The following is a 144,179-nucleotide window of genomic DNA, read 5'->3' on the forward strand; positions in this document are numbered from 1 at the left end:
GGAAGCTCCAATTTGTATGCCATAGTACCAATCTTTTGCAACACCTTGTACGGACCATAATACTTTGGTGATAATTTATTATCCTTCTTAGCTTGCTTTAGGGACATTTGCTTATATGGTTGTAGCCGTAGGAATACCCAATCACCTACTTCAAAACTTCTTTCACTACGATGTTGATCTGCCTGTTGTTTCATTCTATTTTGTGCCAACACGAGGTTATCCTTTAAGAGTTGGAGGACTTGTTGTTGATGTTCGATGTGATGTTCCACTGCCTGAACCTTAGAATTTTCTCTTAAATATGATGTGATGGATGGTGGTTGATACTCATAAAGTTCCATAAATGGGGTCATTTTTGTTGCTGTATGGAAGGAAGTGTTATACCACCATTCAGCCAGAGGCAACCATTTGACCCATTGTGTCTGTTTATCAGATACAAAGCAACAAAGATATCCTTCCAAACATTTGTTTACTATCTCAGTTTGCCCATCAGATTAAGGATGATAAGATGAGCTATGAGCTAACTGAGTACCAAGACAAGAAAATAATTTTGTCCAAAAATTTCCAGTGAAAATGGGATCTCTGTCACTTACAATAATCTTTGGGTTTCCATGTAGCTTTTGAACTGTTTCCATAAATGCAGTAGAAACTGTACTGGCTTTAGATGGATGTGATAATGCACAAAAGTGTGCATACTTGGTAAGTCTGTCAACTACCACCATGATGACACTCTTTCCCTCAGACTTGGGTAAACTTGTGATAAAATCCATTGAAACCTCCTCCCAACATTGGCTTGGAATGGATAAAGGTTGTAATAGACCCAATGTCTTAATTGTTTCAACTTTATTTTGTTGGCAAACCAAACATTCCGCCACAAAATTTTGAATATTTGATTTAAGGCCATCCCTAAAAAATTCCTTCTTAACCCTTTGGTAAGTTTTTAAAAATCCTGAGTGCCCTCCTAAGGGAGAAGTGTGCAATTCCATAAGAATCTTTTGTTTTAGCTGGGAATTCTTACAGAGGTATAAGTGATCTTTGTACCATAACGAATCATTTTTCCAGCTAAATGTATCAGAAGTACTGGAATCCTGTTGTAGCTTTCGAATAAGTGCCCACACTTCTTCGTCATTCTTCCATTCCTCTTTTGCTTCATTTATACAATCTGGTTGGATAATAGAAATGGCACACAACAATGCTTCCACATCCTCATCCTTTCTTGAGAGTGCATCTGCCACCACATTTTGCTTCCCTTTTTTGTAGATGATTTCAAAGTCATAACCCAACATCTTTGTGACCCACTTTTGTTGCTCTTCAGAGGATAATATTTGTTCTAAAAATTATTTAAGGCTATCATGATCCGTTTTTACCTTGAAGTGTCTTCCAATTAGGTAGGGTTGCCATTTCTTAAGTGCATGGAGTATTGCCAACATTTCCTTCTCATAAATAGCTTTGCTTAAAAACTTTCCCTTGATTGGACGACTTTCAAAAGCAATGGGTCTTTCATCTTGCATTAGAACAACACCAATTCCATTTCCTGAAGCATCACATTCCACAATAAAGTTTTTTGTGAAGTCCGATGAAGCTAAGACTGGTGCTTGGCACATTGCCTCTTTAAGATGTTCAAAGGCCTTTGTTGCTTCTGGAGTCCATGAAAATGAATCTTTCTTCAATATTGTTGTTAGAGGTGCTGCTATTCTCCCATAATTCTTAACAAACTTGCGATAATACCCTGTCAACCCAAGAAATCCTCGCAGATGCTTTATGGATGTGGGGATTTTCCATTCCTTAATGGCTTTAATTTTGCTAGGGTCTACCTTAACTCCTTCATGAGATACAATATGACCCAAATATTCCACCTCCTGGACTCCAAAGAAACATTTGGATCTTTTTGCATATAATTGTTTCTCCTCCAATAGTTGTAGAACCCTGTCAACATGTTCAACATGATCCTTCCAAGACTTGTTGTAGATTAGTATATCATCAAAAAATACTAACACAAAATTTTTAAGGAATGGTTTGAAAATTGAATTCATCAAACCTTGAAATGTTGAAGGTGCATTGGTAAGGCCAAAAGGCATGACCAAAAATTCATAATGACCCTCATGAGTTCTAAATGTCGTTTTCGGGATGTCTTCAATCTTCATTCTGATTTGATGATATCCCGAACGAAGATCCAACTTGGTGAAGTAAATTGATCCATGTAATTCATCCAGTAATTCATCAATGACAGGAATGGGGAACTTATCTTTAATAGTGAGCTTGTTGAGCTCCCTATAATCCGGACACATGCGCCATGATCCATCCTTCTTGTGCACCAATACTACTGGAGCTGAGAAAGAACTTTGACTCGATTGAATTATACCATCCTCTAGCATTTATGCAACCATACATTCAATTTCACTTTTTTGGACATAGGGATATCTGTACGGCCTGATGTTTGGAGGAACACTTCCTGGAATCAGATGAATAGCATGATCATGATAACGCATAGGTGGGAGACCTTTGGGAGTCTCAAATACCTTGGAATGATTGTCCAGGACTTTTTGGAGATCTGGAGAAATAGATGATTCCAATGTGGAAACATCTAGCAAACATAATTGTGCAATTACACCTCTTTGCTCCTTTTTTAAAAGCTTTGTCATGCCATTAGAGCTGATTATCTTTCTTGGTTTCCCTACAATACCCCTTAATTCAACTTCCTTTCCTTCCATAGAAAATTTGATGAAAAGTTCTTGAAAATTAAAAGCTATTGTACCCAAGGATTGTAGCCATTGGACTCCTAGTACAACATCAGCACCTCCCATTGGAATGGAAAGCATTGGGCTAGTCAATACATATTCTCCCATGGATAGCTTGATATTATGGCACTTTCCAGAGCAATTTGTTGTTCCTCCATTTGCAATCATCACTTGACACTCTGGTGCTGGATATAGGAAGCAATTAAATTCTTTTGCTACCCTACAATGAATAAAATTTTGGGTGCTTCCTGAATCAATCAACACTATTACCTTTTTCTTCTTGATTTGTCCTTCTATCTTGATGGTTTTAGGAGTGGTAATTCCCGCCAATTCATTACAAGATATGGTCGGATTTATTTTCTCTTCATCTAGGCTTTGTTCCTAGAGTATATCCTCTTCTTTTGACCTTTCTTGCTCCTTTTCTTCTTCCTCTTCACAATCTATGTAGAATAATTTATTCTCATCACACTTATGACCTTTTATGTATTTGCTATCACAATTGTAACAAAGCCCTTTTGCTCTTTTTTCTTCCAATTTTTGTGGTGTCAACCTTGTAGGTTGTGGAAGACTAGGGGAAACAACACTTCCGTCTTTATAGTTGTGAATGGTATGCTTCCTAGTTGCCATAATTTTGCTTTCCATTTTTCTTGCTAACCTGAATGCCTTCTCTAATGAATCAGGTTCCCAAAGGTGAACATCATGTTGGATATTATCCTTTAAAGACCCTATGAACACATCAATCCTATGCTCCTCTGGAATATCTTTTACCCTTATGTTCAATTTTTGGAACTCCTCAATGTGCTCCATTATTGAACCCTTTTGTTTGAGACTTATCAATTGGCTAAAAAAAGTGTTGCTTTTTGTATCCTCATAATGTGCTATCAATTCTTCCGTAAAAATTGCCCAAGTGATAAATTGTTTACGAGAACAAAGCCATTGATACCATACAAACTGATTTGGTTCCAAATATATAGTTGCCATACGTACCTTTTGTGTGTTTTTCACATTATTGAGATCGAAGAATTGCCCCATCTGTAATATCCATGTGGCGGGATCCTTGCCATCAAACTTCCTCATATCGATTTTTGAAATATGGTGATTCTTCGATCCAACATTAGCGTCTATGATATCATGATTAACATTTCTTTTGTTCGCATCATGAGTTTCCTTTACTACCTTTTCACCATTAGTAAGTATTTCTTATAGAAAATTTGTCAAATCTGTCTTCATATCTGTCATGCCTGTCTTCAAGTTTGTGTTCAAATCTATCTTCAATTCTTCCATGTCTATCTTCAAATCTGTCTTCCAATCATCCATCTTAGCTTCCACGCCCTTTATCTTATATTCCATGCCATTTATCTTAGCTTCTGTTAGCTTTTGTGAGCGTGACATTTGTTGCACTTGTTCTTGTAATTTTGATATATCATGTATCATTTCTTCCTCTTCTTCATGAGTCATGCTAGAGCTTTCAGGTTCCTTACTAGGTGTTTGCATTTTCTTTCCTCGGGGCATCAGTTACCGATAATAATTCTTTACTATGCCCTTTGAACTCCTTCAAACCTAGCTTACACAAAAATTTAAAAAAGAACTACACACCTATTTTCACTTGTAGAAGCCTGATATTGAATCTGATGTATCTCTATAATTCCATATCCTCCAATTCTAAAATTGCAACTTGTAGTAGCCTTCTGCGTCCTCTTTCCAATGCAACAATTTTGACCCAAATTGGATTCTCCAAGGAAGAGTTATGCGAAATCTCCCATAGTGACTTGATTATAGACTAGTTCAGTAGAGCAAACTTGTACGACGTGCCACGAGTCATTGTTTCGACCTATGGATCTGAAAAATGCATACAAGAAACTACAGTCCGTCCTATTTTTGTACCTTCTTATGAAATTTCAATCCGATCCCCAGAGAGAAAGTTATGACAATTTTCCCCAGGTCACCTGTTTTGAATGTAATTCAGGAGTCTACAAAAGACCAACTTCCTCAGATCATATCTCCGCAAATATCGTGCGAAAAGCTCTGAAATTCGGACCCAAGGTTTAGCGCGATTTCTTCTCAAATGGGTTTTTTTTCGACTTCTGAAACGTCATAGAAAAAAATTTATAGCTAAAATTCCACGATGACCTGTTTGGAGCAGCGAAACCCTAGAATCAAAGCTCTGATACCAAATGTTATGAAACCAGCTCAAGAAAAGATAGATCAATGCCTTAGAATTTAGCCTCTTCGAGGGGGCGACCTCCTTTACATTACATAAATGAACAATTCTTGGATGATACAAATGACAAAACCTCCTTTCTATATATAGGAGTCTAAGGAGTCACAATATAATCCAACCGACCTAACAATAATAATATAAAGCCACAAAAATAACAATAGAGGGATTCTATGGGGCACAAAAATAACAATATGGGGGTAATAGGGGCACAACAATATAAATAAGGGGTATAACTACAATAGTAATGGGGTAATCACTAGTATTATAGGGACCCAACACCTTCAGGTGCACAAGTGTTTTTTATGAAGAAGAAGGATGTTAATATCAGGTTGTGCATCAATTACAAGTAGTTTAACAAGGTGACAATCAAGAATAGGTATCTCCATTACTGAGGATCGATGACTTGTTTCACCAATTGAAGGGAGAAATAGTTTTCTTGAAGATTTACTTGAGATCTGAATATCACTAGCTATGCATCAAAGAAGAAGACATCTACAAGACTAATTTTTGAACTAGGTATGGGAATTGTGAATTTGTTGTGGTTCCTTTCAGTTTGACTAATGCTCCTACTACTTTCACGTGTTTTTTGAATAACGCATTGCACCCTTATTTTGATTTTTTTGATTATATTCATTAATGATATATTGATATATTCTAAGAATGAGGAAGAGCATGCCGAACACATAACAACAATATTGAGATTTCTAAGAGAGCATCAATTGGGGCATGTTGTTTCCAAGAAAGGCAAAGCAGTGGATCCAAAAAAAAAAAGAGCTAACATGGAATGGGAAGCTCCTAGAAATGTGGATGATGTTAGGTCATTCATGGGGTTAGTAGGTTATTATAGGAGGTTCATCAAGAACGTTTCATATATTTTCTATCGTATTACATCATTGGAGAGGAAAGGAAAGAATTTGAAATTTTCAAAGATCTAGATAAAGAGTTCATGGTATATACAGATCCTTGCAAGAGAGGACTTGGTGGAGTCCTAGTGCAGGAGGGATAGGTGGTATGCTACAAGTCAAGGAAATTGAATGATCATGAACAAAAGTATGTGACACATGATCTTGAGTTTGCAGCGATCATTCGTGCATTGAATATGTGGAGACACTACCTTCTTGGAAGGAGTTTCATTATTGATGAGTGAGCACAGTGGAATTAGATACTTATTTGAAAAACCTAATGTCAATTCCAAGCAAGCTGGGTGGTTGGCCATGCTCAGTGAATTTTATTTCGAGGTCAGGTACATTAAGGGAAAATAAAACAAGGTTGCAGATGCTCTTAATAGAAGAGTGCATGTAAATCACAAAGAAACTATGAGTTCATATGGTACAGATTTATAGGATCAGATCTTACAGAGAAGACAATAGGATGACAACTATAGGGAGCTTAGGCACAAATTACAGCAATAGGGTGCAGGTGAAAAAGATGTGGATTATCATCTCCTGGAATAGGGTTTGGTTAGATTTAGGGACAAGGTCTATGTGTCAGAAAATAGTGAGTTGAAGAAGCTTATCTTGGGGTAATTTCATAGTAAGTCATCTTTAGGTCACTGAGGATATCAAAAGACATTGACAACAGTGAAGAAGTTTTGCTATTGGCATAATATGAAGAAAGAGGTAGTTGAGTTTGTCACAAGGTATTTGGATTTTCAATGGGTAAGGGAAGATTGTAAGCATCCAATTGGTTTATTACAACTGATTCTAACTCCAGAATGGAAATGGGAGGCCATTTCTATGGATTTCATTACAGACTTGTCGAGGACATGATCTAAACAACATGATTTTATCATGCAGGTTTTAACCCCGTACAGAAATTACCTGCATACAATTCTAAAACACAGAAAATAAATAATGCGAGAGAATAACACACAAAACACATATACACACAAATTTTCCCCTGGATCCCAAAACCGAAGACTACCAGTTTAATTTTTGATTATGTTCCTTTCAATGTTGCAATACATATTTATACATGCCAAAGAATCCAATACCATGGAACGAAAACCATTGCGTCCAAAACCATGTGCGAAACCCATGCACAAAACCATAGGTAGGTCCACCCAATCTAATATAGGGTCTAAAAAAAATCTCCCTGGGGCGCTATCCCAGACCCTGTAGAGGGGGTCTACCTGCTCCCTGTCAAACCCCCTGTGACCCCCACTATGCGCAAATCGGCGCAACAAAGGGGGGGCTTCGGCCCCCCTCTAACCCCCCGCTTAACTAGGGGAGCTAGTCATGGAAAGAATATAACACAATCCAACATTCTCCCACTTGTTGCTTTCTTTCCATAGGGGGAATAGGAGATCTTAGTCATTTATCCAACCCTACAACACCCATTGTTTCTCTACACCAAGATAACTTCTTAGAGATCACATATTTTTTCAATGCATCTGCAGTATTCTTGAAAGTGTCCACCTTTACCAGCAACACCTTTTTGTCTTCTATCATATCCCTCACAAAGTGATACTAAACATCAATGTGCTTTTTATTTGAATGGTAAGCAGGGTTCTTTGCCAAGAAAATTGCACTTTGGCTGTCATAGTCTATCCTTATAGCTCCCTGTACTAACCCCATACTTGAACATAATCTTTGCAACCAAACTCCTTCCTTGCTTGCATGAGTGGGTGCCATGTATTCTACCTCTGTAGTTGATAGTGCCACTACAGATTGTTTCTTACTCATCCAATTGACTACACCTCCAAATAGGTTAAACACATACCCACTTGTAGATATTCTCTGATCCAAATGTCCAACCTAGTTTGCATCAACAAAGCCATGAATATCCAAAACTTTGTCCAATCCTGGTCTTCCTTGGTAGCACAAGCCATAATCACTAGTGCCACGCAAATACTTGAAAACCCGTTTCATTGTTGTCCAATGCTCCTTCCTTGGTTTTGACATAAACCTACTCAATACTCCCACTGCATGTGCAATGTCTAGTCTAGTACAAACCATCGCATACATCAGGCTACAAACTGCACTTGCATATGGAACACAGGACATGTCCTCTTCCTCTTCTTGTGTCTTGGGACACTGTTCAATAGATAAATTTACACCTACAGGAATAGGAACCTTCACCGGTTTACTATCATGCATATTAAACCTCTGCAATATTGTCTCAACATACTTCCTCTGGTTTAACCATAACTTCCTATTTGCCTAATCTCTTTTTATTTCCATGCCCAAAATATAGTTTGCAACACCAAGATCTTTCATGTAGAATTTGGAGGACAATTGGGTCTTCAAATCCTGGAGCATTTCTTTGTCATTTCCAACCAGCAACATGTCAACCACATACAAGACCAGATAAATAACATGGTCACCAATTAATTTAAAATACACACAGTGATCTGCTTTTCTCTTGGTGGAGCCAAGTCCCCATATAAATGTATCAAATTTCTGATACCAAATACTTGGTGACTATTTTAACCCATATAGAGACTTCTTTAACTTGCATACTAGTTCTTTCTTACTCTTCACCGCAAATCCTTCAGGTTGCTTCATGTAGATCTCCTCTTCTAGATCCCCATGAAGAAATGATGTCTTCACATCCATCCATTCTACCTCAAAATCAAAATAAGCAACAATATATAAAACTAATCTAATAGAGGCTACCTTGGCAACAGGAGAAAAAATATCACCAAAATAAATTCCCGACACCTGGGAATAACCTTTTTCTACCAACCAAGATTTGTATTTGTCCACATTTCCTTTTGAATTTGTCTTCTTCTTGAACACCCATTTGCTGCCAATGGGTTACCTTCAAGCTGGAAACTCCACCAGATCCCAAGCCTCATTTTTGTGCAAAGATTCCATATCATCAACCATGGCCTCTTTCCAAAGTTTTTCGTCCTCTGAATCTAATGCTTCGTTCAAAGTTCTAGGATCATCATCAGTAATATATAAAGAAAAATTTGAACAGAAAGTAGATGGACTATACCTTTCTGGATGCCTTCTTTCTTGAACTGATCTTCTCACAACCAGAGTTTGTGGCTTTTTATCTTCTGATTCCTCTTCTGCTGTAGAGTCTGATTCTTCCTCCTTTAGCTCAAACTCTATCTTCTTAGGTTCCTTTGATGGAACTTCATATTTAATAACATATTTCACCTCTCTGAACACCACATCTCGATTGTACACAACATTCCTTGTTATTGGGTTCCAAAGCTTATAACCCTTTAAACCATCCTTATACCCAATAAAGATGCATTTTTTAGATTTACTATCCAACTTGGTTCTTTTCTCCTTTGGAACATGTACATATGCATCACATCCAAATACCCTTAGATGTGAAAGAGAGGGTTTCTTACCAGTCCATACCTCTTGTGGAATCATATCCTCCAACGCTGATGATGGCGATCTCTTGACCAGGTAACATGCTGTCTCCACTGCCTCTGCCTAGAATTCCTATCCTAACCTGACACTACTGTGCATGGTTCTTTCTCTTTCTATCAACGTCTTGTTCATTCTTTTTGCAAATCCATTTTGCTCAGGTGTGTATGGAGTAGTCTTCTGTCATGCTATACCACACTTCTTACAGAATTCTTCAAATTCCTTGCTGCAAAACTCCACCATTATCTGTCCTCAACACCTTTATCTTCTTCTCTATCTAGTTTTCCACTAGAGCCTTAAATTCTTTAAACTTGTCAAAGATTTTAGATTTATTCTTGAGGAAATATATCCATGTATTCCTTGAGAAGTCATCTATAAATGATACATAGTACACAGAGTTACCCAGTGATGGAACCTTCACAGGTCCAAACACATCACTCTGCACAAGCTCGAATATTTGTTTCACCGTCTTACCACCAGAGGGGAAACTCACCTGATTCTACTTCCCATATACACAATTTTCACAGAAATCAAAATCTAGAGAGATATTAGTCATACCTTCTACCATACCTTTACCATGAAGTATTCAAAGGTCCTTCTCTCGAATATGTCCAAGCCTTTTATGCCATAGCATGGTCTTTTCTCCAAAGACCACTAGATTTTCTGCTCCACTTTCAGGAACCACAAAACTGTTGCACCCATCAATAATAGAGATACCTTGTAGCTTGTATAGAGTTCCAATCTAAACTCCCTACACCAATACCACTCCTCCCTAAACCATCTTGCAAGTATCTTTCTCGAACACTGTTTTTACACCTGCATCATCCATCTTGCTTACAGAAATCAGATTTTTGGCCAATGTAGGAATATGCAGAACACGTGGAAGTGTTCTAGCCCTTCCACCTTGCAAATTCAACTTTACTTTTCCACGACCAATGATTCTAGCCTTCCTATCATCCCCTAAGAAGACATCACCATGATCATATTTCTCATACTCGCAGAACCACTCTCTATGCGGAGTGAAGTGAAAGGATGCACCTAAGTCAATCAACCATGCCTCATGATCTACATGTGTACTTGAAGAAGCCAAGTATACATCCCCACCTTCATCTGAGGTGGTTTTCACCTTTGTAGAAGGAGCATCATCAGATCCAAAGTTGCTTTGTCAAGAGCTTTAGATTTATAGTCCCTTTTGTAGTGTCCTTCCTTTTCTCATTTCCAACACACCTTTACAGGTTTTCTTGTAGATTTAGATCTCCCACTCGATGACTTTTTTTTTTCTATTCTAGGACCGTCCTCGTATAGACAAGGCATCACCATTCTTCTCTCCATATTTTTCCATCTCATCTCCTCCTTAAGCAAGGATGAGACTATTTCATCAAACTGCAAGGTAGTTGCATTGCTACCTATTGCAATAACCAGACTATCCCACAAATCTGGTAGAGAACACAACAAACTAATGCAGTTACCTTCATCTGAAATTTTAATATCAACAAACAATAATTGACTTACCACAGTATTAAATGCATTCAGATGCTCTGTCATTGAGTCTCCATCTTTCATCCTTAGGTTATATAGCTTTTTTCGTAGGAACATTTTATTCACTAGAGACTTAGATTGGTAAAAATTCCCTAACTTGTCCCACAAAGCCTTCACCGTAGCTTCCCCTGATACATTAAAAAATACTGAATCTAATACACATAATCGTATTGTACTCTTTGCCTTCCGATCCAACTTCTTCCATTCTTCATCGGACACTCTCATTGGTTTAGTACCTGGATCTAATGCAATCCATTGATCTTTATCCACCAACAGATCCTCCATCTTGAGTTTCCATAACTCAAAAATTTAATCATTAAATCTCTCGATCTCTATCTTTCCACTGCTCGCCATCTTCTTTCACCACCAGAATTGATCTGGCAGATATCCCACTGAACAGTGTCTACCATAGGCTTGAGTGAAACCCCTAAGCAACAAAGGCATCCCCTTGAAGCCAAAACATATCTGATACAAAATGTAGGTTTTAACCCCATACAAAAATTACCTACATATGAATTGTAAAACACATAAAATAAACAATGCGATAGCATAACACATAAAACACATATACACAGAGATTTTCCCTTAGATCCAAAAACTAGGACTACCAGCTTCATTTTTCATTATGTTCCTTTCAATGTTACAATACATACTTATAAATGCCGAAGCATCCAATACCATGGAATGAAAACCATCGCATCCAAAACCATGTGCGAAAACCATACACAAAACCATAGGTAGGTCCGCCCAACCTAATATAGAGTCTAAAAAAAATTCCCTCGGGGCATTGCCCCGGACCCCATAGAGGGGGGCTACCTAGCCCCCTCAAACCCCCTGTGACACCCATGCTGCACAATTGGCGCAACGAAGGGGGGGCTCCGCCCCCCAGTTAACTAGGGTAACTAGTCATGGAAAGAATATAACACAACCCAACATATCATGGTTGTTCTTGACAGGTTTACTAAGGTAGCTCACTTTCTAGTGGTTACATCTACTTATTTAGCTAGTGAGGTAGCACAGGTATTCATTATAGATATAGTGAGGTTTCATGGTGTTCCGAAGAATATTGTGTCAGACAAGGATGCCAAGTTCACTTCCAGGTTTTTGAAAGAGTTATTTGCATGTTTGGTTATAGGGTTTTCCTTCGGCACAACTTATCATCTGCAGATAGATGGACAGACAGAGAAGGTCAACAAGATTCTGGAGGACATGTTTATAATGTATGTTATGCATCAATAGTAGAAGTGGGAAGAGTACCTTCCACTCGTATCATTTTCTTACAACAATGGGTATCAGGAGTCACTGAGGATGAGTCTGTTTAAGAAACTTTATGAGCAGATTTATAATACCGACGTTAGCTAATTGATCCAGTGAATAGGATGTTGATAGGAGAAGACATGTTTGTAGAGACAAAATATGAAATTCAGGTTACCAAGCAGAATCTGAAGGCAGCATAGGACAAACAAAGGAGTTATGTAGACTAGCACAGGGAATTTAAGGAATTTCAGGTTGGGGAACATGTGTACTTGAGAATCAATCCCAAGAAGATCTCCTTGAGGATTGGGTCATGTGCAAAGTTTGCACCTCGGTAGTGCAAGCCTTTTGAGATCCTTGACATAATTGGACCAATGGCCTACAGACTTGCATTGCGCTTGACAGTGAAAGTCCATGATGTTTTCCATGTTTCATTACCTAAAATATATGTAAAGAATGTTGATCATGGGCTTCATTTGTCTGTATTACAGGTGGAGCCAAAACAAGAATTCGAACTAGAGCCTCAATGCATTTTACAGTGGAAAAAACTCATGCTCCAAACCAAGCAATCGAGCAAGTTAAAGTGTAGTGGATGCACTTTGGGCCCAATGAAGCTACATAGGAGATGACTAATCACATGTGGGATATGTATCCATCATTGTTTTCTAGTGGATGAAATGAGTTTTGTTATATGTACATATTTATGTATTCTTGTTATTGTAAATATCGCAATGAGTTGAGTTATAAATCTCCAATAAGTGGTATGTTTGTCATGTTGGTTTTTCTTTTCAGCACATTGTTCATTGTAAATATTGAATCGAGGTAAGATATAAAGCTCCATGGGTAGTATGTTTTTGTTTTCATTTGTCTTCATGTTTATAGGTGTCATTAAACACCAAGGATGGTGTTCCCCTAAGGGGGAGGGGTCGATAACAACTACATGTTAAAAGTTCATGCAATAAAGTTAATAAAGGGAAAAATACGACCAAGGTCATGGGGCACTTATTTCAAGTTGAATGTTGGGAAAAACATCCTAGTGAGTGTTCATTTGGTTTCTTATGGCTAAGGAAATTGGCAAAGGTAATGGAGAAGGAAAGGAATAAGGATCCTTGACCAGACCATCCTTGTTCCTCTTAATGATGGTCTGGTCAAGGATACATACAATCTAACCTATGATGAGCTTCAAAATAAGATTATACAAGAGAGAAAGAAATACTTTCCAGATGATCTCACATCTCTTGCATTCATTAGAGAAATGGTTAGTGACAAATACCAAGAGGAATCCAAAATCCATTGCTACAACCAACTTGGCCTTCGCAAGTGCTACCAAGTCAAGCACGAAGTATTTCATGGATGAGGACATACAAATGGAATAGGACTTACAGATGGTAAGGAAAGAGGTGTAATGAATCCAATAATATGCCTAGAAATAAACTCCCACATAGATGTATCTAGAAGAACTTACGACAGTCATACTTGGTGACATATCAACATTGGGAGATACCATGAGAAGCCTCTATGAGGAGCTTGCCACTATGCAGAAAACAATTGCCATCTTGCATAATATGTAGCATAAGTGCAAAGCTAATGCTAAATCTCTCAAGGTTGTTCATACAACCATTATTACCATGCGTGAGTGGGTGATGTAGCACACAGGTGCACCTCCCAAGTTGGTGAATAAAAGTATGAAACAGGTTGATTTGGAGAAAGCAAGGGTTTGAATGCATATCAACAGTTAGTGAAATCAAACTTAAAGTTGAAGGAAATGTTTGACATGGGATACATAAGGCAAAGTGAATCTCCTTGGGGTGCACCAGTGTTGTTTGTGAATAAGGAGGATGGTACTCTCAGGTTGTGCATCGATTACAAGCATTTGAAAAAGGTGACGATTAAGAATAGGTATCCGTTGTTGAGGATCGATGACTTGTTTGACCAATTGAAGTGAGCAACAATGTTCTTGAAGATTGGCTTGAGATATGGATATCAACAGATATGCATTAAAGAAGAGGACATCTACAAGGTTGCTTTCCGAACCAGGTATGTGCATTATGAGTTTGTTGTGGTTTCTTTTGGTTTGACTAATGCTCCAACTACTTTCATGTGTTTGATGAACAGTATGTTGCATCCTTATTTGGAAAAGTTCGTTATTATATTCATTGATGATATATTGATATATTATAAGAACGAGAAAGAGCATGTTGAACACATAGAAGAAATATCAATATTTCTAAGAGAGCATCAATTGTATGCCAAGATTAACAAGTGCAGTTTCTTTCAAACAAAAGTTCATTACTTGGGTAATGTTGTTTCCAAGGAATGCATAGAAGTGGATCTGGAAAATATAAGAGCTATCATGGAATGATAAGCTCCTATAAATGTGGATGAGGTTAGATTGTTCATGGAATTAGCAGGTTACTATAGGAGATTCATCAGGAACTTTTCACCAATTTCCTATCCTATTACATCAGTGTAGAGGAAAGGAAATTAATTTGAATGGACAAAGGAATGTGAAATAATTTTTTAGTAGTTAAAGTAGTTGCTTACAAATTATCTAGTTGTAAATATTGTAGTTCTAGATAAAGAGTTCATGGTATGTACAAATGCTTTGAAGAGAGGACTTGGTGGAGTCCTAATGCAAGAGGGACAAGTTGTATGCTACGAGTCAAGGAAATTGAATGAGCACGAGCGTAACTATGTGACACATGATCTTGAGTTGGAAGTGGCCATTCATGCATTGAATATGTGGAGGCACTACCTTCTTGGTAGAAAGATCATTCTACTGAGTGATCACAATGGGATGAGATACTTATTTGGAAAACCTAATATGAATGCTAGGAAATCTAGGTGGATGGCAATGCATAGCGAGTTTGATTTTGATATCAAGTACATTAAGGGAAAAGAGAACAAGGTTATAGATGCTCTTAGTAGAAGTGAGCAGGTAAACCACATAACAGGTATGAGTTCATATGGGATAGATTTACAAGATCAGATCTTATAGGGGGACAACACGATGACATGTATAGGGAGCTTAGGCACAGATTATAGCAGTAGGGTATAAGTGAACATGATCTGGATTTTCATCTCATGGCAGATGGTTTGGTTAGATTTAGGGACAGGATCTATGTGTTGGAAAGTATTGAGCTCAAGAATATTATCTTGTGGGAATTTCATGTTAAGTCATATTCATGTGACCCAAGATAACATAAGACATTGATAGTGGTGAATAATTTCTACTATTGGTTGAATTTGAAGAAAGAGGTATTTGATTTCATCGCAATGTGTTTGGAGTCAATAGGTAAAGGTAGAGTTTAAGAATCCAAGTGGTTTACTATAGTTGATTCTTATTTGAGAATGCAAATGGGAGGTCATTGATATGGATTTCATTACAAGTTTTTCGAGGACATCTAAACAACATGATTCTATCATGGTTGTGGTTGACATGTTGACTAAGGTAGCTCACTTCGTAGTGGTTAAGTCTACTTATTAAACTAGTGAGGTACCCTAGGTATTCATTAGAGATATAGTGATGTTGCATGGTGTTTCGAAGAAGATTGTGTCAGATAGAGATGCCAAGTTCACTTCCAGGTTTTCAAAATAGTTATTTGTAGGTTTAGGTACAGAGTTGGCCCTAAGCACTGCTTATCATCCATATACATATGGACATAGATCGAGGGTCAACATGATTCTGAAGGACATGTTGAGAATGTATGTTATGCATCAATAGTAGAAGTAGGACTCACTGAAGAGGATTTTGTTTAAGGAATTTTATGGGCGGAGTTTTAACACTCCTATCATCTGGAGTGATCCAATGAATAGGGTGTTCATAGGACTAGACATGTCGGCAGAGATGGAAAAGGAAATGTAGGTTATCAAGAAGAATCTAAAGACATCACGAGACAAACAAAAGGGTTATGCAGACCAGCATAGGGAATTTAAGTAGTTTCAAGTTGGGGAATATGTGTACTTGTGCATCAAGCCTAAGAATATATCCTTGAGGATTGGGTCATGTGTGAAGTTGATACCTCAGTATTGCGGGACTTTCACGATCCTTCATATAATTGAACCAATGACCTACAGACTTGGACTGCCTCTGACAGTGAAAGTCCATGATGTTTTCCATGTTTCATTGCTTAAAATATATGTAAAGGATGTTGATCATGTGATATGTTGGTCTCTATTACAGGTGGAGCCAGAAGAATAATTCCAACTAAAACCTCAGTGCATTTGGCAGTGGAAACAACTCATGTTTTGGAACCGAGCAATAGAGCAAGTTAAATTGTAGTGGAAGCACTTTAGTCCCAATGAAGAAACATGGTAGATGGCTAATCAGATGTGGGAATGTATCCTTCATTATTTTCTAGTGGAGTCAAATGAGTTTTTGTATATGTACATATTTATGTATGTTTGTTATTGTAAATACTACAATGAGTTGAGTTATAAATCTCCAATAAGTGGTATGTTTGTCATGTTGGTTTTCCTTTTCAGTATATTTTTCATTGTAAATACTAGATCGATCTAAGATATAAAGCTCCATGAGCATTCTAATTTTATTTTCATTGGTATTGTTGGTTATAGGTGTCATCAAACACCAAGGACGGTGCTCCCTTAAGGGGGATGGGTCTATAACAACCGTGGGTTAAAAGTTCATGTAATAAAGTTAATAAAGGAAAAATAAGACCAAGGTCATGGGGCACTTATTCTAAGCTGAATTTTGTTAAAAACATCCTAGTGGGTGTTCATATGGTTTATTATGGCTAAGGAAATTGGCAAAGGACATGGTGAAGGCATTGAAAAGGAAAAGACGAATTAATTGGCATATTATTTATGAAAATAATGGAAAATAGGAAAAATGGAATGTCAAAGGTAAAAGGTTGCATGTGAGGAGGAAATTGAAGAAAAAATAATGGAAAATGAAGAAAATAGAGGCCTCAATGAGAAAAAGGCTATTGAGGATCAGTTCACAACCTTTTGTCAGTTTAGTTTTGGATCTCTCTCTGTATTCTCTATATTCTCTCATACTATTGCACACTTAGAGAATTCTTGGAGCACTCTAGCATTGGAGAAAGGAAGCCAAAGGAAGAACAAGAACACTATGAAAGGATTCATTTCAGCTAGCTGGGCAGGACTTTTTTTATGCCCGGGGATGAAAGGATAAATAACTGTTACAATTCCTCTAAGCCCCGTCAACTAGTTAGCTTTGTAGGTACATCACATTTTAATCCTCATTCGGAAGAAAATATGGAAGAAGAACCATATGTGAGGTTCAATACATTACACAAAAATGGGAAGTAGAAAGTTGTGCACATTCTATCGAAAGAACAGAGCTGCAAATGGAAAGTAGATCCAACCATCTTTAAAGTGGACATAGAAATAGATATATTTTGCGAAAAATACTAAGAGGGGGAGTGAATCTGTATTTAAAACCCACTAAAATTTTTTATTTTCTTACTCTGTTTTTTATATGCGACTTTATTGAAAGAAACCTGCGTATGTACGCGACTGTTTTGCAGACAACTAGTGTATATCTAGTTTACTTACCTTTTAGTTAATTCATCATATGTTTAACTTAAAACAGTGTATCAGTACTTCAATGGGCATTAATTACATAGTAATCATGTGCAATAAGAACATAATAAACCATCATACATAAGAAACACATGAACACACATGAACACATGTATTTTTAGGTTGGAACCCAATGTGGGAAAACAACCACCATTGTTGTCATCTTTGTCTTCATATTTTATTATAATGAAAAAATTATTAAAATATCGTATTGGTGTAGACTCATACCAGTACACAGGAACCCACCTGTAGAAGGCTAGAACCTTATTTCGTTCTCCAACACCCACTGGAAGGGAGCTCTAACCCCCTGATCTTGTTTACTGACACTCACCGGAAGGGAGATCCAACCCCCTGATTTGATTTACCAGCTACCACTAGAAGGAAGCTTGATTCCCTCACTGAAGGCTCCAACCCTCAACACCACCATGGACCATGTTTCATAAATTTTCATGTTGGATCCACCTGTTACAAAACATCACAACTTGTAGGCCACTTTTTATCAAATTTTTAGACTGGACCCACTACCATCATTTAAGCCCAATACCAAATATTAAAACTAAAACTTATCACTACAAAAAGTCACTCAACCATTGAAACAACTGAATCAACCAATCACTAGATGAATGGAGATCCAAATCAATCAACTTATTCTTAAACAACCAAAGCAGTTAGATCATTGTAACTAGAATACCAATACTAAACCCAAGCACTTCATCAACTTAATGAACCAACTAAAAACCATGATCAACAAAATTTCAGAATATATACACTAATTTTCTTTATTAAACCCACATGTATACACCACTTCCTTGAAGCATACCTATGTATAGATCTCAAAATCACACTTCCTTGAATCTTGAAATAGAATCACTATTATTCTAAAACACACACTGAGTTAAACCCTGAACCACTAAATCATTGTGAAATAATCACAGAACCATCACATATAGATAGAAACATCATCACTCTTCATTCAATCAATTCAACTTCAATCATCATTGTTAAACCCATACCATCAAGTAAGACTTCATTGATGCACAACAGAAACACAACAAGATTGATTAGAGCGATCACACATTTTTCATCAAAAATCCTAGCTTATATATGTGCTTTCCTCAAAACACTTTTGCATGTATATGCACTTTTCAGGAATCAAACCCGCGTATATATCTGAATAGATAAGCGACTTACCAACATTAAACACGTGTGTGTACGCGCCTTTCATGTTATCACGTAGATATCTGCAATTTTTCACATATAGCTTTGTTGCACATCAGATCTTCACAAAAAACCATCTCTCGGCATACATAACAAAACATGCATCATACATAAATATTGCAGATCTAATAAATCCACTATCAATATAGTCATTTCAGATCTATTTGATCTAATCCATCATCAAATTCTTGGGTGCATGCATACTTCATTTTAGATCAAACAAATCATTAATAGCCCATCACATGTGCACTTGCTTTAGATCTAACTATTCATGGAATATTCATTACTTGCACACCAAAATACTTTGATATTCATCTCCTTATATAGCTTAGACTGTGTCCAATACCACAGGTCAAAACCACACTAATATCGATGGTATTATTTGATGGGATCAAATATCCATTGCTAGGCTCAATACAATGGGTCAATGCTATGGTAAAGACTCTCAGTATTTAGAATACCATGGTGTGGAAACTGTATGCACCTTTTCTTCTTCATACCCACGTATGTACGCAGATTTTCTTCACATAACTCGTGTATACTTCTTCAAACTTCATATATGTCATTCCTCATTCTCTGAATTTCTATGCCCTTGACCAAAATCTTTGTCACATTTATACACATCTTGTTGTCATGTTCATTAATTAGGTTTCCATCAAAAGACAACTCATCAAGTAGGTTTCCATCAAGGACAACACATTAGTCATAATGCCAACAATCTCCCCCTTTGGACTTGATGGAAACCACTTTGGTGTTTAGTCACCACAACCTATAAATACATGTAAAACACATCAACTTAAGCACCAAGCTTATTTCAAACACCAAGTTACTCTCCCCTTTAGACATAAAGGGTAAATGGATGACCACTGTTGAATGAAGGCTTCTCTCCTTTGTTGACATGTGTGTTGTAGATCTGATTTGTGGAGTATGAACACTAAATACTGAGCATGCTTCTCCTTAGCACATGTTGAAACTTCTGAAGGATGTGAAATTAAGTACATGACTCCATGACTCAAGTGAATATGACTTTTCCTATCACCAATGACTCAAAATTAAATCAATCACCCAATCACAGTGGGGTTACATATTTGACTTCATTATTACATCAACCACCCAAAATGGGATTACATGACTTGACCACAATAGTCCATACATGACTGAATTTTACAATGATTACATCGTAGGTATTTACATTATCTTTACATCAAATGACATATATGACATTTATAACCAAGAACAAATACATCTATAGTGAGGGAACAAGACCAAGATAGTCTTCAACAACCATAATATACTATGTGATATCTCCATCATAGATAGCAACAACAATAAATCATCATCGACATGAAAGATACAAACATTTAGCTTCAATATCATCAACCTGTGACCAAGTATGCAGCTTTAGTTTTTCCATATATATATTTGGTATCAACTCGTCCTCTTGACCTCATCATGTCCGACTTTCTCTTTCCCTTAGTAGGAATAGTCTCAATCAATGTTCATCAAAGGAACATATCTTTTCATACATCAACCATAATTAGCAACTCATATATCATCATTCAAGAAATTTATCAAAATAAACAACGACATCATTGATAAACATCATTATGTACCAAGGAATTATAAATAAAACATAATGCCAACAATGCATTATTAGAAGCATAGAAAATGTTCCCCCTGAACTTGTGCCAACTGTTCACTGTCAGATATGATAATATCATCTCATATATCAGTAAGGACATCAAAGTATCTTCATCAATTGGTTATCCATTAAGCCATAAAAAACTCATAAAAATCCAAAACCACTTCTAAATAGCATCAACAGACTATAACCATCAATCATCAGTACAAGAAAACCAAATAATAATTTTTTGAACCATATCAGAGCCTTTTCTTGAGTTTGTCCCATTGTTTCTTCATCATATCAAAACATACACGACTGTTCAAATAAGAAATCACATATATACGTGACTTTTTCTCATAGGATCTGCGTACATGAAGTAAAATACTTAAACTTCACAACTTCATCTCCCCCTGGTTATGTATTGTATGAACCTGTTCACATCACTACACCAGATGCACTGTCAGTAATATATGAATATCAAAAAACCATGGGAATCATTATCAAGAGAAAACATGTTTATTACTCCCCCTAAAATTACACATCACTGATCCTGAGGACCTGATAATCATCTTTTGTTCTCATGAGGTCATGTACCTCACATCACTTCTACATTCATTGCTAGAAGTATTCTTTTAAGAATAATGGACTACAATGGGCACCATCTTCTTTTACTTTAAGTTTGAATCCTCCTCATATCTACAAGAATTTGGTTCTTTAAGCACATATAATTTGTCTGGGTTTCTATATCCTCTTGCTATCACTTTTCTAGTTTCTTCATCCATAACCTTACACTTGGTTGATTTAAACACGATTACATTTCCTTTATCTACCATTTAACCTACACTTAGAATATTATTGTTTAGCCCTTGAACTAATAAAGTATCAACTTCTCCTCTATGTTTATTAATTTTGGTTCTACTCTTTCCCAAAACTTTTCCTGGAGCATTATTTCCAAGAATAACCTTACCATATTGGTTTTTCTTGAGATACTCCAAATTACTCTTATCTCCAGTCATGTAATGACAGAATCCGCTATCTATGTACCATTCATATTTTTCTTCAAATGAGTAGAGAGAAAGACCACACCTTATTTTTTATTCATCTTTCTGATTATTATGAGAAATGTTGGTGGATCCATCTTTTTTAGGTCCTTTGACATCAATATTCTTATCTAACTGCTTTCCATGTTGTCTGAGGTGATCCCTATATTTTTTCCTGCATTATTTTGTTACATGCCAAAACTTTTTACAAGCATAACATCTTGTATGAGAATAGGAATCATAATATTTGTGTTTCATATTCCTTCTATTGCAATAAATAGCTTTGTGACCAAATATATTACAAGAAAAACAATATCCTTTAAAGAAGCTTGAGTACCTATAAGCTGATGATATTTCTGTGAAGTGTTATTTTCTTTTGATTGAAACAATCTAATTCTGCAATTAGCTACAACGTGTCCATAATTTTGACATATAAAACATTTTTGTCTAGGTAAATCCTCTCTATGGACATATATTATCCCTCTTTCCCAATGATTGGGTCTAGCAACTGAAATGACAATCTACCAGACACTTTCCTAAGTTACAATTGAAAAGAGAGACGACAAAGATGGCCTACCTTGTTTTGATGCTATCTCAAACTCCTTTGTTGAAAATCATGAATCACTTGCGTCACGAGTTCATTACTACTGCTCACAACGTTTATGCACCTGCACAAGAGATCAAGACACAACAAGGCATGCAAATACAAATAGCATATTCAAAAGTAACATACTTAAGTGATCAAGGAATGTTAAGCTAAATGATACATGAACATACACATTTAGGGAAAATGAATTAGCAGTTGTATATTAATACAAAATAAGGGTAATCATACAACCAAGCCTTGATGTTGATAGGATCTCCTTGAATGAATATCCAAGTCCAAGCTAAGCTCTCCAAGAACTCCTTCTCCAAGCCATATGAGTAGCATATAGGCACAATCTTAGCATAAGGGTGGAAATAGGCATAGACCAACCATCTGGGAATGGGAGAGGATGAATATATAGGCTGGGAAAGGAAGTTAGAATCTCTCCAAAGATTGGAGTATGCCCTTATATTAAGAAGGTAGCTCATAGGGATAAGAAAAAGAGGCCAAGTTGGGAGAATTTGACCTCATCTATGCCAAACAACCTGCATATCATCGCTTTGGAAGCTTCTAGATCACAAAGCTTCTCATCCTCTTTGGGAAAATCACATTTTTGGGATCATCGCAGGTATACAAGTGAACAAAGCGATTCCATCGTGGGTCAAGTTCACTACAACAAGTGTTCATTGTTGTTTTTAGTCTCATAAGCGCGATGATTCTCAAATTAGGGATTTAGAGCTATTTATTTTAGGGAAAACTCAAGAAATTTTCAAATCAATGTCTTAGGAAGGATATGAGTTTCATATATGAATGAGTACACTGCATAATGGTTATTTTTCAGGCACTTCGGGGTATGTCATAGGGAAGTGCAAGAGGTGTGAAAAAATATTGTGTAACAAACATTCAACATTATTAATCAAAGGAGAGAATTTATTAAATGATTTTCTTTAGAGATTCACTTTCCTTGATTTTTTATCAGGTCGACTTCTTATCTCTTTGTTGAGAATTACATTGATACCCTTTAAATTCCTTGCCTCAGCTTGTGAGCTAGATTCTCCTTCAATAGTTTCATGAAAACCAAGACCGTATTTGATGGTAGGAGACCTTTGACTACTAAGAATATTATCCAAAATCTTAGTACTGTATTGAAATCGCAAATGTTTATCTTTTTTTTTCTAATTTACATTTTAGGATGTTTACCTCAACTTGCATTCTTTGACATTTCTTTTCATTTTCTAGATATTTCTTCTTCATACCTTCTTCAACCCTTCCTCCTTCTTCCACTTTATCCTTTACTGTGAGAATTTCATCTTTCAACCCATTTTCTTGTTCTTTAAATTCTTGAAGTAGTTCTTCATTTCTCTTATCTGATTTTTCAATATATGCTCTTAGAGAGACGATCTCAGCTTCAAGACCTTCACAATATTTTTTAGATTCCACAACAACATTTACTGATTTAATATGATCGTTGTTATCCTATTCCTGCAACTTATCTTTAAGATTAACAATATTTTTCAAAGCAAGATCAAGTTTTGTTCTAAGATCAAAAAATTCTTCTAACCTATCCTCTTCTAAATCAACAACTCCATATGACATAACAAAGGTTGTTTTTTTATCATGTTCATTCGTTGACACATTGTTAGAGATAGGATTACCTAGTAGTTCCCTTGATTCCTTTGGGATTTCTTCATGGTTTCCTTGTAGCTTATCCTAGACTTGCTTTGCAGTTGCATAATGCATAACCTTATTTAATGTTTAATCAGGTATGCTACAAAAGATGCCACTCAGAGCCTTACTGTTCTTTTGCACTTCCTCATCAGATGAAGGAATCTTGGTGTAGTCATTGCATAGTAGATACAAAACATAAAGATTCATTAGATTAGACTTCATCTTCTCTTTCCATTATTGATAATTATCTTTGCTTATCATAGGCACATTAGCATTTTCTATTTTTTATGACTTGCCTTGATCTTCTACTTCTAGAGGCATCATTTTTAAATATATTTTCTCTTTAGAGTGCTTACTTTCACTTTTACCCATGAATGCAAGTGTAGTTGCTTCACTTTCATCATTACTATCATTATTGCATAGAAAAGGAAATGGACCGCAGTTAGAATAAAAACCCATACCCGATAACTCTTTGTTACCGTCTTATTCATTATTGATTAATAGAAAGAGGGGTTTTCCCAAACTTGTATATTTTCTAACATCCGTAACTGTCACTGCATATGATATATCATTATCAAAGTTTTCAATAAAAATATCCTTTTCTTCTAGGGCATCAAAGTCATTACTACTTCTATCTTCAAATTCCATAAGTAATTGACATTATTGATCAAACTCACCTTCTTCACCATTTGAAAGACCATCACTATGTTCATGTGTATAAAAACTTCTCTTGTTTTGAAAATTTCTCCTATTTATTTGTGTTGGTTCTTTCCCTTTCTCATGATTTTATCTATAGGGACACTTAGTAGCATAATGAAAAACTCTACCACAAGAAAAACATTTGAAGGGAAGCTTACCTCTGAATCTTCCAGTACCCACTTGGAGTTTCTTTACGAAGTTTTCCTCTTCTTATTTTGATAAATAACCCAATTCTTCCTTTTCTTTTCCTTTTGCAGTAGCTTTGAATGCAACTTCTTTGATATCGAAGGGACCCATTTTTCTCATTTCATAGGTTGTTAGGATCCAACGAAGTTGTACAAGAGTTAGATTCTTCAAGTCCTACATTTCTTCTAAGCCATAAACTTTTGAATTGAATTTAGGAGTTAAAGACCTCAATATTTTTTTAACCAGTGATGATTCTTTTATTTCTTCACCAAGATTTCTCATATAATTCATGATGTCATCTACCCTAAGAAATAAACTTGTGATACTTTCATCATTATGCATTCTAAGAGTTTCATATTGAATTCTAAGAGTTTGAAGTTTAGCACTTTTTACCTTGGTGTCACCTTCATAGCTTTGGATGATCTTGCCCCATATATCCTTTGTCGTGTTCAACTACGTGACTTTGAAAAATTATGATTATGCCAAACTTCCTAACAAAGTATTGACAACCTCTGCATTGGTCTCATATTTCTTCTCTTTTGCTTCATCTATGGGAATGGAGGATGGATATTGATAGCCTCCTTCAATGATCCCCCATACATCCTTTCCAAGTGACTGTAAGTAAGCTATTGTTCTTACCTTCCAGAAAATTATATTGGTTTCGTTGAAAAATGGTGGCCTGATAGATGTTTTCCCTTCTTGATTTCTCATCTTGATGAAACTTGCTTCAAGCAATCAAGATTCTTCCAATGGACATGCTTTCATACCAATTTTTGGGAAAAATACTGGGGGGGTGTGAATCAATATTTAAAACCCACCAAAACTTTTTCTTTTCTTACTCTGAATTATGTATGTGACTTTGCTAAAAGAAACCTGCGTATGTACGTGACTGCTATAAAAATAACTAGCGTGTATCCAATTAACTTACTTTTCATTTAATTCATCATCTCTTTAACTTAAACCAGTGTATCTGTACTTGAATAGGAACCAATTATATAGTAACCATCTGTAGTAAGAATAGAATAAACCATCAGACATAAGAAACACATCAACACACATGACCACCAAGAGTTTTAGGTGGAAACCCAATGTGGGATAAAAACCATTGTTGTTGTTTTCTTTGTCTTCATATTTTATTATAATGAAAAACTTCTTACAATATTGTACTGGCACAGAATCATACCAGCATGTAGGCACCCACATGCAGAAGGCTACAACCTTATCTCATTCTCCAACACCCACTAGAAGGGATTTGCAACCCCCTGATCTAGTTTACCAACACCCACTGGAAGGGAGCTCCAACCCCCTTATTTGATTTACCAACTACCATTGGAAGGAAGCTTCAACTCCCTCACTAAAGGCTCCAACCCTGAGCACCACCATGGGCCACATTTCATAAATTTTCGCACTGGATCCACCTGTTACATATCATCACAACTTATATGCCACTTTTCATCAAATTTTTAGACTGGACCCACTACAATCATTTAAGTCCAATGCCAAGTATCAAAATTGAAACTAGTCTCTAAAACAAATGACTTAATCATTGAACCAGCTGAATCAACCAATCATTCAACCAACAGAGATCTAAATCAATCAAATTATTCTCAAACAACCAAAGTAGTTAGATCAACTTACTGAACCAACTGAAAACTTGATCAATAAAATGTCATAATATATACACTACTTTAATTTAGTAAACCTGCATGTATACATGACACCGAATCCTTAAACATAATCATTGTTATTCTGAAATACACACTCAATTAAACCCTGAACTACTGAACCATTCTAAAATAATCATAGAACCATCACAAATATTCAATCACATATAGCTAGCAACATCATCAATCTTCAATCAATCAATTGAACTTAAATTATCACTGTTAAACCCACATCATCAAGTAAGACTTCATTGACAGACAACAGAAACACAACAAAACTGATTAGACTGACGAAACATCTTTTTCAACATAAAATCTAGCCTATATACGTGCTGTCCTCAAAACATGTCTGTGTGTATACGCGCATTTTAGGAATCAAAGTCGCATACAGATCTAAATATATAAGAAACTTACTAGCATTAAACCTATGTGTGTATGTGTCTTTCAGGTTATCAAACCCACATACAGATCTACAATTTCTGACTTATAGCTTTGCTGCACATCAGATCTTTAGAACAAACCCATCTCTCGTCATACACAACAAAACATGTGTCATACATAAATATTATAGATTGAATCAATCCACTATCAATATAACCATTTCAGATCTATTGGATCTGATCCATCATCAAATTCTCGAGTGCATACTTAGTTTTAGATCAAAAATTCATTAATAACCCATTGCATGCACACTTGCTTTAGACCTAACTATTCATGAAATATTCATTACTTTCACGCTAAAATACTTTGATATTCATCTCCTTCTATAGCTTAGCCCTTGTCCAATACCACAGGTCAAAACCACACTAATGTCGATGGTATTCTTTGATGGGATCAAATATCCATTGTTGGGCTCAATACCATGGGTGAATATTATGGTAAAGACCCTTGGTATTTAGAATACCATGGTTCGTAAACTATACATGCCTTTTCTTATTCATACTTGTGTATGTATGCATATTTGCTTCATAGAACCTACGTATACTTCTTCAAACTTCATCTTTATCTTTCCTCTGTCTCTAAACTGCTATGCCTTTGACCAAACTCTCAGTCACATGTAGACAAATCTATTTTCATCTTCATTAAGTAGGTTTCCATCAAAAGACAACTCATCAAGTAGGTTTCCATCATGGAAAAAACATTAGTCATAATGCCAACAAAACAAAGAGAAAACAGAGGAAGTAGGAGGAAGAATTGAAATAGAAGGAAGAATAAGAACAAAAGGAATGAGAAGAAAGGCAAAGGCAAGAAGAAGAAGAAATATAGAAGAAAGAGGAATAAGAAGAAGCAACACTGAAGCAATTTGAGGAAGAGGAACAGACTCAACTACTGGAAGAAGAGAGCAATAAATTGTAGGATAAGGAACTTGCTCAAGAAATTTAAGATCTAATATTAATCCAAGACATGGAGGTGGAACCAAAGCAACAAAAATAAGATATTGATATCATGTCAAGCATGCAACATATCTCTATTCAGTCTCCCCCTCCTTTGATAGAAAAGAAAGCTCCGAGTGAAGAAGAGGAAATTGTTCCTCATAACGATGGTCTGGTCATGGTTACGTACAATCTAACCTATGATTAGATTCATAAGAATATTTTACAAGAGAGAAAGAAACACTTTCCAGAAAATCTCACACCTCTTGCATTCATTAGAGAAATAGTTATTGTGACATATAATAGGAGGAATCTGGAAGCCATTACTGTATCCAAATTATCCTTTGCAGGTGCTACAAAGTCAAACATGGAGTATCTCATGGCTGAGAATAGACATATGGAAAATAAATTATAAGAAACGAGGCAAAAATTGGGAAAACTCCAAGCAAAGGTCTAGAAAGTAGCTCTCACACAAGTGTGTCTAGACGAACTTAAGGCATCCATACTTGGTAAAGTCTCAAAATTAGGAGAGACCATGAGAAGCCTCTATGAGGAGCTTGTCGCCATGCACAAAGCAAGTGTCAACTTGCATGACATGCAGCATAAGAGAAAATATAATGTTAAATATATCAAGGTTGTTCATACAACCATCACTACCATGCATGAGTGGGAAATATATCACAGAGGCGAACCTCCTGAGTTGGTGAAGAAAATAAGGAAACAAGCTAAGTTAGAAAAAGAAAATGTTTGAATGCTTATTTAGAGTAACAAGTATCTCCGCTCATTCATCGCCAAAATTTGGGCCTCATACGCACGGTTGTACAACAATGTGGATTTCATGGTGAAGTCACAGAAGATCCCTTTAGTTGGCTCACTTACTAGAGGAAAAGGAAGGAATGAATTTAGGTAGGAGGTTGAAGAATACTTGGACCAACTCAGGACTATCACCACCAAGGAAGATATAGAGGTGAACAGGCATAATATGAAGAAGTACATTGGTGGCCCTTTCCAGATCAATACCATGTTTCTCCTGCTGAAGAAGGAAACTCAGACTGTTTCTAAGGAAGTCTACCTGGATGCGATGGAGGCTACAGTCTATTTCTAGCCTGATCTTATTGCACATTTTAGGGAAGTCATCACATAATACAAATCTTGGTAACACTATGTAACCGAGAAACTACAACTTGAAGTGGTTGAGCTAGAGTTTCCCCAAACTCAAGCTTTGCTAGCTTTGTCTTATTACGATGTCTTTTTGACTCTACCTAATTTTTTCTTATATGGGTATGAGCATATTGTAATATTATTTTGTAATTAATTATAAGTGAAATTCCAAGTGTCAATCTTTAAATGTGAAAATTAATTTTGTAATGAAGTTCAAAGATCATGGTTGAAGGAAGTAACAGAGTCATGAGGGAAGTCCAAGGGTCAGAAAGGGGAGGTGATTAGTCATCTCTTTTATTATAAATATACCCTCATAAATCATGTAAAGGGCTTTTGGCTTAGGATCATATACTTGGGAGTTTTTTTGAGAGCCTTGGATTCTCCTTAGCATAGGGGGAGTATATTTCTTTGGAGGAGGAGGTGTTGGCTTCATGTTCCACTATTGGGACTAGTGGTTTGGAAATTGTATATGCATGTTTGTGACTTTCACTTTAATAAAAGATCTGAGCTGACACGTTTTCATGCATATGTTGTGAATGTAGTAGGACTACTCTTGTTATGCTTGAAATATATTTTATTTCATTTATGCTAATGCTTATTGTTGGCTTAGTAGGCCCTAACCCAGGTTCAGTGTTAAGTTTAGCCAAACAAATCCCTACACTACTGGCCCTTTCGGCATCAATCTGCAGAGCGCACACTGAAGTCTCACCCGAAGCAGTATGGGGGGGTGTTGGAACCAAGTTTCCACACCCAGAGATGGTTATGATGTCATTTTTTACCCTTTATCTTCCTTCGCATAGATTGATAAGCCCTCGAGGCTTATCGATATAACTTTCTCTTGCTAGCCTCTAGACCTTTGCGAAGGTCTATGACTATCTTTCGTAGAACCTAAACAGGCGAATCAACCACTTACGTGCCTCTGTAATTACTTCTAAGCTTGTTATTAGCCAGATCAGTTTAAGTGTCTGATATCTTTAGCATGCATTAAGATATTCTTCATGTAAGCAGGTATTCTTAATTGCGTTCATATAACAATGCAAAACATATAGATTTGCGCATCAATATAACATTAAATCATAAACCTAGTATTCATCATAACATAATCGAATTCATTCATAATAGAAGTAAATAGATAAAACACTGGTATTTCCAGGGTAATCTTCTTTATTAATGCTTTAGATATTCTTACAAACTCAAATTACCATGCGCACTCAGTTGCAGGGGTCCACGCACACAGCTGCAGACTCTACCCTAGGCCTCTATGCACACAGTTGTAGAGCCTCTCTTCTACTCTAAGACTCTTCACTCTTTCTGTTAATGACCCATTACATTCATCTTCATCAATGACTGCAATGCCTTAGAATCTTCTAAGACTCTCCTTTTTATACAATCCCATGGTCCGTGGACCATGGGTAGATATTCTAAAGTCGACACAACATACATAAACAAAAGGGTAGAACCCTTTATGACACCTTAGATCTACGCACTCTGTGACCAAAAATTGTAGAGAACTTACACCTTCCATACAAAACTTGGGCTTTCTACCCCAAAACTTGGGCTTTTAGCCCCAAAATTGACCTTAGGGGACCCTGTCCCAACAAGCCCCCAACACAAATATCGTGACTCGCCCTCGAGTCACTCTACTAGCATGGAGATCTTATAGCGAAGACCTCCCAAATCCACTTGCACCACTACAACTTCAGTTGCGCACTACATAGATGCCTACTTGACCTGTTCCACTAGCTGCTCTGTTGCAGGTCCTACGTTATCTACTTGGATCTTATCTTGTGTTGTCTACAGGCTAGCCAACTTCTCCCCCATGGTGGCAGAGATCACATAGGCTTCATCCAACTAAGGCCCAAATCTAGCCTTGAGGACTACCTCTTTCCGCTGTGATGTTTCCACCTATTCTTTGAATTGCTTTGTCTCCTACAACTTTGCCAATCTCTATGTGATAGCGACAGTGTGCCCTGTCGCTCTTGCTTCATCATACTACTGCTGTAATTCCCTTTCCTTGGTATGTAACCTCTGTAGGTTGGGATCTTCCTGCAAACTCGTAAGTACCTTCATCGACTCCTTAAAGAGCATAATGTATTCTACCACTGCAGCATCCACTGCAGCGAATGCATCCTTGACAGTTGCCTCGCGTTGTTCCCTGACCTGTGGTGGAGTTGAAGGCTATGACTTCAACTCAATCTCTGTGATTTTAAGGTTCAGCTCAAAGTGAACCTTTTCCATCTCGATCTTTGCATCGCACACACCTACAACCAACTTCTGAATCTTGGCTTCCACCGGTGCTTCTTCTGGGATATGCAGTTCCGAAATGGTTCTGCATGCTTTGGCTACTACTGTAGTGGTGTGCTCATTTGTCTCCTGCACCTTCTTACAGGCTTCTAGCACAAATTTTTTCTCAATGAATATCTGTTCGTTTTTTATTTTCTACTCACTAATTGTGCATAGCGTGCATTGCTCTCGGGCCTTAAGTTCTTCAATGACACCTGCTTGTAGGGTGTGAAGGAGTTCATTGGGGAGCGCGGCCAAGTTGAGGCCAACGTTCCTCGGGGCACTGACAATAGCCTTGTCAGCTTCTGCCTCCACACTCAGAGCTTCATCCGGCAACACGACTTCTCAGAGATCCAAAGAGCGAACAAATTTCACTTCTTCTATTGTCCTTGGCACTAAACTAGTTGAGGTCACGCTGCTTTACCATGCACCTATCTACAGTCTAGTGGCTTGAATTTGTAACTCGCGTAGGCTCGTCTGAATGGCACTTAATGCCTGCTTCTACTGCTGCTCAAACTGTTGCAGCATTTTTATGGTTGTATCCCTTATCTTATCCCCAATGTCATCCAAATCACCCTTTGTTAAGGTGATCAGGTCTAGGGATGACTTAGTGGCCTTGGTATTTTTGCGTGACCCTTCCTTCTCCTGCTCCTTATTCTGCTTCACCCATAAGGGAGTGCTCTCCTGGTCTCCACCACACTGCTCTGATTTCTCCTATTCCTTGGTCTAGGGTGAAGGAGATCTCTAAATTCTGTTAGAGTCGCGCTCTTCCTCCTGTTCCTTGGCATCACGCTCCACTTCTATGTATGCCTTCTCCTTAATCTCCTTCCGCTTTTCAGCCAACTGTTGAACTTTTAACCAGGTTGCTTCCTTTTTCTAATTTTTCACGGGCATACTAGACTTGATGGACAAGTCTGATTTTGTGTGCCACTTTTCTCACCAATGATCGAGGACTATTATAATGGCATCATTCGTCGTGAGGTACAATAAATCATACCACTTCTGTTATGGGTCCTTTCACACTCGGACGGAGATATAGTGGAAGTCTGCTTTGAACTCCATGTATCTCGACAACACCTCAAAGATAGTTGGTGACAAGCATGGCTTGCGGTTGATGGTCACATGGATTCTCGACTCCATCAGCACCCAAAATATTTTACTCTCCCAGAGTCGGTCAACGTCCTTTGTGGCCCATAGCGAAGCAAACTTCACGGCTTCTAGCAGATATGTTGTAATCAGAGGAAATTGGCTATCCTCTGACAATTCCCATGTGACCAACACTATCGATAGTAACATCCATGAGTAGTGGAACATTTTGCTATGGTCCTGTGCCTCCCTGCAGTTCGCGAGGAACTTGCTGCACAGGTAGTGCACCTAGTTGAATTGTACGTGCTCCACGCACTGGGCTGCTAGTGAAACCACTAGTGCTGACACTTTGTCTGTGTGACACTTCCTCATCATCTTGCCAGCCAAGATCTGGGTGGCCACCTTCACCACAGGGTCCGTAATACTCAAAATTACATATCTACGTGGCTTCTTGACAATCTTAAACTTGTCCTTCATCCTTTCGGCAAAGGTAGAGCTCACCTGTCTTTCTGCTAAATGCCTTGGCCGGATTCAACCCTGAGTGTCATAGTAAGGTGATCCTATGGATCAACATATCAATTATAGGGATCGGCTATCCCAACCATAGGCACCCGTCGTGCACCAGGCACAACAACTGTTTAATAACAATCAAATATATGGGAGCACGGTGGTAATACAGCACCCATAGCATATTCAACAATCCTAGCTTTTACACCCCACAAATCTACTTCATCGGCTCTAGCGCAGTGACACCTGAATCCTTGTAGAACACTCGCTGCATGAAATTATCACAAGCTAGGTGGGGGAACCGCTTAGTGTCCCCCAAGTCCCAATCCTCTAACTTTAGATGTGGGACTCACGCCAAGTGTAGACCTTCAAATGTTATGTTTTCTAGTAGAAGTGGTGTATTAAGGAGAAACTTTCCCTCTTCTGGGTCCTTCGAGACCTTGACCTTGCCCTGGCATGGAGGGATGTATTCTGGCAGCTTGGAGATAGGGCAACCCCCTCAATATCAATGTCCTCGCGCCCATATCAGTGTCTGTTGCACCCTCATCAACCTCTAGGTCTACCAACTTTCCTTTCTCCTGCGTGGTGGGATTTGCTTTCCTCTGATGTTTCCTTGGTGACTCGCACATCAACTGTGTCTTCTTTTTTTTATCCTTTTTTGGCTTCGGAACCATTTGTGCCAGCGTAGGCTTCAGCCTAGGCGACCTTGGCGATTTTGGCACCGCTACGGGCACCTCCATACTTACGACCTTAGGGGCAGCTCCCTCAGAGGTAATAGACCCTCCAACACTTGCAGTTTCTACGGGTTGAGAGATGACACTATTAAGGAGCTCCTAGGTTTCCTTAGGTAATCTGTCAAACATTGAACTAGCCACCAAATCCTAAAAAAATGCAAGGTTCATGCGCAACTGATAGCATGACACATAAACTCTCAAAATGAAATTTGTTTTTCATTGGGTAGCCATATGTCATTTATAGGAAAATTCAAGTTCAAATCCGACTGTTCCCCCAAAAATTCCCTCGTAAATGCTAGATTGGTAGCAGATTTTCAAATATATTTCTTGTAATTTTAGCTTTAAATGCCCCCCCCCCCCACTCCTTTTAGCCATTTTCTCACTATCAAATCATGAATAGTGACAGTAAGAATCACTTTCTAGCTGCCCTGTGCGGTCTCTTCTCCTATAGTGTAGCTCCCTTCACACTTATGTTGATGTTGTGACATTCTTCCATTCTGCATAGTCCCCTAATCACGCAGCTCTACAATCGAGGTAGTGTAGTTTATAGTCCCACGCCTCCTTTCAGCTACCTAGAGCGGTAAGACTATGCTACCATCATATAGTCATCTGGTCATATCACCGGTGTATGGCTTCAATCGACTGCCATTTACCTTCCTCGGAAATGGATCTCCATTCAATTTCACCAACTAAACTACTCCACCATCAGTAATCTCTTCCATGACATATGGCCCCAGCCAATGCATCAAAAATTTTCCTGGAAATTTATCAAACTTTTTGCCATACAATAAAACTAAATCATTTACCTTGAAGGTGCACAGTTTGATGTGTTGATTGTGCCATGCCTTTCGCGCTCCTTCTAAACTTGTTGATGGAATCCAACCAAAAATTTGTCTTCGTCCAGCTCTGTCATCTATGCTAGCCTTTCTTCTAAGGCACCATGGTCTGCCATTCCTGTTAACACCGCTATGTATATACTAGGCACGATGTACTCCATTGGCATCAGAGCTTCTATGCGATAGACTAGCTTGAAGGGTGTCCATCTAGTCAGCTTCTTACAAGTAGTTCTATAAGCCCATAGCACCGCTGGTACATGCATGCCACAATCATTCCTTTGCGCATTGTAAACCTTTGTCAGCACGTTCTCCAATATCTTATTAAACACTTCAAATGTCCCATTAGCCCGAGGGTGATATGGCATGCTCTTTTGATGATAAACTTAGAATTCCTCCGTCAGTGCGCTAATCATTTCATTAAGGAAACGTGTACCGCATTCACTCATCAAAATATTTGGGCAACCAAACCCAGTCACCACATATTCAAATAGGAACTTCACTATTGTTACCCCTGTACAATCCTTTACAGGCTGCGCCTCCACCCATTTGGTCAAATAATCAATAGCGGTGATTGTATACCATGCACCCGTTTTCTTTTCTAGAGGCTGAATTGGTCCTATAAAATCAATCGCCCATTTCTTAAATGTAACGACACTTGTAGATTCAAAGTTAGCTCATCCCTCCACGATGGCTCGCCCATCCTCTAACATGCATCACATGCCCTACAATAAGATTTGGAATCCTTATGTAGTGTCAGCCACCACAACCCAACGCGTAAAATCTTTTGCGATGTTTCTTTTCCTGCATAATGTCCTCTTGCAGCCCCTCCATGAGCTTCGGCTAGGATGCTGCTTCATTCATAATGAGGCACATAATGTCACAAAATCCCATCCACTCCCATCTTATACAAGTGAACTGCACTAAGAGAAAAAATTTCTGTGTGCACCACCAATTCCTTCTTTTGTTGGTTGGTGTACCCTTCTAGATTCATTCTAATAGTGAGAATATGTATGATGTCTGCAAAATGATCGTCTGCTACACGCACCTCAAAGAACTGTGTGTCAAGCATTCCTTCCTCCAAATTGGTAGGTTCCTCCCCTATTTCAATGTGTGACAGATGATCTAGTCCTGCATTCAATCGCCTTGGCTTCACAATGACTTTGAAATCATATTCTTGAAACAACAGTAGCCATCTGCATATTTCCCCCCCAAAAACAAGCTTGTTGACCAGGTAATTTAATGTAGAATGGTCTGTATACATCTTAAATTATCTGCCTAGCAAGTAGTGTCTGAACTTTTGGAGCACATAAACCATAGCCAAACTTTCATGCTTTTTCATCGAATAATTATTCTCATCCTTAGATAACTTCCTTCTTGCAAATGCGATAGGGTGATCCAACTCTCCCTCACTGGCCTATGTCAATACTTCTCCGAGCACAATACATGAGTCATCCACATGCACATGAAATTCCTTCTTTCAATCTGAGAATACTAGGATTAGCGCGGTGATCATCTTTTATTTTAGCACATCCAAGCTCTGCTGACATTCTTCATTCCAACAGAATGTAGCATCCTTCTTCAACAGTTTTTCCATCGGCGTAGTAATCTGGGCATAACTCTTGATGAACTTTCGGTAATAACCAGTATGCCCTTATTACACTTATGAGCTATTTCATTTTCATTTTCAGACTTCCTTGTTGATTTTTAAATAAGTATGAGAGCCCTATGTTCAGATATGAATTTATAACCTGTAGATTACATGTTCACAATGTGTTTGATGAAATTTTTTTCATGGTCAAGCCTTGTTATGTAAATTTCTTTTCTAAGTTTTTATTTAATGGCTTTGTCCATGTGTCATTCATCATTCTGGAAAGTTATATCAAGTTTTGGGTAGAGGAATGGATCCTAGCCCTGAAAAAGTGGCTCAGATCTCGGGGTGGCATTCACATAACTATGTAACTTATACTGCAGTCGTTGAGGAAACGGGTTATCCATGCGACTAGAGGCTCATATTCACTGTATTTCCTTATTATGAAAGTGACTAGGGCTCTAGGTCATTGAAAAAGAAGTTAGCTCATGGTTTGGGCACCTGCAGTGCTTTTTTAGCTCTATGGGTTCCTAGAGCCTTGAGTAAGGACAATAAAGTTTTGGTTGGATGATTCCACTTCCTTAACTATATATAGGAGGTTGATTCATATCATAGTAACTCTTCATCACATATTTACCCCGGTGGACCGGTGAACTTGGGTAAGTGTAGGAGGAGGGTGGTACAAATTGGTATCAGAGCAGACTTTCATTCTCTTTGGGTGATATTTGATACCACAGATTGGTATTATAGCTCTTAGGTTCAACACTTGGAATGGATGGGTGGATTGTGTTTTTCATGAATGCATGCCAATTGTATATGTATTTGTTATGTGCGTTAGTGTCTATATGTTCTATGCATGCATTGTTATGGTTATGGTTTCCGTGCATGAAGTCATGGTATGCAGTTGGTATTGTCATGCATGATTTCGATATATTCTTATGATTATTATTATACATGTATCATGTCAATCTGGTTGATATTGCAGGTGACATATCCTCTCCTGAACTATACTGAGGTATGTTGGTTATGTTGATGTTTGGTTTATCTAACATGATATGTTTGTAGGAAGAAGAGGATCAAATATGACTAGAAAAATGGTAGATTATAGTTCACGATAGATCATATTAGTAGCAGGGTGATGGATACTCTCCTGATATAATAGATACTTTGAGAAGTTTGAAGGTAGAAATAAGAAGTTGCAAAGCAGATAATGACATAATCGTTAAGTCACAAGAGATACTTTCTATGGAACGAGAGAAAAAAGTAGAGGTCAATGCAGTTATCCTTCAGAGTTTGTAAAATTTGTAGAGATAGGGATTTTTTAGGATTATTCATGGATAAGAGGGAAAGAGTAATGGAGAATATGAGAGAAGATCTCATGGTAGGCATAGGTCAGATAGAGATGACATGGTCAAAGATGGCAGATTTTTGGATACACTTGATAGGAGAGACAGTGGACATGGCTTTACTCTATTTCTAGTTCAAACAGGTATCACAGTCATTGTCACTATCATCCTTACAGGAGGAGTGACATGGGATATTTTCTGAATGATTTCAAGAAAGACAAACGACCTACATTTGATGGAGAATTGAAGAATCTAGAAGATGTATAGGCATGGTTACTTGAAATGAAGATGTTCTTATAGTTACATGATTACACCTAGAACATGGAGGATAGGATAACTATTTTCACTCTCAAAGGGAAAGAGAACATATGGTCGGAAGATGTAAAGAAGGTCAGAGACATTAGGACAAAGGAGTTGAGTTGGCATGAGTTCAAAATTATTTTCTGGAAGTACTTGTAATAGAGGTATTATAATAGTAACGCCAAGGATTTCTATGAGTTGAATATGGGATCGATGATAGATGAGAAGTACATGACTAAGTTCATGGATTTATTGAGGTATGTATCGTACCTTGAGGATGAGAAAACCAAAGTTTAAATATTTGTTATTAGATGAACAATCTCATTCAAGGACTGGATTGGGTATGATAAGCCTAGATCACTTGAAGAAGTCATTGGGAATTTGAAACATTGTTATGAGAGATCAAAGCATAAGACAAAGTCTTAGTAGGGTTGGAAAGGGAAAGACAAAGCTAAAGATAAATGTCCATCAAAGAAAACAAGACCTCAGGATGCAGGTGAGAAAGAGAATATTGTTCCTTAAAAGAAGTGTAATGTGATTTAGAAGGGACATGGGTCGTAGCCTGAAGAGTAGCAGAACAGAGGTGCTGGTAGGGGATAGTTGCAGTGTTGGATATGTGGAAATTATCATCTCAAGAAGGATTTTCCATCATATTAGGGTAGTAGGCCTCAAATCTATAGTGCAAAAGAGGCACAAATAGTTGGGGATGTTGGGAAGAGCATTCCTTAGATCTATGCAGCATTGGATAACAGATAGGAAGATAACTAGCCATCTATTATCAAGATGGATGGTAAGCTTTGTGGTCAAGTTGTTTCTATTTTGTTTGACTCTGGATCTAATTATAGTTATGTTATATGTGACCTGGTGGATAAATGTGGTTTGAGAAAAGAAGTGCATGTAGAGTCTTGGTTATTGTAGTTGGCTACATGTACTAAGAAAAGAGTTCATCATTGGGTAAGATATTTTGTATTTGAGTTGAATGGTATGCCTACATCAACGCATATGAATGTACTTCCATTGGGATCATCCAATATGATTATGGGTATGGATTTCTTGTGTCTTCATAGTACTAAGGTGGACTATAATGAAAATTCCATTGAGTTTTTGGATGACAATGTAGAACAAAGAATATTACAGGGTAAGAAGAAGGAAACATCAGCCAGAATGGTTACAACTATGTAGGAAAAGCATAGTTGCAAAAAATGATGTGTGTTATTTGAATTTCATATCTCCAATGATAAAGGTAAGGATGTTGAGGACGCAGAAGTCTTGAAGAGGTACTTAGTCTTGAGTAGTTTTAGGACATGTTTCCAACAGAGATTTCAGAGTTTCATCCTCACTGGGAAGTGGACTTTTCTATTGAGTTTGTACCAGTGGTAGCACCAATATCAAAGGCACCGTGTAGAATGAGCACTCCATATTTTAGTGGAATTGAAGTTGTAGTTGAAGGAAATGCTTGACAAGGGATACATAAGGCCAAGTGTATTACCTTGGGGTGCACCAGTGTTGTTTGTGAAGAAGAAGGATGGTACTCTTAGGTTGTTCATTGATCACATGAAGTTAAATAAGGTGATGATCAAGAATAGGTATCTGTTGTCAAGGATCAATGACTTGTTTGACTAATTGAACGGAGTACCAGCGTTATCAAAGATTGACTTGAGATCCAGATATCATCAGGTATGCATCAAAGAATAGGACATCTACAAGACTAATTTCCAAACCAGGTATGGGAATTATGAGTTTGTTATGGTTCCTTTCAATTTGACTAATGCTCTAGCTACTTTCAATTTGTTGATGAATATTTTGTTGCATCCAAATTTGGACAAGTTTGTTATTGTATTCATTGATGATATATTGATATATTCTAAGAATGAGGAAGATCATGCCAAACACATAGCAGTAGTATTGAGATTGCTAAGAGAGCATCAATTGTATGCCAAGCTTAGCAAGTGCAGTTTATTTCAGACATAATTTCATTACTTGGGGCATGTTGTTTCCAAGGAATCATAATAGTGGATTCGGAAAAGATAAGAGCTATCATGGAATGAAAAGCTCCTAGAAATGTGGATGAGGTTAAATTTTTCATGGGGTTAGCAGGTTATCATAGGAGGTTCAATAGGAAATTTTCACAGATTGCCTATCCTATTACATCATTGCATAGGAAAGGAAAGAAATTGAATGCACAAAGGAATGTGCAACATTTTTTGAGAAGTTGAAGAAATTTCTTACAAATGTTCTAGTTCTTAATATTTCAAATCAGATAAAGAGTTCGTGGTTTGTACATATGCTTGCAAGAGATGACTTGCTAGATTCCTGATGTAGGATGGACAAGTGGTATCCTATGAGTGAAGGAAAACTAAATGAGCATGATAAAAACTATGTGACACATGAACCTGAGTTGGTAGTGATCATTCATGAATTGAAGATGTGGAGGCACTATCGTCTTGGTAGGAGGTTCATTTTGATGAGTGATCACAGTGGGATGAGATACTTATTTGACCAACCTAATCTGAATGCTAGGAAAGCTAGGTGGATGGCCATGCTCAGTGAGTTAGATTTCAAGATCATGCACATTAAGGGAAAATATAAAAAGGTTGCATATGCTCTTAGCAGAAGAGTGCAAGTAAATTAGATAGAAAATATGAGTTCATATGGGACAGATTTACATGATTGGATCTTTCAAGCATGATAGAAAGATGACATGCATAAGGAGATTAGGAACAAATTACAACAATACGTTACAAGCAAATAGGATGTGGATTATCATCACATAATAGATGGTTTGATAAGATTTAGGGACAAGATCTATGTGCCAAAAAATAGTGATCTAAAGAAGCTTATCTTATAGGAATTTCATGTTAAGTCTTATTTAGGTCACCTGAGATATCAGAAGTCACTAACAACAATGAAGAAGTTCTACTATTGGTTGAATATAAAGAAATAGGTATCTTAGTGCGTCGCAATATGTTTGGATTGTCAATAAGTAAAGGCATTGCGTAAGAATCCAGGTGGTTTACTACAGTCGATTCTGATTCTAGAATGGAAATGGGAGGTCATTTCTATGGATTTCATTACAAAATTTTCGAGTAAATCTAAACAACATGATTGTATCATGGTTTTGGTTGACAAGTTGACTAAGGTAGTTCACTTCGTAGTGGTTAAATTTACTTATGCAGCTAGTGAGGTAGCATAGGTATTCATTAGAGATATAGTGAGATTGCATGGTGTTCCGAAGAAGATTGTGTTAGACAGTGATGCCAAGTTCACTTCCAAGTTTTCAAAATAGTTATTTGTAGGATTGGGTACAAAGTTTTCCTTCAGCACAACTTATCATCTACAAATAGATGGACAAAGAGAAAGGGTCAACAAGATTCTAGAGGACATGTTGAGAATGCATGTTATGCATCAATAGTAGAAGTGGGAAGAGTATCCTCCACTGGTAGAGTTTTGTTACAACAATGGGTATAAGGAGTCACTAAGGATGAGTCTATATGAGGCACTTCAAGGATGGAGTTGTAATACTCCTTTCAACTGGAGTGATCCAATGAATAGTTTGTTGATAGGACAATACATGTTGTTAGAAATGGAACATGAAATGAAGGTTATCAGAAGAATCTAAAGGCAACACATGATAGACAAAAGAGTTATGTAGACCAACATAGGGAATTTAAGGAGTTTTAGGTTGGGGAACATGTGTACTTGTGCATCAAGCCCAAGAAGATCTCCTTGAGGATAGGGTCATGTGCGAAGTTGTCACCTCAATATTGCAGGCCCTTCGAGATCCTTGTGATAATTGGACCAGTGGCTTACAGACATGCACTGCATCTAAGAGTGAAAGTACATGATGTTTTCCATGTTTCATTTCTTAAAAGATATGTAAATTATGTTGTTCATGTGATTGATTGGTGTATATTGCAGGCGGATCCATAAGGATAATTACGACTGAAACCTCAGTGCATTTTCCAGTGGAAACAACTCATGCTTTGGAACCGAGCAATCGAGCAAGGTAAAGTGCAGTGGAAGCAGTTTGGGACTGATGAAGATACATAGGAGATGGCTAATCAGATGTGGGTTATGTATCCTTCATTATTTTTTAGTGGAAGGAAATGAGTTTTGGAATATGTACATATTTATGCATGCTTGTTATTGCAAATACAACAATGAGTTGTGTTATAAAGCTCCAATAATTAGTATGTTTTTCATGTTGGTTTTTCTTTTCAACAGGTTGTTCATTGTAAATATTGCATCGACCTAAGATATAAATCTCCATGGTAAGTCTAGTTTTCTTTTCAATGGTCTTCCTAGTTATAGGTGTCATAGAACATCAAGGATGGTGTTAACCTAAGGGGGAGGGGTCTATAACAACTACAAGTTATAAGTTCATGTAATAAAGTTATAAAGGAAAAAATAAGACCAAGGTCATGGGACACTTATTCCAAGCTAAATGTTGGGCAAAACATCATAGTGGGTGATCATTTGGTTTACTATGGATAAGGAAATTGGCAAAGGCAATGGAAAAGGCATTGAAAAGGAAAAGAGGCATTAAGTGGGATATTATTTAGGAAAATAATGGAAAATAGGAGAAATGGAAGGTGAAAGGTCAATGGTTGCATGTGATGTGGAAACTAAAGGAAAAATAATGGAAATTGAATAAAATGGAGGCCTCAATGATAAGAATCTTTCTGAAGATCAGTTCACAACCTTTTTTTAGTTAAATTTATGAGATCTCTCTCTTTTCTCTCTATTCTCTCATACTCTTTCACACTTAGAACATTCTTGGAGCACTCTAGCATTGGAGAAAGGAAGGCAAAGGAAGGGCAATAAGTGAAAGGGAAGCAAAGATTAAGAAAGGAAGAGTTGGATCAAGAAACTATAATAGGATTACTTTGTAGGTATCGAGTTGCATGTATGATTTCATTTCTATTTTTGGAATTCATGGTACATACATGTGTGTATTTGGTTCTCTTTCTCCATTGGCATGAGATTTTACAGGTGTGATAGTGGTTTCAAAATTTCCTTTCCATTTCCTAATAGACATAGTGTGATGGAGTTCTGTCTTTCGTTGAGCTTGGATTGCCAGATGGTTTTGGAACCAGGTGAGGTGGTCTCAGGAAAATTCCCAAGGGCTTAGAAATCCCTTGACCGATAATGGAGGGATATGCGATAAATCCAGAGGGTGGAGACGGGAAAATTCCTCTAGGTATTGGTGAAAAAATCCAGAGGCATCCATTCTTTTTTAGGGCCTAGTGATCCCTGGATCGATTTAGGTGGGATTGTGGTAAATCTTGGTAGTGCATGTTTATTTGTTTGGGCCTAGGAATCCCTTAACCAGTAATGGTGATAAAGTCTCGTTGGAAAGTTGCTTTCTTTGAGACTATAAATCCCTTGACTGGTAATGGTGGCATATGCAATAAAGCCTAAGTAAGCCCTAGTTTCTTTTTGTGAGTCCCACATTCATGCTTGGAATATGGCATGGGGGTGATTGACTGAAAGAAATATTTGGTTCAACCAAATCTATGGTCAGGTGGTACGAGGAAGTACCTGGCTTGGTTAGCTTTTGCATATGTTAATAAAAGCCCTTTTCCTCTTGTATTTCATGAGTGTTTATACTTGTTATTATGTGGCTTTGATGGTTGTTCTCTCATTGTTATTATTTTTTTATATGTTGGTTATATGCTAGTTATAAGCATGGTTTTATGACAGACTTTAGTTATGGCTCTCATCATGCTTTGATTATTAAATGAATGGATTATGAATGCATCTAATAGATGCTATTATAGGTATTGTGAGAGTGCATCATACCTTCTTGATGATTTTTAGATAAGTATGAGACCTCTATGTTCAAATATGGATTTATAAGTTGTAGATTACAGGTTCACAATGTGTTTGATGAAATTTATGTCATGGTCAGGCCTTGTTAGGTTAGGTTCTTATCTAAGTTTTTCATTAATGGATTTTTTCTTGTGTCATTCATCATTCTAGAAAGTTCTATCAAGTTCTGGGTAGAGGTTTGGATCCTAGCCCTGAAAAAGTGGCTCGGATCTTGGAGTCGCATGAGCAGAACTAGGTAATTTAGATTGTACGCGTTGGGAGGTATGGTTATCCATGCCACTAGCGGCTTATAGACATTTTCTTACCTTTTTATGCAATCGATTAGGAGTCTAGGTCAGTGAAAAGGCAAGTTATCTCAGGGTTTGGGCACCTGGAGTGGTTGTTTACCTCCTCGTGGTCCTGTAGCCCTAAGGAAGGTCAATAAAGTTTTGGTTGGATGATTCCACTTCCTTAATAGTACCTAGGAGGCTGAGTCATATCATAGTAACTCTTCTTCACATATTTACCTCGATGGACCAGTGAACTTTGGCAAGTGTGGGAGGAGGGTGCTACACTCATACTCTTGCAACTTACAGTTTTCTTGAGCGTTGTTGGAGCATTTTGGAATACAATGGATTTAGAGAAAGAAGGAAAATGAAAGAAGAAAAGTGCAAGGGAATAGTTGGATCAACAACTACAACTAAACTGCTTTGTAGGTAACAGGTTGCATGTGTGATTTCCTTGTTGATTTTTGGATGCATGGTATATGCATGAGATTTTCTAGTTATGTGTTGTCATTGACATGGATATTTGCCTGGATTGATAGTGGTTTTAGCCTTGCTTTTCCATTTCTTGGAGATTCATGGTGTTGTGTGTTTTCCACTTGATTTCTTTTCTGATTGGTTCCTATGCTCCTTATGGTTGTGGGTTGGAACAAATGCTCTGGAAGCCATGTATTAGCTTGGTTTGAGTTACTATTCCTACAGCCTAGTTTGGTACAAACACTCTGAAGCCTTTGGTGGGTTGAGTTACTAGTCCCAGGAACCAGGTTGGAAAAACAATCTGGAGCCCTGAAAGGTTGTGGGTTGAGTTACTAGTTTCTGAAGCCCTGGATAGATTAAGTATAAACCGATCTAGTTGGTGTTAGTGATGTCTGGCCATGGAGGTGGAATCACTATGGTTGAAAATTGAGGTGTTTTGGCCTTTGGAATCCATGGTTTGTTTTTTTCCATTTATCCCATGAGATCTCACATTCATGCTTGGAATATGGTGCAAGGGTGATTGGTTGAAAGAGAGATTTGGTTCAGCCCAATCTATGGTTGGGTGGTATTTGGAAGTACCTAACTTGGTTGGTATTTTCATATATTAATAAGAGTTATTTTTCTATTATGATTCATGTATACTTGTAGTAATTATGTTCATGACATTATGGCTGAGAGCCATGGTTTCTATGTTTTTTATTTTCTAGTTATATGTTGGCTATATGATGTGTATTATCTATGGCTCTTCTCATGAATTTTTTAGTTATATATTGGTTTATGTATGGACTAACAAGTTTTTTTACAGCTATGTGGAGAAGGCATAGGGCCTTCTTGGTAATTATCAGACTATCATGATTAGATATGTAATCATGACCTGTAGCTTACATGTTTTCCATGTGTTTGACGAAAATTTTGTTATGGACTACGCATATCCTAGGTCAATTCTTGTTCAAGATTTTTATGAAAAGATTTGTCATTGTGCCATTTATTTTTGAGAAGTTACAGTTAGTTATGGGAAGCGGTTTGGAGGTTGGCCTGAAAAGGTGGCTCAAATCTCAGGACCGAACCCTCTGAACTAGGCAAGTTGGTTCATAACTGCATGGAGGAAGTGTCATGCATGTGGTTGGAGGCCTATAGCTGCACCCAAGCCTTGTCATGCATTAGGTTAGGGGTTAATCATGTCGAGAAGTAGTTCCATCTTAGGGAATGGTCACCTAGGGTTGTCCTTTGGCCCCTGAGTGTCCTATATCCCTTGAGGATGTTGTGATTTTTTAGTTTGTCATCCCCACTTCCATAACCAGAGCTTGGAGGTCGGGTCATGTCATAGTAACTCTTCGTCTCATGTTTATCCTAGCAAGCTTGTGAAATTGTGTAAATGTGGGAGGACAGGGAATTACAGGGTGGTATGAGAGTGAGTTTCTATTCTCTTTCGGTAATATCTAATACCACAGGGTGGTGTCAGAGCTTCCAGGTTCAAAGACATGGACTGCATGGTTTAAATGTATATGGTTATGCATGCATATTAGGTAAAACATGCATTGTGGTGGTCATTATGTAGTTTGTGTCATCATGATGATGTTGATATGTTGGTTGAGATGGGGAAGGAGATGCAGATTATTAGAGCGAGATTGTAGCAAAAAATCTCGAGGTAACATTAAATCATCATATAGGTTTGTATATTTGGAATATAGGTATGATGGTTAATGGTTGTTATATGCATTATGGTTATATACATGCCTATCATTCTATTGTTGTGGTTACATGGATGATAGATGTTAGTCAATCAATGTGATCATATGAATATGCATTGGTTCATCATGCATTGTAGCTAACTTATTGCTATATACACTACGGTCATACACATGATGACTATGGTCATTGCATTTAATATATTGATTTTATATGTATCATACTAATATGGATTAGGTTTTGTAGATGGTTATGGTTATGATATTCAGGTATAAGTCGATATAATTGTGATATTGTGTCATAATAATATGGACTGACTGTGCAGATGCGATAGCCCCCCTAAGGAACATTTAGGTATGAGTTTTATTATGTCATCTATTTCATTTATCTAATATGGTATGTTTGCTAGAAATAGAAGATCAAGGGTGAAGAGCAGAGTAGTGGACTACGTTTCACATGACTCCATTTACATGCCTGACATGAAATCTACAAAATGGAAAAGTGGAATGATTATGTGGCATGTTTTTTAGGTACAAAATGTGTGAGAAATGAAAATCAAGTTTTGGCAAGAGTGATTGAAATTTAGTAAAGCTTTGGAGATTTCATTTCCATAGTTGGACATTGGAGATCGATCCATTATAGTAGCTGCCTCCTTCTACCATAACATGGACCATGGATAGTAAGGGGGTATGTTTATAGGTTGTTTGAATGTTTGATTAATTGTATCATATGAGTATGTGTCTATAATATTACATGAAGGAATGATATTGTTTAATATGGTTGTACTAACACAATATGTGCTAAGATAGCTGATATGCACTTGAGTGCATGTGGGTGCTAGTTGTAGTATTATGACTAATGAATGTGAGTTGATTATGACATGGTTGCTAGTCTTGGTAAAGGTTGATTTCAAATTAATAGACATGATGTCTTGATCTTTGGAACATGTGACTAACATGTGTGAATAGTTGCAGGGAAACATGGTTGGTATTAGCATGACAAGGTAATAGTTGATGTTTGTATATAACTAACAATTAGGTGATGTGATAACACATAATAAGACTCAATTGCAGTAAGAAAAAAGGTAAAAGAAAGGAATTGGCTAAGAACTCATTTGGCTAGGTTTGGAAACCACAATTCCAAAAGAATGTGTGATTTTCATGAATATAGGAAGTCTTCTCAACCTTGATTTTGTTTGACATTATTTGGATATGTGTTATATTCCCAAACCCATATTTGAAAGGTATAACAACTATTTTTCAATTATAGTTGGATTCGTCAAGAGAACTGGAATACCTTGAGAACTGATATGTGTATGTGTTCAATTACAAAGTAGCATGCTTGGAAAAACAACGTTAGATAACTGGTATATGGTATAATTGTTTATGCACTGATAGTTGTGTGTCTATGGGATTATGATGCAGGGGATGGTCTGGCAAAAGAGACTACCATGAAATCTTGAAGAAGGCTCAGGTTGAGCTTTCCCTTGGAAGCATTGGGAACTATTGGGTTGAGTCATGGTGTCTATTGCTATTTTTTTACTTTCGGTATTTTGTGATTTTTTGCACTTGATTTGTAGTTTTGATTGCGTTTGGTGCATGGCCATGCCACTTTGTTTGTGGTTTCTATTGGGTTTTCATTGTTTTCTTGTTGTTTGTTTCTTGCTCTTTCTTTTTATGTTTTGAAGCTCTTGGGAATTGGTTGGGAAAGAGAAAAGTTAATGTAGCTTGAGGGGAGCTGAATGAAACCCATAAAGTAATATAAGATTCAGATGAAGCCTAGTGCATGTATAAGGGCAGCTAAAGGAAGGAATATGACAACCATTTGGATTGGTTAGGTCCATTGGTGTAAATGCATGGTGGCATGATAACCATGAGAAAGGTAATATGAAAGGTATAGTAAATGGATTTGAGCCGTCATATGCCTTGGATATCTTGGGAACCATTGTTCTCAATGTTGTGCATGTTTTGCATGGGTAAAGGGATTTATCTTAACCTTGACCTTATGATATCTGGTAATTATGTTTTGATCATGATTATGCTAATGTATATATATTTATACATGTATGTATGTATGTCGTTGTATGACAAGGTTTTCAGAGATCGTTCTTGTGGCGGAATGATTGCTTATGCAAGTGAATACCATGAAGAGGTTCTTGGTATTAAGAGGAATCAAGTGGGAAGAGTAGCCTTGACAGATCTACGAGGTTAGTATCATGTGGATATGGTTTGATATTATGTGCTTACAACTATGCTTATGTTTATGTTATGGATAGGATATGTCGAGGGATACATCAGTAGAATGTAACCAGTGTGATATGTAGCATGTTAAGAAAAACATGGTGAGTGGAAAGAGCCATAGACTGGTAATTTGGATTGTGGATGTATGTAGTAAGGTGTGGGAAAGAAACTAGAAGCAAGGTTTCTGGGTAGAGAAAGTATGGTCTCCGGATGTGCAGTACTATTGTTGTGTACATGTTGTACATATGGTGTTGTGTACATGTTGTACAGATGATGTTGTGTACATGTTTTAAAGGTGGTGTTGTGTACATGTGGTGTTATGTACATGTTGTACATGTTGTGTTGTGTACATGTGGTGTTGTGTACATGTGGTACTGTGTACATGTTGTTCAGGTGGTGTTGTGTACATGTGGCACCGTGTACATGTTGTACATATGGTGTTGTGTACATGTGGTGCTATGTACATGATGTGGAGGTTGTGTTGCATACATTTTGTACATGTGGTGTTGTGTACATCTTGTATAGGTGGTATTGTATACATGTTATACATGTGGTGTTGTATACATGTTGTATAGGTGGTGTCGTGTACATTTTGTGCAGATGGTCTTTTGTACATGTGGTGTTCTGTACATGTTATACAAGTGGTGTTTAGTACATGTTTTGTAGATGATGTTGTGTACATGTGGTGTTGTGTACATGTTGTGCATGTGGTGTTGTGTACATGTTTTACACATGGTACTATATACATGTTGTACATGTGGTGCTGTGTACATGTTGTAAATGTGGGATTGTGTACATGTCATGCATGTTGTGTTGTTTACATGTGGTATTGTGTTACGTGTATTATGTAGTCATTTTATCATAACATGTGTATTCATTGTGTTGTACACCATGTGTAGGTGTATGTGTTTTGTTGTACATTGGGTGTAGGTGTATGTATTGTGTGGCACACCATGTGTGGGTGTATGTGTGTGATGTACACTATGTGTATCTGTGCATGATTGAAGAGAAGAGAATGCATAAGGTGCTTGTCGGGTGTAGTGACTAACATGGTGTGTGTACAGAAAGGACAAAGAACAAAGGCAAAATAGAATAATTGATTGAAAGATACGTATCAGTATTTTATTTTAGTTCTAATTACGCATATAATTATGATTTATGATGGTTGCATGTGATTATGATTCTGATTTATGATGGTTGAATTTTGAGCTAACCATTGATGATATGTTTATACATGATGATTTGATCAAAGAATTAGTTTCACTTGTTGTGACAGGAAGTAAACATAATTGTAGGTTTACCTTATCTACAACAACCGATTAGGCATGATTTATATTTTTTAGTCTAATGGCAATTATGTGCTTGGTATAGGAAATTATGTTAATGCCTGGGTTTGGGTGGTTGAAAATGCTCAGTATGGGTAGTTGGATTGGCTGCAAGAATGTTAGTAGTAGTAATGAAAGGAATTTGAACATGCAACAATGTGATGGTAAATAATTTAGGAGTAGAGCCATTGTGGGACACTGGTGCCCAATAGTTTCCATTGATTTCCATGAGCATGTTATGACCAATATGATGGTTTTGAGGTAGGGATATGCCTTGGTTTTTGGACCTTCCGATGCAAGGAAACATGTATCACCTAAAGGAATTTGTAGTAGAGAAGGCGATGCCATTGGAACTTGGAAGGTTAGTGACTGCAGGAATGGGATGACTAGATTACTAAAGTGACTGCATAGCAGAGAAGGGAAGTTCAAAGAATGATTTTTTTTATGTCATTAGCATTGTAGATGGAATCAAAAGCACATTGGGAGTATGACCTGGAACAATGAGATGGTAATTGTTTACTGAGAGAACAAGTAGTGAAAAGATCGTAGTGCTATACATTGGATGCAAGTTTGAATTTTGCAGTAGATTCTGGACTTCTTAGGAAGGAGGTGAGTCTTGGTACTGCTTTTGAGGATGGAGGTATGAGCCTATGGATTCCCCTGTTGATTGATGCAGGAACCATATCCTTTTATTTGTTGGTTAGAGCGAATTTGCATATGTATATGTATATATTATTATAAATACTATATCAAGTTATGGTTATAAACCTCGATAGGTAGTATGATTATTTGCTAGTTGAAGAAAATGTGCATGAGTATATATGTGGTTTCTATTGTAAATAATGCAAGGAGTTGTGTTATAAAACTCCAATAAGTGGTACGTTTATCATGTTTCAGCACTTTGGTATACTGTAAATACCAAATCAGATTATAAAGCTCCATAGGAATTATGTTTTGTTTCGGTGCTTTATTGGTCATAGGTGTCATAGAACACTGATGATGGTGTTTCCCCAGGGGGGTGGTTTTGTAACATCCCCTGGTTGATTTTCCATTGAAGATATATATATATATATATATATATATATAATACCAAGGTCATGGGACACGTATTCCAAGCTGAATGGTGGGCAGGCACTATAGTGGGGATCACTTTTCAGTTTATTAATGGCTACAAAAATTGGAAAAGGAAAAGTGGCAATAATTAGAATTTTATTTATGAAATAAAGGAAAATAAGATAAAAGGAAGCTGAAGAGAGACAGATTTGCATGTAATGAAATTGAAGGAAAAATGAAGGAAAGTGAAGAAAATAAAGGCCTCAATGATAAAAAGACTTATGAGGATCAATTCATAGCTTTTGTCACTAGACCTTTTGTTAGTTTAGTTTTGGAGCTCTCATTTTATTCTCTCATTCTCTCATACTCTTGCACACTTAGGGTATTCCATGGGGGCTTCAGTCAATGAGCCTCTAACATAGAACATACATTTGTGGCATACTAAACAATGCCCTTAATTTGACTACATATTGGGAAATACCTCTAAAAATCACTTTATTTAACCCACTACCAATACAAACCCAATACACCTTCCCAATTCAAAAATCCGCTACTTTCACTAGATATTGTAGGTATCCATTTTTTCATTAACATTTTTTATATCCCTTTATTTTCATTAACAATGGTAAGCAAATTCTGCACCTAGAAAGAATAACCTAAATACTAGGTAGCTGAAAACTTGAAAATTTCAATAAAAAAGAGGAAAATATAAGTTGGTTGATTTACAAATACATATTGTGGAAACTTTAAATGGAAAATACATAGATTTGAACTATAAATTGCATCTATCTACTATTGAATACTGAAAAAGATACACTACAACAGTTCAAAACAAAACCTCGATAACCAACACAGTGGCGCACCTTTCATCTAGCTTATAGAATAGGAAGAGGGGAGAAAGTATAATGAATATGGACATATGAAAAAATCCTATATGGTTGGACTTTGTAAAATCATAGCCCTAACCTGATCACCTAGTGCATCATAGTTTCATGGTAAGAGTGCCAAGTATGTGTGTCTCCATCAAAAGATGAATTGGAGCATGAAAGCATGCATCCCTTCCTTGAGATCTATGTCCTCTACCTAAGATTGCATGTAAGGGTTCACATAACCAAAATAACATTGAGTGCAATCCATCTCTAAACTAAACACATCAACAAATAGGATTTGGATGGCCTCTAGCATCCAAAAAAATCATTCTACAACAAATACCTACATATCATCAAAATCATTGCCTATCTTGGGTTCTTTTTCATTAATATAACCCTCTAAGCATTAACATAAGATAGCGAAAGTGTAGCATGTCAAGTCAAGATTTTGTTTGAGTGACAAGTACATTTTTAGTAAGGCCATAATACAGGAGTTTGACAACAAATTTCACTAACATCAAGGTACATAGAGGGCTTGGTTCTCTTGATTAAATATGAGTTTCATACCATAGTACATGACAAAATCCAATGGAAAAATTGCAATCCCCCTTATCCTGAAATCCTGAAAAAATATTAAGTTTGTTGGATTTTGAGTGAGATCTAAAATTATACTTTCTCCATATGAAATCTAATGAGGTCAAAACCACTCTCAAACATCTTCAATCATTTCATGGTAATGTTAAAAATTTAAGTAAAAGGAAGAAAATGAAATATAAAGGAGAATGTGACTTTTACTTTAAGAATTTAACATTACCATGCGTTTCATGTCAATAATAGGGCCATAGGTTTGAATATTAGGCTACTATGGACCTAATGTTACCATAGTTTTTTCTTTCTTCCTCCCACTCTCAATACTCCCACAATACTCTTGAACCTCTATTTCTCCAACCCACTTGTTTTCTACTTCCGCATGGCCAATGTATTGTATAAACAATACCTTATAATACACATATTTCTATACAACATATAAAAACCCTTTACCCCCCTATTATATGCTCAATATATTATTTCAGTTTTCCCTAATTTTTTATGCCAGAATATGAACGCACGTGATATGATATTTCCTTGTAAGTGAAGCCCCTATGGGGTACACTTGAGCATTATTGGAGCACTTTGTCATACACTGGATTTGGAGAAAGAAGGAAAGGGATGTAGGAAAGCATAAAGGAATAATTGGATCAACAACTACAATTGGACTTCTTTGCATGTAATAGGTTTCATGTGTGATTTCCTAGTTTATTTATGGATACATGGTATATACATGTGATTTTCTGGTTATGTGTTTTCATTGGCATGGAGATTTTCTAGGATTAACAATGGTTTTAGCCTTGCCTTGCCATTTCCTGGATAGCAATGTTGTAGTTTTTCCACTTGATTGTTTTTTTATTAGCCCTCATGTTCCTTATGGCTATGGGTTGGAACAAATGCTTTGGAAGCCCTTGAACAACTTGGGTTAAGTTACTAGTGCTAGAACTTAGGTTGGGAAAAACGATATGGAGCCCTTGGTGGGTTGAGTTACTAGTCCCTAGAGCCAGGTTGGACAAATGCACTAGAGCCCTAGAAGGTTTCGGTCTGAGTTACTGGTTCCTGGAGCCTTGGAAAACTTGGGTAGAGATTGATCTAGTTGGTGTTAGTGGTGTTTGACTGTGGATGTGGAATCACTGTGGTTGACGGTTACGATGGTTTGGCCTCTAGAAGCCCTAGTTGGTTTTTTTTGGTTTATCCCATGATATCCCACATTCATGCCTAGAATATGGCATGGGTGTGATTGGATGAAAGAGAGATTTGGTTTAGCCCAATCTATGGTCGGGTGATACATGGAAGTCCATGATATGGTTTGTATTTTCTTAAATTAATAAGAGTTATTTTTCTACTGTTATTCATGTATACTTGTAGTTATTATGTTAATTATATGATGGATGAGATGTCATGGTTTCTATGTTGGTTATTTTATGGTTATATGTTGGTTATATGACGTGTATTATCTATGGCTCTTCTCATGAATTGTTTGGTTATTGATTGGTTGATGAATGTATTGACTAATAACTGTTGTTTCATATATGTGGAGAGGGAATATAGCCTTCTTTGTGATTCTCATATGAATCTCAAACTATCATGATCAGATATGCATTCATGACCTATAGCTTACATGTTTTCCATGTGTTTGACAAAATGTCTGTTATGGAATAGAAATGTCCTTGGTCAATTCTTGTTCAATTATTTTATGAAAATATTTATCACTATGTCATTTATCATTATGATAAGTTACTTCCACTTCTAGGCAGTGGTCTGGAGGATGGCCTTAAAAGGTGGCTCAAATCCAAGAATTGTACCCTCTGAACTGGGCAGGTTGGGTCATAATTGCATGGAGGTAGTGTTGTGCATGTGGTTGGAGGCCTATAACCATACCTAAGCATTGTCATGCATGTTATTGTGGAAAATAAATTTAATCTTAGGGAATGGTCACACGGGGTTGTCCTTTGGCCCCTGAGTGTCCTGTATCCCTAAGGGATGTTGTGAGTTGTCAGTTTGTCGGCCCCACTTCCATAACTAGAGCTTGGATGTCAGGTCATGTCATAGTAACTCTTTGTCTCATGTTTACCCTAGCAAGTTTGTGAAATTGGGTAAATGTGGGAGGAACTAGTCACACCATGGTGTTTCAGTATGCTATGCTATTAGGGGTATATAATAATATTGGATTGGTGGCACTACTTCAAGTGAAGATAGGGGAAGAGAATATAGGAGTACACTATTAAGTTCAAATAGATCACCATCACACTATGTATCTCTCCAAAGGTCCCAGACATCATCCTTGATAATTTATGGGGCCTACATAGCCATCTATGAAATAAAACATTGCTTTTCAAGTGAAGGATAATGAATGAGGCATGTGCACAAGTACAATATTAGTAAAAACTAAGCAAAAAAGAAAGGGTACCCAAGTGGTTTGAAGCAAAAGGAACACCAAGAAGGTTCTAAGGATGGGAGGAAGAAGTGTAAATAGGGAAATTATAAGAAGATATTAGCCACTACACATTAATGCAAGGATCCTGGTAGCCATTGCACTCATTGCAACAATGACGGTGACAATAAGGAGAAGTGTTGGAAACTAAATCTAGAGATGAAAAAAAATAACCACAAGAAGGTTGCAAAGAAAAATAATTGTTTAGTTGCATATCTAAGTGAATATGTCAAAAATATATCTCATATAGATGGGAATATTATCTACACATTAGTGTAAAAGGAGGTGAATTTGAGTAACTTTCATCATTGGGAAGATAAGGAGATGAAAAAACTCTTCCACATAAAGATAGAGGTGAATAATACCAAGGTATATGTTGTTTGAATTAGGTTCATGAGATAATAACACAACAATATATCTTGTCAAAAAAACTTAGTGTTGGAGGTTGATGATAATCCTATTCATTTTCCATTGAATGGGTAAACAAGGGTGTAGAGATAAAGGTGACAAAATAGTTCAAGATAAAATTTGTTATAAGTGCTGATTATATTGATCAAGTGGAATTGAATGTAGTGCCACTTGATATATGTTGAGTTATGTTTGGGAGTCCCTACATGTATATGAGGGATTCAATATTCATGTAGATAACGAACTAGTACAACCTTATTAAGGTTGAGAAATATCTCATCATCATTGTGCATAAAAACAAGTACAATATTTCAATGGTAACTATGAACCAAGCCATGAAATTGATTAAGTTCCAATATAAAATACGTTTTATACTTTTATTAATATGAATTCAATTTAAAGATGAGTGCATAAGAACATAGGAATCCTTAGAGGGGTGTGTTAAAAAATGAAAACATCAACTGAAAGGACTACATGAATACATGGGAGTTCTCTAGAAGCAAAAAGGGATACTAACTATGAGGGTAGTGGAGTACAAAATATAATTTTTTCAATACTATGCATTTCCAAGTATCAAGATGCATAGTAAATCCACCCTTGAACCAAATTAAGTAAAGAAGTAGTTGTCGTAGTTGTTCGAGTAAGGTGTGATTCAACCAAGAACTTCACCTTGTGGATCACTAATCATAATTCTAACAAAGAAGGATGGGAGATGGTGAAATTGAATCAACATGATAACATTAAACAAGATTATCCTCAAGAAGTACTACACTCCACCTAGGATTGATGATATATTGGATTACTTGTAGTAAGAAAAAAACTTCAGCAAGACAACCTTGAAATGATGATGCCAACAAGTCGTAGACAAAGAAGAAGTCACCTAGAAGACTTCCTTTAATACTAGAAAAGGTGTATATGAATGGCTTTCATTTATTTATTTTTTATGCAATACACTAGCTACAATTACTAGACTAATGAATGCATTCTACACCCTTTTATACATTCAATTGTTATAGTTTACTTGGATGATATGTTAGTTTATGGTGATACATGAGAGTAGCACATCTAACACTTGGTGTAAGTGGTAGAGACTAAATAAGTAGTAGTTATTTGAAAACCTCATCGAATTTGAATTTCCCTAACCATATTTATTGTATTTAGGGTTTTTGATTCATGGAGAGGAACATAAGATAGTTCCTACAAAGATCAAGGGTATCATGAATTGATTATTTCCTATGAATATATTTGATGTTAGGTGTTTTTTTTGGGTAGCACATTACCTTTTGTAGTTTAGCTACATTTTCAATGGTAGTTTCACCACGCCATATCATAACAATGAGTGGAAAGAGTTTCCAGTGGGGGAGGAATCAACAAAAGGCCTATTATGAGATGAAACTAAAAATTAGTCAAGAACTAGTTTTCATGTTAGCAGAATTGTAGAAGCCCTTTGAAGTGAAGATGAATGCAAGTTGGTATGCCATGGGAGTGGTCTTGACGCAAAGAGGATGGAATGTATACTATCATTGTAAAGTATTTCATGGGTATATCTCAACTTCCCTACTTATGAAAATGACCTATTTTCCTTGGTACAAGCTATCAAAAAGTGGAAACACTCTATCGTGAGAACAAATTCCATCGTCCACAAACATCACTAGACAATACATTATTTCTAGTCCTAGAGTAAAACACAACATACAAATCCAAGTAAATGGGACTCCTACAGTAGTTTGATCTAGTCATTAGGTTTAGGAAGGAAAGACATTCTTTCAAGGTTGCCCACATCAAAATTTACAACATTGGGAACTTTGATGCACATGGATCATTTCACCAATGATGCATACAAAGAGGCACACATAGAAGATGAGGACTTCAAGAAGATGTTTTAGTTGCTACAGGGAAAGACACATGTAGAAAATCATGACAACAAATTTTACTACCATGTCTTGAATATGTTACTCTATAAGCTAGAAAATATTTGTATTCCTAAAGGTGAGAAGCTACAACTTATCGAAGACAATCATATGTCTAATGTTATAGGGAATTTTGGTGTTGGGAAGATAGTTTTCAATGTATGTAGGTATTTTCAATGGAAAAGAATAGAAGAAGATGTAGCATAATACATTAGAATGTGTATACATTTTTGTATTAGCTATTAGGGTCCTATAATAATAGGATTCATAATTTTGAATTGTCTATGATTAGTCTTGTAATATTATACATACTTTTTCTTTTTGAAAAATGTTTTCCCATACTTAAAAAAAAAAGAAGTAAAGAGGGTGAAGTCCTAAAATAAAAATCAAAGGACTAAAAGAAAAGGATAAAAAAAAAAAAATCTGAACTCCACCAAAAAGAGATAAAAAATAGATTCTGAAAGTGATGCAAATTCAAATGTCACTACCTTTTACTTTTCCTTGCAAAATAAGATTGTGTTCAGCTTGTCAAAAATGCCACAATCCATGATGGTCAAATAGTGTAATCTTGATTCGTTCATGCTTTAAATTTCATGTTGATAGATAGAGAATAAATATCTAGCCAAACTGTTTAATCTTGGAAGATCAGTAGTTAGGTAGAGAATAATAATGAGCTCATTAGTTTAATCTGAGCCATTGGAAGTTATAATGTTAAAATTAGATAGTTTTCTTATCAAAGAAAAATAAATAAAGGGTCAACAATCTCAAATGCACCCAATAAATGAAGACAAAATGCTAGGGTAAATAAAAAGTAGGTAAAAGAGGTTTTGGAATGCACAGGGTTGCTAGCTCAAATGCACCTTCATCATGCTTAATGCTATGTTTCATGTGCAAGAAGAATTATCAAAGAAAGAGGATATTCACAAAAGTTGTATATTACTTTGGGTATTTACCCTAAAATTTATATATAATTTTGGGCCTGAATACTAAATCTCATTCACTAATTCCCCCTTCTTGATTCCAAAGCACCCTACCCTCTTCATTTCCCTTAATTCTAACTCATTTACCCCTTGTAAAAATTTCCCTTCCCCTTCATTTTTACCTTTTCCCTTATTTCACCTCATTTTCCCTTGTAAACCCACTAATACCCCCTTATCCTAAGTTTGAAAAGTTAAAATGTACCTGGCCCCATTGAAAAACCCTCCCTGATACCCTTTTAACTCATCTAAATTTTTTTTCTAACACTCGCTTTATATATTTCACCCTCCCACTATATTATATCCCCAATCCATAAAAGCTTTCACATATGGGTTATAACCCTCCACCGTATAACCCATGGTCCCCACTTCTATTTTAATACCCATCGCATATATTACTTCCCATTAAATTTTTAAATAAACTGGACCTCAAACCCTGACTCATCCCTCACAACTTCGTCACATGATAACCCTCCGATCACCCATCTCTAGATACAACAGCTTGCATCCCATATTGCGTGCTCTGAAATCCGATCTTTAATATCTCAAAAGCATGCGAGATTCACAGTTTTCCCCGCCCACCTTTTCACTACGTGCCAGCCCCACGTTATATTGTGTCCTCTGAGAAAATACCACCCTACCACTCAAAAGTGGTGCGATGAACCATAATACCGCCTCCTCACGTAAGACGAAACCGCCTGCTATTCAAACTTGACCCCGCACCCAAAGGTTAAACACTGTTGGTTAAAAACCGAAAAGCCACCCTTTCCATTCTTTTGTTATTCTGTTGCAAAGAACCTCTGCCAACCAATTCTAAAACCCAAAAACTCTACTCAATTGTTTTAACCCATTTATGACTAGAAGATGTTGCAGACTCCAATTTGAAGCAACATAAAGACCATTGAAGCCTCAGAAAGCCTCCGCTGCCCCCAGAGAACCCTTCCACATACCAAAGCTTCATTTTCCAGGTATTCCTAAAGGGCCAAAGGCCTGTACTTAAGCTTTGCACAATATTTCTAATAGGTTAATCAATTGAACTAATTAAAAGCCTTGTCAACCTAAAGAAAGCCACTGTGCATCCAAAAAACCTTTCTGCAAATTGTGTTCATCTTTTCACACTATTCAGAGGTCCTAAGCCTACTCCTTAAGCCAGATAGTGATTAATTCAATAAAATAAACAAATCTATGGCTTCCCAAAGCATTATGAATGCAAAACCCCTGCAAACTCCTCACCTGGATATTGAACACCTCCATTGTTCGACAAAAATTTCCAGATCAAAGACACATCCTCCCCTAGCCATCTCTTAAAACTCCACTACTGGAGTAAAGAAAAATTCCTCAATCAGAATGATGAAATTCAACTATGGGAATCAAATTTACCCAAATACTTGTTCCCATAGGTATATCAGTTCCTGGAATCATCCACCTATGCTAACTCTGCTATATCCCAAGTCAAAGAGCCATAGTCTCTCCTAACCAGCAGATTTTATTCACAATCACTATAGAGTCAATAATGAAATGTTGTAGATCCAACCAAAGCCTAATGAAACCCCATTTTCTATTGAGAACCTACTTGATCTGTACTTAAAGCTGGACCTTCCCAAGAGATCTCAAATTTTTCAGATTTTCATCCTAGAAGAGGCTCACATGCCTACAGACAATCCTCCATACTCTGCCAACATTTTCTCTGAGAGGGCCAACAGATTGTTTAAACCATGTTGTCTTGTATTCTAGGATATACCACTGATGAACATGTAGATGAGCCTATACTTGGTTTCTTTTCTATTTTTTGCCCAGGAAATCCTCCAGCTACAATTTTAAATTTTGCCCAGTTCTTAGCAGATAGAATCCATGATCAATTGATCAGATTGCCAGATGAAAGAGTATTCAAATACTCTTCAGTATTGTTCCATATGTTTCTATACTTCCAGTCAGAAAAGTTTACAGTTAACATCCAAAAACTGGACACTAAGGGCCATCCTAGATCTGTTATCTTTTAGACACCCTTAATCCAAAAATATTCTAGTGATTTTAGCTACAAGGAGTTCATTGATTCCTTTGTTCACCCAGTCATTAATATGATAAGCAGTAGCAATCAACCCAAGATTAGTGATGAGATAAAGAAAGTTTTATAGTTGTCCAAACACAGTAGAATAGGGGACTGGTATTTATACCGGAACCACACTAAAGTAAGGGTGTATGGATGTTAACTCACTCCATATAAGCTACCCAAATATCTCCCCATGAGTATATTTGCATTAGAGTATATCAGGCAGATCATAAATTTAGATGATGTGAATTTTCTATCAGCTAGGAAGAAAACACAGTTTAAAATAAAAAACCAGCTTGGTCCTTTTATCTGCAATAATAGGGAAACTGGAGAAGAAGCAGAAAAATGTTTACAGGAAATGAAGTTCGGCAATAGTTTCAAATGGCAGTATGATCCTTTAGGTGTCATAAACAAACTGAGACTTAAGTTCAAATTGAGCCCTTTTATGCATGATTCCAAGCCAAAGATTGAAAAATATGCTAACCAGTCAGAGTGATTTGAAAATACCTTAATGGATATGGAGAAACAGATGGATACTAGTTCCATTCTACATACTCCAACTGTACAAGACAAAAATGCAAAAAGGATTATGGAAGAAGGTTCTTTCTCAAACAAAGATACAACAGATGACAAATTTGAAATTATGTACAGGAAGAAGCCCAAGTTAAATCCTATAAGTGAGCAAGAAGAGATAGTTGAGACAGTTGAAATCATTGATATTGACACAATGGTTAAAGAGAATATAGCTCCAGCAGTTTCAGAGGAAACTCATCAGCATTCAACCTCTAATAATCAAATTATTCAAAAGTAGTATAGCATTGAAGTCTCTTCATAAAGAAAACTAGTGGATAAAGAAAAAAAAAATATAAAGGATAAGTATAAAGAAATCAAGTTGAGAAATGAAGCATTAAAATCTAAAACCTATGCCGAATATTTCAAACAGACTCTTGGTGATCATAATAGGTTACTTTCATCTTTTGACCTTAAAATAGGGAAAATGCAGCTGACATTCTTTCAGCCCATAGTACAACATCCTAAGTCATCAACAGGTTACAAAACGATATAATTTGAAGTTTTGGCCAAGAATGTTCATCCTATAGATCAAATTGAGTTTCATAAGCAAGTAGGAGAAATGATATACTCAACTATGACCAACAAAGCTATGAGTGTACAAAAACTTCTAAATTCTCTAGAGAATATCACAGGGTAGTTTAAACAAGAGAATGCATCCTCACAAGCATAGGATAACATAATTAAATCACTAGAATACTTGGTTATTGAGATTGGCTATAATCCAAATGACATCAAGGCAGCATAAAAGCTCATAAAAAAGAAGAATGAAGACATTGTTGCATTGAAGAAGTAGCTAAAATTGCCTCCTTCTGAAAATCCACAAACTAAGGAAGCTCTAGAGAGTCAAATCCAAAAAGATGAGATGATGGGCCTCATTCTTCAGTTAAATGCTCAATTAAAAGAAATGGAAAATGAGACGGATAAGTTAGTGCAAGAGAAACAAGCTAGCATGGAAGCAATTATTGTCACTACTATTCCTACAGTTACTACAGTAGTTCCTTCTACTTTGGAATCTTTAGTGGCCATAGCAGCTCCAATAGCTACAAGACTTCCCACTGCATCAACAACTATATCATCAATAGTTTCAACAACAGCAGCAGCTCATCCTAGCGATGAAGCAGGTAAATTAATCAAAGCTATGCAGGATATGTCCATCTAAACCAATGAAATAAATAGACTTAAGGAACAAACAAAAGGTCTACAGGATGAAAATAATTTGGCACAAATCATGCATAAAAATGAAACACAGAAGTCAAACAGATTGACTGAGAGAATACAAAAGTTAGAGAAAGAATTGGCATTGAAAGAACCACTTGCCCAAGCAAAGCAGTAGCTATGGGCCAATATCATTAACTCTGTTAATTATATTTGGCCTTCTATACGTGTGATATTTGGGTAAAATGATTTGGTCAAAGAAGTTGGTGAATCAATTCAAAGGGTAAGAGCCAAACTTGGGATTAAGCCAGAAGAAGCCTCAAGAATAATCCAGTCTCTTAACTCAAAGAAAAAGTATGAATTGTAGGAGCTTGGAATAGCTAATAGAACTAAGACCATACTATAAGTAAATAAGGTAATCACCAAGAGGAACTTTATGACACAACTTGAGGAGAAATTCCAAAAAATGGAGCTAGCAATAGCTAGGTTTATGGTGAAATTTGATGCTTTGAGGCAGAAAGGTCTACCTAATCCATTGGTGATTAATGACAATTTGATGGCAAATGAAGACTATGATAAGAAAATCAGAGAAGTGGCAAAGGAACAAGCCAAAAATTCCTCCATGAAGGGGATTCCTACAGGAAAAGTGCTTTATCAGACTTTTGAGAACCTCTTTTACCTCCAGCATGAGGTAAAACATCTCTTTATAAACAAGCCTACTTTTGCAAAATATACAGAAACTGGTGAAATCTACAGAAGAATGATAAATATTAAATTACCAGATGCAGAGTCTTGGGAAAAGTTGAATGATTTACTATGAAGATGAAAGGTAAAACAGAGCAGTCAAGAGCAGTCAAGGTAAAACAGTAAAGAGTAACAGAGTTTAACGATGAAAGAGTATCAATAGAAGGTAGTATAAGAGACAGTCAATGAGAAAGAAAATAGCAAGAGAGAAAAAGTAGCATAATATAAAAGAAAAGCCAACAACAAACAATAAAAGAGGGATAACTTGCATCAATTACATATCTGTCTCTATCTTCTTGCATGAAGATATTTCTTTTTCCTTGAATAATGCCTAAAATAGTTTCGGATATTTTGTAATATTTTTTTTATAAATAATTCATAATTTGAAGTATTAGAGGTGGATTGTTGAACATTTCTATAGTTATATTGATCTACAACCTGAGGGTTTATTGTACCATTTTCAAGTCAACAGACCGGAAAAGTAATAAAGGCATTGCATTACAGGGTTCATGTGTTGGGCAACTTCATTGAAGTATCTTTCAATTGTTCAAATTGTTATTTTCTTAAGTATTCCATACAAGTGTAAGTGGCTGAGAAATATGTTGTCCCTTTCCAAATGTCATACTTTGGAGAGAGTGTTGAGTAGCCTTCGCCTTTGGATCATCTATCTAATAGTAGGGGAGGGAAGGACGCACAACACCTTAATCAATCCTAAAACTACTCGACATCTATATATGTTTATAGTGCTGGAGCGAAAGGCCCACTATGGACCTGAATTTGAAATGCCTGGGCAATAACTTGAATGAGTAGGGGGTATAACAATGGTTGGAGGCAAGCGGATGAAAGCTAGGACTCAAATCTGCTTTGGTATTCTTCAAAGGGGTTGTTTGGCATAAAAAAGTACATGCCCAAAAAATGATCAATAGTGAGAAACTCATTTCGTTTGAGGGACACTCCATCCCAAAAGGATGGGCTGGGATCTAGGCTACCACCTCTGGTGCACATGTCGAGTGTGGTACCACATACAAGAGGCAAGGCAGCCCTGGCTCCCTAACCTCATAAAAGGGACACCCCTCCAAAAGGGTTGGGCTCCTAGTTGCCCCCTCAAGTCCACTGGACCATGACCACCTAGGACGAGTGGTACCACCAACTTGAGGCATGGCAACCCCGCCTCCCTAACCTAAACCTCAACCTCAACTCCATGGGACAATCCTTCCATCAAGGACGGGCTAGGAGTCAAGTTAGTCCCCTTAGGGCCACCGTGTGCACTAGAAAGCATGAGTGGTACCCAACACAATGAGGCAAGGCTACCCTGACTCCTTAACCTCAAATGGTACAGCCCAACCATCAAGGATGGGTTGGGAGTCAAGTCAATCCCCTTAGGTCCACCGTGACTCCTGACACGAGTGGTACCCACTAACTTGAGACAAGGCTACCCTGGCTCCCTAACCTCAACGTCTGAGGCTCGTTGGCTTATGGCGGGACAACCCATCCCACAAGGATGGGTTGGGAGATTGGGCTGCAAGATAGACCTCTTTCATTTCCCTCATTATCTGGTTTGAGGAATCCTTAGCTGCTCCTTGATCCTGATTCAAAATGACTTCACCCTTCAGCCTAGAAGATCTGAATTTTCTCAGCTACCTTGCCCTGTGGACACTTCCTTTAGAACTTGATTCAATCCTGTTTTCTTAACATTTGAACTCCATGGCCCAATGGTAAAAAGACATTCATCTATCCATCTAAGTTAGTAATTCCACCACCAAATCAAATCAAAACCCAAGCAAGCTAAAATAACTAGCCTAAAATCAATTAATTCAACAAAGTTAAATCATTAAGAGAGAGCCCTCTCTAAGAATTAGGAAGGCTAGATCCTGATCTCAAAAGTAGGTTTGTGGTTACCTCTATTATTTCTTTAAACACAACATTGATAACCCTAGGGAAATTTTAAAGTGCTAACACTAGCAAGTTGAGTAATAGGAAGCGATATCTTTTGTACCCACTCATCCTTGGGAGAACATTTCCATCGATATTATGGCAGGTTTACCAACATGTAGGAATTGGCATCACTACCTATTTGTGGTAGTTGAGAGGTTCAATAACATGTAAAGTGCCCATTAAAGGGGAGAAACAACTTATTTATTGAATAGGTGTAGATGCAGTTTGGGATACCAAGGCACATCATTTTAGATTTGGACACTAGATTCATCAACCCACTTTGGAATACAATATAGGAGAATGAGGAAATGAAGTTGAAGAGGTAAGCAACATTCAATACATAGATAGATGGGAAAACAAAAGTAGTTAACAATAATCTATTATAAATTTTGAGGGGTCATAATAAGAAGCATCCAAAGACTTGGGATGAATATATGATATATATATATATATAAATATTATATCAAAACAGTCCACACTTCGATTGATAAGTGCATTTCTTAAACTTTCTTTAGATATTTCTGATCGTCACCCTTGGACGTTATGTATGGTAAACACGAAGTGCACAAAATATGCATTAAGAGAAGAAAAAATTGTTTAGAAGATTAGGAAAATCCATTTTAAAGTTCATGATATTTTGAATAAGTGATAACAAAAATATAATGCCAAGTATGATCAACAAGGAATAGATAATTCATTGAGAATGAGAGACATAGTATAGTTATAGTTGAACAAGGAAAGACTATACGGTCATGAGAATATCAAGGCTTTGTCATATCGTCCTTTTGGGATATTGGAAAAGGTGTGAGATAATGGCAACAAATTTATTATACCCTCACATAGGAACATTTATTCATTAGTTAATGTGGAGAACCCCAAACTTTATGATATTTCCATGTTGGAGAAAGAGCAGGGGCAAGTCCTCCATTCTAGAGAGAAATTAACACCATATGATTGCATAGAGTTGGAAGAGGACACAGTTTTGCAAAAGAGGTCTAGAACTATAAGATTGGGGCATCATGACCTTTGTCATTATGGGTCAAAAGGAGAAGTTCCAAAAAAAAAATACACCTCATTCAATAAAACCTTTGGGGACAAAAGCCTCCCTAAATGGGTAGGTATGATGCAAATTGGATCATTATATTATTTTCTCTCTTTATCAATGTTTTTTGAGTGAAAATTTTAAAGAATTCGACATGTAGGGTCATTTTTACGAGTTGATATTTGTTTGAAGAATTAGTCTCTGAAACCTTTTATAGCCATTTTGAGGCATTAAATGGCATTGTATGGGATCAAAACCTTTCCACTTTAGTGTAGGACACAATGATGTTGATCTACACATAGAAAAGTTTCCAACAATGCAAAACCCATGTAAATTGGTGTTCATATGCAAAAGTAATGCCTCCCATAAGTTACTATAAAATCTTGACCACCGTGGTACAAGTGGATACCATATTAGCCCCTATAACTCATGCATATGGGGCTAGCCATATGTGGACTTAAAAGAAGACTCTAGAAGTTTGAAACTAATAACTTTAGTTAAGGGTTGAGGGAATCAAACCTTACTTCTAGGTAAATATCGAGCTATGTTAATTATTAGGCCACTGGGAGTAGATGTTTCATTCTATGTTATTGTATTTTGTTCCATATTTGGGAAAAGAAATTGGGTGTATAAAATTATAAAGGGAAACATAGGGGTTTTAAGTCTTGTAATAGTCATACAAGACATAGGTTTCAAGTAACTTCACGAGTGGCTTTGCCTTTGTACTTGCATATTTCCCTACTAGAGATAAAGAAAGCACGGAAGAGTCACCTTTTAGTTTGGTTTTCTCCTGTAAGAGTTTACCAAAGGAAAAATCTACATATTGTGGATGGTCATCTACATTTTCCATTTTTCAAATAATTTATTGAAGAATTAAAAATAGTAAATACATAATCTAATATATGAAAGGAATTAAGATTCATAATAAATTTTTAAACATTTTTATCCAATTTATTGCCACGTACTATTTGAGTAGAATAAAATAATAAATTATAAATCAAATACTTAAAATCATTTTCGTAGGAAAAAAATCATAACCTTCATTAAATTAGATAAGATACATATTGTAGATTAATCCTTTGTATTCCAAAATAGGATTTCCAAAAAGGAAAGGCCTCATAAAAAGAACCAACAAGAGTATACCATCCCATTGATCAATATAGAGAAACAATTGAATTCTAGTATTTGACAAATGTTTCAAAATACAATAATTTCCGACAATATTGATTGTCCATAAAGTCTCTCCAGAAAAAAATTAACAAAAAAATTATCACATTGATAGACCACATCAATAGAAAATATTGAACATGAAACCCTATGTATAAGTCATAAGAGATTCTAGTAAATATAGACTATCCAACAATGAAATATGGGTGAAAACACTCTTATATATTGTCACCAAGGTGCTCGAAAATCTTCCAAAGTTCCATTTCCTGCAACATACCAGCCTTAGAAAGAGGGTCTTCCATGGTATCCCTCTCCCTATAAATATGGTAACATGTAATAGAGTCAAAATAATTATTTAAATGCATAATCGCCTCCAAGATGGGAAGAAATGTGTGGTTGTGATATATCCTGGTAGAATTAAACCAATTTATTACATTCATTGAGTCCCCAAAAATATGTAGTGAGTGGAATTTTTTTTCTATAACCAAACAAATAAGAAGTTTTAGAGGGAATAATTTAGTATAATTATTAGTGCCCCTTCTACACCAATCTGTGATTTGAAGAAATGCTTATTGTTGAGATATAGGACAAGTCCACCACTGCAAATCCCTTCATCATTTGAGGCACCATCAAAATAAGCACATTGTGCCTCATGATTTATAATTTATTCATAGATTACCCTAGGGGTATGTAATGATTCTAATGATTCCAAGAGAGAAAATATAGCATAAACTTGAGCCACATCCAGATCATGGACCAAGGGAAGTTCCTAGAATATATACTTATTTCTAGAGAACCACATCCTCCAACAAATGAGAAGAGGAATGTTCTTCTAAACTGTATCCTATAAGGAGTCCCACCGGTACTTCAAAGCTTTGTTAAAAAATTCAAGAACTATTTAAATTTTGTCCATATACATCGAGCAAAAGGAAATTTCAAAAGAAAATTATCAACAGATTCCTCAACATTATTAAATAACATGCACTATCTAAGTTCCTCTTTCTTCCTTTTCTAAAGGTTATCCCATGTTGGGACTTTATTTTCAATAAAACACGAGGAGAAACCCCTATCTTTTGTAGGGAAATTAAGTTTCTAAATCTTTCCCCACCACCAACTTCGATCTACTTGTTCTATGTCTGTAATTTGATGAAGGTAACCATAATTCATACATGTGAAGAATTTAGGGCTATAATGTAGTGTGTCCATGTAGCCCATAACTCCTCAAGAAGAGCAAGTTGGTCAATTCCATCCAATATTGTGACCAGATAGTAGTATGCCCATCATTAACAATCTGATACAATTAAGTCTTTACATGCTCATTTAGATATGTGATCATATCATGAGGCAGATGTAGAAAATGTTGTAGATTCACAAGCTAATGCAATTTGTTAAAGCAAGAGACAAGAATCTACTTCTACTCTTTAATGCGAAAGCCCATAAAATTTGAGAAAACAATAATCAATAGAGGAAGAGAATAAAAAACACATAACACAATAAATATCTAGGGATATCCATAGCTCAAATCCCCACTATCTGTTTTGTATTAATCCGAAAAATCGAGATGATATTACAATGCTTGTTCTCTCTTGAACAATCCCAACACTTAGCAAATTCAATCTCCAACTCATAAGAAAGCTCAAGGCCAAATGTTAGCCTCTTCACAAGCTCTGCAAATCTCTATTCCAATGTGTAATTCCTATGGAGGATAGCTTGTGTTTAAATGGAAATAAAGCGTCTAAAAAATGCGCAATCCCTCAAGGATTAGTTCTTGAGTGCATGCACTATCAGTGCAACTCAGAAAAAATCTAAAACAGATAATACATTGTCCCTGCACTCTAGTATCAATTGGATCTTTCTCAGAATTGACATGCATGCATTTCTGATGAGTAAATATTCAGTTAACTAGAGAATAACTAGTGGAGTTCATTAGTGACACCACTAACTGTTAACTCACTATTAGTTCTCTCAATCAGTTTGAGAACTAATTTAACTGAACTGACTCATGAAACTAAGTCTTCTATTGTACAACTCACAAATAACTCACACTGGACTCCTACAAAGTAGACAAAACATACACATGATGACAGAAAGACTTCCAACTCAAATTTCCTAAGTTAAGTAAGTTCAATAAACTTAATTTAATTGTTTTAAGTTGCTATGAGAATAGAATTCGAATTTAATTCACAATTTAATTCAGGTACAAATTAAATTGGAATTTCTTGTTGTCATTTCTCAACACTCCCTATCAACAAGAAAGGGATTATCAACTACCCTGATCCTATCTCTTAGAAACTCGAATTTACATCTTCACAATGCCTTTGTCAAGATGTCAGCATCTTTCTCCTCTGTGGGAATGTAATCTAACAACATGATCTACCTTAATGCACAATATCTGAGATGATGATACTGGATATCAATATGCTTGGACTGATCATGAAAGACTGGATTTTTAGAGAGTTTGATACAACTTTGATTATCACAATAAATCATTGTTGGATCCATCTGCTGGCCAAACAAACCAACCAGGATCTTCCCCATCTAGATAGCCTCACATGCTTCTTGAATTTCAGCCATGTACTCTGCCTTTGTCAAACTGAGTGCAACAAATCTTTGTTTCCTTTTGTACCAAGAAACTTCCACTGACCCAATACGGAAGATCCCTCCTGATGCAGTCTTTCTGTCGAATGGACTCCCTACTCAATATGCATCAGTGAAGCCTTGAAGTTTCACTCCCTCTCTCTATATGTACCATAACCCAAATTGAGTAGTGCCTATGAGGTATCTCAATACATTCTTTACTGCCTTCCAAGATAGCTTGGTAGGCCTAACCATTTCTTGACTAAGCTGGTTAACAACATAGCACATATATGGTCATGTGTTCACCAAGTACATGAGTGAACCCACAAATTTCCTGTCAATAGTAGCTTCCACTACTTCCCCTGAAGTAGCATCCTCCTTCCTCTAGTTACCAGCTAGAGGAGTCTCCATGGGTTTATTGCTCTCCACGCAGAATCTCCTAAGTATCTTGTTGGCATACTTTCCCTGAGATACAAACAACTCCCCATCTCTCTGCCATACCTCCATGCAAAGAAAGTAATGCATGAGCCCCATGTCCTTCATATCAGACTCTCTTGCAAGGTCCTCCTTGCAATATTTGATGAGATTCTCATCACCTGTCAATATGAGATCATCTACATAAAGTACAATGATCAACAGCTTACCTTCCACCACTATGTGATACAGGTCTACATCCACTTCACTCTTATTGAAGCCCAACTTATTGAAGTAGCTATCTATCTTAGTGTACCAAGCACATGGTGCTTGCTTCAACCCATACAATGCTCTCTTGAGTCGGCACACATGCGACTCATGGTCCAAGGTTTCAAAACCTTCGAGCTTCTCTATGTACACCTCTTCCTCAATCATGCCATTGAGGAAGGCAATCTTCACATCCATCTGATGGATCTTCCAACCCATCTGTGCCGATTGTGCCAAAATAGATCTGATTGACGAGTACCTTGCAACAAGAGCAAAGGTCTCATCATAGTTAATCCCCTCTACCTGTGAAAAGCCACGGGCCACAAATCTGGCCTTATGCTTCTCCACACTACCATTTGTAGCTTGCTTTACCTTGTAAAGCCAACTGGATCTCACGACTGACTTGTCCTCCGGTCTAGGAACCACATCCCAAACATTGTTTCAAACTATGGAGTCATACTCCTCTACCATCGCATCAATACAAACCGACTGCTACACTACTTCCTGAAAGGAAGATGGCTCTGCCACAACATATGCACTCGTAAGTGACATGTATCTAGTGTACCTCTCTGGTGACCTCCTCTGTCTGCGTTGAGAAGAGGGTGCTCCCACATTCTCCTGTGCATCATCCAACAATCTGTCAGCTTCTTTAGTGTGCTTTATTCCCGTGGAAGCCCATAAAAACTGAGAAAAAAATAACCAATAGAGGAAGAGAATCAAAGGCACATAACACAATAAATATATGGAGAAAGCCAAAACTCAAAACCCCATTATCTGTTTTGTATTAATATGGAAAATCAAAGATAAAATTACAATGCTTGTTCTCTCTAGAACAATCCCACCACTCAGAAAATTCAATCTCGAGCTCATAAGAAAGCTCAAGGCCAAAGCTTGGCCTCTTCATAGGCTCTCCAAGTCTCTATTCCAATGTGTAACTCATATGGAGGATAGCTTGTATTTAAAGGGAAATAAAGCCTCTAAAAATTGTGCAATCCCTCAAGGGCCAGTTCCTAAATATATGCACTATTAGTGTAACTCAGAAAAAATATAAAACAAATAGTACATTGTCCCTGCACTCTAGTCTCAACTAGGTCTTTCTCAGAATCGACATGCATGAGCTTATGATGAGTAAATATTCAGTTAACTAGAGTAGCACTGGTGGAGTTCATTAGTGACACCACTAATTGTTAACTCACTATTAGTTCTCTCAATCAGTTTGAGAACTAATTTAACTGAACATAATCATGAAACTAAGTCTCCTATTTTACAACTCACAATTAAATCACACTGGACTCCTACAAAGAATAGAGAAAATACACATCACAACAGAAATACTTCCAACTCAAATTTCCTAAGTTAAGTAAGTTTAATAAACTTAATTTAACTATTTTAAGTTGCTATGAGAATAGAATTCGAATTTAGTTCATGGTTTAATTCAAGGACAAATTAAACTGGAATTTCTTGTTTCCATTTCTCAACAGTAAATTGTAATTTTCCCCACAACAAACCTAAGGATTCATCCCAATAAGCATCTTTTCTCCATTACCAAAATTTCATGTAGAACCACTTCAAATAACTGAAAAGGGTGATATAATTTATTTCACGATGATAGAGGAATTAGGTCAACATTTGTTTGGGATTATTATCTAGTCCTGCCCAAAGAGAGGGAAGATATATTTCCTATACATGACTATAGTCCAAAGGCTATCAATTGCCACTAATCTCCAGCCAAACTTTGTAGCCAGAGTTTTAGCTAAAATAGAAAGGTATTTTATGCCGCATTTTCCCCTTGCTTTGGGAAAGGAAATCCTCTCCCACCTAACCTAGGGATGAACGAATTCCTCCTTTGATCTACCCAGTGAAATTTTGAGCAAAGCTTTCTGATGGATTGAATGATACCTTTGGGAACCTAGGTGAAGGCCATTTAATAAACATGTATTTCTTCTAAAACCAATTTTACCAACACCAATATCCTAGCTCATGAAATCCATATTAAAATCCATTTCTTAATTCTCTTCTCCATTTTTTCCAATAGCCAAAGCCAGTCATTGATCATGTAATCATTTAGTTTAAGGATGACGCAGGAGCACCTGAATGAAGAGGCACATTTGGGAGTTGGTTCTTGTCATTTTTATTTTTCGTTTTTTTTTAACAAGTAGACAGAAAAACATTTCAAATTCTATTTTATTTAGTTTCGTTTTGTGTTATTTTAAATAAAGGCTGAATCAGCCATTGTTAGCTTGTGAATTAGACAAGATAGAATCAGATAGGAATTAGTTTAAAGAAACTGTCTCATAACTGAGAAACAGTTCCTCTAACTGTAAGAGGAACTGTCAATTGATGTATTAAAAAGGAAACAAGAATCAAGAGTGGGGGGTTAGCCGATTTAGTGTATGATTGTAAGCCTATGGGAAGAATGTAAGAGAGGCCATTGGTGAAAAGCGAGCAAAGTATAGCGAGAGAGATAGAGTTTCTAAAGATTTATTTTGTTTAAGTAATATATGGAAGACCAATTTAAAATCCGTGTATTTGTGTTCTAAATGGTCAAAAGATGAATTTAATATGAAATCATAGTTCCTCTATATGCATATATTCTTGCAAGTGAATTCATTAGATCCAAGGAAGAGGAAACAAACTTAGAAGAAAACTTGTTCGCAATGCAACGAAGTGTGAAAAGGCCTAAAAAACAGAAGAGAAAAAGGCTAAAGAAGCGACACTCAGGGATCATCGAACCAAATAGATCGATGGTAGAGATTGAATCTTTGAAGTTGAAGTCGGCGAGTGTAGCAATCCTGACCTTAGGCAAGTACCGATTGTGAACCATCAATCAATTGAGAACGGTTGGATCTGTGGAAAGATCAACGGTGGAGATTGAATCAGAGGGATTCGATCGGTGGGTGTAAAAGTCCTGACCATGAGCGATTATTGATTGTGATCGGGCAAATAAATGAGGACCGTTAGATCTATGGAGAAGATCTATGGCTGAGATTTTAAATCAGCAGGATTCTCGTTGGCGAAGCACCGACGCAATCATCAACATGATCGCATCGAAATCTTCGGAAGGAGTATATCGGTGGAGAAAAATGAACGTAGGTGAACAGTGGAACTGATGACATTTATAAGCCCTGACGCATAATATTTGAGTTCTGACTATTACGAGTGGAGTGGAACTTTCCTTTGCATTCCCGTATTTCCGAGAAATCCCGATATGACAAAGGAAGTGGGCTCGTAGTGTAAAATGCATGTCCGCCGAGTTTTTATAGTGTAATCGCATCGGAGAAGTGGAAGGCATGGTCATTGTGACCCACATAAAGGTCGATGCCTGATTGTGATAAAGCAAATCCCCAAGAACTGTACCAAGCCAATGGGGTATGTGGGGTGATTGGGATATTATGTGTGTTCTATGCGTAAATCCTTTTGTAAAGGATTTACAATTGTCAAAGCATTGATTTGAAAGATTCTTAACGGCTTGTGGAGTTCCGGTAGAAAAAAATCATTAAAGGGACAAGGATAGGTTACTAAACTAAGTCCTTCTGCCGAGACTGTTTAAAAAGGGTCGTAACCATTAAGGTCTGAAGATTGTTGTTTGTTGTAAATTGGCGGCATCATTTTGGTATTAGAGCTGGTTTTCCTTCCCTCAGTAAATATGAAGGTAGGAAGAAGGTGACGTGGAAGAGGAAGAGCCATCAGAGGAGTAGCAGATGATGGGCTACAAGAATAAATTAGAAATTTAACTGAACATTTGGTAGTGGTGGAAGAAGGGAGGCATAGAGATCTGGAAAGTGGGGATAACAGTGAAGAGGAAAATGTAGCTGTGATAGAGGGGTCAGATGACGAAGGACCAGAAATTAGGCTATTGAGGTTAGTTTTGTTGGCTAGCAGTAAACCAAAATTGGAGCTCTCAAATTATGATGGCAGTCTCTCCACAGAGGCATTGTTAGACTGGATAAGTGAGCTAGATAAATATTTTGAGTAATTGAAGAAGTCAGCGAAGACAAGAGGATCAGGTTTACTGTCACAAAATTGAAGGACATGCAACATTATGGCGGGAAAGTGTACAGGTAGAAAGGAGGAGATTAAACAAAACCTTGATCAAAAGGTGGGACAAGATGGTTACGAAGATGAAGAGAAAGTTTCTACCCAAAGACTATCAGATTTCCCTTTACAGACAGGTGCAAAACTTGAAATAGAGAACAATGACTATGAAAGAATATACCGAAGAATTTTATAAAATTAACTTGAGAGCTGGTTATGTTGAAGATACTCCTAATAAGTCAGCGAGGTTTAAAAATGGCCTATGGATGTAAATATTAGATGAAATTAGCATACTTTCTGAAAAAACCATAGAGGAAGCTTATTAGAGAGCTCTGAAGGCAGAAAAAAAGATTGCGAGGAAACAAAATGCCAAGAGAGGATGAGGTTCTGGTAGAGGTCGAGGACAGACCTTTGGGAGAGGTAAGACTACCAGTAGCAATGAATAAGGTAGCAGTTTGAAGACTTCGGGATAGAGTGAAAGGGAAGGTAACATCAAAGGAGGAAGGCCATACCAGCAAGGAAGAGGTAGTGGCAGAGGCAGAGGAAATGCCTATCAGTGTTACAAGTGTCACAAGTGGGGACACAGGTCCTTTGAATGTCCTGAAAATGAGAAAATTCGGCAGAGGGGAGCATATATTGCTTAGCCCAATGAAGCAGAGGCACCACAGGAGGTGGAGAATATGCCAGAGACCAGGGAATCCTTGGTATTAAACAAGGTGTTATTAAAACCAACCAAGGAAGTGGCTGATCAGATACAGAGGAAAGCATTATTCCGGACTGTATGCAAGTCACACGGAAAATGCTGTGAGTTGATTATTGACAGCAGGAGTACCGATAATTTGGTAGCTATGGATATGGTGGAGAAACTAGGTTTGAAGAGAATAAGACACCCAAATCCATACAAGGTGTCATGGTTGCAGAAGGGACACCAATTGTTAGTTGATGAACAATGCGAGGTGGATTTTCAGATAGGAAAGTACAAGGATAAAGTGATTTGCAACATCATGCCGATGGATGTGTGCCATATTCTGCTAGGCAGACCATGGCAATATGATAGAAAGGTTTTCCATGATGGAGTGGAAAATTGTTACAGATTTGTCAAGGATGGAATAAAGTATGCCTTGGTACCTATGAGAGAAGCCAAGGAAGGAGAGGAGATAGCAGAAACAAGCAGAACGAAGGCATTACTGCTATGAGGAAAGGAGTTTCTGCAATGGATTGAAGAGAGCGAAATGAGTTATGCGGTTGTGAGAAGACAAAGAACAATATTAGTACATACAGACCTTACTGATTTACCAGCATAAATACAAAACATGCTGTAAGAATTTAGTGATATTGTGGTAGATGATCTACCAGACAAATTACCACCAAAGAGGAGCATCAGTCACCATATTGATTTTATTCCAAGAGCCAGTTTGCCAAACAAGGTTTCCTACCAGATGAGTCCAAAGGATAATGAAGAAATCTGGAAGTAGGTGTAGGAGTTGTTGGACAAAGGATCGATTCGGGAGAGTTTAAACCCTTGTGCAGTTTTGACCATTTTAGCTCCCAAGAAAGGAGGTGAGTGGAGAATGTGCATGGATGCCCAGGCCATTAATAAGATTACTATCAAGTACAGATTCCCATTACCTCGAATGGATGATATGATGGATTTTTTGAGTGGAGAAGCATACTTTTCAAAGATAGACTTGAAAAGTGGCTACCACCAAATTAGAATTTGAGAAGGAGACAAGTGGAAGATAGCTTTCAAGATAAATGAAGGCTTATACGAATGGCTGGTTATGCCATTTGTATTGAGCAATGCTCCTAAGACGTTCATGTGGTTGATGAACGAGATGCTCAAGGAATTCATTGGAAAATTTGTGATTGTGTATCTAGATGATATATTGATATTTAGCAAGACAAAGGAGGAACATTTTCGCCATGTGAGGTATGTATTAGAAAGATTGTAGCAGAATAAATTGTTGATAAATTTGAAAAAATGTTCTTTTTTCAAGAACGAGATAATTTATCTAGGATTTGTGATTGCTGAGAATGAATTAAAAATGGATTCGGAAAAGGTTGTAGCTATAGTTAGCTAGCCATCCCCCAAGAGTTTGTTTGAAGTACGGAGTTTTCATGGACTGGCAAGTTTTTATCCAAAATTTATTAAAAATTTCAACGGGGTTTGTGCACCCATGCTAGACACTATTAGGAAAAAAAATCAACCTTTCCATTGGACAGAAGTGGCAGAGAAGAGCTTTTAGCTGCTCAAAAAGAAAATTACTGAAAGGCCAATTTTAAGATTGCCAGACTTTAACAACTTTTCCAAGTTCGTTGTGATGCCAGTGGGATAGCCATTGGTGCGGTACTCAGCCAAGAGGACAAGCTGGTAGCCTATTTCAGCGAGAAATTAAATGAAAGTAGGCAAAAATACATGTCCTATGACAAGGAATTTTATGCGGTGGTTCAGGCACTAAAACATTGGAGGCATTATCTGTTGGCAAATGAATTTGTCTTATTTTCAGACAATTCAGCGTTGCAGTACATTATGCAGCAACATAAGTTGAACCATAAGCATGCAAAGTGGGTGGAGTACTTATAGAGTGTTACATTTGTGTTGAAACATATGAGCGGTCAAGCCAACAGAGTGGCAGATGTGTTAAGCAGGAGAAATCTGATCCTACATGAGAGTACCATACAAGTGTTAGGATTTGAACACCTTAAGGACTTGTATGGAGCAGATGTAGATTTTAAGGAAGCTTATGAAGCTTGCCAAAATCCATTATTGAGAGATAGTAGTTCGTGGTTGGACTATAACATGCAAGAAGGATTGTTGTTCAAATGAGGGAAGCTATGTATTTTGGAATGTTCTATGAAAGAGAACTTAATCCAGGAAAAGCATAGTGGAGGTTTAGCCGGCATTTTGGCATAGACAAGACCTTGGATCAATTAAGACACTTTTACTATTGGCCAAGGATGCGAAGAGATGTACAAAGATTTGTAACTAGATGCAAAATGTGTCAGCTTGCCAAGGGACACAGCCAAAACATAGGGTTATATGCTCCCTTACCTATTCTAAGCAGACCATGGGACTCAGTTAGTTTAGACTTTGTCTTAGGCCTGCCAAAGACACAACGGGGATTCAACTCCGTCATGGTGGTGGTGGATTGTTTCACTAAAATGGCACATTTCATTCCTTGCAGGAAAACCAGTGATGCCACACATGTAGTGCATTTGTTATTTACCAAGATAGTTAGATTACATGGCTTGCCAAAGTCTATTGTTTTAGATCGCAATGTTAAATTTGCAGGGCATTTTTGGCGAACCTTGTGGAAGAAGTTTGACACCAAACTAAACTTCAGCTCAGCTTATAACCCACAGATCGATGGCCAAACCGAAGTGGCGAACCAGAGTCTAGGAAATTTGTTGAGGAGTTTGGTTGGAGAAAATTCTCAACAGTGGGATCATGTGCTTGCACAACTGGAATTTGCTTATAATGATTCACCCAACCGAAGTACAGGCAGTAGTCCTTTCCAGATCCTATACAAAATGCACCCACGGGGAGTACACAAGTTATGGGATTTGGGACAGTTGGAGTGTAGAAGTGCTGATGGTGAAGACTTCGCAAAGGCAATCAATGATCTTCATGAACAAGTGAAATTAAAATTACAGAACAGCAGCCAAAAGTACAAGCAGAAAGCAAATTTTAAGAGGCGGGAGATGCAATTCAACATAGGAGACCTAGTATTAGCACACCTACGCAAGGAGAGGTTTCCTAAAGGCGAGTACAACAAGTTGAAATGGAAAAAGATTGGGCCTTGCAGGATTCTTCAGAAAATTTTAGCGAATGCTTACAAATTGTAGTTACCTCCAGGTATTGGAATTTCACCCATTTTCAATGTATCAGACCTATATCTCTACATTGCAGCAGAGGATGAAGACAGTTTGGAAAGACGAACATGGGACACCCAGGAAGAGAGTGACATGTGGATTAAACAAATTCCCCCATCAAAGCCTCCAGAGATCGAACAGATCCTAGATACCTAGGCGGCTAGACGGACTCGGCGGAAGGAATATCTGCAGTACCTAGTCAAATGGAAGGGTCATCTTATTGAAGACAGTTCTTGGTTAGATGCCGGTCAGATTCAAAGCATCAGGTATTCTATTGAAGAGCTCATGGATAGGATCCATGAGTTTAATTTACCCCGGGAGCCTCATGTAGGAGCACTCGAATGAAGACACACAATTGGGAGTTGGCTCTTGTCATTTTTATTTCTCATTTTGTTTTAACAAGTAGAGAGAAAAACATTTCAAATTCTATTTTATTTAGTTTCATTTTGTGTTATTTTAAATAAAGGTTGAATCAACCGCTGTTAGTTTGTGAATTAGACAAGATAGAATCAGATAGGAATTAGTTTAAAGAAACTGTCTCATAATTGAGAAACAGTTCCTCGAACTATAAGAGGAACTGTCAATTGATGTATTAAAAAGGAAACAAGAATGAAGAGTGGGGGGTTAGCCAATTTGATTATGATAGTAAGCCTATGGGCAGAATGTAAGAGAGGCCACTGGTGAAAAGCGAGCAGAGTATAGCGAGAGAGATAGAGTTTCCAAAGATTTCTTTTGTTTAAGTAATATACGCAAGACCAATTTAAAATCTGTGTAGCTGTGTTCTGAATGATCGAAAGATGACTTTAATATGAAATCATAGTTCCTCTATATGCATATATGCTTGCAGGTGAATTCAGCGGATCCAAGGAAGAGGAAACACACTTAGAAGAAAACTTGTTCGCAACGCAAGGAAGCATGAAAAGGATTGAAAAACAGAAGAACAAAAGGCTAAAGGAGCGACACTAAGGGACCGTCGGACCAAACAGATCGACGATAGAGATTGAATCGGTGAAGTTAAATTCGGCGAGTGTAGTGATCTCAACCTTGGGCAAGTACCGATTGTGAACCAGTGATCAATTGATAACCATTGGATCTGTAGAAATATCAACAATGGAGATTCAATCAGAGGGATTGGATTGACGGGTGTAAAAACCCTGACCACAAGCGGTTGTCGGTTACGATCGGGCAAATAAACGAGGACCGCTAGATCTGTGGAGAAGATCTATGGCTAAGATATCAAATCGGTGGGATTTTGGTTGGTGAAGAGCTGACATGATCATCGGCGTGATCGCATTGCAGCACTTAATCGCATCGCAACCTTCGGAAGGAGTATATCGGCGAAGAAAAATGAACGCAAGTGAACAGCAGAACCGATGACATTTATAAGCCCCGACACATAATATTTGATTTCCGGCTATTGCGAGTGGAGCAAAACTTTCCTTTGCATTCTCGTATTTCCGAGAAATCTCGATATGACAAAGGAAGTGAGCCCGTAGTGTAAAATGCATGCCCATTGAGTTTTGATAGTGTAATCACATCGGAGAAGTGGAAGGTGTGGTCATTGTGACCCACGTAAAGGCCGACACCCAAATGTGATAAAGCGAATCCCCGAGAACTGCGCCAAGCCTATGGGGTACATAGGGTGATTGGGATATTACGCATGTTCTATGTGTAAATCTTTTTGTAAAGACTTTACAATTGTCAAAGCGCCAATTTGAAAGATTCTTGAGGGATTGCGGAGTTCTGGTAGAAAAAAATCATTAAAGGGACAAGGCTGGGTTACTGAACTAAGTCCTTCCGCCAAGACTGTTTAAAAAGGGTCGTAACCATTAAGGTCTGAAGATTGTTGTTCATTGTAAATTGGAGGCATCAAAGGAGAATGCTGAGGTATTTCAAACCCTCTTGAATAGTTTTGATTTGAAAAGGAAAATGTGCTTTTGCTCTGCCCATGTCTCCACAAGTCAAGTATGTGATACATAGGGTATATTTTTCCACATTTATTACCATTCTCATAGATTTTTTAAATAGTGATAGTGCAACACTTATGGATTCCAAATCCTTCCTTGATCCATTCCTAAAAATAACGATATCATCAACAAGCAAGACATGGGTAATGTAAAGATTCTCTACATGATCAATGCCCTATAACTCAACCCTACTTTTGGTTGCCAAAAGAATTTTGGTAAGGCCCTCTTCTACTAGAAGAAACAACAATGGAGATAATGAACATCCTTGTCTCAATCCACATTGGGAATGGAAAAAAGGATATGTTGCACCATTGATAAGGACAATAGAAAATATAGAGGTGATACAAGACATTACCTAGTTTATGAAAGGAAATTCAAAACCCAAGTGGTTGAGGATGATCTGAATATAGACCCAATTGAACCTATCATAAGCTTTTGAAAGGTCTAATTTAATGAGAATCCCCTTCATCTTTCACGTTTTCAAATGGTGAAGACCTTCTTGCGCAACTCCAATGGCCTCAAGAATTGTTCACCCCTGCAAGAACCTAAATTGTTTGCTAGACACATTCCTGGAGAGTATGAGTCCTCAGTCTATTAGCAATGATACTTGTAATAAATTTTTCATAGTTTCATAGAACCCTGAAGTCATTGAATAATTTGGGATTTCCCATCTTTTGAATGAGTGTAATCAAGGTGAAATTAAATCTATCCCAGATTCTCCCATTTAATCATGACTCCTCCACCACCTTTAGTAGGTCTTCCCCCAAAATATTGTAAAATCCCAAATAAAATTCTACAAACCAACCATTAGGTCTTGGGCTTATCCATAAACTATTATGGATATTCCACTGGACAATTCATAATAACAAATCTAATAAAATTATATTTAAAATTTGAAATTCTATAGTACTACAATTTTATTAGAATTGTAGATTTGTAGATTTACTATTAAGAGTGCATGCATGCGAATTTAAAATTATGCAGAAAATAGAGAACATTGAAATAAAAACTCACATACACATTTGGCACAATATGTGACCTCAAAACCCTTTCAAGAGAAAAACCCATTTGGAAGGTGAGGCTACTTCACTCTCTTTCTTTGAATGGAAATATGGCTATGAGTACAAAGAAGTATGGCATGTGGCATGTGGGCTACTGCAATGCTAAAAACCTCTCGGTGTACTCTATCTCCTATCCCTCTCACCTATTTTTTCTTAGCTATGGAAAAAATTCACTTAGAATATTGGAACCCTTTTCCTCATAGTAGCTCGGTTATAACAGAACCCAATAGCCTACTAGTGGTTAGGTTTGAATACCTCAACTCTTAACCAAAGTTATAATATAAACTCTTCTAGAGTCTTCTACATCATGATCACATGGAAAACTCTTTTTTCAATAATAATAGGGGTTGATGTTGCATCCTCTCAAATTATGGTGGTGAAAACAAAAAGGTCAACTTCTCAGTGGCATAACTTTCACATACGGATTTTGATTGGTCTGATTTTTACATGGTTGGAAAGATATATATGTGTAGAATAGGAAAAAAAGGTGCACAATAAAGTAGCAAATTTTAACCCCCAAAAATGTTGTTTAATGCCTCAAACTGTTTCCTGAAGGTTTCAGACCCCAATTTCCCAAACTGGGACCTGCTAGTAAAAATGGTCTTGAGAGTTGATTCCTCCAATTTTTCCACTCTGAAAGCATCAAGGTGGATGACAAAAAATATAATGATCCAATCTGGATCATGGGATCTTATATTTTTTGTATTCCATGAACGACAACTTGGAGCTCCCCTTTATTTATTAGGTCGATAAGTCTCTAATTATCTTCCTCATCTGGAAATCGAGGGAAGAAGCTTGTTGGGAAAACTACTTCAACTATAGTAGCTTCAACTGTGGATTTAAATAAATTTTTGAAATGATTTATTTCCATGGAAGCGAAATTCTCAAAATGTGTAGCCCTACTCTGAGGATTGTTAATAGCCCAAATTGTTTTGCAATTTCTCCAAACCTTGGCATAAGTTTGAAAGTATTTGATATTTTGATCACCATTCTTTAACCAAATTTCCCTACTCTTTAGTCACCATAATTATTCATTTTCTTCTAATAGTCTCCTTCTTGTGGAGTCCAGTTGCAGAAGTTTTTGCTTATCATCCTTTGAGTTATACCCATCTCCCTCGAAGACTCCATCATTTCTAGTTCTTCTTCTACAAATTTTGGCTTTGCTTCATTCCTAGGCCTCTTTTGGATAACTCATTATATCGTGACCCGCTTCACCCATTTTAGATTCTTAGCAAAGTGTTGAACAATTAGCACCTCCATGTCTTGATTATAAGGGATCTAACGATCTACAACTAGTTGCAAAAATCCTTCATCACCCAGCTAGGATGCATTAAATCTGAATGCACTGCCTAGTTTTCTCTTTTCTCCTTTAGTTCTAGAAACACCAGATGGTGTTTAGATATACCATAACATCGACCCATTGTCAAAACAAAGAGATACTTTCCATCAAATTTGTCATCAATCAAATATTTAAAATATATCGTAAGACAAAACAAATTCAATTCAACTAAACAAAATTTTATTAATAAAACGATAAAACTATTTAGTTAAAATAACAAATTTTTTATCATTTTATCTTTCTCTTTATTAGCCTAAATTTGTTACATGAGCAAAGATTCTTACTATTTTTTTAATAATAGATCAAATAATATTACTATTTCTTAATATTCAAAATACTACTTTCCTTTCCATCAATAATTATGACACTAATATTAATTATTATTATTTTTCCTTCTTTAAATGAAAATCTATATGATAAATTTGCCAATCATATTTACCATATTTGTTTGGTCAAATTAATTGGGATTGGGGGAGAAAGGAATAAATTTTAAAATGAAATAAGAATTACAATTTTATTATAACTTTGGAATTGATTTATCAATTTTTATTCATCACTTGTAAGCAAATTTGTAGACAAGTGGAACAAAATCCAGGTTCCTTGGTTTACTAAATAAATTTGATATTGATGACATTGGATAAAATTATAAAGCTAAAGATTAAGCGAAAAAAATTAGTTAGTGAAGGATGCTAGCGCATTCCAATTATCGTTTTTACGAAGTCTAAATTCTATGAATCTCGGTTGGCACAATCATGAGTAAAAACTCAAAACTATTTATATTTGTTTCTACATATGTTAGCGATATATGCAACTAGAATAAATGCCAATGCATAATTGGTTTAGCGGAGTTTAGAAAAAATCATTAATAATGGGAAATAATAATTAATTGGTATAGATTTATTTTGATGAGCTATGAATCGAAGATTAAGTTTATTTAATTGCAAATTTTTAGAGTGCAAAAAATATTATGTAATTTATTTTTTTAAATTGGTTTTTGAATACTATAGAAACTACATAACATGTGTATTGAGTCATTTATGGTTGTATATTAAACTGATTCTTTTGTTATTAATATATTTTTAAGTGTAAGTCAATATTAATTTATATCAAAATATTTTATTCACAACCTACATCGGATATTTTATTCTATACAACGTTAAATATTTTCTTTTCTTTACATTTTTCTATATATAGATATATATGAAGTCATATATTTGTTTTTGGCGTAGTCAACTTATAGACAAAATAGTCTTTTTCACCAGAATTCACTAAAAATCAGCAATACTATTTCAAGATTTTTTGTTATTTAAAATATATTTTTAAATACATAAATAAATACAACACATTAAAAAAACTTCTGAACCACTCAAATTATGCAGATTAAATAATTTATCATCAAATTTTTAAAAATCTTTTTCAGATTTTCATTAAAATTAATTAAAATTAATGTTTAGTATTTAATATTTTGATTTTAATTTTAAATTTTAATATTTAATAAAATTGAAATCTACATTTAATTCCTACAACATTCAACTGAGTTTTCTTTTAAATTTACTTACCTACAGTTTCGCAGCTACATAATCGATCACTATGAATAAAAGGCAGTCAATTACTTCGAATTAATATTGGAACAGTCCGCTGTACACCAACCAGTACATAACCCAAATTGATACTGTCCTATGCAGGTTGTAATGGATATATACAATAAAATTTGTTAATAAATTTTATATTATTAAAATAATGGATATATACAGTAAGTGGATATAAAACTGAGGAACCAGAACTTCATTATACCATTGTAGTGTTTCGATACACATGCATGAAGTGAGCTTACCTGTAATTTACAGCTAGTCTATTAACATTCTAATGTCATGTTTTATATATATATAGGTTCTAAGGTTTGGTTTATTCGTTTCAAATTTTATTGTTAAGTATTTTATCAAGTTTAAATTTTTTCCACCTTTTTAGAGTCAGGTCTTGCTTATTTAGAAGAGTAAATCTCTTAAATTAATTTGAATATATATATTTTATAATATAAAATGTTATTAAATAAATTTCAATTAAAAACATTTCATTCAAACTAATAGAAATTATTCTATAAATTGTATCTACGTTTTATTAATAAATTAATAAATAAAATTCAAAATAATAATATATAATAAATCTATTTTTCCTATATATAGATATATATAACTAACTCCATCTAACTAATATTAATATTACAATGAATATTTTTTTAAATTTACACAATCATATTCGAAAATAGAATAACAAAAAATATTATAATTTAATTTTTATATTTAGTCATATTTGAATGGTAATATTTTAAATTCAATTAGCATCAATTTATCAATCAATAGATTATTTATCATTTGACCCATTGGATATTTATCAATCAATAGATTATTTATGATTTGACCATCATCCAATGGGTACATTTATATAAAAAGACTCTCAAACTGCAGTTTGAAGTTATACCAAACGTACCAATTAGCAAAATGAAAAGAAAGTGCACTTGTTAAGTTTAACGTATCCAATGGACTAGAGTCAACAAGAATAACTGATAAATTTTTTGGTATTATCTAGTAGTAGGATGCAAAAAGTATAAGCTCTTTAGCTTAATTATTTATTTCGATCATTCATTTCGTAGTTTCTGTGGTCCAACCTAATTTTCCATTTCATGGAAAAATATATATATTTTTAATTTATTTATTATCTATTATTCACCGACCTATACGATCACTTGCATGAACCAGTGTACTTACTATAATTATAGTAAATATTCTTTACTTAATAATTACACATTTGATTTTTACTCCTATAAAGTTCTTTGATCTTTTCCTATTAGAGTGGGTGCACATGTAATGAACATTCTGGTTAGTTATTAACTCTTTAATATCTCACAATCCTATTTTTCTTTTCCCACACTTGTCTCTTTGAATTCCTTATTCCTCTTTCATCTCCTTATTTTATGAGTGTACTGGTAATTAATTTTTTATTAATTAAAAATTGCATTATTTTCCATTCCATATGCATTTATTTTCCTTATAACTTTGAAATAAATTATTATATATATATGTTTTTATAAAAATGTAATCTATATGTTCAATCCATTGATCATATATTTTAAGTTTTCCTAACTAAATAAAACACACATGTTTAGTTAAACATATTTTTTTCGTATGTATAGTTATTATAATGGATACCAAGGCATCATGTTTTTTCATTCTCTTCAAGAGTTGCCTTTAGGTAAGTACCAAGTGTGCTATGTTCATGTATTTCCTTTAAGCATCCATTTTTCCTTAACAAGGAAATGGTATAAAAGTTTAGAGCATGTTAACTCAATTTGCCACTATATTTTTTTTCCAAAGGAAAAATTGTAATCTTTTATTAAGTTTGAAAAATTACATATAGTAGATGCCCAAGGCATATGCATAACTGTTGGCCCAAGGCCAGTACTAGATACATATCAGTAGATAAGTTATGGCGATCACCATTTCCAAAAAATAGAAGTTGTACAAATCACCTCGCAGGGTGTTCAAAAACAACTTGATAAGCATAGATATATGTACATAGAAATATACAGTAGTAAAAAAACAGCTGATAAATAACATGCAAAATGTTTAGGGCATGTCCACCCTTTGATATGCTTGATCAATATATGGGCGATGGTAATATTGGTATTGTTCAGCACCGTCCTGCTCCTGGATCATCCATAGGCCTTGGGTAGTATCATGACCTCCGTGGAAAGCCTATCAACACTCTAGTTATATTCCCTATAAATGTGTTGACATGAAATGTTGTTAAAAATCACTTTGAAGGTGACAACTTCGTCCAATATATTCCTAAGAGTATGTGCATGACAGAGATTGGTGTTGTTGAACCAATTTATAGTGATTTTAGAGTCCCTGAAAATCTGAATGTTTGTGCATGCATGTGCTAAAGAAAAATGCAGAAGATGTCTGAGTGTAATAAGTTCAACAAAATTGTTAGTTCCCTCCCCCAATCCTAGCTGGACTTTGTATGAATGTTGCTCTGTTAGATGTAATATAAATCCACCTCCACAGCCATGGGCTTGGGTAGTGCCATCGAAGAAAGACCATGGGAGGGTTTTGTCAATCGGTCCCAGGGAGAGAGTGCGTCGAGGGGGGGGATGGGCAACCTCCGAAATATCGTGGTATGCTGCCACAGTCTTTGCAATGATGAGAGGCCATTGAGCCACGACTCCATTGAAGATGATGTTATTGCGAGTAAGCCAAATTGTCCAGCACAAGAGGAGAGGTAAACATATAGTTTTAGTACCATGGAAAGTCATAGACCAAGAATTCCAGGCTTGTTTAATCGAGGATCCATGCCACCTGCCCTGTATGGATAGAGTAAGAATAATCGACTGCCATAGATGAACAGTTGTAGGGCATTGTAGGAACAAGTGCTCATTTGTTTCAGTTTCCTATTTGCACAGTACACACCAGTGCGACCCATAGAAAGATCTGTGTGTGAGATATTCTCCCGTGGGCATTTTGTTGTTTAGTACACTCCACATAAATAGTCGTGCCCGAGGAGGAGCTTTCATCTTCCATAGAAGGCGCCACCAATCCTGTAATAGTTCCATTGGTTTATGATCCATTAGAAGAGAGAGGTAGCCTATTTTAGGGGTGTATTTTCCATGTTTTGTCGGGGTCCAAATGAGTTCATCCGGGCCCTCTTTGATTCGCACATGCGCTTCGGTCAGAGCATTGATATATCCATCCCAAGATTGCTGCCATTGTTCAGGGATGCCGATATTATGAGTTGATAACCATGCCTGCTCGAAAATAGAACTGTGTTCCATGTCTGCTATCTGTGCAACCACCTTGATGTCCCTTTGATATAAATGGTGGATAAGGTCTGGAGGAAGCTGATACCTGTTACCTCCCCCAATCCACGGATCCATACTGATGCGCACCTGATTCCCATCATTAATTTTGCATGCGAGGCCCAATCTCATAAAAGGAAAGGAATGCAGGATCGCCTTCCAAACAATAGAAATCCCTGTATGCAGCCAGGTTGGCAATCAGACCCAATCCATTAGCTAATGAGGCCATACATACTTGTGGTATATGATAGTAGTCCAAAGATTCTAAGTTGTGAGAAGAGTCCATCCCATCTTAGCTGTTAATGCTTGTGCAAAAAAAACCAGATCTTTTATACCCTAGCCACCCCATCTTTTTGGGAGAGCTATATTTTTCTAACCGACCCAAGAAAATGTTTTCCTTTCTTTTTGGCCATTCCAAAGGTATTTGTAGCATATCCTCTAGATGCAAGAAAGAATTCCACAAGTGATCCAGGTCAGCGACATCCAATACACAAGTGTGGCCTCCAAAACAGATTTGACGAGGACAAGGCATCTGACTTTGGATAGAAATCTATGGTTCCAATTTGTCAATCTCTTTCCTATTTTGATCACCATCCAGATCCAGTCTACAATCCTATAACAATGCGGTTTGATCCCGAACGCCAGATATTTGAGGCCATTTGCCAGAGGACGCGGTTGGTAGGGGAAAAACTATAGGGCATATATGTCTTCCTGAGGGGAGGTATGAGATAGAGTGATAGAGGAATTGGCATGATTTTCTTCCATTCCTGTGGCAAGTGCGAATAGAGATAGGATGTCAAAAAAAGTAGCGGTGTCCCAGATGCTGCCATCAAGAAAAATAAGGACATCGTCTACAAACAAGAGATGAGTGAGATAGCAAAGATCACTCATTTTCAACCCTTGGAGCCTACCTTCCCTTTTGGTTGTTGCAATGAGCCTACTGAGGCCCTCCATCAAAAGCAGGAATAGAAGAGGAGAGAGGGGACATCCTTGTCTAAGGCCACGCTCCACATGGAAAAAGTGTGAAGTTGATCCATTAATGAGAACGTTGAAGGATGCCGAGGTGATACAGCACATGACCCAATCCATGAATGATGATGGGAATCCTAGATGGATGAGAATCATTTTTATATAGAGCCAACTAACCCTGTCGAATACCTTTGCTAGATCAATATTTAGGATAATGCCCTTTAGATTTTTAATTTTGATAGAGTGTAATGCTTCCTGTGTCGGGCCAATGGCCTCGTGGATCTAACAATCCTGTAGGAAAGAAAATTGCTCGAGAGATATATGGTTAAAGAGGATAGGGCATAGGCAGTTACAGAGAGAGATAGGGTGAAAGGCATTAAAGGATGATGGGGAGTCAGTTTTAGAGATCAAAACAATAAAAGTGGCATTGATGGCCTCATATATTTTGCCAGTGGTCCTGCATTCTTCAACCACTTTGAGAAGATATTGTCCAATGAGCTCGTAGAAAGCCAGGTAGAATTCGATAGACCAACCATCTGGTCCAGGGCTTCTATCTTTTTTGAACCATTTCAGGGTCCCTTCGAGTTTTGCAGGGGAGATTGGAGCAGTAAGCTCTTCTGTAGTGTCCATATCGACAAAACTGGGGAAGTGTCCCGCCATTTGAATAATTTCCGCAACATTTACACCAGGTGGTGCCTTGTAGAGGTGTTGAAAATGAGAGTTCCCTAGTTGTGAAAGTTGACTGAAAGTGTTTGCCATACCTCCATCATGCATGGGCATATTCCAGATGGTGTTGGAGACTTTTCGCCCCTTTGCAAAATTCTGAAAGAACTTTGTATTCTCATCTCTGGCTTGTAGCCAGGTCACTTGGCTCTTGAGTCACCAGTTTTCCTCCCTTTCCTTTAGGATTTTGGATTGCTGATTTTCCAGGTCAATAAGATGGGACTTTGCCTCTGCTAATATGAAGCCCATATTATGATCATCTAAGAGTGCAGCCATTGATGACTCGACAGAGGCAAGGGTAATGTTATCCTTCAAGGATTTTTCCTTAGCCCATTAAATAGATAGTTTTTTGAGCTGAGAGAGGTTGTAGCAGAATCCTTCTTCCATGGAGTGACCCCTTGAAGGTGGGTTGGCTATCCAGAATTCAGTGATTAATTTGATATAGGCTGGGTCTTGTAGCCAGGTCGAATTGAATTTATAGGGTGCCCTAGGTTTTTTTGGATGACCAGAGATTTCCAAGAAGATAGGGGAGTGATCTGAGATGCCTCCTGAGCCAACCCATTGTCTATAAAGAGATAATTTCTGTAACAGTGGGACCTTGATCAAGAATCTGTCCAATCTCCTGGCTAAAGCCACCTCCCCCACTCTCCTATTTCTCCAGGTGGGTAGCGGTTTATTCATGGGGATATCAATCATATGGAATTGTTCCAATAGAGCTTCCATAGTATCAGAGAGCGGGTCCACCTGTGCAAATGAGCCCCAAGACTTGCCATACCCTAAGGAGAAATTTAGGTCACCTCCGATGATGAGATTGTCCAGAGAGGTGATAGATAGGCTAAAGAGACGATTCCAGAAGGCCTCTCGCCCTTGACAGGGCCCATATACATTAATGACCTAGAGGTCCATCTGAAGATTAGCAGATAAAATGTCTGTACTAATGAAACCCACACCACCCCAGGTAGACTTCAGGTTTATGGAACGAGGGTTATATCTAGAGCCAAACCCCTAGATTGCCCAAAAACATCAAGGGAGAGAAAGGTCTAGCCAGGTTTTAGTGATCCAAGGGTTCGGGTGATTTGATCCACCTCACCAAGGGTTTCTTGAAGAAAGATGATGTCAACAGGCTCGAATTTGAATAGTCTTCAGAGGGCTAGCTTTTTGGGCGAGCTAGCCATGCCCCTACAATTGAAAGAGAGCCACTTCATGGAGGCAGCTAGCCTTGGGTGTTCAAAGCTCTAAGAACCCAGTCAAGAGATGATTGTCTACCAGAGACCACTTCAACCCCAGCTTGTAGAATAGCTTTAGAGAGAAAATATTTGCGGCCGCGGGGGGGCTTGTGGGATAGAAAGGGGAGGGTAAGACCCAATCCAGAGTGGGAGGGGGAAGATTCGGATGAGTGAGAGCGAGGACGAAGATTGTAGGGATGGGGGGGATCAGATGGGGCAAAGGGAGGAGAGGGAGGAGCAGAGGGGGTATCAAGGGGGAAGGATGGGGAGGTAGTAGAAAAGACAGGTTGATGGGAGGTCAGAGAACAAGGGATGGAAGGATGTGTGCAGGACTGTTCCATTACAGATGCATTGTGCAGATGGAATGCAGTGCAAGCAATAGAAGATGCAAAAACAGGGTGGGAAAAAAGAGGATTACCCGAGGAGCGTGCAGCCTCTGTAGCTACCCTTGATCTAGTCATCGGCGAGGAAGGTGGATGGGGGGTGTTAACGGGAGCTTGTTGCGATGTAGAATCTTTCCCAGTCAAGGGAACTACTGCTGGTGGAGTCTGCTCAGGTATTGTTGCAGTAGTCTTACCCATCCCCCCATCAGAGCCCAATGGAGGATCGAGAGACTTCCTTACCAGTGGGCATTCTTTGTATAGATGCCCCACTTTGTGGCACTGGCGACACCTAAATGGCACTCCTTCATAGTCTAGGATTTGGATCCTTGTGAAGTTCCACCATTGCAGGGTTATTTTCTCTTCCAACCCTTCATGAGTATCTAGGTGCACCAAGATGCAAGCCAAAGTATGATACTTTGATTGAATGTAGGACTTGTCATAGTCCAAGTAGGTGCCCAAGGTATTTCCAATTCGAACAAAAACATCGTTAGACTAATATTGTAGAGGTAAACCAGGCAACCTTACCCATAGGGGTCCTGCCCCAATTTGCTCTCTTTCCGGGTCGAAGAGCGGACTCCATCATTTCAACAAGACTGGGGCCATTTCTATGTGCCAATACCTGGAAAGCACCATGTTTGTGTACTCTTCCAGGGCAAAGTGGAGTGAAAACCATCCTCGGGGCAGGATCTGCACATCAGGTAAATCTTTGAAGATGTTACCCCATATTTCTTTCACCCAGTGCCTGAGTCGCTCCACAGAGTAGGATTTTCCACGAACCCTACCCACCAAAACCTTGTTGGTCATGTCTGCAACTTCCCCCATGGATAAACCTTCCCCGAATTTGATTGTGAAATCTTTCCCAGAGGCCTTAACACACTTGATTTTCCTTTTCCCAGTTTTGGGCGCGGTTGGATGGTTGTATAGTGGATCAGTTGGGCTCAAGTTCTCCTACTGTAAATGTTGCGCCACAAATAGAACCTTGATGACTGAGGTTTCAAAACACCCGGATGGCGGAGCCAAAGAAGTCACCACCATAGTAATGAAGGGGGAGCTGGATACTGGGGACTGATGCACAAGCTCCTCAGGAAGGTCGAGACCCGGGGGAGGGGTAGGGTTTTCCAAAAAGAGATGGTCTGCAGGTGGTACAGGTTCGAAAGACGGGGACAGGGGTGAGCAAGCGACCAGAAAGTGAAGGGTCCTAGGTGAGATTGGGGGACAGTCGAGGGTCGGGGAATTGATGGAGAGGGTCATGTTATGGAGTGAGGATGTAGACAACCCAGGAAGGGTAACCATTGGAGATGAGATTGAAGACGACAAAGTGATAGAGGAGCGCTGAGCAACTAGGGCCAATGTAGGGTTAGGGTGCCAGAAAAAAGGTTGGTCGAGGTAAGGGTCCAGTGAATAGTCGACTATCTCGAGGTCCATATCATCCATCTTGTAGCTGGAAAATGGGGAGCGTAACTGTCAGAAAGCAGAGGCAGAGGACATAGGCAGAGGGCAGTTGGTAGCAAAGGGAGCTAGCGAAAGGTCAATGGGAGGTTCAATTTGTCACTGCATTGTAAACATAATAATGGTCAATAGGAATAAGGATACCACTTTATTGTGTATCCCTTAGCTAAACCACATGAGTGACCAAATCCATACCCTTAATCCATGATAATGTGTAAGATTTGGGTAAAAGTCATGATATTTTCAACTTGGAACATAGAAAGTAAGTACTAGTAGGTGGAAATAGGAATAATGTTCTTCCTCTTTTATTGATTCTCTATACAACATTCATGCAACCTCATTACCTATATGTGGACTAATTTAAAAGTGTATTTCCTATGCCTATACACATTTAAATCAATCACATTAAATAGTTTCACAAGTATAAATTAAAGAATAACATTAATGATATAACTATCCCTAGTTTATTTCCTATGTAAATAAAAAAAATAAGACCAAGGTCATGGGACACGTATTGCAAGTGAAATGTTGGGTAAAACATAGTGATGGGGTATCGCTTGTGATTAATTAATGGCTATGAAAATTGGTAAAGAAAAAATGGAATTTTATTTATGAAAATAATGGAAAATAGGAGAAAAGGGAGATGAAAGGCCATAGATTTGCATGAGAGGGAAATTGAAAGAAAAATAAAGGAAAATGAAGAAAATAGAGGCCTCAATGATAAAAAGGCTTATGAGGATTAGTTCACAGTTTTTTGTTAGTTTTAGCTTGGATCTCTCTTCTATCCTCTCATTCTCTCACACTAAGAGAAATCTTGGAGCATTCTTGGAGCATGCTTGGAGCACTTTAGTCTCATTTGGATTCGAGAAAGGAGGCAAAGGAAGGTAGGAAAGTTCAAGGGGATTGTGGAATCAATAGCTATAGCCATATTTATTTTCAAGTAATAGGTTGCATGTATGATCTCCTTGTTGATTTATGGATGCATGGTACATACATGTGATTATCTGGTTATGTTTTTTCATTAGCATTGAGGACTTCCTAGATTGACAGTGGTTTTATCCTTACCTTGCCATATCCTAGATATTCATGGTGTTGTGGGTTTTTCCACTTGATTGTTTTCTAGTTGGTGCTCATAATTTCATATGGTTGTGTTGGAACAAATGATCTCGATGTTATGGAACAACTTAGGTTGAGTTACTAGTCCTAGAGCCTAGGTTGGACAAATGTTTTGGAGCCCTTGGTCGATGGATTTATTAGTCCTGTAGTCAGGTTAGACAAATGCTCTGGAGCCCTGGAAGACTATGGGTTGAGTTACTAGTTCCCAGAGCCCTCAACAACTTGGGTAGAGACCGGTCTGGTTAGTGTTATTGATTTTTGACTGTGAGGTGGAATCATTGGTTGAGGGATGAGGCGGTTTGGCCTCTGGAAGCCCTGGTTTGGTTTTTTTTGGTTTATTCCATGAGATCCCACTTTCATCCTTGGAATATGGCACGAGGTTGATTGGTTGAAAGATAGATTTTATTCATCCCAATCTATGGTTAGGTGGTACATGGAAGTCCCTAACTTGGTTATTTCTCTACTTTGATTCATGTATATTTGTAGTGATTATGTTGGAAATAATATGGCTGAGTTTCCATGGTTTACATGATGGTTATTTTTTGATTATATGTTCTTCATATGATGTGTATCTTATATGGCTCATACCATGAATGGTTTAGTTATTGATCAGTGAATGAATGTATGGACTAATAAGCATTTTTGTAGTTATGTGAGAGAGCATAGGGCCTTCTTAGTGTTTCTCATACGAATCTCATACTTTTATGATCACATATGCATTCATTACCTATTTCTTACATGTTTTCCATGTGTTTGAAAAAATGTTTGTTATGTTATAATTAGTCTAGGTCAAGCTTTGCCTTCAATTTTTCATGTTTAGCATTTATTTCATGTCATTATTGATTCTAAGAAGATTCAAGAAGTTTTCGGTAGTGGTCTAGACACTTACCTATAATGTAGGCTTAGATCTTGGGACCACGCCCTCTGAAATAGATAATTTGGGTCATAACCACACCTAGGCAGGCTTGTGCATGCGGTTCGATACTTATAACCACATGGAGGCCTTTTCATGCATGTGGTTGGGGGTTAAAGTTTGTCAAATGCAGCCCAGCTCAGGGTTTGGTCACCTAAGGTGGTTCTTTATCCCCTGAGTGTCCTGTAGTCCTAAGGGATGAGGTGAGTTGCCAACTTGTTGTCAGTTGTCATCCTAAATTTCATAACTAAAGCTTGGAGGTCGGGTCATATCATAATATCTCTTTCTCTCATGTTTACCCTAGAAGACCGATTAAATTGGGTAAATGTGGGAGGGGTGGTTATAGGTTGGTATTAGAGCTCCCAAGTGCAACACTTGGACTGGATGGGAGGAATGTGTTTGTCATGCATGCATGTTAGTTGTCTACATGTTCATTATGCATGTATTGTGATAGTCGTTTTTGTAGTTGTGTCATCATGTAGAAGTTGATGATGTTGATGATGAGATGATTGATATGTTGATTTCATTATAAATATACATATGTTGTGCTAAGCTGGATTGATTTTGTAGATGAGATATCCTCCCTTGAACTTCACTGGGGTATGTTGATCATGTTTATGTTTGGTTAATATGACATGGTATGTTTACAGGAAGTAGAAGATCAATATGACAAGCAAAATGGTGGACTACAGTTCATGTGAGTCTCCCTATAGATCAGTAGAAACACATGGTGATGAGTACTCCCCTAACATAACAAATACATTGAGAAGTTTTAAAGCAGAGATTAGAAGTTGTAAGGAAGATAATGATAGGATCATTCAATCACATGAAACAATGTCTAGGGCACAGGAAAAGAAAGAAGAAGTTAATGCTATGATTCTTTAAAGTCTATCCAATTTGAAAAGATAGGGACTACTTAGGATTAGTCATGGACAAGAGGAAAGGACTAATGGCTTATATCATAGTTATGCCGTAAGGCGTTCCCTCTGAGAAAGACATCCCTAAAATGTGACGTGTGCGATCCTGAGCCATTGATTATATGTGTTAGATGATTGGAGTGTTTTCTGCCGTTAGATTAATCTGTTTTTTTCATAGAAAAATAGTTTTTTTCCATGATAATGGGCCATGAAAGGCCAGGCCTGGCCTGCTGGCGATGAGACTCTTCACATACACTGCCTGCTGGCGATGAGACTCTTCGCAGAGACTGCCTCCTGGTGATGAGACTCTTCATGTCTTTCTTCACTGCATGCGTAGCCTTGTGCTATTATATCAATATTTGTACTCGTTTCGCCCAAGTATTTGTGGCAGCGATTCTGAAATGGAGGTTGAAACGCCATAAGGACCTTTACGAGCTACCCAGTACAGAAAGTGCAATCAGCGGATGCCGAAAGATACTGCACAGTGAAGGATTAAGGTATGTGTATGCGTAACCCCAATATGAATATGCTAGCCATATAAGCACCCTTTCCGTTCCTCTCATTATTCAGTTCACCATCTCTATGTCTCTATGATAATTACTGTACCCTACGCTGGTTTTTCTCTTATTTCCATATTGATGGATTATATTGAACTTGAATTGGTTTTAAGGTTCCTTGACAAGGCAACAATAGAAACAGATAATGACACCTCTGGACACCTAAATCTTTCAGAGCCAATTGTAATCACTTGCCCATCTGGAAGCTCATAATTATTTTCCAATGCTGTAGAGGTCTTTGCCAGTTCCATGTCCTTTTCATAATCCACTGCAACATATCCCAAATTTTCCTTTATGTCTCGAACAATTTCTTGTTCTGCTGTTGTGGTGAAGGAGTAGCCTTTCTCTGTTAGCATCTTGCATAGTGCATTAGTTATGTCTCTACCTGCAAGCTCTACTCTATTGATTGCATTCGAGAGGGCATTGCCTTCATAGATGGGAACAACATAAGTGACACCATCTCCAGAATCGAGAACAATACCTGAACAAAATTTGGGATTTAAAAATATAAATATATTGTTTAAAATATGTATCCAGTATAACATCTTTTAAGCTCATCAATCTCATACCATTCACCAGAACAAATAAATTTAGTTTAGAAAAAATAAACTTTTTCAATGATTCAAATGTGAAGATTTCAAAGAAGTTTATTACAGAGGTACTTTAATATTCAAAGGATTAGGAGGAAATAGTATTAGAGGCTGCAAACCTGTAGTTCTTCCGCTGGTTTTTCTCTTATTTCCATATTGATGAATTATATTGAACTTGAATTGGTTTTAAGGTTCCTTGACAAGGCAGCAATAGAAACAGATAATGACACCTCTGGACACCTAAATCTTTCAGAGCCAATTGTAATCACTTGCCCATCTGGAAGCTCATAATTATTTTCCAATGTTGTAGAGGTCTTTGCCAGTTCCATGTCCTTTTCATAATCCACTGCAACATATCCCAAATTTTCCTTTATGTCTCGAACAATTTCTTGTTCTGCTATTGTGGTGAAAGAGTAGCCTTTCTCTGTTAGCATCTTGCATAGTGCATTAGTTATGTCTCTACCTGCAAGGTCTACTCTATTGATTGCATTCGAGAGGGCATTGCCTTCATAGATGGGAACAACATAAGTGACACCATCTCCAGAATCGAGAGCAATACCTGAACAGAATTTGGGATTTGAAAATATAAATATATTGTTTAAAATATGTATCCAGTATAACATCTTTTAAGCTCATCAATCTCATACCATTCACCAGAACAAATAAATTTAGTTTAGAAAAAATAAAACTTTTTAAATGATTCAAATGTGAAGATTTCAAAGAAGTTTATTACAGAGGTACTTTAATATTCAAAGGATTAGGAGGAAATAGTATTAGAGGCTGCAAACCTGTAGCTCTTCCGCTGGTTTTTCTCTTATTTCCATATTGATGGATTATATTGAACTTGAATTGGTTTTAAGGTTCCTTGACAAGGCAGCAATAGAAACAGATAATGACACCTCTGGACACCTAAATCTTTCAGAGCCAATTGAAATCACTTACCCATCTGGAAGCTCATAATTATTTTCCAATGCTGTAGAGGTCTTTGCCAGTTCCATGTCCTTTTCATAATCCACTGCAACATATCCCAAATTTTCCTTTATGTCTCGAACAATTTCTTGTTCTGTTGTTGTGGTGAAAGAGTAGCCTTTCTCTGTTAGCATCTTGCATAGTGCATTAGTTATGTCTCTACCTGCAAGGTCTACTCTATTGATTGAATTCGAGAGGGCATTGCCTTCATAGATGGGAACAACATAAGTGACACCATCTCCAGAATCGAGAACAATACCTGAACAAAATTTGGGATTTGAAAATATAAATATATTGTTTAAAATATGTATCCAGTATAACATCTTTTAAGCTCATCAATCTCATACCATTCACCAGAACAAATAAATTTAGTTTAGAAAAAATAAAACTTTTTAAATGATTCAAATGTGAAGATTTCAAAGAAGTTTATTACAGAGGTACTTTAATATTCAAAGGATTAGGAGGAAATAGTATTAGAGGCTGCAAACCTGTAGTTCTTCCACTGGCATAAAGAGAAAGCACAGCTTCAATAGCAATATACATGGCAGGAGTGCTAAAGCTCTCAAACATGATTTCTGTCATCCTCTCTCTGTTTGCCTTTGGATTCAGAGGAGACTCTGTAAGCAAAACTGGCTGATCCTCCGAGGCAACATGAAGCTCGTTGTTGAACATGTGCTGCCAGATTTTCTCCATGTCATCCCAGTTGTCAATGATTTCATGCTCGAGTGGATATGTCAAGGTCAGAATATCCCTCTTGCACAGTGCTTCGTCACCAACATATGCATCCTTCTGTCCCATGCCAACCATGACACCAGTGTGCCTCGGAAAACCCACCAGACTAGGGAAAACTACCCTCGGAGATTCATCCCCTGCAAATCCAGCCTTCAAAAACCAAACCATTACCAACTTAGTACCGCCAGAACGGATTTTTCTTGAATACATCATATAGTTATACTGTCTAATTCTTGTAAAATGGACTCAGCACCCTGCACTCTGGATTTTTTTTAAACCGACTGTATAGAATACACAACTTAAATTTCTAATTTTAACAAACATCTATTAGATTCCATATTAGACAGTTCCATGTCCTTTTCATAATCCACTGCAACATATCCCAAATTTTCCTTTATGTCTCGAACAATTTCATGTTCTGTTGTTGTGGTGAAAGAGGAGCCTTTCTCTATTAGCATCTTGCATAGTGCATTAGTTATTTCTCTACCTGCAAGGTCTACTCTATTGATTGCATTCGAGAGGGCATTGCCTTCATAGATGGGAACAACATAAGTGACACCATCTCCAGAATCGAGAACAATACCTGAACAGAATTTGGGATTTGAAAATATAAATATATTGTTTAAAATATGTATCCAGTATAACATCTTTTAAGCTCATCCACATAAAACTGACCATTAATAGATTCCATATTAGATTCCACATAAAACTGACCATTAATATACTTGAAAAAAAACTAAAACTTGGAAAAGTTAAACTAAGGTATGCATAAGCAAGCCAACGTATAATCCACTCTTACATAAACAATAACCCAATCTTAGCTGAAAACTAGATCAGATAAGATGCATTTTTCAAACAGGCTAAGGTATGCATAAGCAAGCCAAGGCATAACCCTCTCTTACATAAACAATAACCCAATCTTAGCTGAAAAGTAGATCAGATAAGATGCATTTTTCAAACAAGAAATTTCAGGAACACTGGAAAATTAGTAGGCTCTGCTCGTTTGACCTTGGCAACCAGAACTAATCTATATTTGTCTTAAATGTATTATTCACTTTACAAATTGCTTGGTTGATAAAATTTTCTCTGTAGATAATAAATATCAAAAAAATCTTGTTGGTCAGTGCAATCGGGTGTCCAGTTCTTCTTTTCTTATGGCCAACCCTTTTGACCCCTGGAAAATAATGAGGCATGTCTGGTATTAAAACGCCTAATCTAGCTTTGTTAACATCAAACCACTAACCATTTTGTTTAAGAAAATAGATTCCACCGTATCTATTTTGGTTGGAGTGGACGTTTCAAGTTTACAACAAAACTCGAAAAGTAGATTCAGAAATTAATTATTGGAGTTCAGACATGATTCACCGTATCTATTTTTGAGTAGACGTTTCAAATCTACAACAAAACAAAAATAAATACCATCGAATCCTATCCGAACTCCAATAATCAAAATAGCCACCACAAAAATCTTAAAACGATCATTATTTAAGAAAAATTATTAATATCTTTTATTTTTATTACAGGAATTGAAGGTGACACTGCTACACCAACTTCATGCACTATAAAGTGGATTCTAATAGTGAAAGAGTTCTAACAATAAGTTAATTTGTTTGGAAGTTTAGTTCATTTAATTAATTGTTCTCTTACGCTTACAAACATTTAAATGATATTTCTGACACACAAATTCCATGGCAATGCAATTTGGGGATATCATGGATTCAACTGCTTCCTACAAGTTCTCACAGATTCCAACATAATGAAATTTGGGCTAACATGGATTCAACCACTTACTACAAGTTCAAGTTTATATTCAAGAGTATTTAAATCAATAAAGCTTTGCTTTCTTGAAGTTCAAAAGACAAAGCCATTAGTCTATCTCTTTATTTCTAATCAAGTTTATATTCAAGAGTATTTAAATCAATCAGGGTTTGAAGTTCAAAAGAAAAAGTCTCTGTAATCAAGTTTATATTTAAAAGTATTTAAATCAATGAGGGTTTGGTCTCTTGAAGTTCAAAAGAAAAAGCATGTGCCTGTCTCTTTAATTTTTTATCATCTAAAATGTTAAATATTTTAAGGATTCTATGACACATGACAAGATGATTCGACAATATTGAAGGGAATTATCTGGACCATGTGTTTGAAAGCAAACTTTTGACTCAAAGATTTTTTTTAAAAACTAATCAGTCAAAATTAAAAATTATTTATCACTTTAAAAATGCTTATTAGGATATGTGATCTTCAAAAATTATATAAAAAGTTATTAAAATTTAAAATTTAAATTAAAAAAATGATGGGCCTAATACTAGGAATATTCAGTTGGACGACAATGGAGACTGTTTTTCCAGTTCGGGTAGAGTTGGATGGCTCTGCCTTAAAAAAGTTGATGAGAGCTCAGATGGAAGTGTCTCGAACAATGGAGATCAACAACAAGGAACTTTTGTGACATTAAATGGAGATCTTGACATGGATATGATTGTCTTCCCATGTTTTCTGAGATGTAATTGAGTTCATATCCATCCAATTGTATTATAGGCTCCTACACCAATGGTAAGATCAGTTATATTGCATTGGGTTTACTAAATGTGGATGTATGAGTGGTGTTAAAATTTAGATGTCATTGCTGGCAGGTTTACAAGAATAGGAATGTTGTTGCACAACTTGTTAGAAGAGCGGAGAGGGCTGGTTTTAAGGCAATTGCACTGACTGTGGACACACCTCGACTTGGGCGGAGGGAGTCTGACATTAGAAATAGGTAGTGAAAATTAATTCTATTTTAGATTTGTTGACGGGACTAGGTAGACATGTGGGATAAATCTTATATTCACAGTATACTCCTCTTTAACGTTATGAGTTTGTACCCATGTTTTAACACTTTCTCAGCTCTCAATAAAAATCAGAACATTGTGGAATTCTTTTAGGATCAGAAGCGACACTAGGGTTAGAAAAAGCATTTAGCACCTATAATGTATCAAACTTAAAATAAGTCAGAAGTCTCCATTTTATCTAGGATTCCACTTTGTTCATCCCTTGTCTGACACTGAGGTATCTAATGTTCTGGAAAGTCTCATTGTGATATCCACTAACAGAAGGCACGGGTCTAAAAATTGTTTAGTTTGAGTTTGTGAGCAGGATGTGAAATGGTTCAATTTGTTTCTGCATGGTTGTTTTTTATTTTTTTACAAAGATAGCCCTTCAATTGCTTGCATATTATGAATTTCTTATGGATTCCACAATCTCCCCTGTTTAGCTACTGTACCTTTAGCTAATTACGTCGTAAGGCGTTTCCCTTTGAAATGAATTGCCCCAACCAATGCCGTGTCCTATTGTTGACCGTGTATTTGTGGTGTTAGACGATTGAATGAAGTTTGATCATTGATCCTCACACTGTGCTTTTGTATTCCAACCCAATGGCCTCTCTTTCTTCAGAGTTATTGTTCGGGGATGTTTCCTTTGGAGGTATTCGAGCTAGGGCTTCATGAGACAGAGTCGGTCTGTTTACAAGTTCAGGTGTCCGGTCTTCAGCCTTGTTTCATCTGAGGTCGGCTAGGTATATGTTAATATCTGATTTTATGTGTATTTTCGTGCCGCTCGTTTAGACGTTCTTCACCACTTTCCAGTTATTTTCGCTGGAATCCAGAGAGTTCCAGCTTTTGTTGAGAGATCTGTTTTTTTCTTTTTTGAAAACAATGTCTGTGTATTCGGTGATGTTTTGGATTCAGGTAGTTATCGTTTCAGACAATAAGATAAAATTCCATTTATTTACTCGAACTCGGTTTTTGTGACAATGTTTGTTAACTCTTTCCTTGTAGAAAGTTCAGTTTTTTCAATCATTAATTGTTCTGTATCTGTTTCTCATCTCTGTTAGAAATCTGGTGTCTTTTCATTCTTTCAGTAGCTTACATCTGCACAGTTTCGTCAATGTTTGTACTTACATTAATATAAATTTGAGTTGGTCGTTTAGAGTTTCGTTGCCTGTTCTGTGACGCCCTTTTTTTCATTGTGAATATAAAATTTTCTTAAGGGCAATATTCAGATTTCTGGTAGGACTTTGATTTTACTTGGTTTGAATTTCATGTGCTATTTATTATTCTATGACTTTTGGTCAGTATTAATTGTATAGTTAGGGTTTGTTATATTCTCACGCTTCTGCGCATACTTGGTTTGTGATATGTGTACTTCTCAAACGTTTCAGTTATATGAAGAATTTGGCTCAGAAATATTTTTGAAATTTTCCATCTCTATGTTCAATGTGCTTTCTTTACAGGTCTAAGGGTTCTTTTGAACTAATTGAGATAGTAATGTTCGTTTCATTGTAAGGACCATGTATTACAAAACGTAATTTCGGTGATGTACATTTATTAAGCTCCATGGTGTCGTTTGCCTCTCACAATTTTAATCTGTTTGATGGACAGTAGGTTTTAGGTTTTGAAGATCTATTGAGGAGTGGTATTTGCAGTCTCTGCTCTAGCCAGGGAACGAAGGACTATTCAATCGGCATGGGTGTTTAGAGGGGAAAAAATAGTTGTGGCTGAACTGGAGCATTTGCTGCGAGAAGCAGCTGGTCGAACATCTACCAATGATGGAAAGCAAAACCAAAATCCTGCGAAAGGGAGACTGGAAGATTCTGATTCAGATGATGGCAGTGACTCGAAATACATTGATGATGATGATTCAGATGATGCTGGGACAGCAAATAGGAAGGCTTCTGGGTCAAGAATGCCCCTGAAAAAGAATTTGATTCTGGTGACAAGGATGATGATGACAGGGGTCGTCGTGATGATTCCGATAGCGAATTATCCATAGGAAGTGATTTATTCAAAGATGATGAAGATAGGGAGCAGCTTGGGAAAATGTCTGAATTGGACCGGGAGTTGATTTTGGCAGAACGAGCAGAAGCAAGGGATAATTATTTAATGCGTAAAAGGGCTCACCAAAACGAGATTAGAAATCAACAACGGAAAGAAACAGGGCCTCCATCTTCACGGATGCGCTCTTCTGTGAAATCGACAAGGTCTATAAAATAAAATGCTTTGAGTGAATTGGTAGCAAGGCAGCAGAAAGCACAAGATTTTGACATTCAACGTAATTTGGTACAGTTGGGATTCGTATAGTCAATCTGTTGTTTGTCCAAAACTGAACCAAACCAAATCCAATTTTAACCCAAAAAAATCATCTTCCCAAGAAACCCTAAATAATTCTTAAGAAAATGCATTTTAACTTTCAAGCCACCAATGAATATGTTATTTGCCCATTTCTTCTCCCTGTCCCGCCAATGCCTGTCACTACTCCCTCGTTTAGGAGCTAGCCATGGGAGATTTCAGGTTACTATGCTGCTGCTGATGCCTAGAGAGGTTTGTCTATTTTGTTCATGTGTGAAGTCTCGAGGAGACTGCGTTTGTAGTTGCGACACTGTTGCCTGCACCTTAAAGGCTTGCTTAGACCTTCATAAACAGAGTTACACTCAAATGAAGCATGCCAACCGAGCCAACATACTAAATAAGTAGCTTCCACTAGGTATTTAGTCATATATTCTCTATTTGCTATGTGCTTATTTAATTTTTATTTTTCAACTTGAAAGGGTGTACCTAATGTCTGTGCATATCCTTCTTACTTCCAGAACACCTAGAACAAGTTACATGACCTGCATTATCAAAAGTAGAATCACAACACACACAAACAAATACATACGCCCACCAAGCACAAGAAAATAGTGTGATGGCTATCAACTTTTTTAAATCAAACTTGTAATAATCTCAATAATAAATCTAATGTTCTTTAGAGAAGACCTGCTACTCTAGTTTTTGCTGGGTTTCGTACAATTTATAGTGTATGATAAGGAAATACATTTCTTGAAGGGATTGCATCAGAAGGCTCAACGGACCTTTGAGCATTTTTGTAGGGGTTTATGTTATCCAATCATTAAATTTTTTTATAAAATTAGTCTGGACTATCCACATACCTATTTTTTTCAATAAATTTGAAGTGCATGTTTTTGCTTTAATAATATGTATACTCCTGAATTTTATGAACTGTAGTTTTGTGGGCCAAATGTTTTCTATATTGTATGGTATCCACATTTGAATTTAGATTCTGTCTTGATAACTATCATTTCTTAGTATGTTTTTATGAATATATTGCATTGTAAGTGTTCTTTCTCTTCTTACATTGGACAAGGGAATACGGCTGTCTTTGACAATGTGTAGTTGTTGAAGATGCAAAAATTCCCTTGCTTTACATGAGCCAACTTGACCTTCAATAGAAATGTTGCTGAACACAATGAGAAGTTTCATGTTTCTTTAGAGAGCATCCAGAAAGGCTTGTGTAATTCCTGCATTGTTTTGGTTGATGCCTTGCTGAGGAATCATTGAGACTCATCATGGTTTTGTTGTCCAATCAAAACCTATTCAATACTCACCTTCATTGACTATATTAGTCAGACACAAACCATGTCAAAACTCTCAAGCCAGTAGGGCTCGGGCACAATGTTAGTTCCTCAATATGGTGATCAAAGTCTGTCATCAACATTATAATTGTCTTCACGCATCGTTTTTCTAAATGAATCTATATTACATGCGCTTGAAGAACTAGCTTTGAAGTCTCTATTCTCCGACAATGTTCAGGTCTAAGTTCATGTAGGCAATTCTATGTTCAAATTATACTTGCATACCGGAATCTTATATTGGTGGAAGACCGTTACTCAAATGTCTGCCAAAAAGAGCACTCATTCTGACACACCACCTATGTAGAGAAAGAAGCCTCACAAGTGTTTGGGCTCCTTTTCTCTATCATGGCTGGGGAAGTAACCAAGAGTAAATATCTCTGTAGGCATGAAGTCCAATAAAAATAATGTATAAGACATATTTGAAAACCAACAATTGCATCTAAAATGCAAAATATGTTGTCGGCCTTTCAGAAAATGTGGAGTCCAGCAGAATGTGAGGCCAGCGCTATCATCGAAATTCAAACCAGATATGAATCTTTCAGTCTTACGGTATTATGGGACAATAACATCACTGATATATGAACTATATATCAAGCTTTCAATCCTAAAATATAAGTGCTGGATGCTTCACTACAAAGCCTAGAAGCCTTATTTCAAATGTAACAACTGGATGATGCACAGAAGTTGATGCTAATAGAAGTCCGTATGGAGCGACCAACCCTTAACATGGTGGTGGGCTCTTGTACGAGAAGCCTTCTTTCAATTATAACAACTGAATGATGCACAGAAGTTGATGCTAAAAGAAGTCAGTATGGAGCGACCAACCCTTAACATGGCGGTGGGCTCTTGTACGAGACTTAGTCAACTCAAATTCACCTCCTACACAAACTTTGATATGCTTCAAGCAAGAAATGCAAGATAGGTTATACCTGAAGGGGAAAGCAGAGGAAATCATGAAGCAATGGATTCACGTAAGGAAAGTACCTGGTCAAAGGCATCAAACAATATTTTTGATGGCTTCAAGTCCATGGTGATGAACATGGAAGTTCCTCGAGTCACTTCTCAGAGGACTCTCAACCAAAATATCCAAAGAAAAATGGACCTGCTTAGTATAAATGCTTTGGAGAATGCTTTACAAGTAGCTCTCGAGTTTGAGGCCAAAGCTTTAGAAGAAAATGTACTAAGCCTCCACCAACTAAAGCAAGGTTCTCAAAGCCTTATCTTTTAGAACTGTCTCTATTAGTAACTCAGAGCAGCCTTTAAATCAGGGAAATGACAAAGGTAAGAAAAAGTATAGTAGTTACCATAAATATGCATGCATGATAACTACAGGGTATTGCTCAAAAATCTTGAATAACATAGAACCAGTGTTATTAGAACCAGACTGGAACTGGTGAAATCAGCCGGTTTGATCTTTTTGACACCCAAACGGGTCTGGTTCGAGGTCTGGAACTAGAAATGGCCAGTTTGGTATTGCACTGGCTGGTTAGGTACCAAACTGGCCAATTCTACACAATTTGATTAAAGATGTTCCAAACGTAATTATTTTTTAGAATTATGTTTTGGATGATTACACAATAGATAAAATTGGCCAGCACTTATCAAAAATTCCATTCAACCAGATAGTTGATGCTCAATCCTACTTTATATTTTATAAGCACAACGAATAACTCCACGAGGATAACATGATCCCTATTTAGCAAATACACCGACTACCTGCTCAAATGGCTGGTACCTATAATCATAGCCCTGTATGGATAAAAACTGATGACTATGAGTTACGTTGGCTCTATACATTGATGACAGTTTCTTTAGCTTTGCCAACAATCATTGCACTCTAGTATAGACTAAATGGACACTGGAATTTCCATTATCCAGAAGATGGAATCTTACCCAAGGCATTCACAAAAGTTGTTGCCAACCCACCACTGGTTGAAAATAATCTCCATCATCATAACAAACTTTATGCCCATAATATGCACAAATGGTAACACATGATACATCTCCCAAACCAATAGAGTCCAACTAAAGTCTAATCCGAGATCCTCCATTCTCAACACTTTGTACATAAAAAAACTTGTCTGTAATCGGCCTCTCTTTGCACTTTTTGGGGCAATTGCTAGTTATATTAAGTTACTTGAAAAATCGGTCTCCTACAATGTATTTTAGGTATCTGAGGAGGGAAACGGTTATTTCCATTGATTGAGGAATCATTTAGGCAATTTCAGTCTTGTAGAAAAGATTTTTGTTGGTTCAGCCTGGGCCCGAAACTTTTTTGTTGTCATCTAATTAATGAATGCATTAGGTTGACCATAACAAAGTATCCATTTTCAGAATACACATTATCGTCCACCCTTGCTTTCAACAATGCCCATTCACATGTCGCTATTCTTCCCCACTCTATGCCTTACGACGTTTCCTTTGCAACATAAGGTGCAAATGCTAGTAGGTATTAATCAAGATACAAGTTTGACACGGATGATACAGTCAGAGATGGTGTTGTCACTCACTACTTTATTATTCATCATTTGCTTCAAATGTGTGATAGAAGTGAAGTTCGATGCTAATTTTTGAGCCACATAAGCTCTCAGAGCTTAATTAGACCCTCTCCATTGCCTAGTTCTCAGAAAGAGTTTTCCAACGGTATATGGAAGTCCAACAATGGACTCATGGAGCAGAAGGTAAAGCATTTTGAAGATTACCCTTGGAAAGCCTAGCAAGCAAACGAAAAAACACCAAAAAATAAAGGCAAATCACAATTAGGGGGCCGCAGGCACAAAACATCCCGCAATATTGGCATATCGGCAGAGCAAAGGGCTAGCACTCTAAAAGCTTTCAGGGGAGAAATATTGTGATGCAGTGTTGTATTGTCAAGGAATGACAAAAGGAATTAACAAAGGAAATTTCAAGAAAAAATAAGGTCAGGAAACCCCTTTCTCTCTACTCCATGTGGCGTTATGGAAATTGGAAATCCCGCAGTCCCGTAGTTCCACATATTACAGTCCCACAGTCCCACAATCCCATAGTCTCGTAGTCCCGCGATCTTGCAGTCCCACATATCGTCCTTCCTACAGAACCGCATCTTGTAGTCCTACATAATCGCAAATCTGTGATGCAAAGGGGGGCTGTGTTAGGCCCCTATACTACTAGTGTAACCCCTTATTGTTATTAGTACAACCCACTTACTATATTGATGTACCCATGTAGTGCCCATATTGTTACTATTGTGCCCCATAGAAGCCCACTATTGTTATTATTGTGCCCTTACATTATTATTGTTATGTCGGCTCTAATTATGTTATGACCCCTTAGACTCCTATATATAGAAAGGAGGTCTTTTCATTTGTATCATCGAAGAATTATTCATTTATGTAATGTACAAGAGGTTGCCCCCTCAAAGAGGCTGAATTCTAAGGCGTTGATCTATCTTTTCTATCTTTTATTGAGCTGGTTTCATAACATTTGGTATCAGAGCTTTGGATTCTAGGGTTTCGCTGCTCCAAACAGGTCATCGTGGAATTTTCGCTATAACTTTTTTTCTGCAACATTTCAGAAGTTGAAAAAAACCCATTTGAGAAGAAATCGTGTTGAATCTCAGGTCCAAATTTCAAAGCTTTTCGCACTATATTTGCGGAGATATGATCTGAGGAAGTTGGTCTTTTCGCAGACTCCTGAATTACATTCCAGACATGTGACCTGGGGAAAATCATCATAACTTTCTCTCTGAGCATCGGATTGAAATTTCGTAAGAAAGTACAGAAATAGGATAGACTGTAGTTGCTTGGATATATTTTTCATATCCAAAGATCGAAACAGTGACTTGTGGCACCTCGTACAAGTTCGCTCTACTAAACTAGTCTATAATCAATTCATCTTGGGAGATTGTGCATAACTCTTCCTTGGAGAATCCAATTTGGATCAGACTGGTGGCATTGGAAAGAGGACACAGAGGGCTACCATAGGTCGCAATTTCAGAACTTAAAGATCTGAAAGTACAAAGTCACAGTCGTTTCAAGATCGAGCTCCTAAAATCAAGAAAAAGCAAGATGAGGAAGTTTGATGGCAAGGATCCAGTAAATTGGATACTTCAGATGGAGCAATATTTTGATCTACATGGTGTAAAACTGTTACAAAAGGTATTTATTGCATCTTCATATTTAGAAGCAGATCAATTTTTTATGGTATGAAGGGCTTTTTTCTCGTAAACAACTTGTTACGTGGTCAATTTTCATGGAAGAAATGATAACACATTATGAGGATACAAAGAGCAACACCTTCTTTAGAGCAACACCACAACAATTGGAAAGAGTAAAAGGGATTTGTGACATAGTGGAAAGAAAAATTATGGAAACCAGGAAGCATACCCCTGACAATTATACAAATGGAAGTGTTGTTTCTCCTAGCCTTCCACAACCTACAAGGGTTACACCACAACAATTGGAAGAAAAAATAGAAAAAGGGCTTTGTTACAATTGTGATAGAAAATACACTAAAGGTCATAAGTGTGCTGAGAAGAAATTATTTTACATAGAATATTAAGAGGAGGAAGAAAAGGATCAAGAAACATAAAAATAAGAAGATATATGCCAGGACCCCACCCCAGAGAAAGAAGAAATGAATCAGAACATATCTTGTAAAGCATTGGCAAGAATTACCACTCCTCAAACTCTCAAGATAGAAGGACATATCAAGAAGAAAAAGGTGCAAGAAGTGAAAGATCACATCAAGAAAGAAGAAATCAATCCAACCATATCTTGTAATTCATTGGTCGAAATTACCACTCCTCAAACTATCAAGATAGAAGGACATATCAAGAAGAAAAATGTTCAAGAAGTGAAAGATCACATCGAGCATCAAGAAATGAATCTGACCATATCTTGTAAAGGATTGGAAGAAATTACCACTCCTCAAACTCTAGAGATAGATGGACATATCAAGAAGAAAAAGGTTCAAGCAGTGAAAGATCACATCGAGCATCAACAACAAGTTCTCCAAATTTTAAAGGATAACGCCACTTCAGTGCAAAATCAAATGAAACAACAGGTAGATCAACATCATAGTGAAAAATGTTTTGATGTAGGTGATTGGTTATTTTTATTGCTACATCTCAAGCAAGCTATTTATGAGAAGGAAATGTTGGCAATACTACATGCACTTAAAAAATGGCGACCTTACCGAATGGGAAGACTCTTCAAGGATGAGGATGTGGAAGCATTGTTTTGTGTTATTTCTATTATCCAACCAGATTGGATAAACAAAGCAAGAGATGAATGGAAGAAGGATGAAGAAGTATGGCACTTATTAAAAAGTTGCAAAAGATCCCAATTCAAACAATATTTCCAGAAATTGAAGAGGAAGGAAAAATCATATTGGAACCTGGAGCAGTCACAGAAACAAGAACTCGATAGCTACGAAATTGATCAATTCCAGAGTATCTCATCAACTGGAAGAACTTACCCACTGAAGATTCCACATGGGAGGATAAGAATTTTATACAGAAGCATCAAGAACTACTAAAGCATTGAGGACAATGCTTTTTGAAGGAGAGGGGCATGTTAGGCCCCTATACTACTAGTGTAACCCATTATTGTTATTAGTACAACCCACTTATTATATTGATGTACCCATGTAGTGCCCATATTGTTACTATTGTGCCCCATAGAAGCCCACTATTGTTAGTATTGTGCCCTTACATTATTATTTTTATGTCGACTCTGATTATGTTATGACTCCTTAGACTCCTATATATAGAAAGGAGGTCTTTTCATTTGTATCATCGAAGAATTGTTCATTTATGTAATGTAAAGGAGGTTGCCCCCTCGAAGAGGCTGAATTCTAAGGCATTGATCTATCTTTTCTATGTTTTCTTGAGCTAGTTTCATAATAGGCTGCGACTTTAAAAGGACTGCAAACTGCCAATTTTAGGATATAGTGTAACATCGTTGGGGGAGGAAAAATCATTTAAAAAAGAAACCCACGCAAAAACAGGGTCGAGCAGGCCATTTTTTCTCTCTTCTTGGGGGCCACGTGGCACAATATGATTGGTCCTAATGGATAACATGACACCTGATGTCATTAATGATGTGGTCATATAGGAGACATGTGTCACTCAATTTCAGCATTTTCAGGGGTCCTATGGGGCCATTTTCAGGTGACATGTGGTAGCGATGATGTCACCTCCCAGATTGGTGATCGACGATCACACAAAGTAAAGTTAATTCCCTCGCTGATTTCCCTCCCAGACTATAATTGTGATTGAGATAAGGAAAAAGGTCCCCAAATGCGATAAGTTATTACATCATGGTCTATAAACATTTCATGTCCAGGATATCGGTCGATGTAGTATAAAGAGTTATCAAAGGCGTTTCTCATATAACAAAGGAAAAGACCCCCTGAACAACAGTTGAGAGCATTAGCCCCCAATGGCTAAGCACTCTGTCACAGCCCGCAGTCAAGTGATATGAATAAGCAGAAAGGGGTTGAAGCAAATGGGGCCCAAGGCGAAATTAGAGCTTGCCTGTTTCATCTTATTTCTAAGTTAAAGGCCTGCACCCGACAACTGCTTGTTACATCATAAAACACATCCCCAGGTGTATCAGAGCGCCGAAAAGGATTGCACAGAGCTTTAAAGAACATATGGGTCAACAAATGGGGTTCTGAATGGAAGTATGGAGCATTCAAGTTAGGTATGGGCACATAAGGCCCTCTCGTAGCACGCATCCAGAGTTAGTGCCGAAGGCATTTAAAGGAGAATGGACAGTGGACTTCCTCAGCAGCAGAAAAGAGCATGATGATAGGGACGTCGCTTGATCAAGGGCCTCCATTGGATGTGGTGAGCGCTAGTATTGTAGAAAGAATGTTGCAACTCCTCGGCTACCAACTTTGCTTTTATCAACCCGGTAGTTCGTAACAAACTTGGAAGCGTTGGTGTTGTATGCACAAGTACTAGTTCTCACTGCAGGTTGTCACTTGGTCAGCCAACACGAGATCACTAGGAGCTCAAGCCAACTTCTATAGATTTTAGAAGAAGATTTATGTGTGATGAAAGAAAATAAAGATAACTCTACAAAAGCTATTCTAATTACAGAAAGGAGAAAGACTAGAATGTAAAGCAAAACCTATTAAACCCTAATTAACAAGCTAATTCTACTTTTGCCAAAAACCTTATGAAAACCATGAAGGAAATACCATTACCTACTCAAGAAAGTAAACAACATCTAACCATGCTATCTCTGGAAGTAAATAAGTAAAAACATATTTTTGGATTTTTATGTGTTTTGATGTGAATCTGACATGCATCTAATTTATTGTGTGTGAGTGTGGCAGCGAACAGGTGGCATTAAAGGGTGGTTTTGGAGCTTGGGAGGATGTAATATGGTGTGGATGGGTCCTAGGATGTCTTAGGTGGCCTTCTGGAGGCATTTCCCAAACTAGGCCTTCAAAAGAAAGCCTACAGGAAAAACTACAGGAGGACAGAGGGAAACTATAGGAGGCATACAGGAGGAGGCTAAGAGCAATTTTCACTATTTTGAGGGTGTGAGAGTGGATGGAAAAGGTGGATGAAGGTTGGAATGAGGTTTTATGGTGCCTAAGGTCTAACATGAATCACCAAGAGAGAGAAAGATGATTGGGTTTACTCAAGGAGAGAGGAAGAAGTTCTATGAAAAATGAAGGAGACTAAGGCAGAATTGAGGTGAGGTTTGGGAGACCTATAGAGCATGGATCCAATGGAAGATGTAATTGCTGATAAGCTGGTATACTACTGGAAGGGATCTATTGCAAAGGAACTGACATTCAACCAAGAAAATGAAGCAACAAATGAAATGAGTGCATTGAGGAAAAACAAAGTTTTGCATAAAAATGGTCTAAACTATGATGTATGAAAGGAAATGTTGAGAAATGCTGCAAGAAAGCAAAGCATGAAAGAGTACTATTGCAAATCAGGAAGTGAACATGATAAGGGAGATCTAAAGAAAATCAAAACTAGACTATCAACCTACTAAAGAGTTGCAGACACTAGAAGTCCTATGAATGAGGAAAATCTGTGTTTTTGGGGCAGCAAGAGAGTCTTTGCCGCAAATCATGGTCCCAAAGTGAGGAAGAGAGGCCAAGGCAATACTGCTAGCCTTTTGAATATTTTCTGATCACTGCTTAACCTGCTATAGAAAGCACAAATGGAAGCAAACTACTAAATCATCAAAAGCAATCTATTCTTAACCATAAGGAAAATACATCTAACAACAAATTAATCTACAAACTGAAGTAAAGCATACAAATACAATTAAATAGAAGCTTGGCTACATGGATTGGGCCCTAACCCAAGAGCTTCATCCCTCTGAGGCAACTCAGTGCTAGCTGAAAAATGATTCCATCTTCATTATTAAAAAAAATAGCAAGATTACATGAAACAATCACAAAGTAATAAGCTCGAAATTTGAGCAGAGTTTACATAAGAAAAAAAATCTGACCCTAGTGAGGCCCTAGGCCTCCCTACTTATACATCTGAAGCTACCAATAGCTTCCTTAAAATTAGGGAGGCTTGGCTCCCAAAACTCGAGATAACTCTCAATCATCTTCTACTTGCTCAGCTGCCTTCTAGTGCATGATTTAGCTACTTGTACTTTGAGATGAATGAAGGGGAATTCGAAGCGAGGAGTAAAAAATGAGGGGGATTCCCTCCTATAAGTCCTCTCCTCTATCTACTTCAAGTTATTGCTACCATTTGACCACTGGATCCTTGACTTTGACCTCGAAATCCATTAATAATCTGCATTAAATACATGTTAGACAACATGGCATAATAACTAACTCAACTCACTTTATAAGCATAAATATAATAAAAAAATCATACAATAAGCTAATAGAATGGTTGATTTGACTAGGTTAGGAGGTAAAATGAGCCCATATAATTACCCATTTATGACGCTCATCATCACCCCCTACTGAAGGTGTTGCTCATCCTCTGAGCAACCTAGTCAATCTCCTCATCTTTTATGGCCCTGGTGGCCTCCCTAGCATCCCAGGCTTCTGATGTGGACTACTCCTGTTTGCCATAAAATCTTGCTTTTCTGTCTATGTCTTTCCACTGCTCCTCCTCTTCTTCTTCTCTTCTACCTTCCAGCATGCCTAATAGGAGTGGGTGACTTACTTTGAGGCCAATCCAGTTGACCCTCAGCCTTTGCATGGAGTGCTTGTACATTGGCACTATTTTCAATGCCTCCTTCAGCCTCATGGGGGAATGATATTCCCTGATCTGCAAACTGTGAGGTAAGGTGTTCCATCTTCTCATTCATGCATGCACACAGTCATCCCCAAGTAGCCTTTGCATATCTTCAAAGTGTGCAATGGCTTGTGCCTGATTGGTTATATATTTAGGGGCAATCTAAGGGTCATTGGCAAACAGGTTGTGTGTGCTGTTGAGTGCCATAGTATTTGATGGCTCAACTCTTATCATTAATGGCTCATTTTTCTCTTTTATCATCAATCTTTTCATTTCTTCTGCCCTCAATTCTTCTTGGTTCATCCATGAGGCCATGGCCATTAATTGCAGGTCCCCTAGCTTCGAATTGGGGTCCCACACATTCATGTCTGTGAGGGCCATGTTGTGTAGGTAGAACTCTACCATCTTTGCTTTATCCTTTGAGGTGCTTTGGTCACACAGGTCCATGAACTGCCTGTAGTCTTAGAAAGGCATCATGCATCATTGTGCCAAAGTATTTATTTGGAATTGAAGCCATTGGTCCTTCAGATAGAGGCCATAAGATTTGATTGGTGTTCTGCATTGTAATGCTTCCATGGATAAGCTGGCCATGTATGCTAGCTGAGTCTCTTTCTCTTGCAGCTGCCTCCTTAGGATTTCATTCTCATTTTCAAGGTGGCTTCTTGTGATGGCTTCTCTGTATCTGAGAGCACTCAATTCTCTAACCATTTCCCTGAGTTTATTTTCCATATGGCCAACATCCTCAACTCCTTTGGATTTGGCTATTTGGATCCACCTATGTGTTCTCAATCTTTCTTTCTCCAATTCGAAAAACAGTGGAATTGCAAATTTCTATGGGATTATCCTATCTCCCTCAAGTAGATTGTAATAGGAGGAAAGACTATGCTGGGGGTTAGGTTCTTGTAGCTCTTGTGCTTCCTCTTTCACCTTTTTCTTTCCTCCTATCCTTTCCTCAAGCTTTTGGGTCTCCTGTAGTTTAGACAGTGTCTCCTGTATGACTGTTTTAGCCTCCTGTAGGTCTGATTTTGGGTCCTGTAGTACTGCCTTTCCCTTCCATGTAGAATATCTTGGAGTCCCCCTTTCATATGTTATAAGTGTCAGGGAAGGATATTCTTTCACCTTGACAGATGGTGAATCTTCAATGGTAATAGGAACTTTTGAAGAGGGCTGAGGTTTGCCTGTTTTAATTCTTGTGCTCTTCCTTACCCTGAAATACATGGAGGCTTGTATTTTCCTCTTCTGCTTTGGCTTGACTGGTGTACTGAGGACAATAAGGGCAGCTTCTGCCTCTCTTTCCAAAGTCTTAGGGGACTCTTCTCCTTTCTCTGCCTTCTCTGCCTCTTTTTCCTCTTCTTCTATCTCTTTTTCTGTCTCTTCAACTTTTCCCTCCTCTGTTTCTTTTCCTTCCTCCTTCCTTTCTTGTTCTGTTGTGTCACCACTAGCTTCATCTTCTCCTCTTTGTTGTTCTTCCTCCTCACTACCAGTAGGACTGACATCATAGGTTAATTCCTTTATGTCATCCTCAGCGGTCATATTTCGGAAGACTTCCTATGCTATAGGGAGTGTAAATGTATGGAGGGCTTCCTCTACTAGTATTTTGATTAAGCCATGGTGAGCTAACTTCCCTAAATTTCCTACTTGTACCTTGGTGCTGGAGTCAATGAGGGACTGAAGGAGAAAGTAAGGGATACTGAGCTTTTGAGGTGTTGGGGTATCCATGCCATATCTCAAGTCATGGAGGATTATGAAATGGTATCCATAGACAATGTTGTGCCTCCCTTCGTGGGAGATGTATTTGATGACTCGGTAGCTAACCTCATCCCAAGGATATGGTATACTAAGCCTTCTAATTCTATTTTTATCTTTAACAAGGGTTTCATTATTATGGAAAAATTTCTTCTTGGCAGCCTGGCCAATTGGTTTCTCATCCTTACTCCAAGGCAGCCCAAGAGGAAGGGCAGTGACCCTACTGATGAATTCAATGGTTATGTCTATGGAGAGGCATCTAATGGTTACAGTGGCATGTGTTCTTGTGTGAGGGACCAGAGAGAGAGCAAATTCTTGGGCAATTTCATCATCAAACCCTCGAAATTTCTCAAAGAAATTCATCCAGTTTTCCCTTGTGAATATGTCCACCACTTGAGGGTGTGCATGGAGCCTAGTGGAGTTAGTGGCATCCTTTCTCATAAACCCTCCTGTCATACTGTTTGTACTCTTTTGGAAAACCAAATATGGAGGTGGAGACAAAGAATTTTGAGAAAAACAGAGAAACAGAGGAGATTGTGTTTTTTTTTAAATAAACAATTTTTTTTTAATGTATTTCCTGCCCTCCTAAAGACTTATTTCGTCCTCAAATTGAGATCAATTATTTCATGTATTAATATTCAACAGGGGGCATGCATGAACCCTACCTCTTCAGACTGAAATTCGTGCTAAAAATCGTGTTTTCTCCCTTCAAAATGACTCACTGCCCCTCCTGTAGAAGCTCGCTATCCCTCCTATAGATTTCTGGTAGGTGCTCCTTTAGACAACGCCGAGAGCAATGATATGGAGGAAATTGATGGAGGATGGTGGTTATGAGGCTATGGGGGCACAAGAAGACTGTTGTGGTTGAGTTACAAGGAGAGAATGAAGAAAAGGTGGTGAGAATGTGTGGGGAGGAGTGCTCATTACCCTTTATGGATATTTTCGGTTATGAGTGCTGAGCTGGCAAGGTGTATGTTGGCCATATTCAGACTGTTGGTCCCCACCTGCTTGGTCATCATGGCTTCTCCTCATAATCATCTCTCATTATTGCATCGGAGTTCACACTTCCTCCCAGTACTTGTCCTTGGCATCATGTTCTTGAGTTGACTGTGCACACGTGTGGGTGACATTTCGAATAAGTGGAGTCAACTAAATGAAGGTGGTAAAGTTAATTGGCCACCTTTCCCTTGTTCAATCTCAACCATCTCGTTTCCTTCATATGATTTCTAATTACACAAATGCAAATAGAGGATGACTTAGTTACTTACCTGTGATCCGAGTCTATTTGTTGTGAAGTGTTGTGGCTTTCTCTACTGCATGCCTTCATTTCCCTTTATGCATGTTGTCTCTGCTTGCTGATGTGTGGTTGTGTGCTTGTGCAGGTTGTTCTTTGATAGAGCTAAGTTGCATGTGCCCTTCCAACCTTCATGTGTGCACTCTCTTGCTACTGGTGCTGGACTTCTATGGGATTAGTTGCTACAGGAATTCCTACAAGAGCTCCTATAGCTACTTCTCCCCTGGAAACTTCAGCTTTTCCTTGTGCTTGGAGCTTGAGAATGATTTCATACGTGTAGAAAAAGATGTAGGGATAATAGGTAAGCTTTAGGTAAGGTTATTGGTGCCTTTTCCCCTTTTTTATTTTTGTTCTTTTTCAATATTGGAAAACTGTTTTTTCTGTGTTGTTTTCTTGGGCAGGAAAAAAAATAATGATGCATGGGGTGTGATGTAGGCTTGGAAATTATGGCAAGGAGGTTTGAAGATGGCAGGAGGGATCATAGGTTCCTCATGAATATCTTTTGTCCCTCAAACTACCTTCTGTAGACACTTTTGGGTCTCTATAATTCTTACAAGAGCCTCCTGTAGAAAACACAGAGCCTCCTGTAGAAAACACAATTTTGGAAGGAAAAGGTGCAGTGGGGTGAAAGAGATGCCAAAAATGATGGAGGAAGGTGTGGAGAAGATGAGATGGGTGCTGGTATGAATGTCAGGGTTCCCTTGGCACCTTCTTCTGCTCCCTGTAGTCCTCCTACAAACCTGCAATGCAATAAAAAATCATTTTTCTTCTCTCTTTTTTTTTTTGAAAACAACTAGGGCACCTCAGAGAGGTTTTCACCTTAATTGCCTGCCCTGGGTGCCTCCAAGGGAGGTTTTCACCCAGGGATCTTATTCTTTTCCTCTTTTTTCTTTTTTTTTGACATCACTAGGCCACCTCAGAAGAGGTTTTCAACCCAATGATGGGACTCAAGCGCCTCATGGAGGTTTTCACTTGAGTCCTTATTTTTTATTTTTTCTTTTCTTTAGTGAGTGGGTGAAGTGGAAGCTAAGACATGCTCCACTACCATCACTATTTTATTCAAATATTCAATAAACTCTTGCTTGGAGAGGGGTTTCTTGTAGACTTTCAACTGATGTCCATTGACAAGCATGGGGATGGCTTCATCATCAATGGTTCTGATTAGAACTGAACCATTGTCATTGCATTTCTCCACATTGTAGGGTTCCAGCCATCTTGTCCTTAGCTTGCCTTTAAAATATTTGTATCTTGAATCATAGAGTAGTGCCCAATCTCCCTCTTGGAATTGCTTCTCCTTGATATTTCTATCATGCCATATCTTTCTCTGAAGCTGAACTACCTCTGTATGGAGAAGGGCTTGCAATCTGTATTCATCCAATCCATTGAGCTCAAGTAATCTCTCCTTTTGTGCATGGCTGAGGTCTAAGTCCAGCTTAGCTGCCATCCTTAGGGTATTGAATTCAAACTCTATTGATAGCAAAGCCTTCTTCCCATAGACCAGTTCATAGGGTGTGAACCCGATGGTGGTCTTCCATGTTGTGTTGTAGGCCCAAGTGGCCTCAACTAATCTATCTGCCCAGTATTTTCTACTGCTACTCACTACCTTGGTTAGGATCCCTTCCAATGATCTATTAGTAACCTCCACTTGCCCATTGGCTTGTGGATGGTAAGGGGTGGAAGTCCTGTGCTTGATCTTATGATGTGTGAGCAGGTCTTCAATCAAGCTGGAAGTGAACTGACTGCCTTAGTCTGTGACCAACTCTCTTGGATACCCAAACTTGTAGAATATATTTTCTCTCAAAAACTCAACTATCTTTTCTTCTGTTGTTGCTTTGATTGCTTTTGTCTTTGCCCACTTTTTCAGGTATTCGGTGCACACAATGATGTACTGCTTCTGCTTTGAAGGGGGGTTGATAGGCCCCAAAAAGTCCATGCCCCACTTCTCAAATGGCTCAAAGGTCACTTGAGGTTACATGGCCATTTCATCCTTTCGAGTGGGTTTCCCCATCCTCTGACATCGATCATACTGGCTCGTGTATCTCCTCACATCTTGATGAAGAGTGGGCCAGTAGTAGCCTTCTTGCAATATCTTGAAGGCGGTTCTTTTTGCTGCAAAATGACCTCCAAAAGACCCATCATGATAGGTCAAGAGGATGTCAAAGACTTCCTCCTCCCTGACACATCTTCTCAAGATTTTATCTGGTACAAGTTTGAAGAGATTGCCTCCAATCTAGGTGAAAGGGGTGCTTTTCCTTACTATCTTGCACTTCTCTTTTGAGTATAGGTGTGGTGGGAACTATGCTGAAACCAATTAGTTTGCTATATCAGCAAACCATGGAGAGAGTATTGATATAGCAAACAGATGTTCATCTGGCATTTGGTCATCCAACATTCCTTCTTTACCTGTAGGCAAATTTACTCTAGACAAAAAGTCAGCAACAACATTCTCTTTACCAGGCTTATCAATAATGGTCAAATCAAACTGCTGCAGTAAAAGAAACCATCTAATAATGCAAGCATTTACATCTGGTTTTTTCATTAAATATCTAATTGTAGCATGATCAGTGTGCACAAATGTTTGATAGCCTGTGATATAATGTCTAAATTTGTTTAAGGAATGCACGATGGCTAGGAGTTCCTTCTCGATCACTGTATAATTTAACTCTTCCTTTGACAAGTTTTTTCTTATAAAGTATATGGCATAGGGTCACTTTTCATCAATTTGTCCTAACACTGCTCCTATTTATTTGTTCGAGGCATCTGTGTGAATGTGAAAGGGTAGTGCCCAGTTTGGGCCTATAAGAATTGGGGCAGTCACTAGCTTGCTCTTCAAGGTATCTAGGGCTTCTTGACAGTTTTCCAACCATAAGAACTCAACATCTTTGCCTAAGAGGCCAAACAAAGGAGAGGCTATCTTGATGAGGTCTTTAATGAACCTCCTGTAATATCCATCTAAGCCTAGGAAACTTCTGACATCTCTCACCTTTTGAGGAGGTTGGACCCTTTGGATGATGGCAATTTTGTTGGGGTCCACTTGTAGTCCTTGTTGAGATATTGCATGACCTAGCACAGTCCCTTCAGTCAACAAGAATTCACATGTTTTCCAAACTGAGGGACAATTTCATCTCAATGCACTTATCTAGAACTTTTCCTAGGTTAGATAAAGCTTCCTGAAAGTTAGAGCCGTAAGGAGTAAAATCATCCATGTATATTTCTACTGCATCATGAACCAGTTCATAAAATATACTCAATACCACTCTTTGGAAAGTGGCTGGAGTGTTGCACAATCCAAAAGGAAGGAATAGGTATGCAAAGATACCCCAAGGACAAGTGAAAGTGGTATGATCTTGGTCTTCTGAGCTTATTTGAATCTTATTGTACCCGCTAAATCCATCTAGGAAAGAGAAAAAAAAATCCTTTCCACACCGTCTAACACTTGATCTATGAAAGGTAAAGGAAAATGCCCCTTTTTAGTGGCTTTGTTCAATTCCTGATAGTCAACACAGATTCTCCAATTACCATTTTTCTTTGGCACTAGCACCAAAGGAGAGACCCATTCACTATCAGAGATGGGATAGATGAATCCTGCATCAAGCAATTTCTACAGTTCTTCCTTAACAATATCTTTAAGTGCTAGATTCATCCTCCTTTGAGGCTGCCTAACTGGTTTCCAATCTTCCTTGATGTATATATGATGGGTATATACTGAAGGGTGCACTCCCTTCATCTCCTTATAACTCTAGGTGAAGGCATCTAGATGTTTTCTCAGTAGGCTGCATAGCTCCTTCTCCTGGGAAGTAGATAGGGATGGATTGATTTTCAATGTTCTTTCTGGGCCAAACTCTATATTTTTGACATGGAGAGAAGTAGGGTTGGCCACACAGAGATCAGTTGAGGGGTTGTTTTGGGTTTCTCTTACTATGTCTTCTAATGGTGATACACTGGGACATGGATTCTGAATCAAATTTTCAATCACATCATCCTCATCTTGCTGCTTTCCCCCCATTGCAATTTCTAAGGCACAAAGCGGTGTAGAATAAAATTCATCCTCATCCTCCTCCTCCAACCATAGAGGTAGATCATGTTATAGCAAGGGTTGGGCAAGAGGATATAAGGTTAACTGCTTGGACATGTGCCCATTCTTTATGGTCATGTTCCCAGCTCAGCAGCTGATGTAGGCATCAGCTATAGCCAACCAGGGTCTTCCTAGAATGAGAGGATACCCAGTGAGATTTCACTTTGGCTGGAGAACTAAGAAATCAGCAGGGTACTCCCAAGAATCAATGGATACCATCACATCTTCCACAATCCCCTAAGGGGTCACTGTGGAGCGGTTTGCTAGCTGCAGCACTATCATGGTCTTCCTCAAGGAGCCCTGGAGGTTAAGATTGAGCATTATGTCCTTTGTCATCACATTAATGGTATCTCCCAGATCAATCAAGGTATGTGGGACCATTGTTCCATTGATTTGGACATCAACTACTAGGCTTCCAGGATCTAGATATTTTGGACAAATTATCTGCCCCAACATCAGGACAGACAATTGTCTTATGACATTGATGGTTGGGGCATCTGTCTTGCACCTTCCTGGATGCCTAAAGCACTTCTCTTTGATCAACCTATTGTATATAGGCACATCTTCTATGGCTTGGAGAAGTGGTATCTTCACACATAAATGTTTCAATTCTCCTAGGAGTTTAGTCTCTTCTGGGATATGCTAGATTTTCATGGATAGTCTCTCAGGAAAGGGTAGATTTTCCTTAGGTTCACTTTCCTCTTTATCTTCCTCAGCCTCCCTGGGTGGAGGTTGGCTATCTAGAAGAACTTTCCCAGATTGCAAGTTGATTTCTTGAATCTCCACAACATAAGTTGGGCATGATGGTTCCCCACTATACACTCGTTGAGTTTGTCTATTGTTTGGGTTCGGATTTGGCTGGGCAGGATATTGGGGCTACCTTGGTGGAGCAAAAGGTAACGGTTGTGGTTGGGCATGTGGTGGAGGTAGAAGAGCGGGAAGAGAGTTGTATTGGGGCCTCCACCCCTGATGAGGTGCATTCCACTAAGGTTGTGGCTGAGCATAGGGTTGAAATGAATGAGTGGCTAGTTAGGCATGATATTGAGATGTGAAGGACCAAGGAGGAGGTGTGGACCAGGAAGGATGAGTAGGGGGGCCCCAAGAAGGTATGGATGTGACTTGGTTGGGGTTGTAGTATGCTTGAGATGTCCCTTGCATCCCCTATTGGTCTGGTCTAGGTCCATGCGGCCTCTTTTGGTTTATGTAATAGATCTGTTCAGTGACTCCTTTGGCCCCTTGGTATACAACGTTAAGACTGGGCAAGGAAGGGAACTTATATATATAATGATTTTCTTCACAGACTGAACAAACCTCTATAGAGTTCAATGGGCATTCATTCCTAGGATGCCTCTTGGTGCATCTAGGGAAAAAAATGGCCAAAGCCCTCTCTGCTTCCTCTTGTTTTCTTTGATATGTAAGGTATCCATTTGCATGGAAAGAGTCTGCGACATCTCACTCTTGAAGTCTTCCAGCATGTTTCCAATTTCATTTTTAATGGATGAATTGGAAGAAGAGGCACTGGCTATGGGTTGACTCCCCCCACCTTTCTTTCTGGCTGCTCTAGAATGGTTTCTAAAAGCAGCATTTATGTCCTCATAGGATAGTTGGTAGATGTCTCCCCTGCCCAGTAGATGGAGGGTGTCTAAAAGGTCTTCCCGAATTTCCCTGAGCAGGACCAACTTTAGAGATTCACGGTCAAGTGTACACCCGACCCTTTTGTAATTAAGCTGGAACCTCTCTTCATAGTCTTCTGGGGACTCATCACTTCCCATGGTCATTTGGAAGATTTCTTCTTTAGTATCTTTTGACCTACAATAGTCTCGAAACTTGTTGTTAAAGGCCTGCTGCATCTGAGCCCAAGTTGTGATGCTATTGCCAGGTAATCCCATGAACCAGCGCAGTGCTACATCCTTGAGAGTAGAAGGGAATAGTTTCAACTTTTGCTCATCTTCTGCATAGTCATAAGTTGGACAGATGACAGCAAAATCAAACAAGAAGGTGTTAGTATCTTCTGTAGTCAGACCATGGAAGTGAGGTATGGATGAAGGGCTTATATTCTTAATTTTGGTGTCCCCATTGGTCTCTCGAATGGGAAAGGTACCCTCTATTCTCTCTCCATTCCCCCTAGCATTTCTGTTTTCGGCCATTGGCTCCAGAGGAATGTTTTCTTCTTCTTCTTTCCGTATAGGTTCTTCAAATATGTCTAGCTATTCACCTAAGGGATCTTCTTGATCACAACCACCGAAGAAGAGAGAAGGTTGGCTGTGTGAAGCAGTGGGGGCATTGGGCAGAAATTTTACTGATTTATCTCTAATCATACGAGGCATGAAAGGAAATATTTTTGGCTGGTTTTTTTGTTTCTTTTCCCCACACTGATAGTACCTGCAGAAACTAAAATTGATAAAACAAATTGCAACTAGCTGAAATGAACTTGCCGAATGGAAATTTGCAGAATTGAAAAGGAAAGCAAGGAAATGCAGAACTGAAAGAAAAGAAATGACTAGTCTACTTTTGCTGAAATGAAATTTGCAGAACAGAAAAGGAAAGCAAGGAAATTCAGAATTTGAAAGAAAAGAAATGACTAGTCTACTTTTGCCGAAATAAACTATTAGCATAATGTTGCAATAGGAAATAGAAGAAAGCAATAATCATAGAATACTCTGACACTTCACTAGAACGCACCAAAAAGTGGTGAGCGCTAGTATTGCAGCAAGAATGCTACAACTCCTAGGCTACCAACTTTACTTTTATCAACCCGATAATTTGTAACAAACTTGGAAGCGTCGGTGCTGTATGCACAAGTACTAGTTCTCACTGTAGGTTGTCACTTGGTCAGCCGACACGAGATCACTAGGAGCTCAAGCCAACTTCTATAGATTTCAGAAGAAGCTTTATGTGTGATGAAAGAAAAGAAAGATTACTCTACAAAAGCTATTCTAATTGCAGAAAGGAGAAAGACTGGAATGTAAAGCAAAACCTAGTAAATCGTAATTAACAAGCTAATTCTACTTTTGCCAAAAGCATTATGAAAACCATGAAGGAAATACCATTAGCTACTCAAGAAAGTAAACAACATCTAACCATGCTATTTCTGGAAGTAAATAAGCAAGAAGCATATTTTTTTATTTTTATGTGAATTTGACATGCATCTAATTTATTGTGTGTGAGTGTGGTAGTGAACAAGTGGCGTTAAAGGGAAGTTTTGGAGCTTGGGAGGATGTAAGATGGTGCCGATGGGTCCTATGAGGTCTTAGGTGGCCTTGTCGAGGATTTTCCCAGACTCGAACTTCAAAAGAAAGCCTACAGGAAAAACTACAGGAGGACACAGGGAAACTACAGGAGGCCGAGAGCAATTTTCACTGTTTTGAGGGTGTGAGAGTGGATGGAAAAGGTGGACGAAGGTTGGAATGAGGTGTTAGGGTGCCTAAGGACTACCATGAGTCACCATGAGAGAGAAATATGATTGGGTTTGCTCAAGGAGAGAGGAAGAACTTCTATGAAAAATGAAGGAGACTAAGGTAGAATTGAGGTGAGGTTTGGGAGACCTGTAGGGCATGGATCCGATGGAAGATGTGATTGCTGATAAGCTGGCCTACTACTGGAAGGGATATATTGCAAAGGAACTGACAGTCAACCAAGAAAATCAGGCAATAAATGAACTGAGTGCATTGAGGAAAAGCAGAGTTTTGCATAAAAATGGTCTAAACTATGATGTATGAAAGGAAATGCTGAGAAATGCTACAACAAAGGAAAGCATGAAAGAGGACTATTGAAAATCAGGAAGTGAACATGATAAAGGAGATCTAAAGCAAAGCAAAACTGGACTATCAACCTACTAAAGAGTTGCAAACACTAGAAGTCCTATGAATGAGGAAAATCTGTGTTTTTGGGGCAGCAAGAGAGTCTTTGCCTCAAATCATGGTCCCAGAGGGAGGAAGAGAGTCTAAGGCACTACTGCTAGCCTTTTGAATCTTTTCTGATCACTTCCTAACCTGCTACAGAAAGCAAAAATGGAAGCAAACTACTAAATCATCAAAAGCAACCTATTCTTAACCATAAGGAAAATACATCTAACAGCAAATTAATCTACAAACTGAAGTAAAGCATAAAAATACAAGTAAAGAGAAGCTTGGCTACTTGGATTGGGCCCTAACCCAAGAGCTTCAACCCTCTAAGGTAACTCAGTGCTAGCTGAAAAAGGATTCCATCTTCATTATAAAAAAAATAACAAGATTACATGAAACTATCACAAAGTAATAAGCTCGAAATTTGAGAAGAGTTTACATAAGCAAAAAAATTTGTCCCTAGTGAGGCCCTAGGCATCCCTACTTATACATCTGAAGCTATCAACAACTTCCTTAAAATCAGGGAGGCTTGGCTCCCAAAACTCGAGATAACTCTCAATCATCTTCTGTAGGAATTTTGAATAATATGACACTTATTCAACAGAGATTATCCCGATTATAAACTATTGCAGAATACATGCACAATACATAATCTCCTCTACATTGATCATCATTTTAGCAGCATCAAAAACAATGAAACATCAATCACATGCACACATTAACATAGTATGTAACCCAGGGAAATCATACAGCTGAAAACCCCACACTATCTGTATATTATAATGATTGAGAACATGTAACAATACATAGTACAATACTACTCACAAGTACTCAGTACTATCTCCACCTGTTACACACAAAACTAGCTCAGATCCGAACAAGTCACATGTTCAAATCTCCTCCGCTGCTTTGCCTACCTCCACTGGACAATCCCGCAAGAGAATGAATGAGAATGGCTGATCCAAAATCACATGAGAAAAAGCTATAATTGCCTTGGTATTTTCCCACAATGCGCAATCCTCATTGGCATTACTCAAATCCATGCATGTGCAAAATCTCATGCACAACTGATAGTCACAACTCACCCTTTCACTTACCTCTAACACCTGTCTCTGTTGAACTGTCCATGCACTGAGTTAACTGATGTATTCTTTTGTTGCTTTATGAGTTAATAATTAGTGAATTAATTAACAATCAATTCACACAACTTGTCACTAGTGTATTCTTTAGTTAGACTAAATACAACTAGTTCAACTAAGTCAAACTGAACACAACTCCATCAACTCCACATCCAACTCCACAGAACTCACATGCATGACTTATAACTGAAGTCCTCCATGCAATAGCTCAACTAACACATAAGAAACCACGTGATTCCTTTTTTCAGCTGCATGTGCCACTTCCGTAGCTCGAACTGAAGTGCTCCAAGAGAATAAGATAATGTTTAGAGTCCAAATATTACTAAGGGCTAATAATATTTGATTGTTTCTATTTTTAGCCTGGCAGTCTAAAAATAGACTCTGATCACTCCTCTGTGAACCAAAAATAGAAGTCCATCTGTTGGTACCATCCCATGACCTCCTTTTTCCTCCTAAAACATATCATTTGCCTACCTCTTTCCATCATACATCTCTTAGATCCCTTGAAAATTAATTAGTTAATAGTACTATAGTTATTAAAATGCATTAAAATTGATTTAGGAGTTTTATGTTAAAGAATTAGGAATTTTTGGTAAAATGACTATAGGAAGTTCCAACATCCTGTAATTGGTTTATTGTTTGACATGTGGCATGACAGCTAGGCTAGAGCGAAGGGTAGGGATGAAAAGTAGAATGTCCAAGCATGGACAAATACCTATCCTACAGCAGAACCGACCCTCCTACATGCACAGTCAACGATGGTCAAAGTATAGCATGTTGGCGACAAAGGCAGCAATAGCATAGCATTCTAAATTGATTTAGTTTTGTTCCTTTTTGAAATCAGTTTAGGATAGAAACATTTTAAAAATCACGACATGATAAAAGCGGCAACAGCCACATCATGAATGTACATTCGTTTTCGAAATGTAAGGGTTGTAAAAACATATGTAAACACAGTTCTGTGTAATAGTTGGTTATCATTGTATCGTTTGAAAATAGAGTTTGAACTTAATATCAAGAACACAGTTGCAGTCACGATTTTCCTTGTTGCATTGATTTTATAATCGGTTGATCACAGTCCAGTATACCTCTGAAACGGCGACAGGCCCTGCGTTAAACTAGTATACTGTCATTTCCTTTTCATTCGCAACTTAGGGTATTAAATGATATGCACAGTAATTAGAATTGGTTGTTGATTTCAATAGAATGCGTATGGTTTATGTTTATGATAGTGCTTGAACAGTTCATCACTAAGATCGTGAATCGTATCCTGTAAGGGATTCGATGCTTTGTTGTCTTTTAAAGCAATGTCATGAACTCTGTTATCATTTCAAAGTATGCTTATAATTTCCGTATGTCTTTATCTTGCATGAATATTAGTGAATGTTGAGTATTTGCTGAACAGGGGTTTTATGCATAGTGTTTCTGTAAGGAGATTGAAATCTTGGTTTGAAGTGATACACAGTGTTTTAATTTGGTAAATGAATTGAGTGACAGTGTTGTAATTAGGTAGATTAACTGAGTGACCTAAGTGTTTGGGTGATAGGTAATATACCTCAACATTCCGTAAAGAAGTCCTGTGACCTACCATCATAACCACTTGGCTAATAATCCTTTATGTCTATATACTTTAGACGCATGCATCTAAGTCTATGCATCCTGGTCGATAATAAATATAGCCTAGTCTAGCACCCTAGATAGGACACTACATTTTGGCGCCATTGCCGGGGAGGCATACTTAAAGGATTTAAAAAGAAAAAAAATTCAATAAACAAAAACGAGCAAAAACTCAGTTAGAAATCATGTTCATTTATGTCTAGATTTAGAGACAATCAAGGTAGATTCATAAAAACCCCCCACCATCCAAAAACTAACCCATCATCATCAGGAGCAGACTCTTTAGGGAATACAACAGCAACTGAGGAAGTCACCATCCAAGCATTAGAGGAAAAACAAAAGTCAGGACAAAGACTTACTCTCATCGAAAGGCAAACTTTATTAACACATAAATCGCAGAAGAAGCACTTTCCTAGATCTTCCACACAAGGAGAAAGTAGCACAGTGACCGAACAATCTTTCTTTAATCTCCTCTTTCAAACAAGTGACACTGACACAGAGAGACCTATTAGAATGGCTGAGGAAGGAGTTGGATCAGTACCAAATCACGGACAGAGAGATGAAGAAGAGTGAACTTTTAAGTGTCCTATACATGAACCACAAGAAGATGATGAGATCAAAATGAAAAACATACCTCCATCCGTGCTACCAAACTTTTATGGTATGGCTTCGGAAGATCCAGACTCATTCTTGTTCGAGTTTGACATTGTATGTCGAACATATGGCTATACAGATGATGCCCATAGGCTTAGACTCTTCCCAGCGACATTAAAGGCATCAGCCTTAAGATGGTTCATGAGGCTTGGTGAGCATGCTATAGTTGATTGGGATGGCATGAGAAGAATATTTCTAAGGAAATATCAACCTTATTGTAGATCCAAAGATTCTAAAGATGATATCTTTAGAATGAGCCAGCAAGAGGATGAAACCTTAGAGGAATACTTAGAATGGTTTGTCTACAACTTACAAAAATCCAAACACCGAACTATGCCTCTTGATCTGATCTGCACAATATTCTTGAAAGGTATCCGAGAGGAATACATGGATGATCTTAACTTGATGGGCAAAGGTGACATTTCTGCCTTACCCTTTGAAGAAATTGCTGAGTTATGCGAAAAGTATTCAAGGAGCAAAGCTAAAATGGGAAAAAGAACCCTGTCATCCAAAGTCACAAAATCTGCCTCAGCAAGTGTCACAAGGGCTGAAATAGGGAATCTGTTAGAAGAGTTTAAAACAGATCTGTTAAGCACCCTAGGGAACCAAATTGACACTCTAAAAGCTAAGAAGAAACAAGAAGATGAAGATCAGATAATGGCTATCTTCTGCCCAAAATGCCGGAAGAAACATGCTTTAAAAGATTGCCCACTAGAAAACATCCAAGTTTGTGCTTTCTGTACTGAACATCATGATATGTTTAATTGTCCTAAAGTTAAGGTTTTGCAGAACTGTAATATGGCAGCTAATGCAGAGATGGAAAACGTGTATTACATGGGCACAAAGAGACCATGGCAGCCAAGGCCAGCACCTCAAGGTATGTTTCCAAATCAAAATTTGCAATTTCCTGTGAATGATCAAATGTATGCACAAAATTCATGGAATGTACCCATGCCATGGCAGCACCAAAACCACCCACAGCAACAATGGAGACCATCTCAACAGTACTCTCAATCCTATCATACATATCCTCAATCATACCCACCATATTCACAACCATATCAACAATACCATCAGCCGTATTCATCACATTCTCAACCATATCAGCAGTATCCTCAGCAAGTTGTTTATCAGCCTCAACCTACTCAACAAGCACTGCCTGCTCCTCCACCAATAAATCCACCACAACTGCAATTTCCAGCTAACTCACAACCTCCCAGACCTACTCAAATTCCTTCTCAAACTGTCCCAAATCCAAATAATAGAGCAGAGAGGCCAGCCTATAGAAGAGGGAACCTCATATCCCACACTACCCTTGCAAAATATCAACTTGAGGTCTGGTAGGGTACTCCACAAAGATTCTCCAATAACAGATAAGCAAGAAGAAAACACAGAAAATGAAAATGAAATGACAAATCAAAGAAAACCAAACGATGATACCAAAGATAAGCAGATGCAACCATTGCATCCACCTTTTCCAGACCGATTGGTCCAAATAAAACCTCCACTGTCTATACCACAGTTTGATGTCTTAGATGAACTCAAGAATGTCTACATAAAAATTCCACTGCTGCAAGCTATAAAAGACATTCCCATATATACTAAATCCATCAAAGACATGTGCCTCAAGAAGCCTGCTAGAAAAAGGATTGATCCTCAAACCATTCATGTTATAGGACATTTAGCAGGCCTTATGACCAATACCATCTCTATGGAAAAGTATGTTGATCCTGGCATTCCCAAAGTGACCACCATCATTAACAACATACAAATTCCAAACACTTTGATAGATCTTGGGGCCGCAATCAATGTCATGACTCTTGAAACCATGAGAACACTCCAGCTCATAAATTTGCAACATACAACGATTGTTCTAGAACTAGCTGATAGGTCTAAAGTGATTCCTGAAGGGATTTTGGAGGACATAATTGTCTCACTGGACTCTTGGGATTATCCAGTGGATTTCTTAGTTCTTCAACCCAAATCCAATTTAGGAGGGCACCCTATCATCCTTGGTAGACCATGGTTAGCGACTACTGATGCATTCATAGGATGTCGATCGGGCAACATGATTATTTCAAGAGGGACCGAAAGAAAACAACTCACTCTTTATCCATCGGCACAATCACCAGCAGTAACACACAATTTGTGGCTTGATGATAAATTCAATGATAAAGAAGAAGTACAATCTGTTTTTAGCATTGACCAAATCTATGATTTCCAAGAACAAGACAATAGTGATTTGGTAGAATTATTCCTTTCTCAACCTGATATTTCCGAAAATTTGAGAAATGACCAATATCATGCTGCAGATGTACTTTTAGCCCAAAATTTTCAGGAAAGATGCACCATTCAATCTTTGCAAACCACATTTCACGATATTTTTCCAGTTCAATCCATCACCAACACACAGAGTCAGATCATAGAGATTAGTCCAGGGAAAACTCTGAACATAGGCAATCACCTAGACTCATCTCAGCAAGAGAAATTGATTCGACTATTGAGAAAATACCAGAAAGCATTTGCTTGGGACTACACCGATATGCATGGGATTAACCCCGACACATGCACTTACCATATTTACACGGATAGTACTATCAAACCAGTGAGGCAACCACAGAGAAGAATGAACCCCATGCTCCAGGATATTGTCAGAGAAGAATTGCAAAAACTGTTGAGAGTTAATTTTATATATCCTATTTCTGATAGTCAGTGGGTATCCCCATTGGTTATAGTGCCCAATAAAAATGGTAAGTGGCACATTTGTGTTGATTACAGACAACTGAACAAAGCAACGCTCAAATATTATTTCCCACTACCATTTATTGACCAAGTGTTAGACACCCTAGCTGGGAAATCATCATTTTCTTTTCTTGATGGTTTCAGTGGCTACAACCAGATCAGGATAGCCTCAGAAGACCAGGACAAAACCACATTCACCTGTCCTTGGGGCACTTATGCTTACAATGTTTTGCCATTTGGACTTTGCAATGCTCCAGCTACATTTCAAAGAGCTGTATTAGCTATTTTCACTGATTTAGTTCATGATTGTGTTGAAGTTTATATGGATGATTTTTCAGTGTACGACAATTCATTTGAACATGCATTAGAGAACCTTGAAAGAGTTTTGAAAAGATGTATTGAAGCTAATCTGTCCTTGAGCAATGAAAAGTGCTTTATGATGTTAAACGAAGGGATAGTATTAGGCCACTATATTTCTTTTCAAGGCATCAAAGTTGACCCAGCAAAGATCCAGATCATTGTTGATTTGCCAATTCCAAAGAATCAAAGAGAGGTAAGAAGCTTTCTTGGGTATGCAAGCTATTACCGAAGGTTTATTGAACATTTTAGTAAGATAGCTTTACCTTTGTTTAAACTTCTAACAATAGATGTACTTTTCAACTGGAATGAGAACTGCCAACAAGCATTCGAAGTACTCAAAAAGAAATTATCAACCGCACCAGTCTTAAGAGGGCCTAATTGGAGCCTACCATTTCATATCTTTACAGATGCATCTGACACTGCAGTGGGTGCATCATTAGGCCAAAAATAGGAATCTTGTAATTATGCCATTTATTTCATTAGAAAAAATCTAACACCTGCAGAGTCAAACTACACAGTCACAGAAAAGGAAACACTTGCCATCATATATGCCGTGAATAAATTCCGACATTATATAACTGGTTATGAGGTCTTTGTACATACTGATCATTCTGCCATTAGACATTTAATGAATAAACCAATAACTAGTGGCAGAGTTACCAGATGGTTATTATTGTTACAGGAATTTAACATCACAGTGTTAGATAGACCAGGTAAAGAGAATCCGGTGGCAGATTTTCTTTCTAGACTGCAAAATCCAGGTGAGGTTGTTCCGATTGAAGATTCTTTTCCAGATGAAAATTTATTTGCAATTTCCATAGTAAATCCTTGGTATGCTGATTTGGCCAATTATTTGTCTACAGGAAGGACACCTCCACACTTTACTGCAAAGGAAAAGAAGAGACTAGTCAAACAAAGTGCTAGATATTCATGGCTTAATGGCAATTTATTTTACACTGGTTATGATATGATCATTAGAAGATGTGTAAGAAATGATGAGATAATTGATATTTTAAAATCTTGCCATGATGAACCATGTGGTGGGCATTTTGCAGCTAAGCGGACAACATTCAAAGTTCTTACTCTTGGATACTACTGACCATCCATTTTCAAGGATGCCAAGAAGTATGTGAAGAGTTGTGACAGCTGCCAAAGAATGGGCAGGCCAACAGCTACAGACGAGATGCCCCTTCAGCCCCAAGTTCACCTAGAGCCATTTGAAAAATGGGCTCTAGACTTTATAGGACCCATTAACCCAACCTCCAATGGTAAGAAGTACATCTTAGTATGTACTGATTACGTCACAAAGTGGGCTGAAGCAAAAGCACTGGTTAGAGCCACCGAACACACAGTGGTAAATTTCCTTTTTGAAGAGATTTTTGTAAGGTATGGAGTACCAAGGGAGATAGTGACTGATCAAGGTACTCAATTCACCTCAAAACTAGTGAAGTACATCACAGACAAATACCAAATCAAGCATAGGAGAAGCACACCTTACCATCCACAGGCCAATGGGCAGGTGGAATCCACAAACAAAACTTTGGAAGGGATCATTACTAAAACTGTGGCAATGAACAGGAAGAATTGGGAAGAGAAGCTCAAAGATGCACTCTGGGCTTACAGAATTACGTGGAAGGATACTACAGGATTTACACCATATCAGTTGGTGTACGGCAAAGAGGTAATGCTTCCTATTGAGTTTCAAATACATACTTTTAAACTGGCTGCAGATTTGCAAATTGACTTGGACCAAGCACAACAAGAAAGAATTCAGCAGTTGAACCAGCTGGATGAAATGAGGCAGCAAGCAGAGGAAACCACAATCCTCATGCAAAAACAAAGGAAGCAGTGGCATGATGCACATATCAAGAAGAAGCAGTTCAAGGAAGGTGACTGGGCTTTACTTTTTGACTCTAAATTCAGAGATCATAAAGCCAAGTTTACCACCCATTGGATGGGCCCATACCAAATTATTCAGGCTTACGACAATGGTTCAGTCAAGCTCAAAACTATTGATGGAGAAGGTCATTCCTTTACTGTCAATGGTCATCGCCTGAAACTATACACTAAGCCCGTCAGCAAGCAAGATTTTCTCCAAACAGTATCTCAACAAAGAGAGGTTGAGATACTGCAGCCCTCAGCTGCAGTATCCCTGCCTTAGTTCATTTCCTTTCAATTTAGAAATTCAAAAAGAAATTTAAAAAAAAAACAAAACAAAAACTAAAAAAATATATAAAAATAAAAAAATATATAATAACAATGGGTTAGATGTGAAAACCAGCCTCTGGCACACTCTAACCCCGAATTCTTACTTGAAAACCAATTCGTTGGCGGGTAAGAATTCTCTTTCTTTTGTTCACTGTTTGATTTATCAACTGAATAATGACTTGAGGACAAGTCAAAACTTTAGTGGGGGAGAGAAGCATCAGCATTTTGTTCTTTTATCTCTCCATTGTAAATTCTTAAAGATTTCTTATCTCATCTCCTCACTGTAAATTTCCAAAGCAGTTTGTTCCAGCATTCCAGATTTCAATAAAGAAGTTGTTTTGTCATTGTTTTATCTCAGAGGGACCTGGTTATAAACATTATGCAGGGGGACCTGTTCTGTCCAGAAGACCATGTTACCAACACCAGCAGTAATGGGACCTGTTTAAGACACATAAAAGGGACCTGTTAAGAGACTGTTACTTCAGGATTACTTCAACAAAGCTTCATCAAGTTTCTACAAGGATCCACAGGTTGCTGGGCACCAAGACTCCATCAAATACCCAAGCTCAAGGAACCTGTATACATATAATTCTTTCTCTGGATTTCAAAGGAGCTGCATGAACATCTTCAAGATCTCAGAGGGACCTATTACATTCGAATCTATCTCAGGGGACCTGTTATGAACAACAAAGAATAGTCAAAAGAGACTAGTCCTACTCAGCATTCCAATGCAACAACAACCAACAAAAGTGTAATGTGTTCCTTATTCTTAACATTTAATTTCTTAGATTAATTTTTAATGTTAAATTTAATGACTGTGACTGTTATGATCGATTTCAAGGACACTACATTTTCCATCATCCCTTATCTCACTGATTCTTATCATCTTTCATACTCCAACCTATTTCATACCTCTAAATCCATTACCCCTTTTCATATCAACCTTGTTATGCCAATCGCATCCTACAGCCATACCAACATCTTCTATTTGGCCGAATACCAATAGAAGCAGGACACGTGGTGAATTGTTTAAAAAAAAAAAAAGGGAAAGAAACAAATGTTAAAGCGGGCCTATTCATTGTATCCCACACGGCCGAATTATGATTCCACCACCCGACGTAGCCAAATGATTCAGAGGACTCCCTGAAATCATACCCCAGTATTGCATATACGCTTCCAGTGCTCCTATGATGGCATCTATACAAGCGGTATAGCCATTCCTCTGTTCCAAAAGATGAATACGCTATGAAGTTAGTTTAGTTGGTTATTTCACCATCATTCTCAGTTATTTCACGCTGGCATTTGACTCCCGTGACTTCCACAGTAAGGATTGAAAGCAGTGAGCACCACAAGAGGGAAATATAGCCATTCGGGTTCGACTCCCACCAAAGTCGCAAGACAGTCAACCGAGCATCATACTGGATATTAAGGGAGCGACACCACCAGGTAACAAATTGAAATTTCTTTGTTGAAATTGCAAAACATAAACAGAGAAGAGTTAGAGCACGACCCTCTACCAAAATGACCAATAGGGTCGAGCCGAGCATGTTCGACAGTTCTCAATATCATGAAGATTGCATTTCAATTCTCAAAGAGATACAGTGGTTGCCCTTTTTAGAGAAATTTCATGGAAGTAATCAAGAGGTTACCAAACAATTCGCTTTCACATTCAATGGAGAGAAAGCCCTGATAGGTAATTTCTCATTCATGGTTTCGGAAGACACCATAGCCCAGTCAATAGGGATCAGCCCAGAAGGGGAGAAGTACTTTAAGACAAAGCAATTTAAAGAGAAGTCATGGACTCAATTTATGTCTAGATCCAGAGTCTCATCAGTTAATTGGAAGAAAGGCGTCCCAAGGAGTTGGTTGATGCATCCCTGGGACGAGATGGTCTATATTCTCCAAAAATTCGTAACTTGCGAAGGCCGTTACAATATTGTCTATCTATACCATATTAAACTACTGCTACACTTGAAAAGGCAGTGTGTTATCAGTCTACCATATTTTCTATTACAAAGCCTAACCAAGATGTCGAAGACCATCTGAAAGCAGAAAGGAAATGAAGACAAGAGCCTATATCACTTTGGCTTAATTAAAATCCTTATTGAGCATGAATTGCAGAGAAGAGGGAAAACGTGGAAGGAGTTCTTAGCTTCTAACCAAATTAAAGATGAAGAAGACAAAGAAGAACTGCAGGAGAACTCAGGATTCATGAAGGATATCGATGAAGAGATCCCAGTATCTAAAGCAAGCAAGGTACCTCCACCTGTGAGCAGCATAAGGACTAGGAAAATGAGAAAATAGGATGCTCAGAAGGCAGAGCAAGATAAAATTTTCACCACTTATTCAAGAAGAACAAGGAGAGCACCAAAAGCCCAGTTACAAGAAGACCAGCTTGAATCCAATGCACCTATACCGATGGATGTTGAGAGTAGTGACCACTCACAACCAGGACCAGGAGCTGATATAGAGGTTGAAAGCAATAACAGGCAAGAAATAGGTTCACCACCTCCCATTAAGAAATAGAAGAAACTGGAGAAACAAATTGAGAAATTAAAGGAAGAACTCATGGAGGCTAATATGCTAGAAAAAGTTATCAAGAAAGAAAATGAGATGCTCCGAGCGTAGAGTAAAGAGACTCAACAGAAGAATGAAAAGTTAAGGGAGCGAATCAGTGAACTTGAGGCTGAGCAAATGGATATTTGTAAATGGGCCACTAAGTGGTACAACCAGAAGAAGACCCTCAAAGAAAAATACAAAAGATTAAAGTAGGAGCTCCATGGTCAGAAAGATGCCGAGGTGAAAAAGAATGTGGATACATTGCTAAAGGCAGCAGAGGTACATGCAGGGACAGAGTTCAAGGGAATCACTTCGGGGTTAGCATGAGGACATGCTAATTCATTAAGTCGGGGAGAGATGTTGGTACCATCCCATGACCTCCTTTTTCCTCCTAAAACATATCATTTGCCTACCTCTTTCTGTCATACATCTCTTAGATCCCTTGAAAATTGATTAGTTAATAGTACTATAGTTATTAAAATGCATTAAAATTGATTTAGGAGTTTTATGTTAAAGAATTAGGAATTTTTGGTAAAATGACTACAGGAAGTTCCAACATCCTGTAATTGGTTTATTGTTTGACATGTGGCATGACAGCTAGGCTAGAGCGAAGGGTAGGGATGAAAAGTAGAATGTCCAAGCATGGACGAATACCTATCCTACAGCAGAACCGACCCTCCTACATGCACGATCAACGATGGTCAAAGTATAGCATGTTGGCGACAAAGGCAGCAACAACATAGCATTCTAAATTGATTTAGTTTTGTTCCTTTTTGAAATCAGTTTAGGATAGAAACATTTTAAAAATCACGACATGATAAAAGTGACAACAGCCACATCATGAATGTACATTCGTTTTCGAAATGTAAGGGTTGTAAAAACATATGTAAACACAGTTCTGTGTAGTAGTTGGTTATCATTGTATCGTTTGAAAACAGATTTTGAACTTAATATCAAGAACACAGTTGCAGTCACGATTTTCCTTGTTGCATTGATTTTATAATCGGTTGATCACAGTCCAGTATACCTCTGAAACGCGGACGGGCCCTGCGTTAAACTAGTATACTGTCATTTCCTTTTCATTCGCAACTTAGGGTATTAAATGATATGCACAGTAATTAGAATTGGTTGTTGATTTCAATAGAATGCATATGGTTTATGTTTATGATAGTGCTTGAACAGTTCATCACTGAGATCGTGAATCGTATCCTGTAAGGGATTCGATCCTTTGTTGTCTTTTAAAGCAATGTCATGAACTCTGTTATCATTTCAAAGTATGCTTATAATTTCCGTATGTCTTTATCTTGCATGAATATTAGTGAATGCTGAGTATTTGCTGAACAGGGGTTTTATGCATAGTGTCTCTGTAAGGAGATTGAAATCTTGGTTTGAAGTGATACACAGTGTTTTAATTTGGTAAATGAATTGAGTGACAGTGTTGTAATTAGGTAGATTAACTGAGTGACCTAAGTGTTTGGGTGATAGGTAACATACCTCAATCTTCCGTAAATAAGTCCTGTGACCTACCATCATAACCACTTGGCTAATAATCCTTTATGTCTATATACTTTAGACGCATGCCTCTAAGTCTATCCATCCTGGTCGATAATAAATATAGCCTAGTCTAGCACCCTAGATAGGACACTACACCATCTATTTTTCCCAACATGACCAATAATCCATAAACAGAATCCTGCAACTCATAGACCATGATCCATATGTCTAAAAATAGACTTTGCGCCAAAAATACCCTGCGGGCCCACTTAGTGAAGGCGACTTCTTTTCACTAAGATCCATCATCTTGTTGCATTTTCAACACTCACTCTCAACAAGATATGGATTATCTGCAACCCCTATCCTGCCTCTGTAATGTTTTGCATGCAACACATTTGTCCGGTCCACTTGCTCCAAGAACACTTGGAACAAAAACACTCCCAACTGATCACTCTATTGGGCTAGGAACATACTCTGATGCTGAAGCTCTACCTGCTGCTGACAAGTGCTCCCTCTCTGACATTTGTGCTACTGCAACATCTCCATGCATCTCACACCATTGCACACTTCTCTGTGCCACCTAGCACTGTGCAAAACACTTGTGCCTCTCTCATTGCTGCAGCCTACTAGTTATGTGTTGTCTTGGGGTTCCCTACACTGTCGCTCTCTTTGTCGCTCCATCTGCATCTGTCTCTACCCAATCAGTCAGTTCCTGCTACTCCACACCGGGGCTCCTGTATCAAGGTCTCATCCAAGAGGTTGGGTACCTCAAGGATCCTGCCCCTCCTCCTTGGGACGATCAATCTACATCACCCCATCTCCTACCTAGAGGTATGGCTGCATACGATCCCTCAGCCCACCTGGCTCGAAGTTTCCCCCTAATGGAGGTCTCTGCATGAGTAGATGTCTCTACTCGATCTCATCTCAGCTTCCCTTTTTGTGGCTGCTCCACAACCTCCTGAAGCTGCTGCACCAATCATGGCTCCTCCACAATCATCTGAGACTTCTTCTGGCTCTACATGTTGAAAGGTAATATACGCTCCCTCTCAACCACCAAGTCTCCATCAGTTGCCTTGCTGCTCAAGGCTTTGCATGCATCTACATGAAACTGATAAAGATTCCTGACTCAAACCCCTATCTTCCGGGTTTCTCCAGTTGTCTTGCTGCATAGGAAAGCCTTTCCCTCACTGAAGACAACATCATATCCCTTGTCTTCTAACATCACCACAGAGATAAGATTCTTCTTCAATCCTGGAACATGCATCACTTCCTTCAATCTCAAGGGTTTACCAGACTCCCTCTCAAAGCAAATGGTACCAATACCGGTCGCATTGTATCTACCATCATCGCTCATCTCGATGTGCACTCCAAGATCTTTCTCATCCAGATCAGAAAACAAATCTCGATCTCCTGTCATGTGAGAAGACGCACCACTGTCCAAGAACCATACTGATCCCATCACACTTGATACCAAGCATGCGATCAGTGAAAAATCCAACTCAAACTACGAGGCTAAGGCCTCTCCCGCTGCAGATCCAATAGCTTTCTTATTTTTCTTCTTCTACGGACAATCCGTGGCATCTCCATTCTCAGCTTTGATGTTTTTGAGTTTATCCTTGAGCGCCATTCCACCAGCTCAAAACTCAACCGCTTCTGATCTAAAATTCGTGAGAACAAAGTATTTCTTGTACAGAGATTGACTGTATGGGCATTCACCGGATATCTCACCTTCCAAAAGAAGGATGAATCCAGAAGCTACCTGGCCCGATTACAGACTCTTCCTGAAGAAATAAAATGTAAACACTTTCTGAATAATAGATCTGATGATCAATCCTCGCTTTGATATCCTGTAGAACTTTTTCTACAAATCAACCAACTCTAATACCATGTAGGAATTTTGAATAATATGACACTTATTCAACAGAGATTATCCAAATTATACACTATTGCATAATACATGAACAATACATAATCTCCTCTACGATGATCATCAATTTAGCAGCATCAAAAACAATGAAACATCAATCGCATGCACACATTAACACAGTATGTAACCCGGGGAAAGCATACAGCTGAAAACCCACACTATCTGTATATTATAATGATTGAGAACATGTAAAAATACATAGTACAATACTCCTCACAAGTACTCAGTACTATCTCCACCTGTTACACACAAAACTAGCTCAGATCTGAACAAGTCACAGGTTCAAATCTCCTCCGCTGCTTTGCCTGCCTCCACTGCACAATCCTGCAAGAGAATGAATGAGAATGCCTGATCCAAACTCCTATTTACCTTGGCTGATCCAAAATCATGTGAGCACAAGCTATAATTTCCTTGGTATTGGCCCACACTGTGCAATCCTCATTGGCATTACTCAAATCCATGCATATGCAAAATCTCATGCACAACTGATAGTCACAACTCACCCTTTCACTTACCTCTAACACCTGTCTCTGTTGAACTGTCCATGTACTGAGTTAACTGATGTATTCTTTAGTTGCTTTATGATTTAATAATTAATGAATTAATTAACAATCAATTCACACAACTCATCACTAGTGTATTCTTTAGTTAGACTAAATACAACTAGTTCAACTAAGTCAAATTGAACACAACTCCATCAACTCCACAGAACTCACATGCATGACTTCTAACTAAAGTCTTCCATGCAATAGCTCAACTAACACATAAGAAACCACGTGATTCCTTTTGTCAGCTGCATGTGCCACATCTGTAGCTCGAACTGAAGTGCTCCAAGAGAATAAGATAATGTTTAGAGTCCAAATATTACTAAGGGCTAATAATATTTGATTGTTTCTATTTTTAGCCTGGCAGTCTAAAAATAGACTCTGATCACTCCTCTGTGAACCAAAAATATAAGTCCATCTATTTTTCCCAACATGACCAATCATCCATAAACAGCATCCTGCAACTCATAGACCATGATCCATATGTCTTAAAATATACATAGTCTAAAAATAGACTTTGCGCCAAAAATACCCTGCGGGCCCACTTAGTGAAGGTGACTTCTTTTCACTAAGATCCATCATCTTGTTGCATTTTCAACATCTTCTACTTCCTCGGCTGCCTTCTAGTGCATCATTCGGCTGCTTGTACTCCAAGCTCAATGAAGGGGAATTCAAAGTGAGGAGTAATAAATAAGGGGGATTCCCTCCTATAAGTTCTCTCCTCTGTCTACTTTGAATTATTGCTGCCATTTGACCACTGGATCCTTGACTTTGACCTCAAAATTCATCAATAATCTGCATTAAATACATGTTAAACCACATGGAATAATAACTAACTCAACTCACTCTATAAGCATAAATATAATCAAAAAATCATACAATAAGCTAAGAGAATGGTTGATTTGACTAGGTTAAGAGGTAAAATGAGCCCATATAATTACCCATTTATGAGGCTCATCAGGATGTTATGAAACAAACTCACAAAAAGATAGAAAAGATAGATCAATGCCTTAGAAATAAGCCTCTTCGAGGGGACAACCTCCTTTACATTACACAAATGAACAATTCTTGGATGATACAAATGACAAGACCTCCTTTCTATATATAGGAGTCTAAGGGGTCATAATATAATCAGAGCCGACATAACAGTAATAATGTAAGGGCACAATAATAACAATAGTGGGGTTCTATGGGGCACAATAATAACAATATGGGGATTACATGGGCACAACAATATAATAAGGGGGTTGTACTAATAACAATAAGGGGTTACACTAGTAGTATAGGGACCTAACATGCCCCTCTCTCTCAAAAAGCGTTGTCCTCAACGCTTGAGTAGTTCTTGATGCTTTTGTATAAGATTATTGTCCTCCCATGTGGAATTTTCAGCAGCTAACTTCTTCCTCTTGATGAGATACTTTGAAATTAATCGATTTCGTAGCTGTCGGGTTCTTGTTTCTGTGACTGCTCCAGGTTCCAATACGATTTTTCCTTCCTTGTCAAGTTCTCGCAATATTGTTTGAACATGGATCTTCTACAACTTTTGAATGAGTGGCCACACTTCTTCGTCCTTCTTCCATTCAACCCATGCTTCATTTATCCAATCTGGTTGGTTAATATAAATAGCACAAAACAATGCTTCCACATCCTCATCCTTTCTTGAGAGTGCATATGCAACAACATTGTTCTTCCCTTTTTTGTAGATGATTTCAAAGTCATAACCCAACATATTTGTGACCCATTTTTTCTGTTCTTCTAAAGATAAGAATTGTTCTAAAAAGTATTTAACAGTCGAGCACCTAAAGGTCCTAACCGGTTGGTTCAGAGAGGGAGAAAAGCGTGGGGAGTGGATCCAGTCGGTTCCGCGCCCTAATCTTATCAGCGCTCAAGTCGGTTCAGAGAGAAAGCGCTAGCGTCAGCGCCTTATCAGTTAAGCGCATCTAGTGGATCCAGCCAGTCAGAGAGAAAAGCGCGGGGAGTGGATCCAGTTAGGCTGAGAGAGAGAAAGGGGAATGGATCCTGATCAGTGGACCCGTATCCGTCCTCTGTCTCATCTCCGTCCTCCGTATCCGTCCTCCGTCTCCATCCTCTCCCTAATGGTCGAGCCCCCTAAAGGGATGGAGTCACTCACTATTCATATGGTGAGGGTTTTAACGCTCACTCATCATATGGGTGAGGGCCCTTACTTCTTCATAGGGGTCACTCACTATTCCCCACATAAGGGGTCACCTTTTTTTGAGCAACTCCGGCAACGTAGAAGCAGCCTCCCTCCATGCATGCACCCTTAGATGGTGGGTACAAGCCTACTTTGCGTCTCGTCAATACCCTGCTGATTCGTAATAAGATCAGTCTTTTTCTTTTGCCTGTCAATACTTGTTGTATGATTGTAATCACAAGAACGTATAGCATCGTAAATATCAACAGTAGAACGAGAACCATTCACGATATTGAAATCGGTACCCTTCCAATCCTCCTCGATAATATCATTAATAAACTTTTCCTTGAGAATTCCTTCACGATCGGTAATATCCCGCTCATCTGGTATAACAGGTTGTACTGGTGGTCCGGGAATATCTGTCAAATTCAGAATATCCAAATCTTTTGTAGAATTGAGATAACTATATGATAAGAGATCGTATCTGTAATGTTTGTTCATTTTCCGAAGTAGTCCCAAAAAAGGTTCCATCACAGTCGCAAATATAGAATCTTCTTGTTGTTCATAAGGAATGAATCGTTCTTCATAACACGTACATTGCTTATTTACTATATTTCTACATTTATTTGGGTTTATCCTAGACCATATCTGTGGGGATAAATTGTACCGGTCAAAACATCTCAACCATTGTTTCCAGTCATTCTCTTTCAGATCTTGTGGTTTTTCGTGATCCAATATTCTTTGTATATCTAATGCCCTTATCTGCCATATCTTGTGAAATATATATGCTTGGGACATTGAGAACATGTTTCGATCAAGACGAATTTCAAAATCTTGTATTTTTTCATTGATTGAATAGTAGTTGGTAATTTTACCTCTATTGATTCTTGAAATATCTTTATTGATAATGAATATTCGTCCGTAAATTGTTGTTATATTCCTCGTGCATCGAATCCAAGCGGATTGAATCCAAAATTTGATATTTGACGCAATGAAATTAATAAAACTTGGTAAGAGATCTCGGTCCATTCTTCGGTCCATTCTTTTGATAAAAAATTTAATTGAATAGAACCTTTTTCGGATTAATTGTACACTTTTATTTTGAAATAAACTAGGTATTCGCCGAATCTGAACCAATCATTTTTTTAATGTTGATCCCAATATGTTAAAACTTCCCTTCGATCCGGTATGAATCTCTGAATCCACCAAAGACATTCCAGTTATAGGAGAGCTATTTATGATCGCGATAGATTCAATCCGCTCTTTAATTGTGGTCGTCTAATCATCTTGATCTTTCACATTAATTGTTTGGGTTTCATATCCAAATTGATCATTAACTTCGGATGAATCATTTGCACTACCCATAGGGGTAGTCTCACTTAGTAATTTATTTTGTATCCGATCATTAAGTTCACTCTTGTCTATATATCCAACTCGTGGAACGCGTCTTATTCCTGTAGTCCCATCAATCGTCTCTTCACTTTTTTGAAGATGGGTTCTAAAAATTTGGAAAAAATTCCTAGCTTTGAGGTTGGATCACCAAAAGGTATGTCAGTTTTTAATCCAAAGGTCGTTAAATAACTCCAACGCAATCTTTTTGCAGATTAGGGTTTGGATCTATACCAAGGCTTCAAACGAAAAGAAAAATTTAGGTAATTGTCTCATGAAGATATGTATAAACCATATTTCATTCAGTCCTTCCACGCCTACTATAACTATAATTAGTTATTTCGGTTTCTTATTGGCTTCTATCATTTTCACCCTAGTCCTATTCATTAGTTCGAGCAAGATACAACTTATTCAAAATGAAGGAAGGGGAAACCCTCTCAGTTCACTATTTCAATTTCAATAATTTTGTTTATTCCCTCTATATAAATTTCTGATCATTGAGATTCATAGCAAATTAAGGGTACTATCCAGTATAGCTATTATCCCTACTTATTCCGTTGAATAGAAATGATTGAGGCTTTTCCATCCGGAATTGTGTTAGGTCTAATTCCTATAACTTTGGCCAGATTATTCGTAACTGCATATTCACAATACCGACGTGGTGATCAATTGGATATTTGATCCTGGAATATCCTCCAATTTCATTGCGTTGATTAGGCTATCCTCCCATGGGAATGTGAATGGGTTTTTCTATCCATCCTCCCCAGGCAAGAATGAAAGCATGCTCCGATTGATAGCTATAGTTGTCGATACAGCATTGGATGCAGCTCCAGAAAGAAGCAGATGGACGGGAGTAGCTGTCCAACGAAAAGAGTAGTCCTATATATAGGCTTCTTCTTCAAAGGGTAATAGCAATGATCTAAGTCACTCCTATCTATGTGCTGACTCCCATTGGATCTAATAAGTTCTGGCTGAATCCATAAGTTCCCACGCGCTATGATCCAACTGCTACTGGGTGTTCCTGTGCCACCCACCCACCGAAACAAGCAAGCCCGTCCTCCCTCCGTTCATATCGAAAAGTGAAAGTACTGGAGCCAGGGGTACGTAAAGTAAGGTTAACACAAGTTGTAGGTCAAGGGCCGTGATTCGAATTCGAAGGTCCCGGAGGGGCTTGCGCTTCCTAGTGCAAGGAAGCAGTAAAGGTCTTGTCGGAAGGTGGGTAAATAGGTTGTGTGGAAAGGCAGTAATCAAGTAAGGTTCAGTTTGGTTGATCCGGTCCTGCTGAGAAGAGAAGGTGCAAAGCAGTCCCCACTTGAGAATTTCATAAAGTGGTCTAGGACTACAGGTGTAGGTCTTCCGGTGGATACGTAGTGATGGTGCGCTGTATGTGATACTGTCTGTAAGCTGGTGAATCCTGTCCCTATAAGAGAAGGTCTAGTGCAGTAGCAAGAAAGCATGGATGATGAAAGTGATATAGGTCTAGTTTATTCATTCAGGTGGGTAAAGTGTGTGGAACCAAGGTAGGGGTTTCATAGCATGCCTACCCAGTTCTTCCTGGCTT

At 37.8% G+C, this 144,179-nt stretch overlaps 1 pseudogene; it reads right to left on the minus strand.

The window, feature by feature from the left end:
- Positions 1 to 94,686: 94,686 nt before the first annotated feature.
- Positions 94,687 to 97,898, minus strand: LOC149249700 (uncharacterized; annotated as a pseudogene).
- Positions 97,899 to 144,179: the final 46,281 nt, after the last annotated feature.

This window comes from Pinus tabuliformis, chromosome 7, assembly GCF_031772625.1.
Source record: "Pinus tabuliformis cultivar Carrire ecotype Pingquan chromosome 7, CPIR1, whole genome shotgun sequence".
Classification (NCBI taxonomy): domain Eukaryota; kingdom Viridiplantae; phylum Streptophyta; class Pinopsida; order Pinales; family Pinaceae; genus Pinus; species Pinus tabuliformis.